The sequence below is a fragment of the Neomonachus schauinslandi genome, chromosome 2 (genome assembly GCF_002201575.2).
Source record: "Neomonachus schauinslandi chromosome 2, ASM220157v2, whole genome shotgun sequence".
Lineage (NCBI taxonomy): Eukaryota > Metazoa > Chordata > Mammalia > Carnivora > Phocidae > Neomonachus > Neomonachus schauinslandi.
In genome coordinates this window covers 126,544,822-126,689,000 of record NC_058404.1, presented here as the reverse complement: position 1 = coordinate 126,689,000, position 144,179 = coordinate 126,544,822, and the positions used below count along the sequence as shown (strand labels likewise).

Below are 144,179 nucleotides of genomic sequence, written 5' to 3'. Positions count from 1 at the left end.
CTATAACTGTCTCACTCTGAAATCACATTTCAGGGGCGCCTGGGTGGCTCAGTCATTAAGCGTCTGCCTACGGCTCAGGTCATGATCCCAGAGTCCTGGGATCAAGCCCCGCATCGGGCTCCCTGCTCAGCGGGAAGCCTGCTTCTCCCTCTCCCACTCCCCCTGCTTGTGTTCCCTCTCTTGCTGTGTCTCTCTCTGTCAAATAAATAAATAAAATCTTTAAAAAAATAAAATCACATTTCAGCTCAACCACAGTTTTGATCTCAACCCTATACAATTAACCCTGTGTGAAAGACAAATGTACCTGAAAATTAAGGAGATGGCTTTATTCAAGCTACTGTAATAGTGAGAGCATTCATTAATAAAGAACATCGCAAGGAAAAGGAAATGGAACTAGGGTTTGGTAGAGGCAGATAAACAAGGGAGAAATAGGAGTGCCTGGGTGGCTCAGTTGATTAAGCATCCAACTCTTGATCCCAGCTCAGGTCTTGATCTCAGGGTCATGAGGTCAAGCCCCATGTTGGGCTCCATGCTGGTGGAGCCTACTTAAAAAACAAGCAAACAAACAAGGTTTGTTTGAGGAAAAGATGGAGATGTGTCTCGCCAAGAAGTATGTGACGGTAGGGTAGTCTTTTATGGTTAGCCATTTCTTGGAACACAAAAGAGTGGAGAGGAAGGGTCCTGACTGGTGCTGGTTTCTAGGAACACAGGGCTCAGATAAAGTTCAACACAGGACAATGACAATTGTCCAAGACAAATGAATATCATTCACCCTGAACAACTCAGAGCTGATCATAAACCTCTACATAAGACAAGGTCTAAGAAATAATCTCTCAGAGATTCTTGTTGGCACTGTTTCCTGTAAACTTGGTAAAACCATCTATTGAGAGGTGATGGCAATGTCAATCATTCTGGAGTCCTGGAGGCTTTAAAGACTTAGGCATCCTAAAAGGGGGATGCTTAAAAGGAAAAAGAGAAATAGTAGTGTAAAAGTCTGTATGAAAATAAAGGAGTTGAAGCCTGAGGGCAACCAGTCCAGTGGATTCCAAGAATCTTTTGGTTATGCAGCACCATTTGCTGAGTTTCATGCTATCAAACTAGGACCTCAGTGCTCTTGGTGATGTTGTCCACAGGCGTGGTTACATCTTACATAAAGTTATGCTTAACTGAAGCATCTCTCTGGACTTCCTTCGTGGTCCAGACAATGACCTGTGCGGGGAGAAATCTGGACTATGCATGGGTTATTGCAGGAATGACTTTTTCAAGATTTATATCAGGCCATTGGGCTTCAGCTTGCAGAGCTTCTTCCTATCCTATGGAAAGGGTCAGCTTCAAGACAGCTTAGAGTCCTGGGGACTGGGCAGTCAGGTTTTTGTTCTCCATGATGCTGAGTCTAACCAGGGTTAGAATCTGATAACCCAGAAGGGTATGCTATAAATGATGCAGTTTGCCATTGAAATACAAAATTTCTCTCAATAGTCACCCACCTTTTAATCAAAAATAATCACAAAGAAAGATTATTCTTTTTTTTTTTTTTTAAGTAGGCTCCATGCCCACTGTGGGGTTTGAACTCACAACCCTGAGATCAAGAGTTGCATGCTCTACCAACTGAGCCAGCCAGGCACCCCAAAGAAAGATTATTCTTGGTCATAAAATAAAACTGGTATAATTAGATTTAGCCTGATTATTTACATAGGTGTAGCAATGATGGTAATTTATTATTTAGGCCTTTTAAAATTTGCTTTGCTGGAAATTTTCATTAAAAATCTCAGATTAGACTTTTTTTTTTTTTTTTTAAAGATTTTTTTTTTTTTTTTTTATTCATGAGAGACAGAGCGAGAGAGAAAGGCAGAGGGAGAAGCAGGCTCCCAAGGAGCAGGGAGCCCGATGCGGGACTCGATCCCAGGACCCTGAGATCATGACCTGAGCCGAAGGCAGACGCTTAACCATCTGAGCCACCCAGGCGCCCTCAGATTAGACTTTTAAAGGCCTCTTGAAGCTAGGAAGCCAAGCCAAGAAACTGCTATTAAATTTCACCTGCAATAGTTACAAATTTGGGACAATTCTCTTCACAAGATCCCCAAAATAGCTTAAGATTCCTGGGCTTGCTGGAAGAGGACACTGTAAGCCAGGTACCAGGCTAGTTTTCCTAAATGGTTTTATAAGCATTGCTCCATAAAATCAATTTTAGTTCCTTAAAAGTGCCTGGGCATATAGAGCAAATGAACATCATTCTCAAATATGATATTCCAGGCAAGGTCTCAGTTGTGTAACCGATTTTTCTAATTATGTCCTGGTAACAAGGAAGAGAGGTTCTTTTTGAACCTATGCAAATAATTATATTGTTATTAAGATAAGAATATTCAATAATAGTTTCCCAATTCTAGAAGGGCCAGACAGGGACAAAAAGATCATTTATAAATGTTGTATTTCTGTTTTAAAAAGCAGAAAATCACTGAGTTATAAATAGCTTATGAGAAATGAGAAAGCAGTTCCGTAGATACGCAAAAAATAGAACACCAATATTCCCAACAAAAGCCACAATTATCTCTCATTAGTTCATTCAGTCCTATGTAATTATTCTTGTACTGCTCAGTCTTGGGTTAGTAGGCTCATGAACCCATCTGCTTTTTGACAGGAATTCTGGAAATCCCAACTCAGTCCACCAATATGCTCTCCAAGTTGTTTAAGTGATGCTATCAGAAGCCTGTACCCAAAAATATCTGGCATCATCTTTTTTCCCAGAGCACTGAGACAGTCCTTTGTTGAAGATGAAGTATTCAGGGCTATCACTGATTGTAAGAGTTTTCAGGGAAGCATTAGAGAAAAAGAAAATCTCTGTAGATGACAGACTTAAAATGACTATGGTAAAATTATTACTGGTAATTTTCTAAAGGGAAAGATCTGATGAGAGTTCTCAACAAGAAGAGCACAACTGACAAGGAAATTTAGTTGTTTCCATTGTATGTAAGACAAGATAATCCAGTCAACAACAAAAAGTTTTAGACAAAATATCTATAAACACAGTAACTAATAATTAACCTATTTTCAAAGAAGGATGGATATTGCATTTAATTTATGACAATGACTAAGCATACTCTTTACAAAGAAAAAACTATGGATATACATGAGACATAATATACCATGAATACACCAAGCATATAGTTAGAACATAACAAGAATATATCAAGAATATCAAGTAAAAGGATTCTGTAAGTCTATATCATCTGTATGTTCATATAACTCCATAGGTAAGTGATACGAGGCCCCAGTTGACAACCACTTGCCTAGGGACGCCTGGGTGGCTCAGTCAGTTAAGCGTCTGCCTTCGGCTCAGGTCATGATCCCAGGGTCCTGGGATTGAGTCCCGCAACGGGCTCCTTGCTCAGCAGGGAGCCTGCTTCTCCCTCTCTCCGCCTCTGCTTGTGCTCTCTCTGTCAAATAAATAAAATTTAAAAAAAAAAAAAAAAAAAAACCACTTGCCTAGAAGAAGCTAGATTCAAATTAAAGATGTAAAGTTCTGGCCAATATTTTTAAAAATTACTGAAATTATGACTGATAATACTGTGGTGGTGTTGTCTGATATCAGGCAAAGCAGCACCGGAACTCTGATAAATAGAAACATGTCTTGGACAGCAAGGGCATTGACAATTCTCTACAAACATCCCATACAGCATAAAATTTCTATATCATTTGGATTAATAACATTTTACCATACAAATTTAAGAAAGGCGAAGCATTTCTTCTGATGTAGCAACTTCCCTTCCCCAGCCTCAAGTTCAATTCAGCAACTATGTTCCAGGAATAAATACAGTCTCTGGGATTCAAAGATGAACAAGACACAGTCCCTGTCTTCAGATATTCTTGTTTTACAGTTCAGTGGGGAAAAATATGCAGGTGAGAGTTAGAGAAGCATAGACTAAGAGGCTCTGTGCCCAGTCTGGGAGGAGTAAGGAGAGTGACAAAAGGGAGGGAGAGATGGGTTACATGTGGCTTTTGGAGAAAGAATGCCTAGACTCAGTGGTCCTCTGAAGAGTAAACAGGAGAAAAAGAAATAGAATCTGTTTAGACTTCTTTTCAAAGAGCTTAATGGAGTGGATAGAAAAGTGATGACAAGAGAAGGAACAAGATCTTTAAAGAGAAAGAAATCAAGAGCAGAGATCAAGAACACCAAAATATAAGACTATTCAAATTTAGATACAGTGGTAGGAAAATTCTTCCTTAATCAGTAAAATTTTCTCAATAGCGAGGTCCTCTGCTGAGTGTGATTCATTGTGACTCATATAGGAATTAGAGCATTTGGAGGTTGTTAAATATGTTTGAAAGAGTTGCCAAAGAAAACAGGGGGATAAAACTGTCCAAAGACTGTAAAGGGACTTTTCCATTGGCACTGCCTCCCCGTTCCTAATATTGAAGATAAAATATTTCTGGAGGTATCAAACAGCACAACATGGGACCTTCTCTAAAAGGTCAAACAGCATTGGATAGAGAAAGCAGATCATGGCCAAGTATAAAAAGACATGAAATCTGGAGTGGACTCAAGGAACACGAAACTAGGTGGGAATCAAGGCAGTGCAGAATTCAGTGCGGTTAATAATAGGAGCTGTGGGACAGCCTGAATAGCTGGAAGGATAGGACTACTCCAGGCCCTAATGTGAACCTAAACTATTATAAATAGGTTGTATTAAATCCCTTAATCCTCACATCAAGCTTGTGAGGTAAAATGACATATTTTAGAAACCACAGAATCCCAGATCTTGTAGAGAAAATCTTCCTCCTAGAAATTTTTATTACCCAAACTCTTTTGAACCAACCCAGACAAGAGGGTATTTTGGTAACCAATTGATTGTATTTTATTCCTACAGTAAACTCCTTTGAACCTAAAGATTAGGGTAATTTACTCCAAGCCCTTAACAAGTTTATTCAGTCCAACAACTGATGGATAAATAAAATACAGTCTAAACAAACAATAAGTATTATTTTGTGATAAAAAGGGATAAAGTGCTGATATACTACAGTTTGGATAAATGTTAAAAAAAACAAAAAAAACAAAAATAGTTTGCTAAGTGAAAGAAGCCAGGCACAAAAAGCAATATATTGTATAGTTCCATTTATATGAAATATTCAGAATAGGTAAATCTATTTACACAAAGTAAATTAGTGGTTGACTTCAGCTGGAGGAAAGAGAGAGGGGAATGAGAAGTGATAGGGTACAGGGTTTTTTTAGGGGAGAACAAAATACTGTAAAATTAGATTGTGATAGTGGTTACACAACCTTGTGAATATACTAAAAAATACTGAATTGCACACTTTAAATGTATAGATTATATGGCATGTGAATTTATATCAACAAAGCTTTTAAAAAATGTTATTCACTTAATGTTTAAGACAACTAAAATGTACTAACAATTCAAAAACATGATAGTTATTAACAATTTAATAACATATGTAATGAAATATTTCATAGCCTATATCATCTATTAAAAATTATTATTTATCATGCCATGAGGAAATAGTAAATTGATTATTTACCTTATTGATTCAGGAAGATTATTTATTTAAAAACTACTATATTTTGGGGCGCCTGGGTGGCTCAGTCGTTAAGTCGTTAAGCTCACTGTGTCTCTCTCTGTCAAATAAATAAATAAAGTCTTAAAAAAAAAAACTATGATATTTTGATAAAATACAGTCTGGGTGTTTTGTTTTGTTTTTTTCTTGGAAGCATGTTATTGTGGAGACTGCCTTAAAATTTTCATGGTACTTGTACTGCCATAATTTAAGTGATTTAAAACAAATTGTATTGAATTTTACTCTATACTAATATTTTAACGCTTTGGCCTCTGCTTGGACCATAATTATAACATTTTGCAGCTATTGGTTATTTTAAATTATAAAATACTGCTGAATGATTTCATCAAAGATTAACAAATTTCTTCAACAAGGATTGCTACACATTAACTTCAAGATGACTCCTAGCCATTTAGACAGATCATCTCATCTCCCCAGGGCTTTTTACTGCCACATCCTAGGGCCAAAATTAAGTTTCCAAATCAGCCTTACTTAGTTCTTAGCAGCTTTTGCTTTTTATGTATTCATTCATTCAACAAATTTTTACTGAGCACCTCTTATGTACCAGATACGGGGAATATGCAACAAATAGGTACTATCTCTAGAAGGTAAGAGTCTAGGAAAAATACATAATTGAATAAGTAATTACAATAGTGTAGGCATTGTGGGAGCACAAAACAATGAGGCATCAACAATTACATGTGTTAAACTAAGGCATTTCAAAGAAGGTGGTATCAAAGTTGAGACTTGAAAAATGAACAGGAATGGGCGCCTGGGTGGCTCAGTCATTAGGCGTCTGCCTTCGGCTCAGGTCATGATCCCGGGGTCCTGGGATCGAGTTCCGCATCGGGCTCCCTGCTCGGCGGGAAGCCTGCTTCTCCCTCTCCCACTCCCCCTGCTTGTGTTCCTGCTCTCGCTATCTCTCTCTCTGTCAAATAAATAAATAAAATCTTTAAAAAAAAATAAAAATAAAAATAAAAAAAAAGAAAAGAAAAATGAACAGGAATTAGGAAAGCAACAATTAGAGTAGTTGAAAGAAAAAAATTTATATGATAAAGTTCAGAAATGAATGACACCATCAAGCTTCCAAGGTAATTTTCCCACAGTTCAGAATGGTTTAAGAATTGAGGGCAGAATCGAAGGCAAAGGAGGAGATACGTACGGCTAGAGAGAACTAAACAGGTTTTGAAATGCCTAATGAGCTATTCTAGGGAATTTGGATCTTCTAAGGGCAATGAAGTCTTTGAAGAGTTTTAAGCTTTAAAACAACAAGATAAGACCTGTGTTTTTAGAAAGATTAAGTAGGTATTTTTTTCCCTTTAAGGTACTTCTCAAAACCAGGCAACCTCCAAAATCCTTAAAATCATGATTCCTATAAACTTCAGCAATTAATTTTAAATATTTGACCTTTTTTTCACTTAAAAAAGAGCTATCCCAGTGCAATAATCAGTCCCATCTGTTATCAAGTAATCAATTTGCATGGGGAGCTCTCTTGGCCAGGAGCTTCAGGAGCACTGCGTCAAGGACCATGAGTAAGAACAACTGTTTTTAGAATGCCCCATTTTGTGGAATGTTCCCCTTTAAAGAAATAATGGTGCATTTGCAGGGATGCCTGGGTGGCTCAGTTGGTTAAGCATCTGCCTTCAGCTCAGGTCATGATCCCAGAGTCCTGGGATCGAGTCCCACATCAGGGAGCCTGCTTCTCCCTCAGCCTGCACTGTTTGTGCCCTCTCTCTCTAACAAGTAAAAATAGAATTTTAAAGAAATAATGGTGCATTTGCACCATGGAGTATTATGCAATCATTAAAAATAATGAATGAGAGCTATTGACATGGAAAGGATTCCAGGAATAATTCCGAGAAGAAATGCAAAATGCCGTAAAGTGCCTCCTAATGTCATTTTTGTAAAACCATGACATCCCACCATATCTGTATGTGTATATTAATATATGTATGTATATGTTTATATGTGTTTTAATATGATGACATGAGTCTTTATCACAGGATCTGAGCTGAGTAAATTCACTCCCACAAACTGAGTGGCCATTTCCTTTTGTTTATTTTTACGTAAGTACACATTTGACTACACAAAACAAAAACAATCAAGTAAAAAGAACCTCACCAACCAACTACCACCAGGAATCTCAGATTAGTCCTGATTTTTTAAAAAAGATTTATTTATTTATTTGAGAGAGAGTGAGCACAGAAGCCAGTGGAGGGGCAGAGGAAGAGAGAAAGAGCAGACTCACCACTGAGCACAGAGCCCCATGTAGGGCTTGATCTCAAGACCCTGAGATCAGACCTGTGCCAAAATCAAGAGTCCAATGCTCAACCAACTGAGCCATCCAGGCACCACAGGTTAGTACTGATTTTTTTTAATAAATATGTATATGTGTATATATATATGTGTGTGTGTGTGTGTATATACCCTTTAAATTATCAAATAACTCTACTACCTTACTTATTGCATTCTTCACAATTCTAGTCACCTAATTACTGAAAGTAGGGATCTAAGGTATTTCAGTTTGCCCATACATTCCAGAATTTTGATTTTTGTGACACACTCCTTTCCTTCTACAAGTGCTATATCATATATATTAATATATTTTAATTATTTTTAAGGTATAAAAATTATTTTTGTTAAACTTACAAATCATGTTTAAGGAAAATGCCATTCATTTTTTATCTACCCATACACACATGTACATAATTTTTAGAAATGCCTTAATTGAATCATAAACTCACTGTTTTTCCCCCTAATGTTTACTGCTTTGTTTTTGTTTTTGTTGTCCTCACTATATCCCTCCTCCATTTTACAGCAGCAACCAAGGTTATAGAATAGTAACTGCAAATAGAAAAATAACTGCAAATAGTAACTTACCATTACCAGAACTATTCAGAGTGCTTTATGCATATTAACTTATTTAACCTTTGTAACAATCCCAGATGGTAGATACTATTGTCCACATGTAATAAATGAGGAAACTCAGGCATTGAAAGATAAAGTAACTTGGCCAAGGTCACATAAGTGGTAGGTGACAGGGACACTTTTAAACTCATAGTCCATGCTCCATAGGCCACGCTCTAACCACTATTCTAACCCCCCACCCTCAAATTAACATAGCCTTCCATTTTTGTCTCCATGCTCATGTCATCATATGCAAACATACATAAACATGTACATACATATAAATGTATGAACAGGAATGTATGGTTTTGCAAAAATGGGATTATGGAGACAGTTTCCTACATTTTGTATTTCTTGCATACAGTCATCTTATTTTTATTACTGCAACATTCTATTACACTGAGACCTTCATCCTGGCACTCCTTGTCCCCCTTAACCACTCTACTTTATTTTTTCCCATGAACTTATCACCTTCTAAGACATAATTTATTGTATATATTATTATTGCCCTTGTCCCACCATAATGTAAGCTCCATGAAGACAGAGAACATTGTTTTATTTATTGAAGTATCCCAACCACCTGGAATGGTGTCTGCCACATGAAAGGCACTAAATAAATATGGGTTGAATAAACATACAAAAGTGAGCATCAATTATCTATCTACATACATATATCTTGTTTAAAAATAATTAAAAAGTAAGCAACTACAAACCCCTCAGGTAAAGAAATAAGGCATTACCAGCACTCCTAAAAATTCTTTATATGGCCACCCCAGTCACATTCTCCTCTGTCATCATTCTTTATTTTTTTTCCTCCAATGCATTCCTTTTTTTTTTAGGTAAAATTAATTTAATAATATGTATATATTTTTTACATTAACTATAGTTGACACACAATGCTACATTAGTTTCAGGTGTACAACATAGTGATTCCACAAGTTTATATGTTATGCTACACTCATCACAAGTATAGCTACCATCTGTCACCATACAACAAACACTATTACAATATTATTGGCTAGGTTCCCAATGCTCTACCTTTTGTTCCTGTGACTTATTCATTCCATAACTGGAAAACTTTATTTCCTACTCCCCTTCACCCATTTTGCCCATCTCTTCACCCACCTGCCCTCTGGTAACCATCAGTTTGTTCCGTATTTATGGATCTATTCCTGCTTTTTGAGTTTATTTATTCTGTTTTTTAAATTCCACATACAAGTGAAATCATATGGTATTTGTCTTTCTCTATCTGACTTATTTCACCTAGCATAATATCCTCTGGGTCCGTCCATTGTTACAAATGGCAAGATCTCATTCTATTTTATAGATGAGTAATATTCCATTGTATATATACACCATGTCTTTATCCATTCATCTATCAATGGACACGAATTTCTTCCATATTTTGATTATTGTAAATAATGCTGCAATAAACATCAGCGTGCCTATATCTTTCAAATTAGTGTTTTCCTTTTCTTGGGTAAATACCCAGTAGTGGAATTTATAGATCATATGGTATTTCTATTTTTAATTTTTGGAGGGACCTTCATACTATTTTCCACAGTGGTTGCACCAATTTACATTTCCACCAAGAGTGCACAAGTGTTCTTTTCCTTCCACATCCCCCAACACTTATTTTTTTCTCTTTGATTCTAGCCATTCTGACTGATGTGAGGTGATATCTCATTGTGGTTTTGACTTGCATTTCCCTGATGATTAGTGATGTTGAGCATCTTTTTATGTGTCTGTTGGCCAACTGTATGTCTTCTTTGGAAAAATGTCTATTCAAATCCTCTGCTCATTTTAATCAGATTATTGTTTTTTTTGGTGTTTGCTTGCATATGTTTGTTATATGTTTTGCATTCTAGCCCTTAATCAGATATGTCATTTGCAGGTATCTTCTCCCATACAGTAGGTTGTCTTTTAGTTTTGTTGACTGTTTCCTTTGCTGTGCAGAAGCTTTTTTTTTTTTTAAGATTTTTTTTTTTATTTATTTGACAGAGAGAGACACAGCGAAAGAGGGAACATAAGCAGGGGAAGTGGGAGAGAAAAGCAGGCTTCCTGCGGAGCAGGGAGCCCGATGCAGGGCTCGATCCCAGGACCCTGAGATCATGACCTGAGCCGAAGGCAGACACTTAATGACTGAGCCACCCAGGTGCCCCTGTGCGGACGCTTTTTATTTTGATATAGTTCTGACAGTTTATTTTTGCTTTTGTTTGCCTTGCTTTAGGAGACATATCTAGAAAAATGTTCCTACAACCAATATCAAAGTAATTACTGCCCAGAGTTTTCTTCTAGGAATTTTATGGCTTCAGGTCTCACATTTAGGTCTTTAATCCATTCTGAGTTTATTTTTGTGTGTGGCATAAGAAAGTGGTCTAGTTTTATTCTTTTGCATGCAGCTCTCCAGTTTTGCCAGTACCATTTATTGAAGAGACTGTCTTTTCCCCCATTGTATATCCTTGCCTCCAATATACTTTAATGCCTGAAAATTTTAAAATTAAAAAAAAAAACAAAACTGGTGTATCCTATAAAGGTTAGATATAACACAGCTGTGAACTCACTTGACCTAGGTGACTTTTTTAATGTTACAGTTTAAATCACCTTTCCAATCATCTTTATGGTAATTGTTCATTTCAGTGGTTCTCATACTTTAGCATGTTTGTTAAGACACATTAATAAGCTCCATTCACAGAATTTCTGATTTAGTGGGTCTGAGAATTTTACTTCTAACAAGTTCCTGATGATGTTAATACTGCTGATTGAGGGACCACACTTTAAGAACCATTCGTCTCCATAAATAAACTTTTTTTCCGAGGTTTTCAAATTTGTAGCCATGAAGTTTCACATAATGGTCTCATAATTCCTTTTCTACCTCTTGATCTGTGGTAATATCTCCTTGATCATGTCAAACCTTGTGTGCCTTTGCTTTCTTCCATTTTTCCCTAGTCGTATTCTATTTGAATGCTTTTATGGAAGAAAAGCTTTTGGATTTTTTTTCTCCTATCAAATATGTTTTGTTACTATTTCTTTAATTTGAGCCTTTTGTTTGTTTAATTTTTTTGTTTATTTCTTCAAAAGATTACCAAGTTCCTTTATTTCTCATCTTTAGGATTATTTTTAAAAGTTTTTTTCAGGACATCTGGGTGACTTAGTCAGTTAAGCATCTGCCTTCAGCTCAGGTCATGATCCCAGGGTCCTGGGATCAAGCCCCACATAGAGCTCCTTGCTCAGCTCTGCTTCTCCCTCTGCCTGCTGTTCCTCCTGCTTGTGCTCTCTCACTCTCCCTCTCTCTCTGACAAATAAATTAAAAAAAAGTTTTTTCAGAAAATGTAACGCTGAGCATGTCAAAGCTGTAATACAATCTTTACATAAGGGAAAAGCCGATTCAAAGATAGTCTCTTGATAAAAACAGAAGTGCTTAGGGGTGCCTGGGTGGCTCAGTCGTTGAGCATCTGCCTTCGGGTCAGGTCATGATCCCGGGGTCCTGGGATCGAGCCCCACATCGGGCTCCCTGCTCCACGGGAAGCCTGCTTCTCCCTCTCCCACTCCCCCTGCTTGTGGTCCCTCTCTCGCTGTGTCTCTCTCTCTGTCAAATAAATAAATAAAATCTTTAAAAAAAAAAACCAAACAAACCAGAAATATTTATTTGCCTAAACACACAAAAAATCATTTGGTATAAGGTCACTAGACTCAAATCTGGTAGGCAATAGGTAGATTGGTGACTAGTAGTTAAATATATATTGTGGTAGGCAATGATCCAAGATGGTCCCCAATGATCCCTGCCTCCTAGTTCACATATTCATGTATTGTTTCCTCCCACATTGTACTAGGATTAGTTTGTTTGACCAATGGAATACAGCAAAGGTGATGTCAGTAATGAGATGAGATTATAAAAGATACTTCCATCACTCTCTTTTTAGATCACTTACTCTGGGAGATGCTAGCTGCCATGGCCAGGCTCACTAGTGAGGAACCAAAGCCTGCATATAAACACATGAGTGAATTTGGAAGTGGATTCTTTGGTCCTACTTGAGTATTGATAATTGTAGCAGCAGCTAAAAACTTGATTGCTATCTCATGAGAAACCCTGAGCCAGAATCACCCAGCTAAGTAACTCTCAGATTCCTAATCCTCATAAATGGTGTGAAATAATATATGTTTTAACCCACTATGTTTTGGAGGATAATTTGTTATGTAGCAATAGATAACTAATACACATATTTTTTAAATGATTACAGTTTTTCTACCAAAGTTTCTGGGACTTAAGACAGTATGATTACACCAATCTAAATAATTAGAAGAGGATGAAGAGTGGAAGGTTATTCGAATATTAGAACATTTGGGAATACTGTATGTTTTACTATGTTGGAATCTAGATACTTGTACAAGCAAAAGAAGAGTAAGATTGCTACAGAAACAACATTCATTATATACATCCTTTCTCATGTCCTCAACAAATATGGTTATGCTGGTTTGAACATTTCAGAGCTTCTTTCCTTCCTTCTTTTATTTTTTTCCAAATTAATATTCATGTAGAAACTCATCTGGGACTGACAGTCTGGATTCTAGTTTACAATTTATAGCAATGCAGAACACCTACTTTTAATGATGCTGAACAATCTTTGGGGACAGGTCCTAACACATGTGCTGCAAATGTTTGTTTCCAAGACAATGATAACTATGTCAATTTCAAACAGGAATGTGTTAGAATGGGGCTGTGTGCCAGTATTTGTTGAAAAACTTAAAACAATCATGAATCAATGACCAAAAAAATAAGATTTAAAGGAAACTGGCCTGACAGAAAACTACTATCTCATATTATTACATATTTTTTCTTATGTATGCTAAAATTTTATTTTGAGGTTATGCTGTTTTAAACAAATCAATGTATTTTAAAAATTAATTTGGCAATCCCCACATTATTAAAGTTAGACAATTTTGTAGATATCACAGGGAATATAAAAACAAAAAAATTCTTTTTTTTTAAAGATTTCATTTATTTATTTGTCAGAGAGAGAGCACAAGCAGGGGGGGAGTGGCAGGCAGAGGGAGAAGCAGGCTCCCCACTGAGCAAGGAGCCTGATGCAGGACTTGATCCCAGGACTCTGGGATCATGACCTGAGCCGAAGGCAGACACTCAACTGACTGAACCACCCAGGTGTCCCAAAACAAAAAATTCTTGAGCTACAAATAGAAGTACAATAACTTTATGAAACCTAAAGAACAAGGAGTTTACAAGAGAGCTCATTAGCCTCAAAATCCTAAAATGGAACACAAATCTTTTCAAGCACTAGGAATCATTCAACCTAATGTTTTTATTTACAGATGTGAGCCCAAGTAAGAATAATGGTAGATTGTATTTTACTAGAGGCTCATATATGTCAAGCATATGCACCTACCTAATCACCCATCCCTAATTCTGATTTTCTCAATCTTATTTTAGCCTTTTCTTTTCAAAAGCAATTATCACTTTCTATTATACCACAGAATTTACAAATTTATTAGACTAGTGTTGGGTTAAGTGATTTACCTACTTTCATACAGCTTGAGCTGGGATTAGAATCCGGATTTCCTCATATTCATTTGCATCAGTCCAGTCAACAAATGTTTGAGAGCCTATCATGCATAACATAATCCATTCAACAGGCCCAATTGCTCCTTATTTTACAGGAAATATTCTTTTTTTTTTTTTTGAAAAGAAAAATACTTTAAAAATGATTCTAAAAGTTTTTATTGGCTAAGAGCATATTTAGAATATGAATGCATATTGTGAACTATTTTGTTACTTGAATACATCTTTTATTCTATGACTCTCTTTCCTAAGTATACAGAAATGTATGTAATGAAATGTCCCTTGCAGTATCAGTTCTTTTATCTTAAAATGTTGTCACGTTTATAGTTAACTTTGTGCTTAGGAACTGGAATTCAGGCACAGTAAAGACCTGTTTGGTTTGTGACTCATGGTGTATAGATTTGGGGTGGCTTAATGCCTCTGGCAGTTCAGACCTGTAATGACAAATCACTGCTAGAATAATGATTTTTTTCTCCTCATTTTGAAATCCTCCATCAAATGAATAAGTACACTTAAATAGTTTAACTTAGGTAGGCTGATATGGCAAAAATAGATTTGGGATTATCCTGTTAACACACCTTTCCCATAGTTTTCACTAAGAGCTCACATTTAACCAACTACATTTTGATACCTATTTTTCCCTATAATTTAATCTTAAAACTCAACCTTAAATATCAAAGGAGTTTCTATGCCATAGTGTTAAAGTACATTTATATATTTCTTAATTACATCTCATTTAATGCAGTTATACTTGATAAATCTTAGTCTGAGCTCAAGTCATTGATTCCTTCATTCCCAAAATATAGAGCTTCTATTTTAAAAAGCACTTCAATCAGCTGTGTCATGCAGCTTAGAGCCCATGAGGGGTGACAGAGAATTATAAAAGCAATTACAATACAGTGTGATAATGACATCTGGGAGGGAAACCCCGTATGATCTAAGAACACTGAGAATATTTGAGGGAGGACATGGAAGACAGTCAGCTAAATGAAGTGGGTTAAGACATCACCAGAATGCAAGGAACAGTTTTTCAGGGCAAGAGAACAGTTTATGTAAAAGCCAGGAAGGGAGAGAGAAAACAGTGCACTGGAGGAACTGGAAGTTCAGTGTGACTGGAGTAGGGGTAGAAGGGTCATGCTTAAAGATGAGACTGGAGAGGAACCCAAAGATCAAGGACCAGAACACCTAGAATCCTATGAGCCAGGCTAAAGATTTTGTACCTAATCCTAGAGCTATAGAGAGTCACATAAGGGAGTAAAGCTGACGTGATATCTTTGCGGAATGGATTAGAGATTGGCAGACCAGGCTGTGGAGGTTAAACCCAAAGAAGGAATAATAAAAGGTATTATTCAATTAGAAGAATAAGTGTGGCATTTGGAATGGTGTTGAAGAGTCTAATGATTTTGCTAGGAGGAGATGGAAGTAGAAGAGATAGTTCAGACAGAGAAAACATTTGGAATTCTTGAATTTAAGGCTAGTAGCCATTTCCTTTACTAAATAGGAATCAAAAGACTGTTGGGATAAGTGGCAAACACTATCAATTGGCAACATAAAAGCATTCATAATCCCTCTTTCTCTTTGGCAGTTTCTACAATAATTCCAGGAAAACCAGGTTCTCATTTTCCTGGCCTCCCTTTGATCTCAGGGGCAGACACATGACCCAGTGGCTTTCTTTAACTTTTTTTTTTTTTAAGATTTTATTTATTTGCGAGAGAGAGAATGAGAGAGAGCATGAGAGGGAGGAGGGTCAGAGGGAGAAGCAGACTCCCTGCTGAGCAGGAAGCCCGATGCGGGATTCGATCCCGGGACTCCAGGATCATGACCTGAGCCGAAAGCAGTCGCTTAACCAACTGAGCCACCCAGGCACCTGACCCAGTGGCTTTCTAAGTGGCTTTCTAATAAGGGGTAAGAGGTATGGAAAAAGTGGGCTCACTGCACTCTCCCTTCTCTTTGCCTTGAATGTGAATGTGATATTTAGAATTGTGCAGCCCTCTGGCAAACAACATAAGACAAAAAATATGTGGATGAAATGCTGAGGATACTGGAGAATAATCTAGAAGAGTCTGCATCCTTGATGATAGTCTGACCAATTCTGAGATCAACAACTGGTAGCCTTCTTGTAAAGAAAACAAGAAATGGCTTTATGGTTTAAACCACTGTTAGTTTTTCTGTTTCTTGTGGGAAAAGAATTTCTGACAAGAAACTGAAACAGGAAACTAGTTGAGGGAAGGAAGACAGGAAGGAATAAACTGATACCAAATTAAGACTTCTGTGTCACACAGAAGTGGCCGTAGGTATGATTTCTGTAGAATGAAGAAATGTTCTCCAATTCCAGAACTGTTTCCTCATCTATTTGTTGACCCTTCAAATTCAATTAACTTCCTTGCTGGTTTGATCATTCAAACCAGAGCCTTTTATTATGTAATTAAAGATCAAATTTAAACTGCAAAGATATATGGCAGAAATAGCCATTGACAGTGTTGATAGATTATTTCATTAGTTCAAACACCTGGGAAAATGAGTCCTAGAAGCCTGAAGTCAGGGAGCAAATGCATGAGGACTGGAATGTTGACCTTTTATTACATATACCTTGAACAGATAGATTTCACCCACACTTATCTTCACCCCCCTTTGCAGAAGACCCAAAAACGTTCATCACTTAGCGCCTATGGGCAGATATAGCTTATCTCATCTCTTTGTCTTCTTCCAAATTCTTTCAGGACCCAACTCAATTACCATAATCTTAATGTAGGATATCTCCCAATATCCACAAAGTTGTATGTTTTCTGTGCCACCAAAGTATGTCACTTTTATCTTTGTAATAGCACTTACCCTGTGGCAATATTCTGTTGACAAGCTTGTCTCTACCATTTGATAATAAGATTTTTCCCTTCAGGGACTAGATTTTATTATCTCTGTATCCCTACCATCAAGCATTGCAACTAACATATAAAACAAAATGATTGGGACAGAAATCAAATCAGTGGCTGGCAGGAACTGGGGAAGAGGGAAGAAAACTGGTAATAGAGAGACAAGATGGAACTTTTGGGGGTGATAAAAATGTTCTACATCTTAGTTGTGGTGTTTAAATGACCACATATATTTGTTAAAAATCATTGACCTGTATACCTAAAAGGGTATATTGTATTGTATATAAATTATACCTCATTGTAAACATGTATTGTAAAAAACTATGTAAGAATAAGGAAATGAACATGAATAAATGCAAAACATTGATATATTTACCTGAGATTTAATTTTCTTTATACGCTGTTTTTTTAAGCACATCTAAAACCAAGGCAATGCCTAGCACAAATAAAACTTGAATGGTGGGCATTTTAGGTAAGCCAGTGAGATTTCTGAACAGGGGAACTTCTAGGAATTCATAAATTATTCTATACAATTTGCCTAAGTAGAAAAGTGACTGGTCAAAATGTATCATTTAGAGACAACTTTAGTATTGATTCTTTTTTTTTTAATTTTATTTTATAATGTTATGTTAGTCACCCTACATCATTAGTTTTGATGTAATATTCCACGATTCATTGTTTTCGTATAACACCCAGTGCTCCATGCAGTCCTTAATACCCAACACTGGGTTAACCCATCCACCCACCCCCTCCCCTCTAAAACCTTCAGTTGTTTCTCAGAGTCCATAGTCTCTCATGGTTCATCTCTCCCTCCGATTTTCCCCCCTTCATTTTTCCCTTCCTTCTCCTAATGTCCTCCATGTTATTCCTTATGTTCCATAAATAAGTGAAACCATATGATAATTGACTTTCTCTGCTTGACTTATTTCACTTAGCATAATCTCCTCCAGTCCCATCCATGTTGATGTAAAAGTTGGGTATTCATCCTTTCTGATGGCTGAGTAATATTCCATTGTATATACGGACATCTTCTTTATCCATTCATCTGTTGAAGGGCATCTCGGCTCTTTCCACAGTTTGGCTATTGCGGACATTGCTGCTATGAACATTGGGGTTCCATATGGCCCTTCTTTTCACTACATCTGTGTGTCTGGGGTAAATACCCAGTAGTGCAATTGCTGGGTCATAGGGTAGCTCTATTTTTAAATTTTTGAGGAACCTCCACACTGTTTTCCAAAGTGGCCGTACCAACTTGCATTCCCACCAACAGTGTAAGTGGGTTCCCCTTTCTCCACAACCTCTCCAACATTTGTTGTTTCTTGCCTTGTCAACTTTTGCCATTCTAACTGGTCGTAAGGTGGTATCTCAATGTGGTTTTGATTTGGATTTCCCTGATGGACAATGATGATGAACATTTTTTCATGTGTCTGTTAGCCATTTGTATGTCTTCTTCAGAGAAGTGTCTTTTCATATCTTCTGCCCACTTTTTGACTTGATTATTTGCTTTTGGGTGTTGAGTTTGAGAAGTTCTTTATAGATCTTGGATACCAGCCCTTTATCTGTAGTGTCATTTGCAAATATCTTCTCCCATTCTGTGAGTTGCCTCTTTGTTTTGTTGACTATTTCCTTTGCTGTGCAGAAACTTTTTATCTTGATGAAGTCCCAAAAGTTCATTTTTGCTTTTCTTTCACTAGCCTTTGGAGATGTTGAAAGAAGTTGCTGTGGCCGATGTCAAAGAGGTTACTGCCTATGTTCTCCTCTAGGATTTTCATGGATTACTGTCTCATATTGAGGTCTTTCATCCATTTTGAGTTTATCTTTGTGTAGGGTGTTAGAGAATGGTCGAGTTTCATTCTTCTGTATATAGCTGTCCAATTTTCCCAGACCATTCATTGAAGAGACTGTCTTTTTTCCATTGCATATTTTTTTCCAGCTTTGTAGATTATGTGACCATAGAGTTGAGGGTCCATATATGGGCTCTCTATTCCATTTCATTGGTCTATATGTCTGTTTTTGTACCAGTACCATGCTGTCTTGGTGATCACGGCTTTGTAATATAGCTTGAAATCAGGCAACGTGACACCCCCCCACTTTGTTTTTCTTTTTCAACATCTCCTTGGCGATTCGGGGTCTTTTCTGATTCCATACAAATTTTAGGATTGTTTGTTCCAGCACTTTGAAAAATGTCATTGGAATTTTGATCGGGGTGGCATTGAAGGTATAGATTGCTCCAGGTAGCTTAGACATTTTAACAATGTTTATTCTTCTGATCCATGAGCATAGAATGTTTTTCCATCCTTTGTGTCTTCTTCAATTTCTTTCATGAGTGTTCTGTAGTTCCTAGAGTATAGATCCTTTACCTCTTTGGTTCGGTTTATTCCGAGGTATCTTATGGTTTTTGGTGCTATTCTAAATGGAATCGTTTCTCTAATTTCTCTTTCTACAGTTGCATTGTTAGTGTATAAGAAAGCAACTGATTTCTGTGCATTGATTTTGTATCCTGCCACATTACTGAATTGCTGGATGAGTTCTAGTAATTTGGGGGTGGAATCTTTTGGATTTTCCACGTAAAGTATCATGTCATCTGCGAAGAGAGAATTGACTTCCTCTTGGCCAATTTGAATACCTTTTATTTCTTTTTGTTGTCTGATTGCTGTTGCTAGGACTTCTAGTACTATGTCGAACAACAGTGGCGAGAGTGGGCATCCTTGTGATGTTCCTGATCTTAAGGGAAAGGCTCTGAGCTTTTCCCCATTGAGGATGATGTTCACTGTGGGTTTTTCATAGATGGATTTTATGAACTTGAGGAATGTTCCCTCTATCCCTATACTCTGAAGAGTTTTAATCAAGAAAGGATGCTGTATTTTGTCAAATGCATTTTCTGCATCAATTGAGAGGGCCATATGGTTCTTCCCTCTCCTCTTATTAATGTGTTTTATCACACTGATGGATTTGCGAATGTTGAACCACCCTTGCATCCTGGGATAAATCCCACTTGGTTTTATTTAGTTTTATTAATTTGGGTCCTTTCTCTTTTCTTTTGCGTAAGTCTGGGCAGTGGTTTATTGATCTTATTAATTCTTTCAAAGAAACAGCTTCTAGTTTCGTTGATCTGATCCACTGTGTTTCTGGTTTCTAATTCATTGATCTCTGCTCTAATCTTAATTATTTCTCTCTTCTAATGTGTGGCTTAGGCATCGTTTGTTGCTTTATCTCTAGTTCTTTAAGGTGTAAAGTTAGTTGGTGAATTCAGGATTTTTCTATTTTTTTGAGTGAGGCTTGGATGGCTATGTATTTCCCCCTTAGGACCGCCTTTGCAATATCTCATAGGTTTTGGACCGATGTGTTTTTGTTCTCATTGATTTCCATGAATTGTTTAAGTTCTTCTTTGATTTCCTGGTTGACCCAAACATTCTTGAGCAGAGTGGTCTTTAGCTTCCAAGTGTTTGAATTTCTGCCACCTTTTTTCTTGTGATTGAGTTCCAGTTTTAAAGCATTATGGTCTGAGAATATGCAGGGAATAATCTCAGTCTTTTGGTATCGGTTGAGACTTGTTTTGTGACCCAGTATGTGGTCTATTCTGGAGAAAGTTCCATGTGTGCTCGAGAAGAATGAGTATTCTGTTGTCTTAGGGTGGAATGTTCTGTATATATCTATGAGGTCCATGTGGTCCAGTGTATCATTCAAAGCTCTTGTTTCTTTGTTGATTTTCTGCTTACATGATCTGTCTATCACTGAGAGTGAAGTATTGAGGTCTCCTACAATTAATGTATTGTTATCAATATGACTCTTTATTTCGGTTAACAGTTGGCTTATGTAGATGGCTGCTCCCATGTTGGGGGCATAGATATTTACAATTGTTAGATCTTCTTGTTGGATAGACCCTTTAAGAATGATATAGTGTCCTTCTGTGTCTCTAACTACAGTCTTTAGTTTAAAATCTAATTTATCTGGTATAAGAATTGTTACCCCAGCTTTCTTTTGAGGTCCATTGGCATGGAAGGTGAACCTCCATCCCTTCACTTTCAGTCTGCATGTATCTTTAGGTTCAAAATGAGTCTCTCATAGACAGCATATGGATGAGTCCTGTCTTTTTATCCAATCTGCAACCCTGTGCCGTTTTATGAGAGCATTTAGGCCACTCACGTTGAGAGTGATTATTGAAATATATGAATTTATTGTCATCATGTTGCCTGTGAAGTCCTTGTTTCTAATGATTGTCCCTGTAAATTTCTGTTGTATATCACTCTTGGGGTCTTTCTCCTTTTATAGAACCCCCCTTAATATTTCTTTTTTTTTTTAAAGATTTTATTTATTTATTTGAGAGAGAGAATGAGATAGAGAGAGAGCATGAGAGGGGGGAGAGTCAGAGGGAGAAGCAGACTCCCTGCCGAGCAGGGAGCCCGATGCGGGACTCGATCCTGGGACTCCAGGATCATGACCTGAGCCGAAGGCAGTCGCTTAACCAACTGAGCCACCCAGGCGCCCATCCCCCCTTAATATTTCTTGCAGGGCTGGCTTAGTGGTCACATATTCTTTCAGTTTCTGCCAGTCTTGGAAGCTCTGCATCTCTCCATCCATTCTAAATGAGAGCTTTGCCGAATAAAGTATTCTTGGCTGTGTGTTCTTCTCGTTTAGGACCCTGAATATGTCTTGCCAGCCCTTTCTGGTTTGCCCGGTCTCTGTGGATAGGTCTGACTTTATTCTGATGTTCCTCCCTCTGTAAATAAGGAATCTGTTCCCCCTAATTGCCTTTAAGATGGTTTCTTTGGTTCTAAGATTTGCAAGTTTTACTATTACATGCTGGGGTGTTGTCCTGTTTTCCTTGATCTTGGGAGGGGTCCTCTCTGCCTCTAGGACATGAAAGCTTGTTTCATTCCCCAGACTAGGGAAGTTCTCAGCTACAATTTGCTCAAATATATCTTCTAGTCCTCTCTCTTTCTCCACCCCCTCAGGGATCCCAATAATTCTGCCATTGGAATGTTTCATGGTGTCACTTATTTCTCTGATTCTATTTTCATGAATTTTTTTTTTTTTTTTTGGTTTTCCCAAAGAGTTTATTTGGGCAGACCTGAGATAGGGAGGCTCTGCATCTAAAAGAAGGTGTTGGGCCTCTTGGTGATGAAGTGTGGCTTGTGCTGGTGATGCAGGACCCGGTGGGGCAGTAGGAACTTGATCTTGGAGTCGTGGAACTGCTTGATGGCTGGTCGGTGGGACTTGCTGGCTGCAATCTCCTCCACCTTCATGATCTGGGTTGAGTGGACCCAGGCACGGTGTTGGGCACCCATATCTCGGTAGCACTGGGTGATGGCATCCACAGTGGTCAGGTCCTGGTACTCCTGGTACATGTTGTGGGTGCCGTTGCACGAGTCATAGCACAGCCAGATGCTGAAGTTCTTCACCTGCAAGGGGGATTTCTTGAAAACCTGTCCACAGTAGACAATTTCCCTGAAAACTTCTTCATCTTTTTCAGCTGAGACACAAAGTACCAGAAGTGGGACTTGGCGATGACATGATTAGGTGCAAAGATTCACTCACATGTGATACAGGGGCAGAGTGTGACATTTGGGGGTGGGCAGGCAGCGCCCCACCAGTTTGTACTCTCGCAGTGTGCCCGAGGCCTTCATGGTGCACTCTCCGCTCTTGCCGCCACAAAAGAAAGGCTATATTTATGGATTTTGAGTTGTTTTTCCCTGGCCTCCTCTTTTCCCTTCTTGTCCATTAATTGGTCTTCTAGATCACTAATTCATTCTTCTGCCTCGCTTACCCTAGCTGTTAGATTATCTAGATTAGATTGGATATCACTGATAACATTTTTAAGTTCTGCCAATTCAGCTTTCATTTCTGTCCTTAGAGACTCTATGTTGCCATTAATCAATTTCTCCATTCTAGCCATTGTCTTCACAATTGCTACCCTGAATTCTATCTCCGACATCTTGGTTATATCCTAATCCATTTGTAAACCTGTGGCATAAGTCATAGTCTCTGAGTCTTTCCTATTTTGGGGGTTCCTCCTCCTAGTCATTCTGTTGAGGGGTGGTTGAGGGAATGTATAGAGTCCAAATTATTGACCACAACCCAAGCAAGATGCACCTGTTTATAGGGACCTTAGGGTTGCTGGCCTCTTGTTCTCCCAGCCTGTCTTTTGGGGAAGGGGCCTCCTGCCCTGTTACTCAGGCAACCCTGTTTGGGCAGAGTTGCCCTGCCCTCTGTGGCGGGGGATGGGCTCAGTGAAAACCGGTTTTTTGGGGCTTTTGTTCTCTGGCAGCTTTCCCTGGAGGCTTTCTGTGCGTCTCTTCTGAGAGTCAGAGCAGAAGAGATTGTTTCCAAACCTCTGCCTCAGAGCAGAGAGATCGCAGTCTGTTCTTCAGTGAGCTCTCCAGGCCACACTATCTCTGTTTCTGTCTCTGTTGCTATAAACTGCAGCGTCCTGGGTTGTGTGCCCCTCAGCAGCGCTCCCAGTCTTTGCCTCCAGGTCAGGGCACGTCTCTGCCCTTTGTGCTTCTAAAACCACCAGCTGCCCCCAGTTCGCATGCGCCGTCCCACCGCTCTGGGTTTCTGTCTGGGGGGCTGCCCTAAAGTCCTTTCCCCTCGCTACCTTCTGCAACTCTGTGCCCCATCCCCAGCACAGGAGGCTATCGCTCATGGGCGGTGTAGGATCCCGACGGCTGGCTCCCTCCCCCTTCCATTTATCCTCTGATATCTGCCTGCGGAATCACAGCCCCCTGTTTGTATCTTGAAACCAACCGCCTCTGATATTCTGTTTGTAGAGATCCAGATATGTCTTCTTACATCTCAGGCTGATTTCATGGGTGTTCAGTGTGGTCTGGTAGATATTCAGCTCAGTTCCAGGGACCGGTTGGAATAGGGTCCCCTACTCCTCTGCCATCTTTTCCCTCTCTCTCTTTAGTATTGATTCTAACATAGTATGAAGTAATCCTTCCTAGTACACTAACTCAAATGTACTTTGCAGTCAGTCTTGGGAGTATCTTATGTTGATATTAAGAAGAGAGAGCTAGTGTACTATAGAAATTTTAAATGAAGCCAAACTCTGCACATGTAAAACTTACAAAATATTTTGTCTACACTGTATTTTATCACATTAGACTTCCCATCTTCTTACATATGTTTTAAGATTATCTGTGTGTCTAGAGAGTTACCCTTACACATTTTTAACATAGTGGTGATCTGACAACAAATTAAACTGATGTTGAGTTAGACTTATGATAGATTACTAACCTACCGGGGCTCCTGGGTGGCTCAGTTGGTTGAGCGTCTGCCTTGGGCTCAGGTCATGATCTAGCTGTCCTGGGATTGAGCCCTGCGTCAGGCTCCCTGCTCGGTGGGGAGTCTGCTTCTCCCTTTCCCTCTACCCTTCTCCCCCCACCCCCTCTTTTGATTGTTCTCTTTCTCTCTCTCTCAAATAAATAAAATCTTAAAAAAAATTTTTTTTTTAAATTACTAACCTACTTTGCTTTATAAAGACTTAAGTTTAGTTTCTCTTAGGACATAAATTTAAATGTTTACTACTTCTAATCACCAGTGGAAGATGGTATATGACTATGTAGGTATGTACACAGAGCACCCACCCCACCCTTCATGAATTTCAGTCTCTGCTCAGAAAAGTCACAATCCTAAAATTAAGTGAAACTTTAAACTTGTATAGAGCGTTGTTGTACATTACCTGGAGCAATGTCTGAGATCACATAAATTTCAGAGTTGTTTCATTTCTTCTTGCTCAATTTTTTAAACTCATCATTTTGTACAGCATCTGTGGGGCACATTTGGCCCATGTCTGTTTTCCAGTTCTACTTCTTACCAGCTATAACATGGGCTGAGTTATTACCATTTAATCTTTCTAAGAGTCAATTTCTTCATTTATAATATGTAAAAATAACATCTTCAAGATTATAATCAAGATTAAATGAAATGCAATATATCTTTTATAAACATAATATGTTCTTTTATTTTTATCCTGGATTCTTATCTTAGGGCATGGACAGATCAATAACTTTGTTTTTTGTAACTAGTCATAGCACAAGCTTTTTTATTGGTAGAATGAAAAGTGAACATGGGGAAATTTCAGAGATGTTGTATTTAATTCAACATGTATTTATTAAGCACTTGTTATACACATAGGTATTATAGTAGGCAACTGGGACACAATACAATTCCTGCTTTCCTGAAGTTTATTATAATATGACTATGTCTTTCTTTTGGGGGGATAATTAAACATTTTAATGTAGAATATTACAGATGGGGCATCTCAAGCCATTTATGAGGGGATGAATTTTTCCAGTGGTTTTCAAAGTACACCTTGTGGGGAGGTGGGAATGGGTCTATGCACTGCTGGCAAGTTGCAATAACTCATTTGTTTCCATTTCAACCATATTTGTCTGTTTTACATATTGAACTTACTGGTAAGTTGATCTGAAGGGTTCTGGACCTATCTTGTATGAAGATAACATCATTTTTTGCATGGACCTGGAAGAATTGGGTGAGAAAATAACATTTGAAGAATTTCTCTTTCAAACATATTTCTTTTGAAGAAAACTTCTTCACTGAGAGCCTTTCACTCCCCTCCCCTTCTAGGAGTTGTGATCTTTAGACCCTCTGCTTCCGACACCCATTCCCTTTATTTCTCTGATATGACTAAGTCTTATACCTGTTTTACAATGAGGAACTAAGGCTCAGAGAAAAAATATACCAAATAATTATTTCATTGGACTGTGTAAGGATTATATGTGTAATGTATCTGTGAGTTCCTAACATAGCTCAGTTTTACAATTAATGGTCAACTACACTGAAATGTCATCTAGGGAAAAATGGGTGGCTGTTCATGCAGGTCTCACCATATTGTGGTTATCATGAAAACTTTGTAGGTCCAGAAATCCTGATTGGTGATTGTCATTACCCAACACTGACTTAACCATCTCCCTCATACTAGTTCCCCGGCCCCCCCACCCCCCAACACACACACACTTCCTCCTCCTTTCCTATCTTAAAGGAACCAACATTTTTATCATTGTCCATTCCAGAGTTCTCCCCTCTCCTGGCCAACACCCTCACCACATGTCCAGCTATCAATAAAACCTGTCAATTCTACTTCATAATTTTGTTTCAAAATCCATTGTTCTTTCTCCATCTCCACTATCAACACCCTGGTCTAAATCACTGTCACTTCATGTTTGGAATATTACAACATTCTACCTGAAGTTCAGTAGGCCTTCAGACTTTTTATCCTCTCTCTCCCCAAATTCTTACTTTAAATGTATAAAAAATAATATACTTAAGTCCTACATATATCTCACTTAGATTCATCAGTTAACATTTTGCTACAATTGCTCTGTGTCACTTTCTTCCTCTCTCTCTACATCTGTAAATTTTTCTCTCTGAACTCTGAAAGTAATTTGCAGACATCATTAACCCTAAATGTTTCTGCATGAATTTCCTGATAAATATTATACTATGGGATGCCTGGGTGGCTCAGTTGGTTAAAAGTCTGCCTTCAGCTCAGGTCATGATCTCAGGGTTCTGGGATCAAGTCCTAATCAGGCTTCTTGGCTCAGCAGGGAGCCTACTTCTCCCTCTGCCTGCCACTCCCCCTGCTTGTGCTTGCTCTCTCTCTGACAAATAAATAAATAAAATCTTTTTTAAAAAAAGGAATATTATGGTACATAAACACAGTATCATCGTTACACAAAAAATTAATAATTCCATAATATTATGTAATATAATATGTAACAATCCATATTCAAATTCTCTTAATTGTTCCAAAAAGTGTGTTTACAGTATGAAAATATCTTCTTTCTCCCATTTAGGATCCAATCAATATTTACATATCAGATTTAGTTATTAGGTTTCTTTAATTTTTTTCATTTAGAATACCCCCCCTCAACATTTGTTTTGTTTTGTTTTATAAGCTTGACTTGAACAGTCCAGGTCAGTTGTCATAAAATGTTCCACTTCTGATTTGTCTGATTGTTTCCTTATAGTGTTGTTTAACTTGATCCAATGGCTCCTGTATTCCCTGTAGATCGAAAGTAAGGTGGAGACCTAACTAGAATATTTTAAACATTTTTTGGCAAGAATATTTACAAAAGTTTGTAGTTAGTTCTGTATTAGTTTTCTAGGATTGTCATAACCAAGTACACAGGCTAGGTGGCTTATTTATTTATTTTTTAAATTCTGGTTTAGTTAACATATAGTGTTATATATTAGTCCCACGTGTACAATATAGTGATTCAACAATTCTATATATTACTCCGTGCTCATCAAGATAAATGTTCTCTTAATCCCCTTCACCTATTTCACTCATCTCCCCACTCCCCCAACTCCCCTCTGGCAACCATCTGTTTGTTCTCTATAGTTAAGAGTTTGTTTTTTCATCTCTTTTTTCCCTTGTTTTGTTTCTTAAATTCTACATACGAGTGAAATCATATGGTATTTGTCTTTCTCTGACTGACCTATTTTGCTTAGCATTATACTCCCTAGATCCATCCATGCTGTTACAAAGGGCAAGATTTCAATCTTTTTTATGGCTGAATAATATTCTATTGTGTACACACACACACACACACACCACATCCCCTTTATGCATTCATCTATTGATGGACACTTGGGCTGCTTCCATAATTTGACTATTATAAACAATGCTGCAGTAAACATAGGGGTGCATATATCCTTTCAAATTAGTTCTTTCATAATCTTTGGGTAAATAGAAACTAGTGAGATTAGTAGATCATATGGTAATTCTATTTTTATTTTTTTTAGGAACCTCCATACTGTTTTACATAGTGGCTGCACCAGTTTGCATTCCCACCAACAGTGCATAAGCGTTCGCTTTTCTCCACATCCTTGCCAACACTTGTTGTTCCTTGTATTTTTTATTTCAGCCATTCTGACAAGTGTGAGGTGGTTTTGATTATGGTTTTGATTTGCATTTCCCTGATGGTTACTGATGTTGAGCATCTTTTCATGTGTATGTTGGACATCTGTATGTCTTCTTTGGAGAAATGTCTGTTCATGTCTTTTGCCCATTTGTTTTTGTTTTTGTTTTTGTGTGTGTGCATGTGTGTTTTGTTGATTGCTTCCTTTGCTGTGTAGACGCTTTTTATTTTGACATAGTCCCAATAGTTTATTTTTGCTTTTGTTTTCCTTGTCTCAGGAGACATATCTAAAAAAATGTTGCTATGACTGATGCAAGAGAAATTACTGTCTGTGCTCTCTTCTAGGACTTTTATGGTTTCAGGTCTCACATTTAGGTTCTTAATCCACTTTGAGTTTATTTTTGTGTATGGTGTAAGGAAGTGGTCCAGTTTCATTTTTTTACATGTAGCTGTCCAGTTTTCCCAACACCATTTATTAAAAAGACTTTTTCCCACTACATAGGCTTGCCACCTTTCATGAGGATTAATCAAACATATAATCATGGGTTCATTTCTGGGTTTTCTTTCTTTTTTTTTTTTTTAATAATTTTTTTAAGGATTTTTATTTATTTATTGAGAGAGAGAGAATGATAGAGAGCATGAGAGGGAGGAGGGTCAGAGGGAGAAGCAGGCTTCCTGCTGAGCAGGGAGCCCGATGCGGGACTCGATCCCAGGACTCCAGGATCATGACCTGAGCCGAAGGCAGTCGCTCAACCAACTGAGCCACCCAGGCGCCCCATTTCTGGGTTTTCTTTCTTTTTTTTTTTTTTTTTAAAGATTTTATTTATTTATTTGACAGAGAGAGAGAGAGAGAGCAAGAGCAGGAACACAAGCAGGGGGAGTGGGAGAGCGAGAAGCAGGCTTCCTGCCGAGCAGGGAGCCCGATGTGGGACTCGATCCCAGGACCCTGGGATCATGACCTGAGCCAAAGGCAGACACTTAACGACTGAGCCACCCAGGCGCCCCTCATTTCTGGGTTTTCTATTCTGTTCCATTTATCCATGTGTTTCAGTACTGTACTGTTTTTATTACTACAGATTTGTAGTATAACTTGAAATTTGGAATGGTGATACCTCCAGCTTTGTTTTTTTTTTTTAAGATTTTATTTATTTATTCAACAGAGAGAGTGAGAGAGTACAAGCAGAGAGGAGTAGTAGAGGGAGAGAGAGAAGCAGGCCTCCTGCTGAGTAGGGAGCCCGACGCGGGGCTCGATCCCAAGACCCTGAGATCATGACTTGAGCCGAAGGCAGACACTTAACCATCTGAGCCACCCAGGCACCCCTCCAGCTTTGTTTTTCTTTTTCAGTATTGTTTTGGCTATTCTGGGTCTTCTGTGGTTCCATATAAATTTTACATTTGTTTGTTCTAGTTCTGTGAAAAAATGCTGTTGGTATTTTGATAGGAATTGCATTAAATCTGAGGTTGCTTTGGGTATCATGGACATATTAATGATATTTGTCCTTCCAATCCATGAGTATGGAGTATCTGTCCATTTGTTTGTGTCATCTTCAATTTCTTTCATCAGTGCTTTATAGTTTCCAGAGCACAGGTCTTTCACTAACTTGGTTAAGTTTATTCCTAGGCATTTTATTCCTTTTGGTGCAATTGTAAATAGGATTATTTTCTTAATTTCTCTTTCTGCTGCTCCATTATTAGGGTATAGAAATGCAATGGATTTCTTTCCATTTATTTTGTATCCTGCAGCCTTACTGAATTCATTTATCAGTTCTAGTAGTTTCTTGGTGAAGTCTTTAGGGTTTTCTATATATAGTATGTCATCTGAAATAGCAAAAGTTTTACTTCTTCCTTACCAATTTGGATGCCTTTTATTCTGTTTACTTATCTTATTGCTGTTGCTATGACTCTGAGTACTATTTTGAATAAAAGTAGTGAGAGTGGGGATGCCTGGGTGGCTCAGTCATTTAAGTGTCTGCTTCAGCTCAGGTCGTGGTCCCAGGGGCCACATCAGGCTCCTTGCTCAGTGGGGAGCCTGCTTCTCCTTCTGCCTGCTCCCCCTGCTTATGCTCTCTCTCTCTGACAAGTGAATGAATAAAATCTTAAAAAAAAAAAAAAAAGGTAGTGAGAGTGGACACCTTTGTCTTGTTCCTGACCTTAGGCAAAACACCCTCACCTTTTCACCACTGAGTATGATGTTAGCTGTAGGTTTTTCATATATGGCCTTTATTATGCTGAGGTATGTTCCCTTTAACCCGACTTAATTGAGCGTTTTTATCATGAATGGATGTTGTTGTCAAATGCTTTTTCTGCATCTATTGAAATGATCATGTGATTTTTATCCTTTCTCTTATTGATGTGATGTATCACATTGATTGATTTGTGAATATTGAACCACCCTTGTATTCCAGGAATAAATCCCACTTGACAGTGGTGAATGCTTTTCTTTAATGTGTTGTTGGATTTGGTTTGCTAATATTTTATTGAGGATTTTGCATCTATTTTCATAAGAGATATTGGCCTGTAGTTCTCTTTTTTTGTAGTGTCTTTATCTCATTCTGATATCAGGGTAATGGTGGCCTCAAAGAATGAATTTGGAGGTTTTCCTTCCTCTTCCATTTTTTTGGAATAGTTTGAGAAGAATAGATATTAAGTCTTCTTTAAATGTCTGATAGAATTCATCTATGAAGTCATCCAGTCTTGGACTTTTGTTTGTTGGGAGTCTTTTAATTCCTGATTCAATTTCATTGCTAGTAGTTGGTCTGTTCACATTTCTTCCTGATTCAGTTTTGGGAAGTTCTAGATTTCTAGGAATTTATCCTTTTCTTCTAGGTTGTCAAATTTTTTGGCATTAAATTTTTCATAATATTATCTGAGAATCTTTTGTATTTCTGTGCTATTGGTTATTTATCTTCTTTCATTTCTGGTTTTGTTTATTTGAGTCCTTTCTCTCTTTTTCTTGGTAGTCTAGCTAAAGATTTATCAATTTTGTTGATTTTTTCAAAAAACCAGCTCCTGGTTTCACTGATCTATTGTTTTTTAAATTTCTATTTTATTTATTTCTGCTATAATCTTTATTATTTCCTTCCTTCTACTGGTTTAGGGTTGTTTATTCTTTTCTAGTTCCTTTAGCTATAAGGTTAGGTTGTTTGAGATTTTTCTTGCTTCTTGAGGTACACCTGTATTGCTATAAACTTCTCTCTTAGAACCACTTTTGCTGCATCCCAAAGATTTTGGACTGTTGTATTTTCATTTTCATTTGTCTCCATGTATTTTTTTATTTACTATTTGATTTCTTGGCTGCTTAGTAGCATTCATTGCTTAGCAGCATGTTGTTTAACCTCCATGTATTTATGCTCTTTGCAGATTTTTGCTTGTGGTTGATTTCTAGTTTCATAGTATTGTGGTCAGAAAAGATGCATGGTAAGACTTAGATCTTTTTGAATTTGTTGAGATTTGTTTTGTGGCCTAATATGTGATCTATTCTGGAGAACGTTCCATGTGTACTTGAAAAGAATGTGTATTCTGCTGTTTTAGGATAGAATGTTCTGAATATATCTGTTAAATCCTTCTGGTCCATTCAAAGCCACTGTTTCCTAATTAATTTTCTGTTTGGATGATCTGTCCATTGATGTGAGTGGGGTGCTAAAGTCCTCTACTATTGTATTACTATCGATTAGTTCCTTTATGTTTCTTATTAACTGTTTTATATATTTGGGGACTCCCATGCTAGGTGCATAAATATTTATAATTATTACATCTTCTTGTTGGATTATCCCCTTTATGATTATATAGTGTCCTTTGTCTCTTGTGACAGTCTTTATTTTGAAGTCTTTTTTCTCTGTGGTGCCTGGGTGGCTGAGTCGGTTAAGTGTCCAACTTGGTTTTGGCTCAGGTCATGATCTCAGGGTTGTGAGACTGAGCCCTGCATCAGGCTCTGTGATGAGCATGGAGCCTACTTAAGGCTCTCCCTCTCCCTTTCTTCACCCCACAAAAAAAATTTTTTTATTTAAAAATATATACATAAAGTCTATTTTGTTCAATATAAATACTGCTGCCCTGCCTTTCTTTTCATATCCATTTTCATGATAAATGCTTCTTCATGCCTTCACTTTCAAGTTGCCTGAGTTTTAGGTCTGAAATGAGTCTCTTGTAGGTAGCATATAGATGGATCTTGTTTTTTTAAATCTATTCTGTCACCCTATGTTTTTTGATTGTTTAGTCCATTTACATTCAAAGTATTGATAGGTATGTACTCATTGCCATTTTGTTACTTGTTTTATGGTTGTTTTTATAGTTCTTCTCTGTTCCTTTCTTCACTTGCTCTTTTCTCTCACAATTAGTTAGCTTTCTTTAGTGATATACTTGGATTCCTTTCTCTGTATTTTTTGTGTATCTGTAGCTGGTTTTTTATTTATGTTACCATTCGGTTTGTATGTAACATCTTCTGCATATAGCAGGATATATTAAGTTGATGGTCATGTAAGTTTCAACCCATTCTTTACTCTTCTCCCCCACAAAGTTTTAGGTATAAAATGTCACACTTTACATCTTTTTATTTTATAACTCCCTTGACTAAGTTTTATAGACATACTTATTTTTACAGCTTTTGAGCTTCTTACTTTTCTTACTCTTACTTATGGTCTCTCCTTTCCACTCAAAGAGTCCCCTTTAATATTTCTTATAGGACTTAGTGGTCATGAACTCCTTTAACTTCTATTTGTCTGGGAAACTCTTTATCTCTCCCTCTATTTTGAATGATAATCTTGCTAGGTAGAGTATTCTTGCAATTTTTTTTTTTTCTTTCAGCACTTTGAATATATTGTGCCACTCTCTTCTGACCTGCAAAGTTTCTGTTGAAAAATCAGCTGACCGGGGAGCCTGGGTGGCTCAGTTTGTTAAGCGACTGCCTTCAGCTCAGGTCATGATCCTGGAGTCCCTGGATCAAGCCCCGCATCAGGCTCCCTGCTTGGCAGGGAGTCTGCTTCTCCCTCTGACCCTCCCCACTCCCATGTGCTCTCTCTCATTCTCTCTCTCTCAAATAAATAAATAAAATCTTTTTTAAAAAAAAAAGAAAAATCAGCTGACATTAAGGGGGGTTCTATAAAAGAGTGATATACAACAGAAATTTACAGGGACAATCTATAAAAACAATGTCTTCACAGGCAACATGATGACAATTAATTAATATCTTTCAATAATCACTCTCACGTGAATGGCCTAAATGCTCCCATAAAACGTCACAGGGTTGCAGATTGGATAAAAAGACAGGACTCATCCATATGCTGTCTACAAGAGACTCATTTTGAACCTAAAGATACATCCAGACTGAAAGTGAAGGGATGGAGATCCATCTTCCATGCCAGTGGACCTCAAAAGAAAGCTGGGGTAGCAATTCTTATATCAGACAAATTAGATTTTAAACTAAAGTCTGTAATAAGAGACACAGAAGGACACTATATCATTCTTAAAGGGTCTATCCAACAAGAAGATCTAACAATTATAAATAGCTATGCCCCCAACATGGGAGCAGCCATCTACATAAGCCAACTGTTAACCAAAATAAAGAGTCATATTGATAACAATACGTTAATTGTAGGAGACCTCAATACTCCACTCTCAGCAATGGACAGATCATGTAAGCATAAAATCAACAAGGAAACAAGAGCTTTGAATGATACATTGGACCAGATGGACCTCATAGATATTTACAGAACATTCCACCCTAAAACAACAGAATACTCATTCTTTTTGAGCACACATGGAACTTTCTCCAGAATAGACCATAGACTGGGTCACAAATCAGGTCTCAACCGATACCAAAAGACTGAGATTATTCCCTGCATATTCTCAGACCACAATGCTCTAAAAGTGGAACTCAATCACAAGAAAAAAGTTGGCAGAAATTCAAACACTTGGAAGCTAAAGACCACTCTGCTCAAGAATGTTTGGGTCGGGCGCCTGGGTGGCTCAGTTGGTTAAGCGACTGCCTTCGGCTCAGGTCATGATCCTGGAGTCCCGGGATCGAGTCCCACATCAGGCTCCCTGCTCAGCGGGGAGTCTGCTTCTCCCTCTGACCCTCCTCCCTCTCATGCTTTCTGTCTCTCATTCTCTCTCTCGCAAATAAAAAATCTTATAAAAAAAAAAATTAAAAAAAAAAAAGAATGTTTGGGTCAACCAGGAAATCAAAGAAGAACTTAAAACAATTCATGGAAATCAATGAGAACAAAAACACATCAGTCCAAAACCTATGGGACACTGCAAAGGCGGTCCTAAGGGGGATATACATAGCCATCCAAGCCTCACTCAAAAAATAGAAAAATCCTGAATTCACCAACTAACTTTACACCCTAAAGAACTAGAGAAAAAGCAACAAACGATGCCTAAGCCATGCATTAGAAGAGAAATAATTAAAATTAGAGCAGAAATCAATGAATTAGAAACCAGAAACACAGTAGATCAGATCAAGAAAACTAGAAGTTGGTTCTTTGAAAGAATTAATAAGATCGATAAACCACTGGCCAGACTTATCCAAAAGAAAAGAGAAAGGACCCAAATTAATAAAATTATCAATGAAAGGGGAGAGATCACGACTAACACCAAGGAAATAGAAACAATTATTAGAAATTATTATCAACAACTATATGCCAATAAATTGAGCAATCTGGATGAAATGGAGGCCTTCCTGGAAACCTATAAGCTGCCAAGACTGAAACAGGAAGAAATTGACAACCTGAATAGGCCAATAACCAGTAACGAGATTGAAGCAGTGATCAAAAACCTCCCAAAAAATAAGGGTCCAGGGCCTGATGGATTCCCTGGGGAATTCTACCAAACATTCAAAGAAGAAATAATACCTATTCTACTGAAGCTGTTTCAAAAAATAGAAACAGATGGAAAACTTCCAAACTCATTCTCTGAGGCCAGCATTACCTAATCCCCAAACCAGGCAAAGACTCCATCAAAAAGGAGAATTTCAGACCGATATCCCTGATGAATATGGATTCAAAAATTCTCAACAAAATCCTAGCTAATGGGATCCAACAATACATTAAAAGGATCATCCACCACGACCAAGTGGGATTTATCCCCAGGATGCAAGGGTGGTTCAACATTTGCAAATCAATCAATGTGATAGAACACATTAGTAAGAGGAGGGAGAAGAACCATATGATCCTCTCAATTGATGCAGAAAAAGCATTTGACAAAATACAACATCCTTTCCTGATTAAAACTCTTCAGAGTATAGGGATGGAGGGAACATTCCTCAAGTTCATAAAATCCATTTATGAAAAACCCATATCATCCTCAATGGGGAAAAGCTGAGAGCCTTTCCCTTAAGATCAGGAACATCACAAGGATGCCCACTCTTGCCACTATTGTTCAACATAGTACTAGAAGTCCTAGCAACAGCAATCAGACAACAAAAAGAAATAAAACATATTCAAATTGACAAAGAAGAAGTCAAACTCTCTTTTCGCAGATGACATGATACTTTATGTGGAAAATCCAAAAGACTCCACCCCCAAATTACTAGAACTCATACAGCAATTCAGTAATATGGCAGGATACAAAATCAATGCACAGAAATCAGTTGCTTTCTTATACACTAACAATGCAACTATAGAAAGACAAATTAGAGAATTGATTCCATTTAGAATAGCACCAAAAACCATAAGATACCTCAAAATAAACCAAACCAAAGAGGTGAAGGATCTATACTCTAAGAACTACAGAACACTCATGAAAGAAATTGAAGAAGACACAGAAAGATGGAAAAATATTCCATGTTCATGGATCGGAAGAATAAACATTGTTAAAATGTCTATGCTACCCAGAGCAATCTATACCTTCAAAGCCATTCTGATCAAAATTCCAATGACATTTTTCAAAGTGCTGGAACAAACAATCCTAAAATTTGTATGGAATCAGAAAAGACCCCGAATTGCCAAGGAAATGTTGAAAAAGAAAAACAAAGCTGGGGGCATCACGTTGCCCAATTTCAAACTATATTACAAAGCTGTGATCACCAAGACAGCATGGTACTAGCACAAAAACAGACATATAGACCAATGGAACAGAATAGAGAACCCAGATATGGACCCTCAATTCTATGGTCAAATAATCTTCGACAAAGCAGGAAAAAACATGCAATGGAAAAAAGACAGTCTCTTCAGTAAATCGTGCTGGGAAAATTGGATAGCCACATGCAGAAGAATGAAACTTGACCATTCTCTAACACTGTTCACAAAGATAAACTCAAAGTGGATGAAACCTCAATGTGAGACAGGAATCCATCAAAATCCTAGAGGAGAACGTAGGCAGTAACCTCTTTGACATCAGCCACAGCAACTTCTTTCAAGATACATCTCCAAAAGCTAGTGAAAGAAAAGCAAAAATGAACTTTTGGGACTTCATCAAGATAAAAAGTTTCTGCACAGCAAAGGAAACAGTCAACAAAACAAAGAGGCAACCCACAGAATGGGAGAAGATATCTGCAAATGACACTACAGATAAAGGGCTGGTATCCAAGATCTATAAAGAACTTCTCAAACTCAACACCCAAAAAACAAATAATCAAGTCAAAAAGTGGGCAGAAGATATGAAAAGACACTTCTCTGAAGAAGACATACAAATGGCTAACAGACACATGAAAAAATGTTCATCATCATTGTCCATCAGGGAAATCCAAATCAAAACCACATTGAGATACCACCTTACGACCAGTTAGAATGGCAAAAATGGACAGGGAAAGAAACAACAAATGTTGGAGAGGTTGTAGAGAAAGGGGAACGCTCTTACACTGTTGGTGGGAATGCAAGTTGGTACGGCCACTTTGGAAAACAGTGTGGAGGTTCCTCAAAAATTTAAAAATAGAGCTACCCTATGACCCAGCAATTGCACTACTGGGTATTTACCCCAGACACACAGATGTAGTGAAAAGAAGGGCCATATGCACCCCAATGTTCATAGCAGCAATGTCCGCAATAGCCAAACTGTGGAAAGAGCCGAGATGCCCTTCAACAGATGAATGGATAAAGAAGATGTGGTCCATATATACAATGGAATATTACTCAGCCATCAGAAAGGATGAATACCCAACTTTTACATCAACATGGATGCGCCTGGAGGAGATTATGCTAAGTGAAATAAGTCAAGCAGAGAAAGTCAATTATCATATGGTTTCACTTATTTGTGGAACATAAGGAATAACATGGAGGACATTAGGAGAAGGAAGGGAAAATTGGGGGGGGGGTGGAATTGGAGGGAGAGATGAACCATGAGAGACTATGGACTCTCAGAACAAACAGCATTTTAGAGGGGAGGGGGGAGGGGAGATTGGTTTACCCAGTGATGGGTATGAAGGAGGGCACGTACTGCATGGAGCACTGGGTGTTATATGAAAACAATGGATCATGGATCACCACACCAAAATGTATTGTATGGTGACTAACATAACATGATAAAATTAAAAAGAAAAAGAAAGAAAGAAAAGAAAAAGAAAAATCAGCTGACAGCCTTATGCAGGGAGTGGGGGAAGTGTGCCTTTGTATGTAACTGTATCCTTTTCTCTTGCTTCTTTTAACATTCTCTTTTTATCACTACTTTTTGCCATTTTAATCACTTAGTGTCTTAGTGTAGACCTCCTTGGATTGATTTTGTTGAGGGATCCTTTTTTTTTTTTTAAGATTTTATTTATTTGACAGAGAGAGATACAGTGAGAGAGGGAACACAAGCAGGGGGCGTGGGTGAGGGAGAGGAAGAAGCAGGCTTCCCGCTGAGCAGGGAGCCCAATGTGGGGCTTGATCCCAAGACCCCGGGATCATGACCGGAGCTGAAGGCAGACGCCTAACGACTGAGCCACCCAGGCGCCCCTTGAGGGATCCTTCTGCCTCCTTGATCTGGATTTCTGCTTCCATCCCCAGATTCAGGAAGTTTTCAGCTATTATTTCTTCAAATAAATTTCAGCACCCACCCTTTCTCTCTCTTCTCCTTCTGAGATCACTATGATGAGAATGTTATAATGCTCTGGTGTCACTGAGTTCTCTGAGTTGTCACTGAGTTGAAATAATTTTCATTTATTTTTTTTCTCTCTCTCACCTGTTCAGATTGATTGCTTTCCATTGCTCTGTCCTCCAGGTCACTGATCCATTCTTCTGCTTCCTCTAGTCTACTATATATTCCATCTAATGTATATTTATTTTCATTTATTGAGTTCTTCATCTCTGACTGGTTCTTTTTTATGTTTTCTATCTCTTTGTTAGAGGTCTCATTGATGTCTTCCACTCTCTACTCAAGTCCAGTGAGTATCTTTATAATCATTACTTCAAACTATCTGACATATTACTTATCTCTGTTTCGCTTAGGTCTCTTGCTGTGATTTTGTCCTGTTCTTTCATTTGGGACATATTCCTCTATTGCTGCATTTGCCTAAATCTCCTTGTCAGTTTCTGTGTGTTAGAAAAGTCAGCTACAACTGCTACATTTGAAAGTAATGGCCTTATGAAAAAGAGGTCCTCTAGTGTCCTGCAGTGTAGTGTTCCCTGCTCACCAGAAACTGGTGCTTCAGGGGTGTCTCCTTTGTGTGTTGCTGCACACTGCTGTTGTGTCTTGGCCACTTTTTCCATCAGTCCAGTCATCTGCAATGGCTTTCTTTGCCTATTGTGGGCAGTGCTTGGTTCCTGTGGTGTTAATGGGCCAGTCTGGGACTTGAGTTAAGTTAAACCAGGCATCTGCCAGAAATGCAGTAGTACCAAAATGCAGGGTAGTTTCCCTGTGTTGTCTCTGGGGAAACTTTCATTGGTGGGTGGGGTCTGCAGTCAGACCAGTTGTCTGCCCCAGCCCACTGCTGGGGGCACAGTCAGACTAGTGTGGTTATCTTTCCTTCTACCTGAGACAGGAGTCATTTTGGAGTAGTGCCAGCTTCTGTCAGGGCTGCTTGCACACTGCCAGTCTTGTGTCACTGCTTTGGATGGGCTCTGGCCAAGAGTGTATTGGACAGGGCAGATCTGCAAAGTGCACAGGGGCAGGACATGCAGTGTTAGCAAGGTTCGAATGCTCTTTTTTGTTTGTTTGTTTGTTTTTGCCTCTCAGAGCCTGCTGATTTTTAAAGTTTTAAGTTGTAAGTCCCATTGGTTGTATGAACTCATAAAATTTAGACCCTTTGGTCTTCAAAGCCAAATGTTATGTGGATTCATCTTCCCCATGTGGGCTCCCTGGTGTGAGGGTCTATTTCTCTCTCCTCTCTACACCCCTGGTGTCCCTCCCTCCAGCATATAGTCCCATTGTCTGTTTAGTTCCCGACTATGTCTCTGCCCTTCCTATTCTCTTCAGTTTGACTTCTTCTCTACATTTAGTTGTGGAGTTTGTTCTGCCAGTCTTTGGGTCATTTTCTGGGTTATTTACACTGATGTGAGTGTTATCTAGTTGTATCCATAGGACAAAGAGGGCCTTAGGTTTTCCTACTCTGCCAAGGTTGGTTTTTTCTGCAGGCATCTTTACTTGACTTGTATATGTCCATCTTTTTCCTGTCTTTACATGGTCTTTCCTCTGAGTGAATCTGTGTGCTCATCTCCACTTCTTATAAGGACAAGAGTTGTATTAGAGTAGGTCCACCCATGTGACCTCCTTTTATCTTTTTTTTCCCATGTGACCTCATTTTATCTTAATTACTTCTTTAAAGACCCTATCTCCAAATACAGTCACATTCAGAGATACTGGGGGTTAGGATGTCAACATATGAATTTTGGGGAGATAAAATTCAGCCCATACAACTTCTTATTGCATTACATCAAAAGGCACATAATGTCAAGTTCACAAGATCTCTCCATTGTAAGGATGCATATTTTGCTTTGTAATTAGTAAATCATCTGTGGGATGAAAACTTGAATATCTTGTGATTATCCAGTTCCATGCCATCCTTTCATCCATTCATTTTACCATCATCCATTAATGATTCTTCCCTAAATTATTATTTGAAAGATTCACAGTAATGTTTTCTAATTTCATCATTCTTCTGCATTTATTATAGCTGCCATTCTTTTGTAAAGATAGACCTTTAGTCTTACTCTACTCCAATTCAGTGTTTATATAACACCAGAGACTATAACTGCTTAAAAACCTTTAATCCTATCCTCTGCCATGAGGATTAAGCACAAATTCTTTTACATGGCCTCTATAGGACTTTAGCCATTTCTATCCTTGTCATAATTTTAACTCTTTGCTGGTTTACTTCTACTCCCTCCTTCAGGATTCAGCTGTCACTTTCTCCCTGGCTTCTGCCACCAAAATCATAAGAGCCCCTCCATTACCCTATACTTTCACTATCAAAGCATAATTTATACTATTTTGTAATTCATGGTTAATTGTCCCCCTGACAGAAATTAAGCCCTTAGAGGAAATAAATCACATCAGACTTGGTCATTCTTATATCTCCCACCACTTCTTGTAGTCCTTGGCACAGCACAGGCACACAATAATAATTAAACAAATTAATAGGAGTTAAATACTATACTAAATCCATTATGTACTCTAATTAATTATTGCTTTACTGAATTTATGAGGGTAATTTTATTTTTTTTTTTTAAAGATTTTTTATTTATTTATTTGAGAGAGAGAATGAGATAGAGAGAGCATGAGAGGGGGGAGGGTCAGAGGGAGAAGCAGACTCCCCGCTGAGCAGGGAGCCCGACGCGGGACCCGATCCCAGGACTCCAGGATCATGACCTGAGCCGAAGGCAGTTGCTTAACCAACTGAGCCACCCAGGCGCCCAATGAGGGTAATTTTAATTAAAAGTGATTTTTCACATAATTTGTTTACTGGGAGTCTAACTCCTAAATGAGGTGAATTTCACTTTAAAAATCATAAATATTTACTTGCTATTAGCTATATGCCAGGCCCTGCCCTAAACATGAATTGTTTCAAATTTAATTCACAGAAACCCACTAGTGTGGGTACTATTTTCTCTCCTTTACAGATGAGGAAATTGAAAGAATATCACACCACTAATCAACAGAAGAGATGGGATCAGGTGTCTTTAATTTCATAATGACTTTGTAATTTTGAAATTGTTTTCTTATGAAGAATTCATTGTACTCTTTATAGATGACTATAAATATATCATCCATGATTATTTATTGAAGCCTATGTCTTTGGTTCAGTAATGCTTCTACTTTCAAGAATACAGACATATATAATGTAAAGCATTTATAATATTATCAAATAACTAAGTAGGAACAGTCCACAGACAACATATATTGTACAAAAATGTAAAATGTGAAAATGGAATTTATCCCCAGAATTGTGTTTTTATTAAGTCTAAGTAGATCTGGCAGTAAGAATTTTAAATTATGTTAAGTATTTGTGGAATTTGAAATGGCTGAAGGAAAAGAGTAACTTACTTTATTTTTAAAAATCTTTGTAAAGACCAATTCAAGAAGAAAAAATTTATATAAAGAACTGATTATAGGGGCGCCTGGGTGGCTCAGTTGTTAAGCGTCTGCCTTTGGCTCAGGTCATGATCCCAAGCTCCTGGGATGGAGTCCTGCATCAGGCTCCCTGTTCAGCGGGAAGCCTGCTTCTCCCTCTCCCTCTCCCACTCCCCCTGTTTGTGTTCCCTCTCTCTCTGGCTCTCTGTCTGTCAAATAAATAAATAAAATCTTAAGAAAAAATAATTGATTATAATGATACAAATTGAGTTAAATATATGGTGAAAAGTGATATTTGCAGAATGGCAGATGTAAAAGGATAACTTCAAGGCAAGCATTACTATAAAAAAAAAAAAAAAAGGAGATGCCACAAGTACAGATGTGGAAAGTTTGGACTGGATGTGTGACTTGAATGATTCAAAGTATCAAGCACCATCCTGATATTGTGGGTGTAGAAAATGACAAAATGATGACCACACAGTGTCTTGTGTGTTTGTGAACTCAAGTTTCTATTTGAGAGTATCCTGACAATTTTAAGACATAATTAACTAGAAAAAGAGAAAAAAATTAGGATGAAAAAAATCAAATAAGGAAAAGATACAACATAGTATTTTCTCTTTAATGGGAAGTTATTGAAAGTCAAGCATTATGTTTTTTTAATGAAAGTAATTTTAAGATTTAATAAAACTCCATACTAGATTTGAGAATAAAAATTTTCTGCCCAAACTATTCCAGAAATAACTTTACTTCATGTTTGACTTTTATAGCAGGATCATAGAGTCTTTCTTTTAATTCCAAAAATACTTTTTAAAATTAATATTTGAAGGTTTAACCAGTTTTCCACAGGCCATTCTTTTTTTTTATATACAAATTTTTATTTAAATTCTAGTTAGTTAACATGTAGTGTAATACTGGTTTCAGGAGTAGAATTTAGTGATTCATCGCTTACATATAACACTCAGTGCTCATCAGAACAAGTGCCCTCTTTAATACCCATCACCCATTTAGCCCATCCCCTACCCCTCCCTCCATCAACCTTCAGTTTATTCTGTATCATTAAAAGTCTCTTATGGTTTGCCTCCCCCTCTCTCTTTCTCTTTTTTTCCCTTCACATATGTCCATCTGTTTTGTTTCCTAAATTCCACATATGTGTGAAATCATATGGTATTTGTTTTTCTCTGACTGACTTATTTCACTTAGCATAATACACTCCAGCTCTATCCACATCGCTACAAATGGCAAGATTTCATTCTTTCTGATGGCTGAGTAATATTCTATTTTATATATATATGTGTGTATATATACATATATATAATGCACACATATATATACATACACACACCACATTTTTTCTTAAGATTTTATTTATTTATTTGTCAGAGAGACAGCACACAAGCAGGGGGAGTGGCAGGCAGAGGGAGAAGCAGGCTCCCCACTGAGCAAGGAGCCTGATGCAGGACTTGATCCCAGGACCCTGGGATCATGACCTGAGCCAAAGGCAGATGCTTAACTGACTGAGCCACCCAGGCATCCCTATATCACATCTTCTTTATTCATTCCTCAGTCGATGGACACTTGGGCTCTTTCCCTAGTTTGCCTATTGTTGATAAAGGCATTATGTGTTTTATCTAGAATTTATCTAGAATTTAAATTCCATCTTTTTCTAGGAAAGCAATTATGGTAGTTATCAACATATAGCAGGTAATTATTAAAGGGTGAAGCATACTCAATATTTTTAATCCCCTAAATTGGTTAATAAGGGTTTCAGCATAATAAAGGCCATATATGAAAAACCCACAGTTAGGGGCGCCTGGGTGGCTCAGTCGTTAGGCGTCTGCCTTCAGCTCAGGTCATGATCCCAGGGTCCTGGGATCGAGCCCCGCATCGGGCTCCCTGCTCCGCAGGAAGCCTGCTTCTCCCTCTCCCACTGCCCCTGCTTGTGTTCCCTCTCTCGCTGTCTCTCTCTCTGTCAAAAAATAAATAAAATCTTTAAAAAACAAACAAAACAAAACAAACAAACAAAAAAACAAAAAAAAGAAAAACCCACAGTTAATATCACTCTCAATGGGGAAAAACTGAGAGCTTTTCCTCTACAGTAAGGAACAAGAAAGGAATGTCCACTCTCACAATTGTTATTTAACACAGCACTGGAAGTCCTAGCCACAGCAATTAGACAACAAAAAGAAATAAAAGGCATCCAAATCAGTAAGAAAGAAGTAAAACTTTTACTGTTTGCAGATGACATGATACTCTATGTAGAAAACCTGAAAGACTCCACCAAAAACAAAACAAAACAAAACAACCTGCTAGAACTGATAAACAAATTCAGTAAAGTCACAGGATACAAAATCGATGTACAGAAATCTGTTGTATTTCTATATATCAATAATGAAGCAGCAGAGAAATTAAGGAATCAATCCCATTTACAACTGCACCCAAAACACTAAGATACCCAGGAATACAAACCAGAGAGATAAAAGACCTGTGCTCTGAAAACTATAAAGCATTGATGAAAGAGACTGAAGATGACACAGAGAAATGGAAAAACATTCCATGCTCATGGATTGGAAGAACAAATATTGTTAAAATGTCTATAATATCCAAAGGAATCTACACATTAAGTGTAATCCCTATCAAAATACCTACAGCATTTTTTACAGACCTAGAACAAACAATCCTAAAATTTGTACAGAACCACAAAAGACCCTGAATAGCCAAAGCAGTCTTGAAAGATAAAACAAAACAAAACAAAACAGTAAAGCTGGAAGCATCACAATTTCAGACTTCAAGTTACATTACAAAGCTGTAGTGATCAAGACAGTATGGTACTGGCACAAAAATAGACACACAGATAAATAGAACAGAATAGAAAACCCAGAAATGGACCCACAACTACATGGTCAATTAATCGTCAACAAAGCAGGAAAGAACATCCAATGGGAAAAAGACAGTGTTTGCAACAAATGGTGTTGTGAAAACTGGACAGCAACATGCAGAAGAATGAAACTGGACCACTTTTTTCTCTTTTTAAGATTTTATTTATTTATTTGACAGAGAGAGACAGAGTGAGAGAGGGAACACAAGCAGGAGGAGTGGGAGAGGGAGAAGCAGGCTTCCCGTGGAGCAGGGAGCTCGATGCCGATGCGGGGCTCGATCGCAGGACCCTGGGACCCTGACCCGAGCTGAAGGCAGACGCCTAACGACTGAGCCACCCAGGTGCCCCTGGACCATTTTCTTATACTATACACAAAAATAAATTCAAAATCAATTGAAGACTGAATTGGAGACATGAGACCATTTAAATCCTAGAGGAGAACAACGGTAGTAACCTCTTTGACATTGGCCCTGGATATTCTTTCTAGATATGTCTTCTGAGGCAAGGGAAACAAAAGCAAAAATAAACTATTGGGACTTCATCAAAATAAAAAAAATGTCTGCACAGGGAAGGAAACAATCAACAAAATTAAAAGGTAACCTTTGGAATGGGAGAAGATATTTGCAAATGATATATCTGATAAAGGGTTAGTATCCAAAGTATATAAAGAACTTACAAAACTCAACACCCAAAATATGAATAATTCAATTAAGAAATGGGCAAAAGACATGAATAGACATGTTCCCAAAGAAGACATACAGATGGCCAACAGATATATGAAAAGATGTTCAACGTCACTGATCATCAGGGAAATACAAATCAAAACTATAAAGAGGTATCACCTCACATCTGTCAGAATGGCTAAAAAAAAACAAGTGTTGGCAAGGATGTGGAAACAGTATGAAAGTTCCTTAAAAAGTTAAAAATAGAACTACCCTACGATCCAGCAATTGCACTACTAGGTATCTACCCAAAGAATACAAAAGTACTAATTCAAAAGGATAGATGCACACGATGTTTATAGCAGCATTATTTACAATAGCCAAATTATGGAAGAGCCCAAGTGTCCATCAACTGATGAATGAATAAAGAAGAGGTACACACACACACACACACACACAGAGGAATATTACTCAGCCATAAACAAGAATAAAATCTTGCCATTTGCAACAACATGGATAGAGCTAGAGAATATTATGCTAAGTGAAATAAGTCAGAGAAAGTCAAATACCATATGATTTCACTCATATGTGGAATTTAGGAAACAAATGAGCAAAGGGAAGAGAGAGAGAGAGGGACAGAGAGAGGCAAACCAAGAAACAGACCTTTAACTACAGAGAACAAGTTGATGTTTACCATAGGGAAGGTGGGTGGATGGGTTAAATGGGTGATGGGGATTAAGGAGTACAGTTGTCATGGATGAGCATCAGGTATTGTATGGCAATGTTGAATCACTATATTGTACACTTGAAACTAGTATTACACTGTATGTTTAACTAACTGGAATTTAAATAACTTAAAAAAAGGCACATACAGGGATGGAATCATCATGAATTCCACCAGTTATAAGGATTGAGGACCTCTTTGTCATAATTTTTCAATGTAAAAAAAATAATTACTCACTGTGAAGTTCACAGAGCACTAGGAATTCTATGAACCTCCTGAAATTATGTACAATCTATCACATGCATATGCAGGTTTTGGAAAGCAGTCCATGGTTATTTATTTATTTGAGAGAGAGAGAGAGCATGTGCATGTATGTGCAAGCATGAAGGGGGGCAGAAGGTGAGGGAGAGAGAGAATCTTAAGCAAGCTCCCCGCATAGTGCAGAGCCCCACGCAGGGCTTGCTCTCAAGACTTTTAGATCATGACCTGAGCCAAAATCAAGAGTCAGATGCTTAACCAACTAAGCCACCCACGTACCCCTCCATGACTTTTTATTTTTATTTATTTTCTTTTTAAAGTTTTTATTTATTTAAGAGAGAGGGAGAGTGAGAGGGAGAAGCAGACTCCTTGCTGAGCAGAGAGCCCGATGTGGAACTCGATCCCAGGACTCTGGGATCATGACCTGAGCCGAAGGTAGACGCTTAACTGACTGAGCCACCCAGGTGCCCCCTCCATGACTTTTTAAAGAACAGATTCTCGAAAGAGTTTCATGACCATCCCCTCTACCTCACCTCATTAAGATTTATTACTCTGGGAAAAGAAGTATTTGCTTACAAACTGGTAATATTTGTCTTAGTCTTGTTACCAAGAAGGAAGATCTACTTAGTTTTATGGCTTGGTATCTTGTCTTTTCCATTTCATATTTGTGTGGGAGGTAAGATTAGTTTACACAAGTTTCCATTACCAACTAGGTGTGATTTACATTTTTAAGGTATCAAGTTAAGAAAGGATCCAGGTTTGCAAATCCCATTTTTTTTTAAAGATTTTTTATTTATTTATTTGAGAGAGAGAGAGTCAGAGAGAGAGAGAGCACAAGAGGGAGGAGCGGGAGAGGGAGAAGCAGACTCCCTGCTGAGCAGGGAGCCCGATGTGGGACTCGATCCAGGGACTCCAGGATCATGACCTGAGCCGAAGGCAGTCGCTTAACCAACTGAGCCACCCAGGCGCCCTGCAAATCCCATTTTTAATCTCTGTTGTTGTTTATTATTTTGTTTGGTTTCTTATTTGATTCAAATTTGGAATGGTTTCTGTTTCCTTGAATTGCTTCATGGTTTTATTTTGGTAAATATAAAGCAAAAAGAAATAAAAATAAAATTTCCACGAAGTCTTTCCTTCTATATAATGAAGAAATTTGAGGCTTCTATAAAACATTTTCACTGGGCCTATTTCAAAGCTAACAAGTAATTAACAAGATTTTGGCAGCTGTATTAGTCGGGCTTATGGAGAAACAGAACTGGTAGAATATATATATAAGTATACAGAAAGAGATTTATTATGAGGAATTGGCTTACTCAACTTTAGAGATTAAGAAGTCCCTCTACAAGCTGGAGATCCAGGAAAGCTGGTGATGTACCTCCAATCGAAGATGCAAGTCCAAAGGCCTGAGAACAAGGTCAAAGGCAAGAGAAGATGGATGTCCCAGGTCAAGCGGAGAGAGTGAATTTGCCCTTCTACCTTTTTCTTCTATTCAGGCCCTTAAAGAATTAGGTGCTGTCCACCCACATTTGTGAGGGCAATCTTCTTTAGTCAGTCTACCAATTAAAATGCTGAACTCTTCCAAAAACTCTCAGAGACATACTTAGAAATGTGTTTTACCAGCTAAATGGGCATCCCTTTGTCCAGTCAAATTGACACATAAAACCAACCATCACAGCAGCCGTACAAAAATACTTATTTTAACTTAAAAGGTGAATTCTATCCCCATAGGGACACTTGAAGCAATCATTTATTTCTGAAATCTTAGTCACCACATTTGAGTAGTCCTGCTGACAAAATTCTACTTTATAGTCTGTTATTCTAGGAACTTTATCTTAATTACCACATTGAATCACCTTATACAAATTAGAAATGATATGCTTTTTTGTGACTAAGTATATATTTCTAAAAAGAGGTGACTTTAATTTCATTTGTACTACTGAGAAAGAGAAATTAGATACTATTGTGGGAAATAATTCTTTTGGCAAGGAAGGCAGAGAAAAAGTATGAGGACACACAAACTAAGTATTAAATGTTGATTTCTGGACTCAGCTACGCCAAACTTGAGGTGAACAGGAAATGAGCCTAAGATTTCCAGACAATTTCTGAGACTAGGTATTTGGAGACAGGAAAATAAGTAACATTTTACTTCTAACTGGAAGAATAGGTATACTTAAGACAAAAATGTCGGAAAATATTTGGATATGTTCTAATTATTATCTATTATTGCATAACAAACTAACCCCCAAATTTACTGGTTTAAAACAATAGCCATTTTATTTTATCTTACGATTCTGTAGGTCAGAAATTTGGGCTAGACTTGCTGAGTGATTCCAATTTTATCATTTCTCACTTACTAGTTGAAATACTTTTATAAAGAAACATTTCCTTCATCTATTATTTGATTACCTAGTAGAACCCTTCAGAGTAGGGCGCCTGGGTGGCTCAGTTGGTTAAGCAACTGCCTTCGGCTCAGGTCATGATCCTGGAGTCCCGGGATCGAGTCCCGCATCGGGCTCCCTGCTCTGCGAGGAGCCTGCTTCTCCCTCTGACCCTCCCCCCTCTCATGTACTCTCTCTCATTCTCGCTCTCTCAAATAAATAAATAAATAAATCTTAAAAAAAAAAAAAAGAACCCTTCAGAGTAAAGGCAACATAAAAGCTTGATTCTTTTCCCATATCTATTAGTTTTCATAACAATGAATTATCTTTTCCTTTCATTCTCCAAAAACAACCAGGTTTTTAAAAATACCATAAAGAACTCATGGATTTAAACATAGTTGATGGCTTTCAAATAACTGGAATTCTTAATCTTATTCAAGTTAAACTGCTCCATCTTTGGCCAGTAGTAAGAGCCTCTTCAAATTGGTTCCTGAATCTTTTTGACATGATGTTTGTGGTCTTTGATAACTTGCTTGTTTTTGGTATAGGAAGATATTCCAGGCCCATCCTGTGCATTTCCTATCCTAGAATGGTATCTGGTCTTTTTCCAAGAAGTGTGTGTGTGTATCAAAACAAATAGGTTCCTAATGACATTTCCAATTCAAATAAAAGATCACTCTGCATTCTAGGACTTGTACTCTAACCTCTTTCTTTTTCTTTTTCTTTCTTTCTTTCTTTCTCTCTTTCTCTCTTTTTTTAAGATTTTATTTATTTGAGAGAGAGAGTGAGAGAGAGATCACAAGCAGGGGGAAAAGGTAGAGGGAGAAGCAAACTCCTCACTGAGCAGGGAGCCCGAAGCAGGACTCAATCCCAGGACCCTGAGATCATCACCTGAGCCAAGGGCAGATGCTTAACCAACTGAGCCATCCAGGTGCCCCACACACTAACCTCTTTCTATCACATCTATATCTCCTTTCTTCTACTTGAAAATCCTGGCTTCCAAAGAGACAGGATAAAATGGAGTTACTTATTTGCTTTATTAAAAAATGTACACACAAAAGTCTCAGAATAACAATACTAATATACTTACTCCAATACAATTACTGAAAAATTAAAAAAATTTTTCATATGTTTCTACCATTCACTTCCAATTTTAAGAGGTACGCACTGACAGATCATATAACCATTATATGCTACTCTTTTCCTTTTAAACCTCTTATTGTCTTTGTTCTACAAATAACTATATAGCTAATGCTCAAAATCTGTCCTTTCATATTGTTAGTATAGACATTTTGGTTTTATGAAGTTCATTCTCTAATAAATTCTGTAGGAGTTCTCATGAGAATAATATCCTCAGAATTCTTGCATGATGTTAAGAGTCCATCTGTGCCTTTACATTTGAAAAGCACTTTTGCTCAATATAAAATCCTTGGATCACATTTTATTTCTTTGAGCCTCTTATGTACAGTATTCCATTTTCTTTCAGCATAAAGACTTGCTGTTAAAACTGTGATAATATAATTTTCTTTCCCTTATAGCTCACTTGCTTATTTTTGTCTAAATGTTCAAGGAATTTAAAAAAAAAAATTAAGTCTAAATTTTACTAGAATAGGCCTTGGTATTAGCCATTTCGGTTGATATTCTCAGGTAAATGATGTGCTCTTCCAATATATGGCTTCAAATCTTTGATATTTTCAGGAAGTGTTTTTTGAATTACAGTTTTTAGTTATTTTTTTCACACTTTTGCTTTGTTTTGGTTTTCTTCTGTAATGATTCCTATTATAATTATGTTGGATCTTCTTCGCTTATCTTCAATATTTATTATTTTCTCTTGAAATCAATTTACCTTCCTATTTTTATGTTTTATTTTTCCCTTTTCACCCTTTCTCTTTAGGCATTATCTGTTATGTTTATTTAACTACATGTTACATCTGGTTTAATCTTCACCTCCAAGATATTTTTTTCTTTTACTTTTCTTCCCTTCTTGAGTTGTATCACCTCTTTCCTGAGTTTTATTTTTTTTTTTCACTTTGATTTAAGGGGTGCCTGGATGACTCAGTTGGTGGAGCATGTGACTCTTGATCTCATGATTTTAAGCCCTACGTTTGCTGTAGAGCTTACATAAAAAAGTAAAACAAACAAACAATTTTTTTAATATTCTGGTTTATGTTCTACCATGATGTAATATTCAGCTTATTTTAAAATATATTTGTGGTTATCTGTCTGCTTAGGCATCTTATGTAGTTATTAATATCATCCATTCACTCAACACATATTTATTGAGCATGTACTATGTGCAGACAGGCATTGTAGCCCAAAGTTGAACCATCCTAGCCAATCAAGATTATTGTTTTATGTAACTAACATTTTGTGGCTGTTATGCAACAAAATGTTGATGAATACACCGTACTTATAATTATTAAGTCCTAACTTTATTTAGTCTCAACAGAATACTTCTATACCATGAATTCTGCATTCTTGACCCTGCCACCTGGATTTATGTTTTTAGGAATGGTTTAACAGAGATATATTTTCAAGGAATTAAAAGTTTGCAATTTTTTTATCCATAAATGGATAACATATACATAATCTAAAAAATTACTGAGTCAGAATCTTTTCCCTCCAGATCTTTGAGTTGTTTCATCATTACCTTCTGGCATTTAGTTTATTGAACAAGTTTTTTCTTTGTTTTTCTTAAATATTTTATTTATTTATTTGACAGAGAGAGAGAAGAAGCACAAGCAGGTTGAGTGGCAGAGGGAGAGGGAGAAGGAGGCTCCCCACCAAGTCGGGAGCCCAATGCAGGGCTTGATCCCATGACCCTGGGATCATGATCTGAGCTGAAGACAGACGCTTAACCAACTGAGCCACCAAGGCATCCCTATTGAACAAGTTTTTGACTGATTTTTTTTGTCCCTTTGTAGGCTGTATATTTTTTCTGAAAAAAAAAAATTATAATAACATGCTTTAAATTCTTGAAATTAAAAAAAATTCTTCAGAACATTTTTAGTGTCTACTTTAATTGCTTTTGTCTTGAATCCCATGAGCATTTTCATTTGCAGACTAATGAGAGTTCATGAACATTTTCTATTACGTATTTTCATTACTTATTTTGCTCATTTTGTGTGTATTCTGTTCTTTGATTATATTAATTCATCAAAGTTTGCTTCTCAGTCCTCTGAATCCTATATTTATCATTTCTTTAAATCTCATTGGTTTTACCTCTTCATTCTAGGGGGAGAGGTGGTTTTCAAATTTTCTTCCTTATCAATTAAATGTTTATAGTCACTTTTTAAAAAATGTTAGGTTTATTGAGTTATAACTTATAAACAGTAAGATTAAGCCTTTTTAAGTCTATAGTTGAGGATAAGATTTGACAAATATATTTAGTTACCACTATAATCAGTGCACTCTGGGCAAGAGTAGGGTGAGATAAGCAGGACACCAAGGATTGAATTTTGGAAAATGATATTTAGGGTCAGAAGGAAGAAAAATCAGAGGACTAGTTTTTAGCCCCAATTCCTGCTATCATTCCAGAAGATTTTAGGTTCATATAGAGAATCCTTCTGCTCTTTTGCCCTGTTATGTGCTGAATTGTGCTCCTCCAAATTCATATGTTGAAGTCCTAACCCCCAGTATCTCAGAATGTCACTACCCTTGGAAATAGGGCCTTTAGAGATGTAATTAAGTTAAAATGTGGTCATTTTAAGTTGTGAAATTTAGTCACAAGTACAGGGGAAGATTACATAAAGACCCAGGGAGAAGATGGCCAAGGAGAGACGCTTGAAGCAGATCCTTCCCTCATGGTCCTCAGAAGCCAACCCTACCAACATCTTGATATCAGACTTCCAGACTTCCAGAGCTATGAGAAAATTAAATTTCTGTTTTGTAAGCCATCCAATCTGCGGTACTTTGTTAGGACAGTCTGTGTACTTTGTTATACACTCCCTTAACCTTTTGATCCACAATTAAGCAAAATCCCAATCATAGAAAATTCCAATTCTCCCAGGTCAGTGAATGCTACAGAACCATCCCACCCTTAGAGCTGGGCAAGAGTGGTTCCTGTACTGCACGTATGGCTTACAGAACAATTTGGCCCTTTTCCTGCTATACCGAACCCCAAGAGCAAGGAATCTGTGGGGCCAAAAAGACAGGTTCACTCAGAACCTACATCTTCAATTTTAGATAATGCTTTTGAGTAGCAGCTGGTCTTTGAAATCTCTGATCACACAGCTCCAAAAAGGCTAGGAGTGACTTTCCCCCAGGTCCTTTGTGCTGAGGGCCAACAGTGCTTCCAGTATCTAAATCCTAGACCCAACAGGTAGTAAAAAAGTTTCTAGGCCCAAGAGGTGGCTTAGCAGTGGAGTGGAAGTAGGCTTGCAAATAAAATACAGTATACCTTGTTAAATTTGTATTTCAAACAGACAACAAATAAGTTTTTAGTACAAGCAAGTTCTGAATATTGCATGGTACATACTTATATTAGAAAGGTATTGTTTATATAAAATCCAAATTAAACAAAACAACCTTTTTTTCTTTAAACAATGTAGGAACCCTAGGTGGGGTCATAGTTGGGCATTTGAGCTGGGTGTCCATATGCATGAGCACAAGGCCACTAATAGTATCAAACTGAGCAGGAGGACATTATACAGGGAAGGCAGGATACATGCACCAATCAATTCTCCTTGAATCATCCATTCTGACCAACAGAGGAATTATAAATTCAACCTGGCTTTCTAGGTCATTTTCAAAATAGGACAATAAAACATAATTTATTTTTACATTTTGTTAACTGTATTTATGTTTAAATATTCAGACATATGATGTTTGGGTCTCTATTTTCACTCTTGCCCCAGCTATACAAATGTCAAGGGGTTAATACTGTGTTGCAGAAAATTGCCTTAAGAGGTCAATGGTATCATCAACCACATTTAAAAGATGAGGAAACTAAGGCTTAGAGAAGTTAAATATAATTTGCCCAAAGTCATTCAGCTAGTGGAATCCACTTTCAATGTTAGATTTGTCTGAATATAAAGCAAATACTCTTTTCTAAAATTACATGTACTGAATGGTGACTATAGTTAATACTGTATTGCATATCTGAAAGTTACTGCAAGTAGATCTTATAGCAAATATTCTTCACCAAAAATAATTTACTATGTATAAATTGATATATCCTTTGATTCCATCAGTTTACATAGATGCATAAAGCTGGTGCATTTCATGGGATATCAAAAATAGGTATAACAAAATCACAATTATTCAGGCTTTGATCCTGAATTTTATGGGTCTAGACACTCAATTCTATAAGTATGCCCGCATTTGATAAAACTGTGGGTTCATGGTATAATTATACACTTCAAAACACTGATATATAAAATAGAATGCCAATTTAAGTTTACAATGACCAGTGTTTTTGGTAGAATAATGATTTGCAGTAATTTCTCTTTAAGGGAAATGCCAACGAGAGGATCAAATTAAAACAGAAAACTGCCTGTTTAGCCTAATGTTAGAACAAAAAGGGTAAATATTCTTAAGGTAGTATTTCCGTCAAGATAGGGGAACTGTCATATTCCACTCTAAGAATAATCCAGCCAACGGTGGGGAGGCGGTTCATATGCTCTGAAGCTCGAAATACCTGAGTTTCTACTTCTTACTATTTAACATCTGCAGGCCTCAGTTTCCTTATTATGTAAAAAAGGCTTCTTGTAAGGGTTGAGATTGTTCATGGAAAACACCTAGCACAATATTACCATCACACTATATATACATTATACAAAATATTATACATTATATCAAATGCTATATTATTTATTATTACTATGTTATTTATTGCTATTGTGTAGTTTATTATTGTTCTATTTAACAACTCTCTTGCTAACCTGGAGAAACAGGCCATAAGCGCGCTTCCCAGGCGTAGAGGCGGGTACGAGTTACCATGGCAACAGCGCGCGCCTAGACATCTTCCGCTCGCGCGTCGCTGGGGAAGAAAAAAAGCCTAAGCTGCGTGTTGCGTCATCACCGCGCGCTCGTTTGGGCTCTCCGTGCTGTTTTGGACGGTCCCGGCGCGGCTACCGTCGCTCCCCTCCAGGAATTATTCTTTCTTTCAACCTTTGTTACATCGCATCGAGCCTGCAAGACTGTAAGTACTAAAGAAAGAAAGAGGGCGAGCGAGTGAGCATTAAAAGAGATGCCGCAGCACACTCCCCTCCTCTGAACCCTCCCTATGTTTTCTTGATCCTATCAGCTTCCTCTCAGCTGGGATCGCGCCGCGTCAACTTCCGGGCGGGTGCCCGCCAGTACGGCCTCCGCCGCTCCCCTTCTTTGGCCCCTTTGTGTCCCCGCAGTATCGCGGCGCGGGCCCTGGCACGTCCTTTCTCGAGGCAGGGAGCACCATAGTGCAGGGAGCCTCTCCCTGTGGGCGGGCGCGCGGCCCGCAGGGGGGTTAGAGTGGGGAACGTGCCTGCGCGTGCTGGGGTAAGAGGAGGTTGCACGAGGGTCAGCGTGTGGTTCGAGGAAGGCGGGGCGGGGAGGGGGGAGACGAATGGGAGTAGAAAGAGCAATGGAAATTTTAAGAAAGATATCCCTGTCCACCTTCTGATTATTGTGGCCTAACAATGAGGCGCAGCCATAATAGTCATTCTGTGCCACTGGCATGTTTGCGTGCTCTTAATTGCCTTGGGAATGAACTGCTAAGGCTTTGTATTTTATATTGTTTTCATGGCCTCTTTTTCTCTTTTTATTTTCTTCCTGCAGATAGTTCATTTAAAGCTCTTAATTCTACAGGGTGGTGGTTTCGACCAATATGAATCTTTTCAACTTGGACCGTTTTCGCTTTGAGAAAAGGAGTAAGATTGAGGAAGTGCCCGAAGCAGCCCCTCAACCCTCCCAGCCTGGCCCTTCTTCACCAATTTCTCTTAGTGCTGAAGAGGAGAATGCTGAAGGGGAAGTTAGCAGGGCAGGCACACCTGATTCAGATATAACTGAAAAAACAGGTGAGTTATATTGTTGCAAATTGATGTAGCATCAGGAGGTATTTTTAAAAGATGAAAGGCGGAAGAGAGTCTAATATTCTTGATGTCGTACATACTAATATATTGTCCTCCACCTTGCCCTTTAAGATACCGCTTTGGGGCTGCCATAGGCACCATATACCTACCGTCAACTGAGCATCCATGGCTTCTTCAGTTTTGTATAAGTTCTTGGAATATGGCCCAGTGATGGAAATTGATGTCTGAATTTAGGTCATCCTTAGGTCAGAATAGTTGCCACTGGAAGAGAAACTAGGTGATTCAGACCAATGATGTAGACTTTGAGTTTGTTATTTGGCCAGGTGTTTACATTCATCTCAGTATTTTTCAAAAAAATACTGCTCACTTAATATGAACCAGACTTTACTCAAGGTGCATGAAGACAACCTCTGGACAAATGAAGAGCAGATCACATTCAGATTTTGCCACCATATGACTTCCTGGAGACCCCAAGGGTGTGAATGAGTAATTGGTATTCTTCAAGGTGAAAGAACCATTTTTAACCTCTTCAGCAGATTGTCCCAGACAATGGGATTTGAGAGGAGGCCAAAAATGAGCATTTCCATTTTAGTCTGTGTTCTTTGAACAGTTAACAGGATATATTTGAACTCTTATGTTTTAGGCACTGTGCGGAGTGCTTCACATTCTCTCATTTAATTTGCACAGCAATCCTACAAGATATGCACATTTTGCAGAAATGAGACCCAAGGAGGTTAAGTTGTTAGGAACTTGATAGACCTGGAACTCAAATCCAGTCAGTCTAGTTCCTGAGCATAAACTTTTAATTGTTTACATTATGCAGTTTCTTATGAAGGGTGGAAGGAATATTAGAAGTTTTATTTTAATGTTTATTTTAGTGATACCTTTTTTTAATGCAAAACTCCGTATTTCCCAAGCAGCTTTTATGCTGATGTGGCCCTGACAAGATTGGTAATACATATGTTGTTATCATTGGTATCTTATTTTGTTTGCTAGTCTTCTATTTAACTGTACCAGTGATGGCAGACTCCCCACACATTATCTCTTGAATGACATTTAAAAATCTTTGGGTGTAATTGGAACATGGTGGAATGATTTGGTAGGTTGAATTATATGGGACTGAGGAGTCATAATTTTGAAAGGCTTTGTTTGTATAAAAGGTTCTGAACTCGTCCAGATTCTGTGGGGAACCACTGAAGCTCAGGAGTGCTGTCTCTTTGTTCGTTCTTTCAATAGGTGTTTACTTTGCAAAACATGCCGTAGTTAATGTGTAGATATCCCAGTACGTTAATATTTTAACAATCAATATATGAATTTGTTTCTTACGTAGTTGGGGCTGGGAAGGCCAGCATGTAGGCATGGGATTTTGAGTCCTTAGAAGTCTCTACTGCTTCATTTTAGTTAAATGGGACATTGGACAAATTACTTAAAATCTGAGATTAACATTTTTTTCATCTGTAGAATAAAAAGTACTTTGTAAACTGGAACACAGTGAAATGTTTTATCTATCAGTATTAGTAATGTGAAATTCTTAATTGTCTCTTCTAATCAGAAGATGCTGCTATACCTTTTTTTTTTTGTCCTGTTTAAGGAGATTTCATTCATCTTTATTGGTTTTTTTTTTCTCATATGTAAATTCCTCTTATAAGCTGAGATTGCCTTTAGGGATCACATGGTTAATCTTAATGACATTGGGAAATATGAAAATTAAGTTTGTTGTGGGAATGGTGAGAATTCATCCTACTGGGAATAGAGAGCTTTAAGAAAAGATGATTGCAGATGGTACTGTGAATTTGGGAGAATATTGAAAACGAAAGCTAGGTTTTGGTTTTACATTGTAGTTATTAGAGATCCATTAAAGCCTTCACAGATAGAAGGGTAGAATGGTGAAAGAAAGTTGTTTTGTTAAACCAGTCTAGCCGTCCTGAGTACTGCACTTTGTTAGAGGGTAAGTTTTGAAGAGAGATAATTCAATTAGGAAGTAGAAAGAACAGTAGAAATGGAGAAGAAAGAGATATGAGAGAGATGAGAGAGAGTGTCCTGGGATCTAGCCCCGCATTGGACTCCCTGCTTAGCAAGGAGCCTGCTTCTCCCTCTCCCCCTGCTTGTGCACATGCACACGCGTGTGTGCGCGTGCTCTCTCTGTCAGATAGATAAATGAAGTCTTCAAGAATTTTAGGTAATTGAAAAAAATGGTAGTTTCGTACATCAGAATAGGTATAAAGTACCCGTTCTAACCCATTGGGCATGCCTTTAAAAATTCAAATAAGACTTAAATGTCCTGTCCCTAATTTAGCATGTTGGACGAGACCTAAGGCAACTTAACATAGAGGTGGGGAATTCTGAATTGAGTGTTGAAGCTTGGGCCTGTATACAGGATGAGATACTGAAGCTGGTTTAGGATCCTGACTAGAGATGGAGATTAGGGAATCATTGGTGGGATATGGATTTTGACCTTACTTCCTTTATCATCATATGGTAACTACTTATTCTGCCATTGTATGATAATGCTGTGTTTGCTTATTTACAATAGAATGTTAGGGTCTAAATCCGGTCTAAATCACCTATTTCTTTTTTTTATTATTTTTTAATTTTTTATTGTTATGTTAATCCCCATACATTACATCATTAGTTTTAGACGTAGTGTTCCATGATTCATTGTTTGTGCATAACACCCAGTGCTCCATGCAGAACGTGCCCTCCTCAATACCCATCACCAGACTAACCCAACCTCCCACCCCCCTCCCCTCTAGAACCCTCAGTTTTTTTTTCAGAGTCCATTGTCTCTCATGGTTCGTCTACCCCTCCTATTTCCCCCCCCTTCATTCTTCCCCTCCTGCTACCTTCTTTTTTTTTTCTCTTAACATATATTGCATTATTTGTTTCAGAGGTACAGATCTGGGATTCAACAGTCTTGCACAATTCACAGCGCTCACCATAGCACATACCCTCCCCAGTGTCTATCACCCAACCACCCCATCCCTCCCACCCCACCCCCCACTCCAGCAACCCTCAGTTTGTTTCCTGAGATTAAGAATTCCTCATATCAGTGAGGTCATATGATACATGTCATTCTCTGAACAGAATGGAAATTGTAAAAATTACCTGTCATGACTCTTTTAGCTAACCCTTTTAATTTTACCAATATGAATTAAGATTTTATTTCCTACCACTCTCTTTCAGTTACTGTGCCACAGCCACACCTTTTCTTAAATATGCCAAGGACAGTGCCATCTTTCCTTCTTACTCTTTTCTTCCTCCAAGACCCTTCCTGCTGATATATGCATATGACTGTGGGCTTAGTGAAATATTTACTGTCTTTAGAAGCCCTTCCCCTGATCATACTCTTTGAAATAGCAACTCTTCCCCCCCGCCCCCAGTTTTACACATCTGTTTTTCTATGTAGTATTTATTTTTACCTAACATGATTCTATATATTTGTGTCTCCCTTATTAGAATATAAGATCCATGTGAGCAGAGACTTTGTCCTGTTCACCATTGTGCAGAGCAGTGACTGGCACATAGTAAGCTCTTAGTAAATATGTGCTGAAGGAAGGAGTATTGAGTGATAAGTGGGCGATACTAGTACTTTTTTGTTTTGTTTTTTTGTTTTTTAAAGATTTTATTTATTTATTTGAGACAGAGAGAATGAGATACAGAGAGCATGAGAGGGAGGAGGGTCAGAGGGAGAAGCAGGCTCCCTGCCGAGCAGGGAGCCCGATGCCGGACTCGATCCCGGGACTCCAGGATCATGACCTGAGCCGAAGGCAGTCGCTTAACCAACTGAGCCACCCAGGCGCCCCGATACTAGTACTTTGTACAAATTTTTAAAAGTATCCTTCCTCTTAATGATCTTGAAACAGTCCCATAGCCATCAGGCATTCTTCAGTCATGGTTACTTGAAACTGTTTTTGATGGAGGATGGTCTTCCTTCATCCAGCCTTTGGATATGGGGGCATACGCTTAACTTGTGGGCACCTCTCCTTCCCGTGTTTATTTTGCCCTCTTGGTGTCCAGTTATTAATGGTTATTGCTTGTTTACACATTCTTTTTTTCTTTTGACCTTTTTGAGAGCACAGCAGGTTTCGAGGAAATAAAATAATGGCAGATGAGTGACAGAGGAGAGAGCTTATTATGTTTTATGCATAAAGAGTAAAAATAAGAGCAAAGCTTGATCTCAAGGAACACCAGGAGGAAGGAACATATAAATACATATAGTTAAAATAGTACAGTGTAATAACTCAGGAAAATATTAAGCAATATAGAAGCACAATCCATTTCAGAAATGATTATTCTTGGAGAGGATCAAGAAAAGTCACAGAGAGATGACTTTGAATCAGTGAATCAGTGCTTATTTGGTGAACAAGAATGAAAATATTCATTGCTTAGAAGAGTGATACATCTGTGGGAAGGGAGGTTATCTGTGGAAGAGGAGGTTTAGGGCAGGTATAGATGAAACTGAGAAGATAGAAATGTAAACTGCTGGGTTGTGAGGGGACTTTATATGCTATGCCAGGAAGGATGGACTTTTTTTGGTACACACTAGAGAGCATTTCGGCATGGGAAGACCATTGATGAAGCTGTTGAATTAATTGAAGCCTAAGTGTAGGAAAATGTTAGTAGAATAGAGGAGGCATTTTAGGGAAGTTTTATATTTCAGTATTTGATGGTATTTGGTGATAGTTAAATGTAGAGGGTTTAAAGATAACTCAGATGTTTCTTGCTTAGACAGCTGGGTGATGGGCACTGTCAACTGAATTAGGCAGTGCATTTGGGAGAAATATACTTAAACATGTTGAGTTCAGTTCTCCTGTTTCAGAAATGAGGTCTAGTAGAGGTTTGTAGCTCAAAGATGGTTGGAACCTGAGAAATCAACTTTCAAGGGGACATAATTATGGCAGTTAACCAAAAATACCCCCAAAGCAAGGCATATAGTAAAAAATATCAACATTTAATGGTGGACAAATGAAGGCAAACCAATGAAGATAATAAAGGATTACTTGAATATTCATAGAAAATGATAGTACTCTGAAAGCTAAAGAAAGACCAATTTCCAGTTTTGTGTATAGTGAACAGTATCAAATACTGTAGAGAAGTCAGATTGGATGGGGGACTGATCAGAGATCACTTTCCTTGGAAATTAAATGTTATTGTTGACCTTTAGTAGACAGTTTCACTAGAAAGGTAAGGAAATGAAGACTAGTCTTTCAAGAAGAAGAGGGAAACAGCTTGACAGTACAGCAATGTCAAAAGAAGATGTTTCAGGATTGTTGAAAATTGAGCATATTTGTTGGCCTAGGGGAAAAAGCTAGTGGAGAGGGAAAGGATGAAGGGAGGGGAGGTATCTGAAGACAGGCATCTAGGGCATAGGAACAGGTGCACAGCTGGACTGTTTAACGTTGCAAAGGAATAGAGACACGTTTTATCTGGGGAGAAAAAGTGATAAAAATAAATGGGTTAATCAATTATTTTGAGGTTGGAATGGAGGAAAGTTTTAGTAAATGCTTGATTAATTTCTTTCCTTAGTGAAGTAGATTCAGTCTCCTAAAATGATTGCCATTTCAGTGTGGTGGTCATGTTGAAAGTAACAGTTGTTAATAAGAGAAATTTCAAAATTATTCCAGTTAATCAAAAAGATCCTCCATCCCCCCCCCCAAAAATAAAAGCTTTCCAGAGAGCACTGCTCTATCATACAGGTTGTATGATCTTGTGTAAGACATCAGCATTTTTGGACTTCACTTCCTTTGCCTGGATGTTCTCTGAAGTCCCTGCAAGCAGTAAAACGGGTATGTCCTTTGAATAATGGAGCTGAATGTATCATTTTAGCATCATGATTTTATAACCATTGGGTGATACTTCGGGGTTTTTTTTGTTTGTTTGTTTTAGGTGTGTGTGGCCAAAATGCAAATCTTTACTATGTCTTTGGATAGTTATTCTGATTTCTTCATGTCTGCAAGTGTTAGTTGACAAGCAGTACTTGGTAGAAGGCTAAGTGCTGAATTATTATTTTTTGGGGGGGGATTTTATTTATTTATTTGACAGAGAGACAGCGAGAGAGGGAACACAAGCAGGAGGGAGTGGGAAGGGAGAAGCAGGCTTCCCGCTGAGCAGAGAGCCCAATACGGGGCTTGATCCCAGGACCCTGGGATCATGACCTGAGCTGAAGGTGGGTGCTTCACCAACTGAGCCACCCAGGCACCCAGTGCTGAATTATTTTAACAGAAGAAAGTACAATGAGTACTCATACTTAAGTAAAAATCTTAAGTACATTTTAAGTGTATACTTTCTTCTGTGTTTTCTCTACCTTCTTACTCTCCATGCTTAGCTATTGTTTTCTTCAAAATAAAATGTTATATATAAAAGATGCAGTATTGTATAATGAAGAATATTCTATAATCCTTTAGTTTTGGTGTTTATTTTCACATTTTTTTTCTGCCTGTATATATTCCAGGTTTTTGTTTTTATTTATGTTATATATAATATTTATGCTATACCTCAGTTTTTTAAAATGATTACAGTGTCTTATATAGATATAATTCATGTAGTTTTCTATTAATGGACATTGGTTAGTTGGGTTTTTCTTTTTTTTTTTTGCTGTCAAAAGAAGGCTATAATGACCATCCTTTTAACAGATTTTTTAGCTTGTATTCAGTCTGAAGAAAAATTCTTGGAAAAGGAATTGTCAGATTAGAGTGAATATTAGTAATATTTTAGTAATTGCCAAGTTACCATACACAGAAGTTTTACCACTTTGCACCAGACTACAGCTTGGTTTTTAGATGTATACTTTTTCGTACTAGGTCAAAATATTGCAAACCTTTTTAATCTTTACCAGGGAATTAAATTACTTTACTTTTATTCTTTACTTTTAAGGTTAAGTATGTTTTCATAAATGTATTAGCCTTCTGGACTTTTTCTGTGTTCCTTTTTCTTTTTTTCTGAAAAATAATTTGTAAGTTTTTTATTCTTTTGATTCCTTATTGTTTGTCATAGAGAAATTTTACATTTTCGTGTGGTCAATTTGTTCATTTCTTTGATGGTTTCTAAGGTTTAGGTCCTTATCAGACAGGCATTCCTTAGTATCACATCATAAATATTTTCATCTGTATTTTATTCTAGCGCATTTGTGTTAATTTTATTTTTATTTGTAAAATATACATAACATAAAATTTACCATCTTAACTGTTAAGTATACAAATCACAGGAGTGTTAGGTACATTCACATTATTGTGCAGTTAATCTTCAGAACTCTTTTTTCATCTTGCAGAAATGAAACTCTGTACCCATTAAACACTTCCCTCCTATCCCCAGCCTGTGGTAACCACCATAGTACTTTTCTTTCTCTGAATTTGACTACTTTAGGCCCATCATAAAAGTGGAATTATACAGGATTTGTCTTTCTGTGACTGGTTTATTTCCCTTTGCATAAAGTTTTTAAGTTCATTCATGTTGTAGCCTGTATCAGAATTTCCTTTTTAAGGCTGAAAAGCATTGTATGTGTATACTACATTTTGTTTATCCATTCATCTGTGGATGGATACTTGGGTTTCTTCTACCTTTTGGTTATTGTGACTTACTGCTATGAAATTTGTGTACAAATATGGGGCGCCTGGGTGGCTCAGTCATTAAGCGTCTGCCTTCGGCTCAGGTCATGATCCCGGGGTTCTGGGATCGAGCCCCGCATCAGGCTCCCTGCTCGGCGGGAAGCCTGCTTCTCCCTCTCCCACTCCCCCTGCTTGTGTTCCCTGTCTCTCTGTGTCTCTCTCTGTCAAATAAATAAAATCTTTAAAAAAAAAAAAAGAAATTTGTGTACAAATATCTCTTGGGACCCTGCTGTCACTTCTTTAGGGTATATACCCGGAAATGGAATTGATAGATCATACAAGAAACCATCACATGTTTTCCATTAATACCTGTACCATTTTATTTTCCCACCAGCAGTAAACAAGGGTTACAGTTTCTCCACATCCTTGCTAATACTTGTTACGTTCTTTTTTTGTTTTTTGTTTCTTTGTTTTGATAGCCAAACTAATGGATCTGAGTCAGGTTTTGCATTGATAACCAAACTAATGGATATGAGTTAGGTTTTGTGTTGATTTTTATTTTAATCTTAAATCTCATCTGGAATGTATAATAAGGACTAAAGAAAGGATGATACAGTTTTCTCCTTTGCTCATTATTTGTCATTTACTAGTCACTTGTTCCAGAATCATTTATTGATAAACCTTTTTTCTTATGAAACATCAGTATACTCTAAATTCTCATGTATATTTGCATCTTATAGGCCACTAATCTAGTTCTCTAGTTTTATATTTGTTTACCCCATTGATAATCATGTTTAGGGTCATAATCTAAAATGTGTCTCTTACAGTGGGTCCCAATCAAAAATGTTTAGAAAGCACTATTGTATGTCTTATTTTTGTGCTGTGTGTTTAAGAGCTTGGAGAAGAGAGTTAAAGCCTCATGTTTGTCTCTTGACTTTTTGCTTTCTGTATCCTGCAGTGTTTATGTCTTTCATTATTAGTATGCAGTTAAGATATATGTTATATTTTTGTTGTAGATCTAATTTCTGTTACTAAAAAGTGTGTCTCTCAAACACTTTTGCTTTGTCCAGTAACAATAGCATGGCTTTGTTTTTCTTTACGTTTTTCCCGTTTATCTTTTCTTTTGGCTTACTTACACCTGAGATGTTTCTTCTTTCTCATTTCATCTTAGAGTGATGTCAGAAACTACTCTTCAGTCTTGTATTTATTAGTGTATTCTTTGTCTTTTTTAGAGCTTTCATCAGAGAAATAGTTTGATTTTAGAAGATGCTAATGGTATTTCTCTTTCTACTGTGACATTCAAATTAAGGCTCCTTAGATTTCACTATCCATTATTTTGGTTACCTTTTAAAACGATAAATCAATGATGTGTTTTAGTTGGTATTCAAAGGAATTGCCTTGAAAATTAGTTGCCATGTTAAAGAATTGAACCATGTAGAGCAACACAACTAGACGATCAGAAATGGCACAGTTTTGTAAGTCTTCAGGACAGATACAGAGGTTTATGTATTTTCATTCTTTGGGAGATAACTTTTATTTATGGGTTATCAAATTAATTTGGACTACTTTAGTGTGAACTCATAATCTCCTGTAGTGATTTTTGCTTGTTTTTAAGTGGCCCTTAATCTTGGACCCTTTGGAAAGGTGAAACCATTGTCAGACTTAAATGCTTCTTTTGTCTTGTGGTAGACTTAGATATGAGAATGGGTACAAGCATACTGGAAAAACTTGGGATATAAGATTGTCTTCTCTTGTGCATACCATTAATGGGGAATTTAGTTTGGAAAAACTCCCTGGAACCTTGGAGTCTTCTTGCATATGCTAATGATGTAGGTTCCCATTACCTTTTGGTAATGAGAAAATATTCGTCTTCTATCTCTAAAATATAATAGGCTTCTTTATGGTCTTTGTACGAAAGGATAGGCTGTTTTCCCTCACGTTCCTGTAGCATTTTGTTTAATCCTTTCTCATGGCACAAATCATATTTCATAACAGTTACTTGTGTACCTGGCTACTTAGCTCTTATTTGTTTCTTTAGGGCAAATTGAACCTTTTTTCTTTAATATATTCCCTACCTCCTGGTACAGTGCCTTAAGCACAGAAGGCAGTCAGCAAATGTCAGAATTTAATAGTAGCTGATGCCTTCATAATTGGTTCAGGGTTTCACCATTGTTTCATTTGTATTTTTCTGTTTCCTCTCTCGTGCTGCTGCTTAAAAGTGCTTGTTTGGCTTGGGTCAGAAACCATTACTTCATTGTTTTGGCCATTCATTGCCTCTTAGCTATTTTTTCTTTTGCTTACTTCTAGAAATAGTCCAAACAGACAAATCTAAGCATTAAGTATTATTCTAATTCTAAATTATTGACTGTGTTGGAAAGTTGATGTTTTTAGATAAACAAGCTCTTATTGTGGCCCATCAGTTTTCAAAGTGTGGTATGTGAACCTTTAGGATCCCTAAGGGCAAACTACTTTCATAATAATACTAAGATACTACTTGCCTTTTTACTATGTTGATGTGTACAAAAGCAGTGGTAAGTAAAACTGCTGGTGCCTTAGCACAAATCAAGGCCAAGACTCCAAACTGTTGTAGTAGTCACTGTATTCTTAAAATTTTTTAAATGTCAGTTTCACTTAAGAATGTTTTTGATAAACAGTAAAAATTGTTGATTTTGGTAAATCTCAACTAAGCAGTAGGTGTCTTTTTAATACTTTTGTGAAACAAAATGTGAACCAGCCTTTGCTGTATACTGAAGTGTGTACAGTGGTTATCTTAAGGGAAAGCATTTGAACAGTTGCTTTCAGTTCTGATTTGAACTTGTCATTTTTTTCACCAAACACCATTTTTACTTAAAAGAATGACTGACAAACTGTAGTTAAGCAGACTTACGTATTTAGCAGACATTTTCTCAAAAAAGGACAGTGAAAGCAAGGAAATAACCAGCAGCATTTATTGCTAGTGATAAAATTCCAGTTTTCAAAGGAGAGTTTGGATTTTGGACTGTGAGTTTGACAATCTTCTGATATTTCAGGATCAATGGTGAGATTAATAAATCTAATTTTTTGATAAAATATCATGAAATGTGTCAACATTTGGAAGATCTGCATTAATCAGCAAGTGAACCAGTATTTTCCAAATGACCAGTGCGCACAATGTTACAAAATAATGCATGGTTTAAAGGTCCATTAAAGTGCAAGATAGACCAGTGGGTTTAAATGTAATAGAACACAAAAGTTTACTCATATGGTTTCAGATTCCACATTGCAACTGACCTTTAAAAAAAAACCTGCCACCTGTCAAATTTGGGTTTAGTATCGAAGAAGAATATCCATAGTATTGTAAAAAGGTTATGAAAAAACTCTTCCTTTCCTAACTGTATATCTGTGTGAAGCGTGATTTTCTTTGTAAACCTAAACAAAAACTATATTACAATAGATGAATTACAGAAGCAGCTAGAACGAAAGATTCTTACAAATATAAAAGAGTATTACTTTTCTCACTAGATTGGGGGGAGAGGGATGGGATGAGGGGATATAGTTTTCATAAAAATATTTGTTTTTATGTAAGCAGTTTAATAAAGTTTTTCAGTTTCTACTTTCTAATATGGTAATATCGTAGATACAACCAACGTAAGCCACATAAGCAAAAACTGTAGGGTCCTCAATTTTTAAGAGTGCAAAGGGTTCTAGTTTGAGAAATGCTATTGTATTGTAACCTTCCCTTATCCTCCATATTATCAAACTACTTCCTCTGTTAGTCACTTACCAGTTGGGCTATGGGGATGTCACTTGGTTCAGAGCTGTGTACAAGTTTAAGGTATATTTTTAGGTAGAGATATGTAGGTATATGTATAGTATATATTATAATATATATAATACAAAATACATAATATAATACAAAATAATGCATTGTATGCATACAGTATGTGTATATATATATATATAATGTATATATTTTGTGGTACATACTACATTACCAGTAAAAGCTCTGAGTAATTGAGTACATGATGGAGAGTAAGCCAAACTTCTTTATTTTTTTTGTCTCGTTAACTAAGCACATTAAGCATGAGTTTTAAAAATCATGTCCTCACTGTATATTTTTGTATTATCTAGAAGAGGAAAAAAATGAGAGAAAATCAAAGATGAATATGTAATCAAGTTCAAGAAACTCTAGTTCTCCTAATACTCATTAACAGATTTTTTAGGACTCCCCTCCTCCAGGCATTTAGGCTTTTAAGTAGCTAGCTTTAAAAAGATTATTATTCATTTTGAATAAAGAGATTTTGAAGAAAACAGACAATTGAAATCATCTTGCCTTAGCCCTTCGAAAATATAAGAAAACAGGACACTGGTTAACATGTTTAGCTGATATGCATTAGCTTTAGGTCAGATTTTTGATACAGTGAACATCTAGTTTTTAATTTTATTTATGATTTGTGATATATCAGGTACACTTGGTAAAAGCAGAATCCATATTACCATTATACTTATTTTATAGGAATTGGGCTGTAATCTTGTTATTCACATAACTATCAGAATTTGTAAGTGTTGCCATGTTTATGGCAGTTAATATAGCTGTGATTTGTTCCAATGCAGAGTTCTTCATCCAGGTTTTTCACTCAACATTTATAAAATTGTTCTTTTGGAAAAAATGTGATTTGCTTTTCAGTTGTGTCGATAGGACTTCATTGTAGGAAGTAAAGATATATCGTTTTAGTGCCCTCCAGGTGAATAGTAGTCATGTAGGCCATGGTTAATATTATTTACAAATATAGCTCATGAGCTTCATTATAATGATTGCTATCATTTTGTGACAGGTATTGGAGACGGCCTGAGTTTTAGAGTATAAGGATTTAGACCTTTACGCATGGATTTCAGATTTGTTACTTCTCCTATATGACTTTGGACAAGTTGCTTTCTCTAAATCTAGTTTATCTATAAAATGTTGATATAATGTGTACCCTCAGGATTATTGTGAGGATTAAAAATGTTTGTGCATCACTTGAGGACTTGATTCTGACTTAGAAAGTAGTTGTCAGTTGATCGTTTTTTACATTGACTCCTTTGAACTAAAGATTCATCTGGTCGTTGCTTTTTAAAATACATTCACTAGACCAAGGCATTGACTACTTTAATATGAATTTCTTAAATGTGATCTTTTCCTTCTCAAATATGTAAGGGAGAATGGTGGTTTTCTGGGGGAAGGGAGAATAATTTTGGAACTCTGCTATTCAAGAGAAGAGACCTTGGTAAAATATTTTACTCACCTGTTTTGAATGAGCCAAAATTTTTAGCTTATGAGGACTGCCATAACAAAATATAATACCAGGTAGCTTAAACAACATACCTTTATTTTGTTACATGGCTGGAGGCCAAAAACCCAGGATCCAGGTTGTTTCTTCTTTTTTTTTTTTTAAAGATTTTATTTATTTATTTGAGAGAGAGAATGAGATAGAGAGAGCATGAGAGGGAGGAGGGTCGGAGGGAGAAGCAGACTCCCTGCCGAGCAGGGAGCCCGACGCGGGACTCGATCCCGGGACTCCAGGATCATGACCTGAGCCGAAGGCAGTCGCTTAACCAACTGAGCCACCCAGGAGCCCCAGGTTGTTTCTTCTGAGGACTTTCTCCAGGGCTTGCAGATGGCCACCTTCTCACTGTGTCCTCACATGACCTTCCCTTCATGCACACATCTTTTGTCTCTCTCTCTCTCTTCTTATGACATCAGTCTTAACTGGATGAGGGCCTCCACCGAAGCAGCCTCATTTTAACTCAGTCTCCTTTTTGAAGACCCTATCTCTAAATATGTTACATTCTGAGGTTACTGGGGGTTGAAACTTAAGAATTTTGGAGGGGCCCTAATTCAGCCCATAACACCAACATTTGCTTAAGAGGTAATGTGTATTGAATACGGGCTATGTGCCAATGACTGAACCAAATGCTTAATATATATCTTTTGATTTTATGTTCACATGAGCCCTGTGATTATTAGCATCTCTATTTTACAGGTGAGGACACTGAGGTTTGGGGTGATTGCATAACTTGGCTAAGAGACAGGATTGGAGTACAAGTCTTTTGGTCTGTAGTGTCCATGTTCATTTAGGCCAGAACTGGGTACTAGGAAATAAAAGCACAGAGAGAAGATGATGACACTATAACACACAAACTCCTCTTTTGCAATTCCCACTAGGGTCTTGCAAGTAAATTAACCTGTGAAATGGAAAATCATTTAACATCAGCCCTGGTTTGACTGTTAATATTTTCTTAAAAACTGGTGGGAATTTTTGGTTTTAGGATGGAAACAGTGAACAAATTAGAGATTTTTAGCACATGATTATAATTATCAAAAAACATTTATTTTCAAGTTGCTCAAAATGCCTTTCTCCTTTTTTTTTCTTTTGCAGAAGATTCTAGTGTTCCAGAAACTGCAGAAAATGAAAGAAAAGCTAGTATCTCATATTTCAAGAATCAAAGAGGAATACAGTATATTGATTTGTCTTCTGATAGTGAAGATATCGTTTCCCCAAATTGCTCCAGTACAGTTCAAGAGAAAAAATTCAACAAAGACACAGTAATTATAGTGTAAGCAGCTTAATAGATTCATTCATTATATTTGCCTACGTAAGAAGTTTTTCAAGAAAAAGTTATTTAATTTGAAAAATAGTTTGGTGACTTCTCTTTTTTCTTTCTTTTTTGCCTTTTCTCTATTGCATCTTGGTTATTTTTCCCTAACTTAGAACTGTAGAGAGGTATTGTGTGTGTGTGTGTGTGTGTGTGTACGTGCACGCATGCGCGTGTGCATGTTTCTGGATAACACTGATTTTCAATAAAAAGTTTATAGTGAGAGCAGATAATTTAGTTTTTTTAATCCTCCATAAATAGGGAAATTATTTTAACATGTACCTTTGATCATCTATAATTTCTTTATGGTCTATTCTTGAATCCCAGAGTCAAATTGTTTTAACATTTTTTGGGTACATTCTGTGGAGTAGCACAGAGCTTGTATTATAGTCAGGTAGAAAGACAATAAACAAACAATGTAGTATGCGAAATAATAAATATTATGACCAAAACGGAAGGAAAATAATGGAGTTCAGGGCCAGGGGTAGGAGGTATGGTTTCTAAAGAGCACAGTTGGAAAAAAGCTTTATTGAGAAGATGATGCTTGGGTAGAGATCTGAAGGGGTTAAAAAAGTGTGAACCATATGGATATGAGGGTGGGGGGGGCAGGAGTGGAGTATTCTGGTCATTGGAAATAACTTGTTTAATGACCCTGAAGTGGTATTATACCTGATGTTTCTAAGGAAAGTAGGGGGCAGATGAATCAGAGAGAAAGACCTAAGGTCACAAGGTAAGCAGCAGGTTAGAAGAGGGATTTAATTATCTTAAACCCATAGGCTGTTTGGCTTTTACTCTGAATGAGATAGAAAGCTAATGAATGGAGTGTATTGAGCAGAGGGGTAAATTATTTCATTCACATGTTTAAAAGGTATTTGAGACTATAGGGGAGCAGTACTAGAAGCATGTATACTATTGTAATAACCCAGGCCAGAAATGATGGACACTTAGACAAGGCTACTACTTGTGGGGATGATTAGAAGGGGTTAGATTCTGTATTTACTTTGAAGGTAGAGCAGAGAGGTTTTATTGTTGGATTTTGGGTGGGAGAGAAGGGAGCGAAGGATGACCCTAAGATTGGCCTGAGCAACTGGAAGGATGGAATTACCATTAACTGAGATAAGGAAGACTGTTTTGGGTGTGGTAGGCTTCCTTTTGAAGGAAAGTTTGGCAGTTCAGTCTTAAACATGCTGTGATTGGGAAGACTCTTAGACATCTAGACGGGAGATGTCAAGTAGGCAATTGGATTTGTGACATTTGAGTTTTTGGGGGGAGGTCTGGTTAACATCTAAATTTAGGAATTGTCAGAATATAGATTTGATATTTAAAGTTATAAGATGAAATCACTAAGAGATACTAGTATAGCTGGAAAAAAGATCTCCTGGTTGAAGGACTCAGGCCAGCGGAACTTGGGATTTTAGGAACAGGGAGATGAGAAATCTGTGGAGGTTCTGAGAAGGAATAGTTGTTGAGGTAAAAGTCAAAGGGTTGTGTGCTCAGAAGCTAAGCTAAGAAAATGCTGCAAGAAGGAGCCAAGAGATCGAGACTGTCTGCTGATGATAATTTCCTCTTAAAATGAACTTTTTGTAAATAAGCCATAATGAACATGCCTTTCTCCTGAAATTCACTCTGAAATAAAAATTAGTGAAGATCCTGCATGGTTAAGTGTGTTAGATTCACATTTACCTGCTAAGAACAAGGTCTTTCTCTTACATTACAAAGGAAGCAGTCAAATTCAGAAATACCAATTAACATTGGCACAGTACAGGTGTCTATAGTACATATTTAAATATTACCAGTTAATCCCACGTTCAAAAGTACTGGTTTGTAAATAAGGATTGTGCTCTAGAATGCAAGTCAGTGTACCAGTTTCTTCGCCAGGAAAGTATTATAAGGAAAAATCGGCTCGACTAAGTTATATGCTTAGTAATGTAGTTGTTTTACCTTCTGGTGTAAATTCCTTATCTTGTTATCGATGGATAACAGTGTGAGCTTAAGAACTAGCAGTTAGTCCTTGGACCGTATTTTAAGTAAGTACTTTATAGTTATTTTTTCCTCAGTATCATGTTGGATTTTTTTTAAAACAGTATCCTGTGTCTTTAGTCTCATTTTCTCTGAAACAGTTTCTCAGCCTTTTTTTTATTTCTCATGTCATTGGCCTTTGAAGGTTAAGAGGCCTTTTTTTTTTTTTTTTTAAAGATTTTATTTATTTATTTGAGACAGAGAGAATGAGAGACAGAGAGCATGAGAGGGAGGAGGGTCAGAGGGAGAAGCAGACTCCCTGCCGAGCAGGGAGCCCGATGCGGGACTCGATCCTGGGACTCCAGGATCATGACCTGAGCCGAAGGCAGTCGCTTAACCAACTGAGCCACCCAGGCACCCAAGAGGCCATTTTTTAAGGAGGCTTCTCAATTTGTACTTAGCTGATTTTCTTCATGATTAAATTTAGGTTAAGTGGTAGGAATGCTACATAAATGATTTTGTGTCCTCAGTGTGTCATGTTACAAGGCACACTGATAGCAATTTGTCTCTTTATTGGTGAAGTGAACTTGGATTACTCAGAAACCTGCCAGCTTTCTCCTAAAGAGTTACTATTTTCCCCTTTGTAGTGATTAATCTATTGGCAGATACTTTGACCTTATTCCTTAGCAGACTTTTACTCAGTAGTTTTAGTACCTGTTGATGATTCTTACCTGAATCATTACTTAAATGTGGGTTGTGAATTGGTGGTATTTTAACTAGCATTTCAGATCTTATATTTTAATTATTTGGTATTCTAATATAAAGAAGGGTTTTCTGTTTTTCCCCATTCATTTATTTATATAGTATTTATATAGTATGAGTAAGTATCAAAATGGAATCATAGATATTTATTTGTTCAGTGGGTTGTAATTTACTTACTGTCATTATTCATTTTGGTGCCCAAATTGCTAAATTTTGGCAGTTGAGGGCCCTTCTAGGCAGGCTCTGGTTTTGAGAGGTTCCTGTTATTTTATGAGCCTTTCCCTTCTGGCAAAAGATGGTACAGACTAACAATATCCCTACCCTAGGCCTGAATTTAGAATTCGCCATTTCTCCAAGAAACACTGGTTCCTTTTATATTTCTTTCTTTTCTTTTCTTTTCTTTTTTTTTTGCACTGGTTCCTTTTATTAGAGAATGGTATTTGGAAATCTGGGGACTAGGAGTGTTCTTTCTTTGCTATCAGGTGAGGCAGGGGTTATGTCATTGCCCTTTTCAGCTATATGAACTAGGAAATATGAGGGGAATGTGTGTGTCTTGTTTTTTTTTGGTGTGTGTTTAAATTATGAGTTTTTAATGATAACCTTTAATTCTAATCTACCACTACAAGGCTTTTCCTTGGCTCTCCTTCTATATTTCCTTTTCTGACATTGAGAACTCTGGCTTCTTGCAATATCAGTTTATTTCTTAACTTGCTCAGTCATCCAGTATACATAAAATAGTTTCAGAATTGCTGTAATCATACCATTTGACCATTAAGCCTACTAAGTAGAGTTAAATTTTGTTTATAGGTTTGTTTTGTCTTTAGATTGAAGGTATGTGGTCAAAGTATTGAGATTACTTAACGTTTTCTCTGTTATTGATTTGAAATATAGTTCAGTTTATTAATTTCTGTTTGTATTCCTTTTAAGGTTTTTTCCTTATCCCTCTTTTAAATTTTACTTTTGAATATTTAAAATATTAAGGCTTTAGAAATCAAAACTCTGCATAGAATGTGCTCAGAAAAGTATTATCTCTCTTCCTTTTTCTTGTAATACCCACTGTCATCCACCTCAGAACTAACCAGTTTAGTTTTTCATCATACTTTTTCTTCCATGTATCTTTTTTCTCCTTCCTTCCTTCCTGCTTTCCTTCCTTCCTTTTTTTTTTTTTTTTTTTTTTTTTTTAAGAGAGAGAGGAAGAGTGCACATCCATGTGGGGCAGAAGAGGGACAGAGGTAGACAGAGAAAGAGAGTCTTAGCAGGCTCCATGCTCAGTGCAGAGCCTGGCTCGGGGCTCAATCTCATGACCCTGAGATCATGACCTGAGCCGAAATCAAGAGTTGGAGAGTTGGACACTTAACCGACTGAGCCACCCAGGCGACCCTCTATTTTCTTGTTTCTTACACAAAAGATAGCACACTACATAAATGCATACATATATACATACTCAATTGAGCTTTGTTTTATTCACTTAGGTATATATCCTAGAAATCGTATTAGTTTATAGAAAGCTGTATTTTTTTTCATATTCCATAGTACTGCATTATGTGAATATTCCATGATTATAATCAATACCCATGAGTGGGCCATTTTGGTTATCACCATTTCTTAACCTTGATGTTGACAGTTTGGCCCAGATAATTCTTTGAGGGGCTTCTTTCTTGTGCGTTGCAGGATGTTTTGCACAATCTCTGATCTCTACTCACTAGATGCTAGTTGCACCTCCCTAGTCAAACAAGCAAAATTGTCTCCAGCTATTGCCAAGTGTTCTCTTGGGGCAAAATCATCCCCGTTTTGATAAGCACTGGTGTCAGTAATAGAAACTGGCAGTTGATGAAATCTCCTAAGAATTATTAATAGACAAGAAGAAGCTGAAGATAGAATCCTAGGAAACACCAACAATTCACAAATGTGAACAAAGGAAGAAAAGCCTTCTTTAGAGATTAAGGACAGGTGGAGAGGTAAAGGAAAATCAAGTACTAATGTTGCAAAACCCATGGGCTGAGGGTGGGTGTGGGGCCAGATTTTCAGAGATATGTCAACAGTGTATGAGACTACAGAGGAGTAGATAACCAGTGAAAGGTTTTTATTACATTTGACATTTTAGAGGATATTATTGCCTTGGTAAGAACAACTTCACTGAAATGGGTGGGGCAAAAGGTAATAAAACATTGAGAGGAAAACTACAGGAAATGAGCAAGTGGATAATTGGTTTTATAAAATTTGTGAAGGAGAGGAGAATTTGCTTATTTCAGTGCTTGTGTCCACAGTTCCTAGAGTTCCTGGCACATTGAATTAGTTGGTTAATGATGTCTTGAGCTCATTGTAGGCTTGGGAGGAAGAGCTCAGGGAGGGAGAGGAGACTGGGGAGAGAAGATAGTAGATAGTTGAAGCAGGGTCCTGTAGGAAGTAGAAAGGGCTGGAATCCCTTAGCACTGAGAAGGGACTTTACATTCAGTAGTAGAAGGGAAGAACTTTATCTGAGACCAGATAAAAGAACACAAAGTAGTCAACTCTTGTTTTTGTAGATTTTTTCTTTTATTTTTAAATCTTAGGCATACAAGAAAATAAAGTAATAGACAATGAACATCCATGTACCTACCACCTAGACTTAACATTTGTTAATATTTTTTCTTGTTTGTTTCATTGTTTCATCTATTATTATTATTGGCCTCGAGTATTTTAAAGTAAATTATGGACATTCCAACATTTCTTGGTGATACTTTGTGATAGGTCTTTCTCCTCCCCAAAGCCCAATACCAGTCAATGAACAGTTCTCTAATATCATCTAATTCATGTTTTTTTTTTTTTTTATAAATATTTATTTGAGAGAGAATGAACACAAGTGAGGGGAGGAGCAGAGGGAGAGGGACAAGCAGACTTGGCCCTGAGTGTGGAGCCTGACGTGGGGCTTGACCCACAACCCTGAGATCATGACCTGAGCTGAAACCAAGAATTTGACGTGTAGCCCACTAAGCCACCGACACGTGCCCCTACATTCATGTGTTTTATAGCTGCTTTTTCAAACCAGGATCCAAACAAGAAGCATCCACTGCATTCACATGTTGAAACTCCTGACTTTCTTTTGATCTTAAAGAGTCCTCTCCCCTCCTCTTTTTTAAGGATTTTAACTACTGAAGAAGTGAAATCTTTTCTTCGAGAAAATAGTTTTTTATGATTGTCTCTTTATGATGGTATTGAATTTATTCCTTTCTCACTTGTATTTCCTGCGAACTGACAGTTAATACAAGGCATGCTAAGATTGGTAGTCAGTATAATTACTACAGCAAGAGGCACATGGTCGTGAATCTGATCATTAGGTTAAGGTGATAGCTAGCAGAGTAAGAACTTTTGAAAATGGTTTTCTAGGGCAGAAATTGTGAGAAGATTCCAACCTGAATGCTTTCATTTTCTCAACGAACTAGGTCGCAAAATCGGAAATGTATCCAGAGTGAGGCAGAATGAGAATTCAGAGTTGAGGATATGAAGAATGAGAGGTCTGGGTGTAATGGAAAGGGAGATGCATGTAATCGCCTTCAAATATTGAAGGATATTCCTTCTACAAAGGAAACGATTTATTTTACCTCATTACTCTAGAGCATTTTCTTTTTTTTTTTTTTTTTTTAAAAATTTTTTTTTTTTTTTTTTTTTAAGATTTTATTTATTTGTGAGAGAGAGAATGAGACAGAGAACATGAGAGGGAGGAGGGTCAGAGGGAGAAGCAGACTCCCTGCTGAGCAGGGAGCCTGATGTGGGACTCGATCCTGGGACTCCAGGATCATGACCTGAGCCGAAGGCAGTCGCTTAACCAACTGAGCCACCCAGGTGCCCTAGAGCATTTTCTTAAAGCAGGGTTCAAGAAGTCAATCTAGAAGTCTGTTAAAATATATATATTCCTGGTCCTTGGGGATCTGTCTGCTTTTAAGTATTTTGCGGGATTCTCAGGTAAAACTAGTACCCTGACCGTACAACTGAACTAACATGAATAGATACAGTGAAGTTACTAAAATACAGATTCTGGATATGTTTCCCAAAATAGAATTAGCTGTATAGCAATAATCTGCATTCTCTGACACTAAGAACGAACTTAAATTCCCACTTTTCTTTCTCTGATCTTTATAACTTCTGTCCATTTGTTATACTTCTATTTTCTGATCTCCAGAATGGCTATCATGGTAGAAAACCAAAATTTCAAAATGAGATTTTTGTTTGGGAGATAGATGATTAAAATTTGTCCTCAACTGTCTTTTATATAGGATTAACATATAAATTGAGATGGAATGAGATTAAAGTTAGTTGTAGAATAAAACATCACATGGAATAAATGCTCCTTGTCTGGTACCAGAGATTCTGGTACTCAATGGGACCATTCTTATTTTAACACTTAGATTCTGATCACCTAGGTAGGCCATGAAAATCCTTTTATCTTTGTATTAGTGTAGGCTTTATAATTTCTCAAGAGCAACCTGACAATGCTCATCTGATATATAGAGTACAGGTGAAAAGGGAATAGGAAAGAGAAAGTGGGCATGCAGTACGTGTGTGTATCTTAAAATAATTGCCAGGTATTTTATTGTTCTTCTCCATCCCAGCCCAGATAATATGAGATATTTTCAAAGTATGCTGACTCTGGGAATGCAGATTTATATATATAACCATACTGAAATGAAAGAAGTTGTTTTAATCTTTGACAGAGATTGCATTCTTTTTGGAAAGAACTGCTGTATTATATATATGATTCTAATAAAATAACAGTAGTACATCAAAATATTGGTTTTTTTCTCTGAAAATATTTTTAGTTCTGAGCCATCTGAAGATGAAGAGTCCCAGGGCCTTCCTACCATGGCGGGTAGAAATACTGATGATATTTCGGAATTGGAAGACCTTTCAGAATTGGAAGACCTTAAAGATGCTAAACTTCAGACCTTGAAGGAACTTTTCCCGCAAAGAAGTGACAGTGATTTACTTAAGGTTATACCCTTTTATAGTAATTGGTTATTGTAGCTATAATGATGTTTAAAATTTCCCTTGTATCTAGTACTGTATTTAGTGGATAGTCATTTTTCTAAAGATACCTTATGTTTTGAGGTAATTAACTTTTACGTAATAATAAAAGTAAATGCCAGAGATTTACTTGTTGGGAGTCTTAACTTTTTAAATAGGTAAGGCTGTTCACCTATAAATAATAAAATATAGTATTTCCCTCAGTAGCTCACATAGCTTGTGAAAATTTTTTTTGTATGCTTAAATAGTTCTAAAATAGAGACTTAACTGGTCTCACACTAGAAACTCAAATGTCAGGAGGCTTTTTTTTTTTTTTTTTTTTTTTGGTCTTCATAATGACAAAGGGTTGCTATTGATATTTAATGCCAAAAGCCCAGGGACACTAAATGCCCTGCAGTACTGAGGATGGTCCTGCATAACAAAAGAATTATCCTGTCAATAGCACTCTTGCTGAGAAACACTGATTGAGTTATATAGAAACAAAATAAGTGGCTGTATTTGGACTGTAATAGGTATCTTTATAAGAGCACATAAAAATTGATGAATTAAATTTCAGGTAGAGAATAAATCTCTGAAGATTACTAGTAAATAGGTTATTTCTAGCTCTATCACTTATTAGTTGAATGACCCTGGGAGGATCATTTAATTGCGCGTTTATGTTTTTCACCTTTTTGTCTGTGGTGACTACCACCATTTCCAGTCGGAACCTTAGGAGGTACTGTATCTGTATGGGGTGGGCAGGTAACTTGGAAGTGCTGGACACTGGCTTATCATAGAGTATATGCTCTTTCTGAAATGGGTAGCTGCTCTCTAGTGCCCACAGGAGATGGCCATGTGGTATCAATGGTAGCCCATTTTTTTTTTTTTAAAGATTTTATTTATTTATTTGACAGAGAGAGACACAGCAAGAGAGGGAACACAAGCAGGGGGGAGTGGGAGAGGGAGAAGCAGGCCTCTCGCAGAGCAGGGAACCCGATGCGGGGCTCAGTCCCAGGACTCTGGGATCATGACCTGAGCTGAAGGCAGACGCTTAACGACTGAGCCACCCAGGTGCCCCAATGGTAGCCCATTTTTATTAGGTTTCAGAGTTTCCAAATAAAGTGAAAAGGCTGTTATTTACTATTGACCTATTTAATAGCTTCCTTTAACTACTTGAAGTGTATAATTTAGTGGTTTTTAATATATTTACAAAGTTGTGCAATTATCACCATAATCTAATTTTAGAACATTTTAATCTTTCCAAAAGAAACTTTTTTTTTTAAAAGATTTTATTTATTGTCAGAGAGAGAGAGTGCGCACACTAGCAGGGGAAGTGGCAGGCAGAGGAAGAAGCAGGCTCCCTGCTGAGCAAGGAGCCGGGTGTGGGACTGGATCCCAGAACTCTGGGATCATGACCTGAGCCAAAGGCAGACACTTAACTGACTGAGCTGCCCAGGCATCCCCAGAAGGAAACTTTGTATTCATTAACAGTCATTCTGCATTTCCTTCCTCTTGCTCTAGGCAACCACTAAGCTCTGTCTTTATAGATTCGTCTATTCTTCACATTTTATATAAATGGGATTAAATAATATGTGATCTTTGATGATCTGGCTTGTGAACTGGCTTCGTTCACTTGGCAAAAGGGTGTCAGGTTCATCCATGTTGTATCAGTACTTTGTTAACTTTTTATGGTAACTAATTTTTTTTAAGATTTTATTTATTTGAGAGGACACAAGCGGGGGGAGGGGCAGAGGGAGAAGCAGACACCCCGCTGAGGAGGGAGCTGGACAGAAGGGCTCAATTTAGGACCCTGGGATCATGACTGAGTGGAAGGCAGACACTTAACTGACTGAGCCACCCAGGTGCCCCTATGGTAACTAATTTAAAGAAAGAAGTACTTTTCAGGCCAAACAACATGTCTGAACTGAAGGTCGTCCTGGGCCTGCTAGTTTAAACTCTGTAGAATAAATTATTTTTATTCTGTTATTTTTAACGTGAATCTTTTTTTCACCCCAAATCATTTTGATACATTCTTACTGTTAGCTAAATGAAACTTCAGTGGTATCTTGAGTCTGCACCCTGCTAGCAGTGTTATTTTCCTCTGGGTGTGATATTTTTCCTAGACTAAGAAGACAATAAATGTAGCGACTAGTAGCTACAGGGGCTGCTTACAGTGTTGGAAATAGCTTCCAACAGAATAAACATGATGGAGTGTTAAATATTCAAAGGAACAAAACTCAGTTTAAAAATACTTTAGCCTGATTGCTAATTGTTCACGTAGTTGAAGGGTATTTTTCTTCTGTAAGAATATTTAGCTCTAATTTTATAATTACAGTGGGAAAATAGGATTGATAAACAGAATTTGTATGCATGTTTCATTAATTAGTATTTGAAATTTAGGGAATTCAGTGTATCACTCACTCCAAAGCAGAGTACTCTTGAAGTACTCTGCATTTCAACTGATCCCTATCATTTCAAGAGATTTAAAGGTGACATTTATAAAGTACTGTGCAAAGGCTCTTAACAAAGGCTCTTATAAAAGAATTCAAGAAGTTGTAAAATATAAATTTAGTCCTAGACTTGATAAGAATATGCTTTGACTATTTTGAAAATGAAGAGGGGCTTACAGGATAATAAAGGATCCAAGATTAGGAAAACTAATAGAAGAGAGCACTCTTACTATAGCAAGGAAAAAATATGGGATGTTTAGTTTCTTTTGAAATGCAGAATGTTATAGATCAGTACAAAAAATTATATATTGAGATTATTAGTTATATAAATAGTATATGAATATGTTCTTGAATAAATTCAGGCCAATTCAGAAATAGAGGAAAAATCAAAAAGAACCTTTTGGCCCCACTCATCTTAAGAAATACTAGATTTAAAAAAATCATTGCAGAATTGTGGTTTATTTTTTCATAAATAAAAAAAGAATAATACAAATGTCTACCAGTGTTCCTCCTCCCTCCCCTCCATCTGTCTGTCTCTCTTACTGCCTGGACACATAAGCACATAAGTAGGGAGTTTTTAAGGCTTTAATGCAGAACTTTGCAATTAAAAAATTAAAATAAGAATACCTTGAATATATATTTCACTACATAGGGATGATGAGTAAGTCCAATAACATTTTAAGGTGTGCTTATGTTGTACAGACATTTGTGAAATAATTGTTAAAGTGTTATTTTTAAAACAATCTTTTCTCATTCTATTAGTTGATTGAATCAACAAGCACTATGGATGGAGCAATTGCTGCCGCCTTGCTGATGTTTGGTGATGCAGGTAGGCCTGACTTAGTTCTAGCCATGTCAATTTATTAGTTTTATAATAATAAATACCTTCACATTTTTGATAGTTGCTCTCCAATTTACCAAGCACCTTCATGAATTCTTACAGGAATGTTATGAGTTGTTAATAGCTTCAGTTTTTTTTTAAATGAAGAAACTGAAGCTTAAGAAGGTTAAGTGACTTACCTGAGGTCATACAGCTATTTGGGAACCAAATTTTCTAGGTCGATTTTTTTTTTTTTTCCCCCTAGGGAGGGGGCAGGTTTTCATTGGTAATTTTGCTTGTTTTCTACAGATCAAATCTCGTAACAGTGAAGTTTTGGAAGGTATATTTTCTTTCTTAAGTGTCCTTTCTAATTGCATTGTGGTTTTATTTACAGGTCTACAAATCTGAGTCAGTAGGAACATAATGTCTTGTGGAAAGTCCTAGCTGGTAATCAGCATTCCTTCATTTAGTAAATATTTATGCTATGTTCCAGGCTTGGGATACAAAAATAAATGCATTTGAAGGAGCTTGCAATATAAAAGCACCTCCATTTTTTTTTTTTCAGCAAATACTGTCTTGGTTTTTTTTTTTTTCCTAACTTGTATATACCAAACAAGTAAAAATAACCTAAATCCCACTACCAAAAAAGCATTTAAGGAATGAAAGCAAACCCACACTCCATTAACCACTCTTAAATTTGCTTTGTATCATTTTCAACTTTTCTTATGCTTGTACCTACTATGACACAACACATGCACACACATTTAACTAAGAAATGCAATAATAGTATTGGTTTGCATTTTTTAAAAAATCACTTGATGAATTATCATGGATAACTCGTCAGAACAATCAGATTTATCCAATTTTGAAATACACCCCCATAACATTCCTCTGTAACTACCCATATGATTGGTTTATTAACTATTTCTCTGTTAAATAGCCTTTGTATCTCCATTATTTTGTTATTATAGTACTAAAGTAAACAGCCTTATAAGGAAATCTTTATGTTGTTATTTCTGTAGGCTAAATTTCAAACTGGGATGCTGAATCAAGTTTAATATGTACTTCCATGTTACTTTTTTAAAGGTTGTGCTGATTTGTTTTTTTCATCAACATTGTGTGAATAAATGCCCATTTCCCTAAGTGAATTTTTTTAGCTTCCTAAAATTTTTTGAAACTCTAAAATATATATGCAAAAATAGAAGATAGCATAGTGTGTTCCTATGGGCCTATCATCCCTCTTCAACAAATATCTACCTCACTTTTACCTCCAACCAAGTAGATTCTATTTAGAGTGCATTCCAAAGATGAAATTGTTTCAACATCCATATGAAATATTTTAAGTCTTTCATTTTCTTCAATTTGAGCAAGGGAGTAGTATTGTGTTGTGTGGGTGCTACCTACACAGTATGTTAAGGTTCTTCCTTTTCTTCCACGTACTAGCTGTGTGACCTTGGGCAGTGTTGCCTAACTCTTCCGTGTCTCTGTTTCCTTAGCAGCAAAACAGCGTAATAATAGTACTGAACTCATAGGTTGTTGTGAAGAAGTGATAAAGTTAATGTAAATTTCTTACTGTACTGTGTGGCACATAATAAATAACTGTGCTGACGTCATAAATGTTAGCAGTCATTTGTTCTTATGGGCCATCTGATGATAGAAAATGGTATAGGAGAAGGTTGACTGTATCTCCCTCAATACCATAGCCCTAGCACTTATTGTAAAAGTTCCTGAAAAATGGTAGACTCATTGAACATTTGTTGAGTTGCAGAATGGTTTGGGAAATTTTACATATACTTTCTTGTTCTTATAATATCGCAATATTCCATAATCTTTCCAGATTTGTAGAAAAAACTTTATTCCATAATAGTGTCTAATCTTTTTTCTCGAGCAACTTATATCATTCAACTTATTCATTAATTTAACAAATATTTATTGTGTATCTACTACTAGGTGCCAGATGCTGTTTTAGGCATTGAGGATACATAAGGAAACAAAATAGACAAAACCTTTGCTTTCATGGAGTTCACAATCCTCGTTAAATTTGAATTTCATCTGAGTTTTTTTCTTGTTCTCATTCTTGCACTGTACATTGATACTATTTCTTACTAAAAAAAGTATTTTTGGAGCACCTGGATAGCTCATTTGGTTAAGTGTCCAACTCTTGATCTCAGCTCAGGTCTTGATCTCAGAGTTGTAAGTTCAAGCCCCGCATTAGGCTCCATACTGGGCATGGAGCCTACTTAAGAATAACAGCAATAATAATAATAATCCATACTGGGCATGGTGCATACTTAATAATAATAGTAATAAATAAATATTTTCGAGTGCAAAGTTATAAGGAAAGAAGAAATCAGGGTTTTCTTGTTTTTAAAGTAGACTTCATGCTTCATCTTGGAATAGACTAGACCGTCCTATTAGTCATCTTCATCTTTAGTACATTATACTTCTGAGGTGATGTATAGAATGACAGCTTTTCCTCACCGACGTAAGATCTACAGTATCATTAAGACAGGAAACTATTTTCGATATATTAGAACAGTTTTCCCAAAAAAGGTCTTTTTAAATATCTGTTAAGATATTTTGGACAGTTCTATACATCATGATGTTGGATATTGGTTTTAGCACAAATTATAATCTCTTACAGATAATATTTCACATATTAAACAATAGGGGTACCTTTTATGCATTGCTTTCTGAAAGTTTTCATTTAAGAATACTAGGTTACGAAAACAAAAAATTACATATATATATATCCGAAGTTTTTACGCTGTTTTAAAAGGTAATAATACGAATTTATTGATGTTGTCAGGAGTCTCTAGCTATTTCTTCCACTTCTCTGTGTTTGTATAAAAATACGTAAAACATTTTTAGGTGATTGTGATCCTTTTATGTTTCTGCTTTGTGACTTTTTCATTGATTAGAGACATCTTTCCCTGTTTATTTATTTATTTATTTTTTAAAGATTTTATTCATTTATTTGACAGAGAGAGATAGCGAGAGCAGGAACACAAGCAGGGGGAGTGAGGGAGAGGGAGAAGCGGGCTCCCCGCTCAGCAGGGAGCCCAATGTGGGGCTCGATCCCAGGACCCTGGGATCATGACCTGAGCCGAAGGCAGACGCCCAATGACTGAGCCACCCAGGGGCCCCCCCCCGTTTATTTTTTAAAGTCTACCTAATTTATAACAGTGGGATTTATGTGTATGTTCTAACTTGTTTAATATCTTAGGCATTTAGGCAGAATTCTTGTATGTATACTTAAGCACACATTTCCATCAGTTCTGTCAAATAAATTCCTAGAGAAGGAATTGTTGGACTAAAACATATCTAAAATTCTGAGATGTATTATTTACATTGCCTTCCAGAAAGGGTATAACAGTGTGTAATGTTTAAAAGTGCCTTTTTGCCTGTGGTCTGCTAGAACTGTCTTTTTTAATGGATGAAAAATAATGGTATTTTATTTTTTTTATTTTAACTGTTTTTAATTATTAATGAAGTTGAACATCTTCTCATTTTTTTTCCTGTTGAACTGCCTATATGTGTTCTTTGTTTATTTTCTTTATACAGTTTCATGTTTTATTTTTTATTGTTAAATACTGGACTTAGATGAAATTTATTTTCATCTGGGTATGAGGTACAATTTTAACTTTTTTTTCTGAAATTGATGATGGGTGCTCCCAATAAAAGATGGGAATTTATGAAACACAAGTTGGAAGTGCTATTTAATGTAAAATATTAATTTGTTTTCTTTGGATATATGCAAAAACTTTTTTTATTGAAGTATAGCTAACACACAGTGTTAACATGAGTTTCAGGTGTACAACAGTTATTCAACAGCTATGCCTTATGTGGCACTTACCACACGGTGAGCACGTCTCACAGCACAGGGAATATAGTCAGGAATACTTAATAGCATCGGTAGCTACACTTAAGATGAGCACAGCATAACATAGTTACATACAAAGTTTTTAATTAATTATAAATAGAGTAGATTTAGATGTAGGCAGCATTGTGTGCTGTTATGTAACCTTTCATACTAAAATTTTAGATTTGTGTTTTGTCCCCCACATTTTGCAAATTTTTTGCCTGTAGCCACTTTAAATACATGTAAATATTTGGTGTCATAATATTAACAAAAAGGAAAGTTGTTTAAACAGATAATTAAGGTTGAAGAATCCTTTATTGACAAAACAAAGTTCTTGTTCTTTGGGGAAAGAAACATGTCTAGGTGACATGGCATAAATCATCTAGTTCGAAGTTTTTTTCAGACTTAGACTGTTACTAACAGTGCTCACCCTACCCCCATAAATATATGGGTTATAATCCCTTATTAAAGTGGATAATGGGAAGTAGTTGGTATCTGCAGAATGCATATTTACTTTATGAAATAAATTGGAAAATAAAAATTTAACCATCCACACTTACATGAAATTATACTTTAAAACTTTAATAATTCCAAAGTGTTGAGTTCAGTTCAGGGTAGCTTCCCTGTTCTGTTAATTAAACTTTGGAACATTGAAACCTGGGCTGTGGGAGATGATTGGATAGAAAGCATTACTCTATTCATTTACTACCTCCCAGCCTACAAAAAAGAAAAAAAAAAACTTTAATAACATTTACTTACTTTGTTACAACTATATTATAAAATTTTCAGGCTTTCAACTTAAAAGCTGTCATGTTTATATTATTTTGAATACTGTACTTCTACAAGTTTTATTTCTAAAAGCATACGGTACTGATTTAATTAATACTGCACTTTTGTAAGCTTTAGCAGATGGTTTCATATTAGCACAGCAGTATGTCTGAGGAATTTGCTCTCTGAAAGTAAAAGTATATAAGAAATAGATAAATGTATTCAAAGTACAAATATGTAATATAGCTTCCTTTTTTTGTTTCTTTTAAGATTTTATTTTTAAGTAATCTCTACACCCAGTGTGGGGCTTGAATTTACAACCCCAAGATTGAGTCACTGCTCTATCTACTGAGCCAGCCATGCACCCCTATAGTATAGCTTATTAAGATCATATAGTTTGAGTTTCTCTTTCAGTTATGAAGTATGTAAATTTTCTATCACTGTTATAGCCTCTGTTACACTCCCTTGGTTTTAGGTTAAGAGCATTAATTACTTGAGCTGTCTATATCTCATTTCCTCCTCATTTGTTAAATGAGAGAGACTGTTACCTACTTTGTAAGTTTATTGTGGAAGTTTATAACAACGGTTAATAAAAGCCCTTTGCAAAGCCTGGTACATAGTAAACAATTATTCAAATAAGCTACACTGATAGGGCTCAGCTTTTTTTCACTGCTGAACACTCAGTCACCGGGGGAACCCTTTCCTTTCAATATTGCTCTGTAGAATTACCCGTCAGTTTAGTGATGTATGTTATTGTTAAGTAACATGGTTTACAAATAACATTATTACAGTGATTTCTACTTTTGAAAGACTGATAAAAGTCTCTATTCTTCCTTTAATTCAGTTGACATTTACTGAGTATACAAGATAAGTAGAAGAAATAACATTGGGCCTGATGTCAAGAGAACTGTCTACACATGTATTCATTATAATAACATTTTTGCCTTTATTTTGCATTAATGCTTCTTATAATAACTGTGCAGATTTTGATTGTTCTTCTCTGTTTTAGAAGGTGGTGGACCCAGGAAAAGAAAATTATCATCTTCTTCAGAGCCATATGAGGAAGATGAATTTAATGATGATCAGTCTATAAAAAAGAAAAGACTGGATCATGTAAGTTACATTTGAACTGCAGTATCAAAATCAGCTGTTAGGCATAGAATATCTTGAATCTATGGATATTAGACCTAAATGAATCACTCCTTTTTCACAACCAAATCAGAATGTGTTTACATTTCATTTATGACTTTTTGCTTTCTTTTTAATTTATCTGGTATTAATTGCTTATCTCTGAGTTATAAAATCAATTATTAAAAACATTCTAGTGGCATGATAAAGTAACTTTGGGAAAATATACTTTGAATATATAATTGAACACTTAAGAAAAATGGCTGTTATCACCACCAGCACCATTTCCTCCTCCTCAGTGGCAGCTATTTATAATTCTTCTAGATGACGTCTTTGATATTTAACTGCTTATCTAAAAATAATTACGGTTATGCTTTTATTGGGTTACTCTATAGTTTTCCATTAACTTTTCACTTTATGAATAGAACTACTGAGAGGCCTCCCAGTGAAACCAGACATAGTCCTCCCTGCCTGCATTCAAGACAACACAATTTCTTCTTGGTAATCAAAATCAAAATCAGTTACCCCAACTAGTATAATAACCTTTTTTTTTTTTTTTTTTTTAAATGTGTGATTTAATGGTATAAGAAGCCCAGAGTAGCCAGGTGGCAATCTCTACCCTAATTTAATGAGACAATGTTATGTCCCTACATGGAAGCATTTTTTTCTTAAGAACTTAATACTGATGGGAAGTAAAAATTCTGTGATTGGGTTTTTAGCTATGAGGAACAGCTGTAGTATAAGAGACTAGGCCCACATTTTATTTTACAGATCTATATATAATGGCTGTGGGGAAAATAGCATCATATTGATTGCTGATTCAAAGCATTTACTTTCTTTGTACATCCTGTTGAATAACACATCAGTCTTGGGTGTTCTCTATAAGTTCATGTGCTGAATTTTCACTAAGTGGTACCACTGTTCTATAAGCCTGCTGCTTCTGAGTATTGAGGCCCATGGTGAAATCACTGAACTTGGGCATGAATTCATTGATGCACTTTTCTTAGCTCCCTGGTCAGGAGCATTATGGTGTCACAGTGTACTGTGTGAATTAGGTTTTCTCTGTATCTGTATATGATATGTTAGTTTCCTAGGGCTGCCATAACAAAGTAGCACAAGCTGGGTGGCTTAAACAACAGAAATGTATTGTCTTACAGTTCTGAAGCTAGTGCGTCAGAAGGGTTAGTTTCTTCTGAAGGCTTTCCATTATTCTCTTTGTTCCTGGTGGTTTGATGGCAACTTCGGTGTTTCTTGGCTTGTAGATCCTTGCCTTCGTCATCACATTGTGTGCTCTTTGTGTGCATGTCTCTCTCCAAATATCTCCTTTTTGTAAGGACACCAATCATCAGATTAGGGCTTGCCCTAATTTTAATTTGATTATCTCAGTAAAGACTGTCTCCAAATAAAGTCACATTCTGAGCTACTGGGTGTTACTCGTCACATGAATTTTGGAGAGACAGAATTCAACGCATAACTGATATTGCCAGAAGCAAGTAGAAAGGGAAGGCAGCTTACGGTAGTTTTCTATTACTGTCCCTTCCATGATGAAAGGGGTCCAATGTAATCAGCTTTCCACCAGACAGTTGACTGAATCTCCCAAGGAATGGGATTCTCTTACAACAGACAAGAATTAAGTAAAAGTATCAATACAGATTTGGGCAATCCATCCATTTTTTCTATACCTGTAGTGAACTCTAAGGCTGACTTTATTTCTTTTAAAAGGCTCAGCTCAGTTTGGTTAAGTAATAAACTACTACACTAGTGCCGAACATCAAGTAATGCCATCATCTAGCTCTCGTATAGGCCAAGGAACCCCATTTCATTGGGATGGGATGGTGACACTGTCTCTCAGTTCCTTCAGGAATATGCTATTGCTGCTGCTGTTGCTTGTACTTCTCTTCTTCCTCTTCCTACGCCTTCCTCTGCCCCTCCGCGGTTTTAAGAACTTGGATTTGTTTTTTTCCTACAATAATGGCCCTTCGTGGGCCAAGGAGCTAATACGAGATTGCTGTCAGTCCTAAATATATCTGCTCCAGCTCTGCATTCTGGAATGGGAAAAATAACCACAAGATTAATTCATAACCCTACAGCCCACTGAGACAGATTTAGGCCCAGACTCTGTGTATCACCTGTCTTGTATAAAGCTCTGGTGTTACCACTGGATTGCATAGGTATTTTAAGTCACCAGGGATTAGCAGAGCTGGCAGAAGTGTTAAATCTGAGAGTAGAGAGCAAATGAGAGGTATACCATCTACTGAATGTTTAATTTGTACTATCATATATTTGATTCCCAAAAGATACTTACTGCTTTCCAAACGTCAGACTTTTTTTATTAAGGTAAAATTCACATAGCATAAAATTAACCATTTTAGAATGAACAGTTCATTGCTAGTCTACCATCCCGTCTGGTCCCAAAATCTTTCTACCACCCCATACTAGCCTGCCATCCCTTTTCATTCCTCCCCCCAGCCCTGGGCAGCCACCAGTCTGCTTTCTGCTTGTGGATTTACCTGTTCTGGATATTTCATGTAAATAGAAGCACACAATATGTTACCTTTTGTGTCTAGCTTTCACTTAGCATAATGTTTTTGGAGGTTCATCCACATTGTAGCAAGTATCAGTACTTTTTTTTAAGGCTGAATATCATTTTGTGTGTATACTACAGTTTGTTTATCCATTCATTCTTTGATGGACAGGAGTGTGCTATGTGAATGACTAAGGTTTAGGAAACATTTACATAGTAGAAAAACAGCAGTTTACAGTTAGATACCTAAGTTTCTATTCCTGCCTCAGATAGTTATCTATGACCTAAAAGGTTTATTCTTGGCGTTTCAGTGTCTTCAGCTGTTAAGTGAGGATGGCAATATGAATTTCTGAGGGTTTTGAAATGCTTTCTCCATGTATTAGTGTTTTTTTACCCAGCTCAAAATCCTTTGCTTTCTTAATAAAGGCTGACCTCAATTTAGCACTGCAGGCCAAATGCAGTATTAGCTCTGATTTAATTTTTCAGCCTAGTAGCCTATCCATGGTCTCTGTGCTTCAACCCAAATGGGCCATTCACTAATATAAAAACACATGGAGTTTTCTTCTTCCTCTTCCAAACTTCCATAGTATTTTACTTGCTTCTGTCTTGTGGAGCTCCATCTTACACCTCTGTGCAGCAGAGGTATCATTCACAATTTAGTATTTCTATTTTGGGTAGGGAAAGAAAAATAACATTTAGTTGTTGGATAAGAAAGGAGGTAAAAGAGAAAACATGAGGCTGTATTTTTCTATATCTTGATTATATGGCATGTGGTATAGTTCTAAGCAGAGTTAGATAAATGTTTTTTGATCGACTGAAATGCAAGATTTTTCTTATGCATGAACCCCAAAAATCTTTTTTTTTTTTTTTTAAGATTTATTCATTTATTTTGAGAGGGAGAGAGAGAATCTCAAGCAGACCTTCCGCTGAGCCTGTTGTGAGGCTTGATCCCACAACCTTGGGATCATGACCTGAGCTGAAACCAAGAGTCAGACACTTAACTGACTGAGCCACCCAGGTGCCCCTTAGATGTGGAATTTTAACCAGTTTCTTTAAGTCCAGTTAAGTGACAAGAAAGAGATTATATGAGTAACTATAATTATTCCCAGATTAATATTTTGGCTTCACATAAGTTTATTATTCATGTTACTTTTATGTTATGGCTGAACAATTAATACTTAAGCCATTCTGTGAATCAGCACCAAATGAAAAGTAAACTTTTTTCTCTCAGTATTTGAAATTTGTAGGGAGGTATAAAAGTGTGAGCATAGATGAGATATTTGAATCTTTTTTTTTTATTTGCCATTAGCAAATATACTTCAAAATATCCAAATTATTTAGAATAATTTGAGGAACATTCTAGTCTTTTTGCAGATTTATCTCATTTTGAGTGTTTATGAATGAAGTGTGAGTTATTGGATAGGCAGTAAAGGTCTTTTTGTGATCGTAAAGCAGCAGTATTTTTTATCCTTAAAGATACTAATTTGTCAGTTTTCACAAGAAATAGAAACATTTCTTGAATTCTTAATGTGGTAAGCTCCAAATCAAGTCAAATATAAATGTAATTGTCTTAAGACTGTTAGCGTTATAGATGTTCTCCTTAATTGGTTTTTTTTTTCTTTCCATTAGGGAGAGGAATCAAATGAGTCTGCAGAATCTAGTAGTAATTGGGAAAAGCAAGAAAGTATTGTATTGAAATTGCAAAAGGAATTTCCCAATTTTGATAAACAGGTAGGTGGTCGTGGACAGAAATATAATCAGTGGGTACTAAATATTTGGAACAAATTAGTGTTTGAGAAAAACTGTGGAAAAGCTTAGGGTGTGTTTTGCATTTTCCTAATTAAATATACTCCTTTATCAATATTATAAAATACTTTTATACTGCTTGTTAATTCTTTACATTGTTTATTTACCTTAATTGCCAACTTTATCAGCACAGTAACCATAATCATAACAAACATAACAGTTGGAACTCATATATGAAATGTGAATATGTAGAAAGCCAAGGCAACTGTTTTAGCTTTTTTCATATTCTTGTCCTTTAAATTTTTCATTAAGAATTTTAAAGGGTTAGGGGTGCCTGGTTGACTGAGTCGGAAAAGCGTGACTCTTGATCTCAGGATCGTGGGTTCGAGCCTCACATTGGGTGTAGAGATTACTAAAAAAAGAAACTTAAAAAAAATAATCTTAAAGTATAATACTGCATTTCAGTACTTTAGTATTCCATAAGCTTTGTTCTACTTGCTAAGTAGTAAGAATGCTTTCAGAGTCTGTATAAAGATTCATGCCAAACTTGCTTCTCTTCCATCACCTGATTGTATGTAGAAGCACATTATTTGTTAAACATTTAGAATACATTCACACTTGCATTGATTTATTCAAGTATATGCACAGGTAGTACATCTGCTCAATTCTGATAAGCTAAATGCAAAATCTTGTTGGTTGGTTCTTTACATGTGTTGAAACTATATGTTTTGAAGTTAGCAGTTTGAAAAAGCCTAGCTGCATGGTATGTTTAATTGAACAAACATTTTTGATCCTCATGTGTTCAGAGCCTTCATAGGGAGAATAGAAATGCAGAAAAAGTCTAGCTTCCTTTCCTTTGAAGACTTACAAATTCGCAGAGGTGAAATTTTATACATACAGAAAGAATTTGTAAAGCAGCATATAAACAAATGTGAAATAATCAGATACGAATTTTCAAGTGATTTACTTATTTTTAAAAGAGCATAAAAGTTTTTTACAAGTTGCTAATTTTAGATTTTTAACAAAAAGATCAATGACTTATTTCTAGGAACTAAGGGAAGTACTCAAGGAACATGAATGGATGTACACAGAAGCTTTAGAATCTTTAAAAGTGTTTGCAGAAGACCAAGGTAATTAGCTCTTCTGTCCTAGAAAACACATAATTCCTGTTATGTTCTGTATTTTGGAATATAAGAAAATGTAAACCTATTAGGTAATTATCAGAGAATGGGATTGCAAAAGATCTTGGAAATAATGATGTAAAAATTTTTTAAATGAGCAGTTTCCAAATGTTTTGGCTTGTTCTATAATGGCAGTGTAAAATGAAATAGTAAATATCTTTTTCCATTTGGCTTTTTTTTTTTTTTGATAGTTAAGGCTACTTTTAAATTACCATGTTTTATTGAATATAAAAGGAACATTTTTTATATTTTAACAGCACACAGGATGGATCTTATGATTGCTGGTGGTTTATAATCCCTGTAATGTAGGTGTCCTAGCCTGCTCTTACATGAATAATCAGAAGCACCAGTATCAGAAACCTAAAAGATGAATATCACTGGCGTGGAAGAAAGTCCCTAAACCTGTATTGGAGCACTTTTAACTTTCAGAACCAAATGTTAGAGGATAAGTAGTGGAGAAGAGTTGAATCACACATGTTTAGTAACATCCCTATGAAGAGCTGATCTAATTGATTCCTGCTTGATTACAGAACCAGCTTAGTACAGTGGTTTTAGGTTTTTTTGGTTTTGTTTTTTAATAAATTAAGAAATACCTTAGTACCAGTGCTCTTGATGGCACAGAGAATGAGATTGTGTGTGGGGGGGGAAAAAGCCACCAATATCACCAATTCTGTGTCTGAAAAATGATTCAAAAGAGATTATGAATGTGAAGAATTTGAGAACTGCCTTATCCCAGTTTTTCTGTCTTTTATATGTGCATATGAATGTATGATAATCAGCGTATAAGTCTGAAAGCCCTTTGTGTAAGTAAAACAGACATTCTAAACAGTAAAGTATTATGTAATAGATTAACTGGTAAGAAATAACAGAGTTATCTTCAATCACAGGCATCTTAGAAATCAATGGAGTATGATAGGTTAACCAGTGTAGCAATGTTTTTAATAATAGTATATTTCAATAGATGGACATGGTGATGGAAAATTAATATAATAGGAATGGTTTTAATTTAGGGTGAACATGTTTTTGCTATACCTGTCAGTGTTGGCATGGAGATGGGGCTGCTAAGTAGCATCTAGGATATCTTACAGAAATGCAGCTGCCATTTATATTCTCAGGACCTTTGTTAGAAAATGGGGTTTTTATTCATTTTTATTTTTTAGTAATCACCTGTTTTTGAAGCTAACTATTTCAACTCATTGTACAACTTCAAATTCCACTTCAGTATTTCTCTTTAAAGCATATCAGAATTTAACAAGTTATAGTTGAATTCTGTATTCAAAAGGAAAACACGTTTAGGTAATTTTTTCTTATTTGAGGGCTTGTATCTTTATATTTATATTTAATTTATATCTTCCTAACTTAGTTATTTTTATCTTTCTACACAGATATGCAGTATGCTTCACAAAGTGAATTTCCAAATGGAAAAGAAGCTTCCTCAAGAAGTCAGAATTACCCTAAAAATGCAGCTAAAACAAAATTGAAACAGAAATGTTCCATGAAACCACAAAATGGTTTTAACAAGAAACGTAAAAAAAATGTATTTAATCCTAAGAGAGTTATTGAAGACTCTGAATACGATTCGGGCTCTGATGTGGGTAGTTCACTAGATGAGGACTACAGTAGTGGTGAAGAAGTGATGGAGGATGGCTATAAGGGTAAAATTCTTCACTTTCTTCAAGATGCTTCAATTGGTGAACTTACTTTGATTCCTCAGTGTTCTCAGAAAAAGGCTCAGAAGATAACAGAACTCCGGCCCTTTAATAGTTGGGAAGCTCTGGTAAGGCTACATTTTTTTCCCTGTGTGTGTGTGTGTGTGTGTGTGTGTGTGTGTGTTTAATTCACAGTATCGTTTATAGTCAAGGTGTCTTCAGCCCAGGGAGGCATAAATGGGTGGCCTTATCCTGTGTAGAGGCAAACATTACTTTCATTGTAAGCCAATAGTATTTCAAATAGTGTCATATGACCTAATTTTGAATGAATTAAGGGGTGATTTTCCTGAAAAAACCCAAGCTGATTGGCTGGGCATACTGTCACTCATTCTTTTGCATAGAAACTTGGTTCATTTCACTGCAGAAGAAGAAATTAGAGCTTACATTTAGGAAGGAGTTGCTTGCTAGCCTGTTCTGATCTGTTACTGCTGAGATACCATGCAGAAAGCAAGAATGGCAGAAATTTTACTACAACTACTTGAAGAGCAATAGCAACATCCAGGGGAGCTCCATGATTCAAGATGCCAGCCTAAGTGTTTTATGCTTCACCACAAAAGAAGCAAGTGTTTATTTTCTTTTTCTTTTAAAAATGACAGCTCAATCTCTAACATGTTTTTCTTGGTTAAACAACACGGCCATTTTATGGAGTGTAGCAGGCTGCAGCGTTTTTAATTGGAAAAGATAGAAAAGTGTGTGAAGCCTAGAATTCAAGCGTTAGGTGAAGGGAAGGCATAAGCAACTGGTAAGTACACTTTGCATGATCCTTTTATGGAATTCAATTTCCTATAAGCAAGTGTTATCCAAATACTTGTATTTTGAGTTTTGCAAGTCTCAGTGAGCAAATTTTATTCATACAGAGAAATATAAGAACTCTGTCTTTTCAATTTTGCCTTGACTTTTGTGAGAATGTAGGCTTTTATAGCATGAATTATATACAGGCCCTGCTGGGGGAGCAATATGGATGATTTTTTACAGCTTTCGAAGATGAAGTGCCTCTTGAAGCTTTAGAAATTTTAAGGAAGTTTTATTCCCTATCTTAAGGAGTAAAGTTGTTTTGTGGTTAATTTTATACTTGTGACAAATCTGTAAGAGCCTAAGTTCCCTTAATAAATATCTTTACAGTGGTAGTATGGGAGGGTCCCTGAACAGTGGTTCTGAAAAGCATTTTAAAAAAAATTAAGATATTTGAAAAATAAAGAAACAACATTACTGGTATTTCATAGCTTAAAAAAATAAAATAAATAAAGCCATTTGTTTTGCCTAAAGCCTTTGCTTTTCCAGAGAACATCTGTCAAAGCAGGTCCTTTTCAAAACTTGTTCGGCTTTGCCTGAGTGATTTATTTGTTAAAGTATTTGCTGAAGGGCTTTCTTGTTCTTCTTTTCTTGCTTTTCTTCTTTATTTTAATCTTTAATGGTCTCCTATGTTATTGCAGAGTCAGTTGCTCAGGCTTGTTGGGATTCTAATTTATTTAATAAGGAATGCAATTATCTACACCACTGTGTTTAGTAACTGTAACTACTTGCCCAAATATCTTATAGTAAAAGTAAGTTATACCAGACTTATATGTGCCAGATGCTTTTAAAAATATTCAACTTAACGTTTAGAAAGCATAGTTCCCCTGCTAATTAATTGGCATAGTTTAAATTAGCCTCAACATGAAATTTTTGTGGATTTTGCGTTACCTAGGTAAATCTCCTATTGTATCTGATCCGTCTTTAAAAATTGAACACAAAGATTTTTTTGCTAGCTATTTATTTAAATGTTGGTTATTTTATGTAACAGTTAAAAAGTAAACTTGCTACATCAGCAAAAAACAGGGTTTTGCTGTTCTGAAAAATGTAGGTAAATGAAGAGTTTTTGGAAATGAACAGTAACATTAGCACATCTGTGTATATAAGCTTTGAATTTTAATTTGTGTAAAACTTTAAGCTTCTACTTTCAGTCACTTTAGAATTTTCAGTGTGACTGATTTAGAGAGCAATTTCATCTTAAAATCATCAAAGGTAAAGTTAATATTATGTACATTTTAGTAAAAAGCTGTATATGATATACTCCTTTCCTGTTATTCAGAAAGGTTTAATAATGTACCTATAAACAACTTCAGAAAGAAATAAAAGAAAAAACGACTTTTGTTTTCATAGCTACTGTTTTTAGAAATTCCTATGAGAATTAGTTGAAATTTTAATTATGACACTCAGTCATACTATAATGACAATTACATGGCATTATATATTAAGATCAGCATGTAAATGATAGTAGTCCTAACATTGTTGAAGCTTATTTTGTCTTAAGGATTGAGGAATTTATCAGAATTTTAAAAGTCATTTATATTTCATTTAAAAATGCATACTGAGCTAACAAATCAAGTACACGTTTTAATTATGATTTTTGTTAAAAATGAAGTCTGTGACATTGGTAGGTTAATGTAATCGTTAGTATTTCATTGTCTTATAAAAATAGTTTAAATGTGAAAATTATGTTTACAGTGCCTTTTAAAACAAAATTTGAAAAGTACCTCAGTTATGACTTTCCTTTTCAGAGAAATACACTTTTTAAACATTAAATGCTGTAAGATATGCTAGTCACCCTTATTTTACATGAGTAAAATGTGTTTATTTAACAAAATAAGTGCATTGTGTACGAGTGTTTATGTTTGCAGCTTTACACCTATTGTTTTCTTTGAATCAGAATTTAAATACTGTTTGTCAAATTTTTTTCATAATTTTTCCATCTCATTTTTCTGTTTAATAGTGGTAAAGTATGTGTTTATTGTAAGAAACTACAACATCAAATCCTGTAGACTTTGGAAATACAGCAAACCAATAATGTCAGTTTAACATGTACAATTAATGTGGTAAAATTGGGATTTTGATTGCCAAATTTCACTCATTTGATTGCATCAGTTCACTAACCTTTCACTAACAACTTACTGAGTTTTTGTCTAGCCTTGTGCCTTGGGACGCTATTACATCTGTGATTATCTTATGATGTTACATCTTTATACTTTAATCAGGATGTAATGTATGCTGACCAAAGCAGGATTCATGAGTAACTCATTCATGGATAACTCAACCTAAAAACTTTTCATATATGCATATATAGTGTGTAGATGCAGTTTTCCTTGATCCTTAACAATGCAACCCAGGTTTTCGTTCATGTTAAAATACTTTTATGTTCCTCATTGTGCAGTTCCAGTTTACTAGTAACTCAGACCCCAGGTTTCCTTTTTTGCTTTCTCAGTTGTTATTGTAAAATGTCTTCTTAAGTTTGTCACATAAAGCATTGTAATGCCTGTTACTTCCTTCCTGATAGGATGATTTTCAGTGAATTCAGCTTTATTTTAATCTGTATAAGTTTGATAAACATTTATAAAAAAATTATAAATGCATTCTGAGCACTTCGTCGGCTGCTGCCAGGTATTTGTATCTGTGAATAAGATTAGGACTCTGTCCTTATAAATGTTACTTGTTAGGTGTGGGGTTAAATCTGGTTTTAAACAATCCTCCCCCCCCCCCCCCGCATCAATTCAAAAATACTTGTAAGAGTGACACACTGTGGTGGGAGAGAGGTACTTCAATTTGTGACTGTTTTTAAAAGAAAAAAGTCTTTAGAGTGATAATTGAGTTTTTAATCAAAGTGATCGTAATCAGGGCCATATTGATATTCTTTTTTTTCTTTCCATGCAATTATCCAGGAAGTAGGAATTGCTTTCTTTTTATTCCTTCCATCCGAAAAAAAAAAAAAAAATAGCTTTATCTCTTTTTTTGAGGAATGCTTTTTCTTTGTCTAAAATAGTACCTTCAATAACAAAGAAGAAAGTTAGTGATAATGCTACCAAAGATACCCACCACCTAAGACTGTATTGAGCATCTATTTGGGCATCCATTTGTATATTTCATACTATATAAATAGGACCATATTTTCTATGTTCATTAGTAACTTTAGATTTACTAGTAGATCCTGCATTTACAGAGTATTTTCATTTCTTAAATCCTTTTTTGGTGAGGCTAAGTAATTTATAGAATTCTTACATGCATTTTGTCTTCAGAAAACAGTAACAACAGTACAGTATTCTTACATATTTCCTTAAGTGCTGGCCTGTCTCTTTCACAAAAACAGAAACATACACACCACTAATGAAGATAAGTTTTGATTTTTATTATTCATGTATTTGGATTAACAAGTTAAATAATTCTACATGCTTGTTTCCTCCAAAAATCCGTATTCACCCCCTTCTCCAGCCTGTTTCCCACACTGCAAATAACTGCTGTCACTTCTTTTGTCTGATTCTTATCACTTCCATATCTCTAGATAATATAAGCATAAGGCTATTTTTTTTTTTTTTTTAAATTTTTTTTTTTTTTTAAGATTTTTTTTTTTAATTTATTTATTTGAGAGAGAGAGAGAGAATGAGAGAGAGCACATGAGAGGGGGGAGGGTCAGAGGAAGAAGCAGACTCCCTGCCGAGCAGGGAGCCCGATGCGGGACTCGATCCCGGAACTCCAGGATTGCGACCTGAGCCGAAGGCAGTCGCTTAACCAACTGAGCCACTCAGGCGCCCCAAGCATAAGGCTATTTTTAATTTTTGTTTTAGGTCTTATCTGTTGACATGACATTATAACACTATGGTGAGATTAACTCTCATTGTCAATCTCCCCTCCCATGCCCATTTCCTATTCCCTGGTCCTACTAATAGAAGTTAATAATAGGATAATTTTGAAGATCATTTTTTAGTTATCTACATTGTTGTCACTATATAAATGCTTTTCTTAGCTTAGCCATGTAGAATATTACATGATATTGCTTAGCATTTTGTTTTCTCTAGGTATTAGTTGTCTTGGTTTTTCTGTTTGCTTAATCTTCTATATATTTATTATTTCAACTCTAAAATTTTCCTCAGTTGTCTAAATTTCCCCTCAGTTTTTAGACACTTCAGGTATTCCCATCAGTTTCATCTTCCTGAGAAAGTCTCTTTGGGATCTTAATGACCTGCTCTGGTTTACACTGGTTGGATTATGGGCCTGCTATTCATCTGTGGCTTTGGGCTCTCATTTCCCTGACATCCTCGGGAAAACTTGTTGTCTCTCTTGTGTAGGATCTCTTCTTCCTGAACTTCACGCATGCCTCTTTATTCCCTTGGTTTTATGAGTACATACTAAGCTAAGAGGTGGAGGTGGGTGAATTATATAGTGGAGCTAGATGACCTGGCTTTGAATCCCAATTCTGACATTTCCAGCAGTTTATCTGACTTTCAGCAAGTTCTTATTCTCCATTTCTTCATCTTTAAGTAGGGTGTATTTATGGTACTGACTGGTGGGACTTCTAAGGGTTAAATAAAGTAAACGTCCATTTAGTTGCCCAGTTCTTAGCAAATGTTAGCTGCAAATATCCACAGTATTTTGCATTGGAAGTGTTGTATATGTTACTAGTGAAATGCTAAGAAACTGTTGTTTTCTGCTTATCCCCCTTGCAGTTATAGCTATATTGAATGGAACTTTTTTGGATCAGTTTTTCTTTATTTTAAAACTCCTTCTGGGCTTTAAACAGATTTATGGCTAGTTACATTACCCACAGTATATTAAGACAACATTTTTCAGCCTTCCTTGTGGTATTTTGACAAAGTTCTGTCCAATGGTATATAAGCAGAAGTATATTAGGACTTTTGGAAAGTGTCTTTAATAGGATCCCTTTTTCCTGTTGATTGAGATGTCATTATGGTGGCAGGAACCCCACATACTGAGGATATGAAGCACCAAAGTAGAAAAATCCTTGACTTGGGAACCATCATGCCAAATCTGAAGTGCTTCTGCAGGTCTTCATTTACATTGGAGAGAAATAAACTTACATTTTATTTAAACCCCTGATTTGGGTTTACTGTTACTCATAACTGAACCTAATCCTAACAACTTCATCTTTTAGTGAAACTTTTTCCTTGAAAATCTGGTGTTTTACATTCATGGATAGTGTATTACTGCTAGATAGATTTAAATTCTAAACTAGCAACAATAATTTGGATCATCTCTAATGTCGGTTTGCTTATATGGGAGGAAGGGTAGGGACAATAGGAAGCCCCAGGGAGATAAATTTTGACTTCAAAAATAACCAAAATGTCAAGTTCATTTAAAAATCTTAGTAACCAACTCAAACTGATGCAGTATCCTGAAATAAGAGTTACCTTTTGTACTCTCCTTTATTTCCCCTACAAGAATTTCAAACATAAAAATTAGAATAGTGTAGTGAACCCCCATGTCTTCATCAGCGGCTTCAGTTCCTAGCTGATGTCTGACTTTGTTTCATCTTTACCCTCATCCACTTCCTTCCTTCTCATATTATTTTGAAGCAAATCTCGGAGTTCATTTTATCCATAAAAATTTAAAGAGATATCAAAAAAGATTTTTTCCCTAAACAAAACTACATTGTCACACCTAATAAAAATCATCATTAATTCCTTAATATTAGAACATATCCATTCAGTGTTCAGATTGTTTCTCATAAATGCCATAAATTTTTTTTTCTAAGTAAGTTTGAGTTAGAATCCATTAAATAAGGTCCACATACTGAAATTGTTATCAGTCTTTTAATTCTATTTTAACCTATAGGTTCCCCAGTCCATCTATCTCTCTCTCTCTTCCTCTGATATCTTTAGTGAAGGAATTGGATCATTTGTTCTACAGCTTCCCTGTCTAGATTTTTCTGCTTATACCTCCCTAGTATAGTTTAACATATTCCTCTGGATCAGTATTTTCTGTAAAATTACAATTAGAAGGTTAAATGCTCCCACCACTACTGTTACATGGTTGTTGATGTGTTCTTTCATCAGGAGAGTTGTGTCTAGTTGTTTCTTTTTTGTACTGTTTATCTCTTTTCTAGATTCTGACATAATTGAATTGATCTTCTTTGGGTCAAAATAGTTCTTTCTTATTTCTGGCCTTATTACTCTGAAAGAACTTTCTAGATCTTAGATTATATTAGTCTCTTTGGGAAGTGCCCGTGAAATTTTGTTCTTTCCCTTGTAATACAAGTCATTACACTTAAAATTATTCATTGCATGTCTTTCCCAACAACTATAAACCACGTGAGGACAGGGACTGTGTCTACACATCAGATGTCTTCACCAGCCAGGGTACTATCTGCTAAAAAATTAAAATGTAGTAAATGGTAGTTGTTTACAGAAAAAAAAGTTTTGTTTTTTTAAACTTTTAAGGTTTTTTTTTTTTTTTTTTTTTTTTTTTTTAACTTAGGGAGGTACTAATTGTAGTGAAAAAACAGTATGGACTTTGGAATCTTACCCTACTTTATGACCTTGGAAATTGAACCTTGGTTTATTCATCCAGAATTGGTGAATTGATCTTCAGTTATTGTGAAGATTTAATGAGTTAGTAAATAAAAGAGACATCTAGTAGTTTCTAGCACATACATGGTACACAGTATTTGTTTCTTCTTTATTTCCTGGTTATTCTTACTTGTTCACTCACACACGTACACATCAGAAACATACACATTTATCCACAACAGGCATGAGATTGGGTTTCTGGTCTGTATTAGGGTTCCATTTAAAAATTTATTTATTTTTTAAAATGATTTACTTATTTATTGAGAGAGAGAGCACGAGTGGCAGGGAGAGGCAGAGGGAAAGGGAAAGAGAATCCTTAGGCAGACTCTCCACTGAGCGCAGAGCTCTGATGCTTCGGCCCGCCTGGGGCCTTGATCCCAGGACTTGGTCCAGGGACCCTGAGACCATGACCTGAACCAAAATCAAGAGCAGGCCACTTAACCAACTGAGCCACCTGGGAGCTCCTGAAAATATTTTAATTAGAAGTTCTAATAGAGGGGCGCCTGGGTGGCTCAGTGGGTTAAGCGTCTGCCTTTGGCTCGGGTATGATTCCAGGGTCATAGGATGGATTCCATCCATTCTAGGATGGAGCCCTGGTATCAGCCCGGCATCAGACTCCCTGTTCAGTGGTGAGTCTGCTTCTCCCTCTCCCTCTGCTTGTCCCCCTCGCTCGTGTTCTCTCTCTTAAAATAAATCTTTAAAAAAAAAGTTCTAACAGAACCTCCTGAAAATCTTCAAGGCACTGATTCTTATATATCCTGGTGTTTATGTATAAATCTTTTCCCTGGAAAGCACAAAGTGGGAGGTCACATTGTGATTGTTAATGTTGCCCTTGTGAAGATGTAAAGTCATGTGCAAATAACTTTGTATTTCACAGTGCCATTTTGTGAAGTGCTAATAAGTTTTTGTTTTGTTTTTTAATCCTGCAGTATAATAACAACATGGCTTTGGAATAGAGTGGAAATTTTATTTCTTTCCAACTTTTTCTAAGTTAGATATGAAAAAGTATATTATTATAAATGCATTTTTGATGAAATTATCTTTGTATATCCTGTAAGTGTTGAATTTGTATTATTTGAGCTTCTCTATGAATTTAGATACACTGTGATCACAAAGATTATTTAGAGTTGTTAATGTGATTCTTGTTGTAACTTGAAAGAATATGCTAAATAAGATGATATGAATCAAAATCATGTAGTTTTATCTTAACAGGTGATTTTACTCTAGTTTCTTTCTTCTTTTAAAGAAAAGATTCTATTCATTTGAGACACAGAGAGAGAGAGAGAGAGAGAGAGCATGAGCAGGGAGAGCAGCAGAGGGAGAAGGAGAAGCAGGCTCCCTGCTGAGCCAGGAGCCTGATGTGGGGCTCGATCCCAAGACTCTGGAATCATGACCTGAGCTGAAGGCAGATGCTTAACCCTGAGCCACCCAGGCACCCATTTACTCTAGTTTCTTTTATTCATTTCTGGATTGTGGGATCTCTCTTCTTGCCCAATAAGGTTTTTAGTTTTTAGACAGCTGTGGGCCTTTCTGTTGCTCTTGACTAAAAGTTTTTTTTTTTTTATAAGGTTCTTCAGGATATTTTTTTTCCAGCTGTCTGTATGGAAAAATTCTAATTCTTTTATAGCTTTTACATGATCAAGTATTCAGTGTCTTTCTTTTTTAAGATTATTTATTTTAGAGAACGCACAAGAATGGGGGGAGGGACAGAGGCAGAGGGAGAGAGAGAATCAAGCAGCCCCGCCACTGAGTGTGGAACTGACCACGGGGCTCGATCCCAGGACCCCATGATCATGCCCCAAGCCGAAACCAAGAGTCGGACGCTCAACCAGCTGAGCCACCCAGGTGCCCCTCAGTGTCTCCTTTAGAAAAATAAGTACACATACATTTTTGAAAAAAAAATTCTTTGAGCTTTCACAAAAGAGCCATTTATACAAGTGTATTGAAATTGACTTTTTAAAAAACTTTGATCAAGTTATTTAATTGGTTGTAGTTAATTTTTGATTCATGCAGTGTCTTTCCAAATAATGGTCTCAGTTTAGGAGCAAAAATTTAAGTGGCAAATAATAATTGAGGGTTTGAAAGCTCAAGGGGTGGTGCTTTGATAATAGGGAAAAGTATGTTTAGGAAGATTAATCATATGATAATATGTCATAGTCATGGGAAGTGACGAAAATGGAGGCAAGATTTCAGGTATACAATTATTATATTTGGTGCCATTCCTTTGGTGATAAAGATGAATCTGAGATTTTGAAAACAAAACTTCATAGAAGACATTAACGATTACTTGAGAGTTTCTCCTATAAGAGAGCAGCTACTAGGGGCAAAGTAACTAGCTTGAGATTGAGATTGTGCATTTTGGGGAGAAATGTACAAAGAGAAACATGGAAATTCAAATGTAAACATGAAAAAACAGGTTTTCTTATCTCTTAGCACTTGATTTAAGGTCATTAGTAAAAATTTAATTAACAAAATTTATTCCCTTAAAAAGAAAGAAATTGATACTGGATTTTTATTTACTAGATCTGAAGTATTATTTTTCTTCTTATGCCATAGTTCACAAAGATGTCCAAAACTAATGGCTTATCAGAAGATTTGATATGGCATTGTAAAACACTGATCCAAGAAAGGGATGTAGTTATAAGGCTTATGAACAAATGTGAAGACATTTCAAATAAATTGACGAAGCAAGTTACCATGCTCACTGGAAATGGAGGTGGATGGAACATAGAACAACCCTCTATTCTAAACCAGAGGTAATATTTGTTGTACTTACCTATTTACTTTATTTCAGCCGTATAAAAATTCTGAACTTCTGTATTGTGCCTAGGGAACTTAAATGTGGATGTTTTATGAAAACTAATGTTAGAAGGGAAGCCCAGGGTTTCCTGTAATGATACATAAGTGATACAGGAATTGTTTTTTATCAATGCCCCTCCACCCTGCCAAGGGTATTTACTCCATTATATCATTATAAATTAGAGGGAGTAAATGTTATGATCTTACGTAACCTGTATTTTCCTTGTCTGATGACAGATAATTTCATATATAATCACAAAAACTGAAAAGTAATTTTAGCTACCCCTTTACACAGTATGGTGCTTCAAAAAGTCAGCTGCTTAATTGCATCAATGAAAAAAATTTCTCTTAGCTCAGTTTCTTTTTAGTCATAAATAAAATGAAATGATTAAAATATCCTGTATCTGTGATTTAATGTTTTAAAAAGCCCATATTTTTAAATCTCTTTTTGGAGTAGAAACACATCAGAAATGAAAAGGACACTTATTAAATAGATTATATAAGGAAAGATTATAAAAAGTGTATTTCCCAAAACTGCTACTGTCCGTAAAATGCCTTGTCAGAATTCTTACAAAAAATAGACACTAAATTATTTTCAATAAAAAACTCATACAACAACCAGTGCATATTAAAATGTCATTTTATAATTGTGAACACCCCCATTTTGCATGGTGTTGGGATATTGGGATGGGGAGATTGTTTTGAACTTCCTTTAAAAGTTTATTTTTAAGTGGTTTGGGGACTCAGAACTATTAGAATACTTCCTTCTTAAGAAATGTATAAAATTGTTTACTGTGGTAATATTTATAGTGACAAAAAACATGAAAACAGTCCAATTTCCTAAAATCAGAATAGTTAGAATGAATTGTGGTATGAATAGTTAGAATGGATTATGGTATATCCAAGCTATGTAGTGTTATGCAACATTAAAAATAAGTTACATCTGTTCAGAATATTTCTGATAGGTATTTAATAAGATTAGCACTAGGGCCTCATTAAAATTAATTACCTTAGTTGGTGATTTTATTTACTTCTTTTAGCATTTTTCTAGTTCATGATCAAAGCATATTTGCTGATCATTGGTTAATTAAAAGTCAAGGTATGGTTACTGGCCTTTAATAGTAAGCTACAATCTTTTCTGTGCCCTTCTAGGGTGCTATGGGATGGTGTAGGGAAACGTGATGCAGTTCCCACAAAGAAGCTCTTTTCTCTGTTGCATAGAAAGAACTATGGCCATGTCAGCAAATTCATCTCCTAAAAGTGTAGTTGGAGCTGCTCCTTCTTGTTCTACAGCATTGGATATGGGGAGTTCTTCACTCTACAAGACTTACCCAGTTGAGTCTACTTTATCATAATTTGGATTTTAAAAAATCAAGTGCTTTATTGCATCACTTAAAAAATTTCTCTCTTAAACCCACATCTACAAAGTCCTGTTACTTGTAAATAGTATGATCAGGTAATAAAGTATCCTTTCCATTAGGCTGAGGAATTTTTTGATGAAATATATAATAGATGAGAAAAATAGCTCTTTTTTAAAAGTGCTCTAGCCCAAAATATATCTTCTAAACACCTGTGTGGTAGTTTCTTCAGAGTTTATTTAAATGCACTTTTAGGGGGTGAAATTTGTTGTCTTGGTTTTTATTTTTAGCCAAGGTAAAAGTTACACAAGCAGTTTTACTTGGTATACTGGCCAGGCATCATTGCTGCTTAGCATAGAGACATGCAAAGTAGTTGCCTTGCCTTGGGAAAGGATTTACTAGCATGGAGGAAAATGTTGAATTATCCTGATGACTCAGCTGTCCTGCTTTTCTTAACAGAACCAATACTTTTTAGCAAAATTATGTTAACTGTTTATTTTCTTACTACAAATTTATATGAATTATAACAGAAAAAAATGCCTTTTAGAGATTAAGGACATACAGACATACCAGCATCCTTAATAAAAATAAAATCTTTGCAGAGGAAAATAAAATGTCTTGCATATATCTCAAAACCATTACATTCATAATTTTTATTTTAAAATGCCAAAACTAAAGGTGCCTAAAGTTAAAATATAATACAGTGTGAGGGAAAAGGAAAAAAAAAAAATCAGGTACTTCTCCCTTTTTATTCCTACCGTTAATGTAGCCGTCTCTCAAAATTTAGCTTTTTATCTAAAATATGTTGGGTTTAAATTGTTTTAACTGAAAAGATTTCTCAGATGTTCTATATAAAATATATTTAATTATATGTGTCCTGTCTTTTCTGGGCTAAATCTACCCGAGGTTTTTCTGATTTTGTTTGTCCCTCAACTTGACGAGATGGTTTTCTGTCCTGTTCTAAACAGTTGCTATGAAGCCATTTGACAGTGATGTGAATGCAGATCAATACTACAGATGTGATTTGACTAACTCAAAGTACCATGATGGAAATATTTTAGTAGTTTGGATACTACTGTTAGTACAAACTAATGTTGTAGTAGTATTTTCAGCAACTATGTTACACTTACGGGACATAAACTTTTGGTCAGCTAGTATCCCTAAACTTGTTTCATATGAACTACTTGAAACAAGTCTCCCTAGACTGTTTCTGCATTTTAAACTCAAAGTTAGCATATTGTATGGGCTCCTATTGTTTCCATTTCAGGCTTTTCTCACCTTTTCAAAATAATTTTGATACTAGTTATCTGGCAGGAGATTTAAACCTAATTTAATTTTCACTCTGAAAAGAAACCGTAACTGTCTGGAATGATTTTTTTTTTCTCCTAACAAAACAAGTAACTTCAGAATAATGTGCTGCTTTGTTTTCTCTCATGATCTCAGAAAAATTAAAATCATAAAATCATTTTTTTTTTCTTAATAGGAGGTAAAAAAAACCTTCAGTTTAAAGATATTTATAGTCTGCTAATGAGAAGAGAGCACTTAACTAATTCAGAAGGCCTGGGCCTTAGTTCTTGCCATTTGGGTAATGCTGGACAGATTACATTCTTATCTGTAAACTGGTGTTGGGGTTCATACGCAGTCATGAAAATTCTTAGAAAACTATAGAATGTCAAAATAAATTGAATAAATGGAAGGTACAATTGTACAACATCTAAATATTAGATTCTGCTAGAGAAAGAATACATCTTCCCTGTTTTAAAAGTTTGTCGTAACAAGTGAATTGGATTTCAAACGTCTTTGTCAAAATTGCATTTTCATTGATCTTTTGCATTCTGAAGAAAGGATCTGTTGATGGACAGCACTGTTGGGATACTAAGCAACAGAAAGTTATTTGTAGCTTAGGTAAATCTAGTAGAGAGTGCATCCACACACAAATATGTGTATGTATATACACATAAACAAGCACACACACAAATACTTGTATTTTTTTTTTTAATATTACAATATGACAAAGCTATTTAATGTCCTGATCAAAAACAGCTACCAGAGCGGCTTTGTGATTATGGATGAAACAGTTTTATTTGATCGAAAAATTCTGTATAGTAGATGCTTCTCAAAATTCCTTCATCACTTTTTAAAGTTTTATGCGTAGTGAAGAATATTTTAACAATTAATACTAGTTTCTCAATATTTCTTGGCCACTTGTGATAGATTGACATTGGAATAGCATACTGGCCCTTTGATGCATTAATAAATGGTGTGCTATGCCTACCTTATTAAGTTTCATCATTTTCATGAAATGGGAACTTACATGTCTGGGATGACTAAGGCCTCGGGAAGGACTCAAAAATACTCACTCAGTTCTGACCATAGAGTGGGTGGGGTCAGAGAGAAAGAACTTTTTCGTGTTTTCTGTTTAAGGGATGAGCTCTGGATCAGACCTGGATTGGATACTGTCTCTGCCACTGCAGACATGGATTTGGATAGCAATATGACCTTGGACAAGTTACTTACCTCTCTGAGTCCCAGAGATGGTCTCATCTGTAAAATGGGGATAATAATTTTACTTGCTTGATAATGTAGATTAAATGAAGAAATAATGCATATCAAGCCCATAGCATTGTGTCTGGAATAGAGTAAATATTCCAATATTAGCATTTACTTTCACCATTATTGTAGTAGAAAGAATTCATTTGGATTTGGAAATTAAAATATCTATGATAATATGTTTTTATTTATTATTACTTTCGTAGTGGCAGTAGAAATTATATTGGCCAAGAAGTAAAGGACATTTTTAAAAATCACTACAAAGACTTCAGCAATACTGCTGATTTTTTTCCTACCAGTACTTTTAATTTTTTTTTAATGAGAAATGTATAGATTGCATACCTCACAGTTGAAGCATAGATGCTGATTTAAGATGGAAATCTTTCTACCCCAGCTCTTTTACCCATGTTCTAATTAAAGTATATTGATTTTAGAATTTGGCCCTTTATTTATTATACCATAGTTAAGTCCAGACCTCTTCCTTATGTGCAGATAGAATGTGTGTAATAGGAAATTAAGGGGACAGGATAAAAGCTGGAGAACGAGAGGCGCATGGCCTTATCCTAGCTTTCCATCTTAATATGGGCTATATGCTTACCTAGTGAGTATGAGAATAAACTTACGAATGAGATAGACTTCCTTAGTTAAAATCTTAGCCTTCCATAAAACACTTTGTAGCTATGCAGCCTCAGGCAAATTACTTAGCCTCAGGCTTTTCATCTGTTTAAAATGATGTTAAAAGGCTATCTTTATAGGATGTTAAAAGATTAAATGAGGTGGTACTTGAAAATGATATTTGTGTGTCTGTATATAATTATGTTTATTAATAACTACTGTTAGTTTTTAACCACTTGAACTTTTAGGGAAAAAAAATAACTGTATTCATCCATTGTAATCTTCCATATTACCTTCCAAACAAGTTATTTCCAAATTATGTGTTTACAAATTAAATGAGATTTTGACACTGGCTTGCTCCTTTCTACTCACTGATGCTAACTGATGACTAGCAAATTTCCATTCATACATAGTTCAAACACAAATATACACCTTCCAGAATTACACATTCCACTGATATTAGAGGTGATTGACATTTATTGAGTCATCCCAGCAAAGGCAAATTAAGCCTGTGTTGTTGTCCTAATACTTGAAGTTCGTTAATGTGGTAAAATTAAAATCCATACAATACCATTTTCTAGTATAAATATTAGGTTAGTAATATGTTATCATAATTAATATTCTGATCATTTATGGAATTAATTTGGTGGCATTACATTATGACTGAATATGGAAATGGTTTTTTATAATTCTTACAGCCAGAAAAAATAAATAAATACAAAATAAAATTTGAGAAAATTGAAAAAAATGTATTGTGCTTTGGGCTAATTTTCTTAACTAAGTGTAAATAGCTTGTATAACATAAGGTAAAAGGTAAGACTAGACATAGTTATTTCAGTTCTTGTGTGCACTGTAAACTTAACCGTCATGTCAGAAAACTAGTAGAGAAAACTAATAGAAGTACAAATCCATAATATTTGGTAACTCTCTTTACCAGTTTGTCACTCAAGCCATATCAGAAAGTTGGTTTGAATTGGCTGGCATTGGTACATAAACATGGACTTAATGGCATTTTGGCAGATGAAATGGTAAGTACTACTCTATTTTTAGGATTTGTCATTAAAAGGCATTCTTGCTGTCATTTAAAAAATAAAAATTTCCGTTGACCCCTGTAGTTTACTGCTCTCACTTTAGTATTTTAATACACCAATCACCCCTTCTAATTTTCTATTGCTTCTCTTAGCTCTAGCCTCCTCATTGCCCCCCAAAATGAAAATGGGCTTACTTCCTTTCTAATTATCAAATTAATAAATATATGTGTTTTAAAAATTAGACTATATAAAAATACAAAAAAGATCAAGATCACTCATATTCCTACCACTTTGAAATAAGTATTGTTTTGATGTGTATCTTTTCAGATTATTTTCTTCTGCAGGTGTGCGTGTATGTGCACATACACATACACATATGTATAAAATACTAAAAGATTTTGTTATATGTGCTTTTCTATAGCTACCTTTAAAATTTATAGATAACCTATAAATAAATCTGCACATTTATCATCAAATTTTATAGATATCCATAAATAAATCCACACATTTATCAGCAACATCATTTCAGCCATTTTACTTTTGTTAGATGTCTCTGAGTTTCTGTTTTTTCCCAAATCATATTTGCTTGAAACTAAGCTTAGGAAGTTCATTACAGCCTAGTTTAGGTATTGTCACATAGAAACTTGACCTTTACTCTAACCTAATGTCCTTCCTCTTTTAAAAAGTTTATTAAAAATTAGTCATGTTTAGTGGAGAAAATGTTTATTAAATACACATATTACATTGTGTATTACATTATTAAAATAAAAATTAACAGTGATCTTTTTTCTGTAGTTAGCTTCTAGTAATCTTTTGTACTTTACGACTACTCCCACACAAGGGCGCTAGGTGGCGCAGTCAATTAAGCATATGCCTTCAGCTCAGGTCATGATCCCAGGGTCCTGGGATAGAGCCCTACATCGGCCTCCTTGCTCAGCGGGAAGCCTTCTTCTCCCTCTCCCACTCCCCCTGCTTGTGTTCCCTCTCTCGTTGTGTCTCTTTCTGTCAAATAAAAATCTTTAAGTAAAAAAAAAAAAAAGGACTACTCCCACACATATATCATACTGTCATCATAACAAGTGCTGTTTATCTGATAGAAAACTAAATATATGCAGGATTTCAAAATAGTTATGGAATTAGATACAGAATATTACAGTTGTGGAAAGCTGGACTTGAGGATCAGATCTGGGTTTGGGGCCCCAGCTTTGCCTCTCATAGGCTAATCCTTACCAAATGAGGTATAAGATGTAAAACTTTTTGTGACGTGTAAAGCACTGTATTTATAAGTTAGTGTCTTGCTTGGTCTGCTAGGACTCCCATAATAAAAGACCAAAGACTGGGTGGCTTAAACAACAGAAATTTATTTGTCACAGTTGTGGAGGCTGAGTCTAAGACCAAGGTGTTGGCCGGTTTGGTTTCTCCCGAGGCCTGTCTCCTTCATTTGCAGGTGGTGGCCACCTTCTCACCATGTCCTCACATGTCTTTTTCTCTGTGCGCACACATCCCTGGCATTTCTTTCTCTTAAGATGGGGATTGAGTCCATCCTTGTGATCTCATTTAACCTTAATTACCTTCTTAAAGGCCCTGTCTCCAAATACAGTCACATTGCAGTATAGAGCTTCAAAACATGAATGGGGCAGTGAGGGCAGTTCAGTTAACAGTTGGTAATGTTTAGCTCCTCCCCAGTAGCCTTTAAAAACAAACAAACAAAAAACAGAAAAAAAACCTTCATTGATGTATAATTTACTTGTAGTAAAATGCACAAATGCCCAGCTTGGTGATTTTTTACATATATGTGCCCCTGTGTGACCACCCCTCCCCAGATCAACATTTCCATCATCCCAGAAAGTTCCCTCATGCTCCTTTTCAATCATTACCACCACCACTATTTGGACACCTAGAACCGTAGATTATTTTTTTCACATTTTGAACTTTATATAAATAGAGCTATATAGTATATACCGTTTGTTTCTGGTTTGTTTGGTGCATGATACTGAGTTTCATCCATGTTCTTACATGTATCAGTAGTTTGGTGTTTTATTGGCATGCAGTAGTCCCTAGTATAAATATGCTACAACTTGTTTATCCATTCTCCTGTTGAAGGACATTTAAGTTATTTCCAGTGTTTGGCTATCATGATAAAACTACTGTCAGCATTCTTACTCAAGTCTCTTTGTGGACATAAGTTCTCATATCTCTTGAATATACTCTTAGAAGTGAAATTGGTGGGTAACAAGGTAGGCATATGTTAAAATCCAGTTAGTCATTGGAACATTGTTCTTAATCTATCCAGTATGTATTAAATGAGAAACTTGTTTTATATAAAACAGTTACCAACATTATTTCCTTTATATGCATTGCAGAGCTCTTCCATATTCATGTGTGTCCCATTTTAACTAGCAGTTAGGATACATCCTGCTCATTAAGCTAAGTTATAGTATCATTTGGAGATTATGATCTGTTTTATCTGTCACTGAGAACTAAGAACATGGTAGAATTCTCCTAGGGTTGCATTTTGGGGAATCAAAAATAAAACTAGAAATACTACTTTTCCTTTTGTGTTTTCCAGTATTTTTTGTTTGTTTTTAAATTTCATATATTGTCTTTTGAACATTTAATTTTAGGGCCTAGGAAAAACTATTCAAGCCATTGCATTCCTGGCATACCTCTATCAGGAGGGTAATAAAGGTCCTCATTTGATCGTTGTTCCAGCGTCAACTATAGGTTTGTAATACTGTGAACAACCATACTTGACTGTATAGTGTTTTATACAGGGAAAAGAAAAACTGCTTATGTGTGATTTCTTAGTTTGTGGAGGTGAATATAATTCTGTGGTCTCCTTACACTTTTCCCCCCCCTTTGTGTGTGTGTATGTACGTGTGTTTGATTGTACTAGACGTCTTTTAAAAGAAAACAACTCAAATAAAAGTCAGTTATTCAGCTTTTAAATTATTATGCCTCAAGGACCATCGATAAGATCATTTGTTTTTGTAATTCTTTTTGTTTTAATGAAAAAAATAGTTTTAATGAGTAATTTAAGAGAAACAAGTGCTTTTAAATTTTAATTAACATTTATTGAATCAGAAAGTAAACAGTTCATCCCACTGAAATTATATAATTGATTGGATGTAGACTAGAGTAAGTGAATGTATGTATGAACATAATCCAAAACTCTTTAAATTGGAATATAATCATCCTATAAATATAATGGTTGCTCCTTTGCCTTTAGTTTTATGCCTCCTCAAAATTACTTTAAACATCAGGAGTAAAATTGTGAAGGGTCTGTGATTTTTTAAAAAATCTTATATTATTTTGTAAAAGAAAAAATTCTGTATAGAACTCATTTCACTGCATACACCTAACCTATTTAGCAGATGCAAGTAATAACCTCTCCTGTTTCCTAGATAACTGGTTAAGAGAAGTTAATTTATGGTGCCCCACTTTAAAGGTGCTCTGTTACTATGGTAAGAATATCATTTTGCCTTAATTGAAATTTCTTTAAAATCCTAACATAAAGTACATTAAATATAATCATATGTGTGTGTTGTTTTTAAATTGTAGGCTCTCAAGAAGAACGTAAACAGATTCGATATAACATCCATAGTAAATATGAAGAATATAATGTAATTGTGACCACGTAAGTATAGAGAAAAAAAATATTGGGGGGAGATACTGTGTAACCCCTATATTTAAAAAAATATTTAAAATATGTTAGTAGTAATATGAAGGAAAGTTCAGGCTTCCTGAACAAAAGTAATGGAATGACTTATGTTGAATATTCAGGCATTTTTCAGTTTTTTACTAGTACAACAGGTGACTGATAGTGGCTATAAAAAGGTTTTGTCCACTTGATCGAAAGCATAGTTTTATAGGACTCTTTCTGTTAAACTTCAAGTAAAATTGAAGATATCCCACCAAAATGATTTGTAATATTTGTAACTTATAAATGTTAATTATTAATATTAATAATTAAGTATTAAATACAGTGGAATCTCTAAATGAAAAAATTGAATTAAAAGGATGGAAAATAAAACTTTGAATAAGTCACTATTACTTGGTAGTAACCGTTTAGGATAAATATCTAGCAGAGAACTTAATGCTGTCATGTTGCATTTTTAAATATAGGTTATTTCAAGTTCATATTAACTGTCAGTATTTAGTTATTATTTCCATTTACTGACTTCTGTAGGAGGCCATGATTAAAAGATGAATCCAAAATTCATCTTTTCTACTTAAAATGGACTTCATTTTATATATAGTCTAGTACTGCTAGCTATTAACTGTTTTTCCTTGGATGTGCTCTACTAGTTTAATACAGTCGTATTATGTTCTTAACAAATGTCTTCATTTCATGTCCTTTTTTTTCCCACTTTTGTTCTGAAAATATAACAGTTCGTGAAGCAAAGTGTGTAACAGTTGCAGATAACATATAAATTATACCCAAATTGGCTTCTTCTTAGTTGTGTAGAAGTTGTCTAATTATAACATTAAAATTTTCCTTTACCTATGCATTGCAGCTTTTATAACTTGATTACATGTACATAAATAATTATTGTATACAAGTGCGTCAGTATTTATTTGAACACCAACTATGTCTAGTGGTATCTTTCAGGTACTGGGTACTAGAAATGTATAAATAAAAATAATTTTAGAAAACATTAAGTCTCACTGTGGTCCAGGCTCTTGAAGGTATAACCTTTAACCTTTTTTTTTTTTTTTTTTGGTGACAGGTATAATTGTGCAATCAGCAGTTCTGATGATCGTAGTCTGTTTCGACGGCTGAAACTTAATTATGCGATTTTTGATGAGGGCCATATGCTGAAGAATATGGGCTCCATCCGCTACCAGCACCTTATGACAATTAATGTAAGAGTATTTTGTGAATTTTTCCAATTATAATGAAGTTATGTGTTTTAATGTATTTAGTAATTTATATCAGGGTCAGTGGACTTTTTCTTTAAAGGTCCAGTAATAAGTATTTCATGTCTTATGGGTCTTCCTCTGCGACTTGTTCTTTGCTTTTGTTTTTGTTTTGTTTTATAACCCTTTAGAAGTTTAAAAACCACTTTTATTAGCTCATGAGCCTCAATTTACCAACCCCTGTTCTGTATGATAAACTTTATGAATATCAAATACAATCAAGTTACCTACTTATAGAATGAAACCATGAGTTATCACATTCTTCCTTAGATGATAATTTACAAGATGATAATTTTTCTAAATTACTAGTCTTTCATCACAGAATGTTACATTATTAATAATGGTTTTAATTTTTTCCCCCTACTGAATAGTATAGACAGGAAGGACTTAGCTCTTTAAAAAAAGAGAAAGCTAATCTAAATTTTACTTTCACAGGCAAATAACCGTTTGCTGCTCACAGGCACACCTGTACAGAATAATCTGCTAGAACTCATGTCCCTGTTGAACTTTGTTATGCCACACATGTTTAGTAGTAGCACCAGTGAAATACGAAGAATGTTTTCTTCTAAAACAGTAAGCATACGTTTGTATTTTCTCCCAAATATGTTACTTTTTGTTTTATATAGGCCACTCTTCTTTTTTTTTTGTTTTCATAGTGTATACGTGATACCAATTAAGTTTAAGTAGTTGATATCCCTGTACTTGGATGACTTGGGAAGTCTGCCAAAATACCATGGGAAATAAATTGGTGACTTCTGTAATTGATATCCAAAAGATTTGGTTTTAATATCCTAATTTTCTGAAATGACAATTTTAAATTAGTGGAGTGTTCAGATATATAATATGTGGGGAAGGTTTCGTCATTGCATTTACCTTATTAAAATTTGGTAGATTAGTAGCATTTCTTTATAGGTAAACTGTAGAACTGGACAAAGGTAGAATATCCAGAAAACTCCTGTACTGGGAAATATGTTTTGAAATAAAAGTCCATAAATTCAAAAGTAACAATATATTTTTTTAATTCATTTATTTTAGAGAGAGAGCATGAGGGGACAGGTGGAGGGGTGAGGCATGCAGAGGGAGAGGGAGAATCTCAAGCAGATTCCTGGCTGAGCCCATGACCCGGAAGGCCACGACCTGGAGGCCACAACCTGAGTCAGAACCTAGAGTCAGACGCTCAACCTACTGTGCCATCCAGGCACCCCAAAGTAACAATTTCTTACAGTTACGCTTAAAGAAATTATGTATAGAAGAAAATCTGGTTAATTTTCTCCGTGTTGCTTAGAAAAAGTTACAGTATAGGGGATCCTGGGTGGCTCAGTTGGTTAAGTGTCTTACTCTTGATTTCAGCCCAGGTCGTGATCTCGGGGTTGTAAGATTGAGCCCCACTTCAGGCTCCACACTCAGCGTGGGGTCTCGAGATTCTTTCTCTCCCTCTTCTGCCCCTCCCCGCTGCATTCTCTCTCTTTCTCTGTCTGTCTCAATAAATGAAGAGAGGAAGAAGGAAGGAAGGAGGGAGGGAAGGAAAAATCTTTTAAGAAAGATAAAGTGCAGGGGCACCTGGGTGGCTCAGTCGTTAAGCGTCTGCCTTTGGCTCAGGTCATGATCCCAGGGTCCTGGGATCGAGCCCCGCATTGGGCTCCCTGCTCGGCGGGAAGCCTGCTTCTCTCTCTCCCACTCCCCTGCTTGTGTTCCCTCTCTCACTGTGTCTCTCTCTGTCAAATAAATAAATAAAATTTAAAAAAAAAAAAAAAGAAAGAAAAAGTACAATATAAAGAAAAAGTACAGTATGGTCTTCAGGAACTCCTACTAAATTCTCCAGTATAGCAATGTTTATATAGATTCTTGACTGTCTCCCAAGTCACATATATTTTGCAGGAATTCTCTATGATATTCTTCCACTGCACATTAACTGCCTTTTAAACTTTCACTAATATATTCACTCCCACTTGATGGCCTAGTAGATTATAGAATATGGAGGACTTCTTCACATCTTAGAATAAAATTCCACTTCTTTAATTCTCCAAAATTAACAGGCCTTGACTAGGAACCATCCCTGTCTTTTAGAACACATGGTGTACATCACCTGCACTAGCTTTCTTTTGGGGTCATTTTTCTAGAAATAAATAAAGTTTTCTGTCTTTCGCTTCCCCTTCTCCTCTTCTCCCCACCCTGTTAAACACACACACACACTTTCATGAGAGCTATCTGGTAATTAGTTAATAACTCATTAGTTATGACTTAAACTTCTGGACACCATCCTAGGGCAGTTCCATTTTATTAGCTCAGCAGAGTACCTGAAACCTCAAAATACATATGGAGCTTGAAGAGGTAGGTTAATAGCCCAGAGTTGAAATATGAAATTCCATCTAGAATGAAGTGAGTTTCTGTGGAAAATAACTCAGAGATTGTAGTGAGGTTGATTTTCGTGTTCTGTAATATTGTTAACTGTGATCATTTAAATGAGTAATTTCTAAAAGGATGTGTTCTTTTTTTTACTTAGAAATCAGCAGATGAGCAAAGTATATATGAAAAGGAGAGAATAGCACATGCAAAACAAATTATAAAACCATTTATTCTCAGAAGGGTAAAAGAAGAGGTAACTTACCTGCATATTTATTATGATGATTGTTTTTTAAAAATCTGTTTTCTTTATTTGAATGATCTGTTTAAACTGTTTGCCTTTCTCAGGTTCTCAAGCAGCTACCCCCCAAGAAAGATCGAATTGAATTGTGTGCAATGTCAGAGAAACAGGAGCAACTCTATTTGGGTCTTTTCAACAGATTGAAAAAATCTATCAATAACATAGGTATAATCTGATTTTCACAATTGCATGTGAAAAATAATCCTGTACTGGGGCTACATTTTCTTTAGTCATGTTATAGTGGGATTTGCTCATTTTTAAAAATTACTTAGAATTTGAAGAAATAATTTTAAACTTTTTGTTTGCATTGAGATGTATTTCAGCACACAGCTGTCAACTTGGGTTTTGTTTTTTTGTTTTTAATGTGTGCTCTTTGGATCACAGAAAAAAACACAGAAATGTGCAATGTCATGATGCAATTGAGAAAAATGGCCAATCATCCTTTATTACATCGCCAATATTACACAGCTGAAAAGCTCAAGGAAATGTCTCAGCTTATGCTAAAGGTAAGGATTTCATATTATGTTAACACTAACCTTTATTAACACTGGTAAACATAAGGTTAAATTGTTAGGCTAGCTCAAGATCAGTCGAGCCTAATGAGCATATTGATCCATTAACCCCATATTTAAGAAAAGCATTTTTAAGACAAAGTTCCAGATAATTTAGGGGAACATAAGAGCCAAGAGGACTGACAGTATGTATTAGGAGTTAGCAAACTATGACCTTAGGGCCAAATATGACAGTGGCTGTTTTTATAAAGTTTTATTTTAACATAGCCCTGTCTTTCTGTTGCTTTTTTTTGTGACTGCTTTCTCAATACAAACATACCTCAGAAATATTGCAGGTTTGGCTCCAGACCACTGCAGGGGAGTCAAATGAATTTTTTTGTTTCCCTGTGCATATAAAAGTTAAGTTTACAGGTACTATAGTCAGATGAAGTGTGCAGTAGCATTATGTCTAAAAAAAGTATATACTTAAATTACAAAATACTTCGTTGCTAAAAAAAAAATGCTATTGTCATCTGAGCTTCCAGCAAGTTATAATCACTGATCAACATAACAAATACAATAGTAGTGAAGAAGTTTGAAATATTTTAAGATTTACCAGAGACACAAAATGAGCAATATTGTTGGAAAATGGCACCAGTTGGCTTGGTCGACACAGGGTTGCCACGAACCTTCACATTATCTGTGAAACCCATACACAAAAATGAAGCAAGTATGCCTGTACAAGGGCAGAGTTGACGAGTTGCAGAACAGGTCATTGTGCCCCCAGAGCCTCCTGAGACGTTCATTGTCTGGCCCTTTACAGAAAGTGTGCCAACTCCTGATTGAGACTGCCATAATGCACTTCTTTATTTTACCAAAAGGATGCCTCAGATTTTATGTCCAGGGCAGTGAGTTGTTTTTCTCCATTTGTTTTCTTCATTTTTTTCTTTATTATATTTTGTCTGTAGGTTTATTAATCTTTATTTTTGCCTCATTCTCCCTTAGCACCCACCTATAGTTCTCCTTTATAGATCTTTGTGTTAAAAGCAACTATTTGCTTTTTAAAATGTTTTTATATTATTTTAAATTTATTATGGAAATTTTCGAACGTGTAAGTAGAGAGAATTGTATAATGAAATCCTCTGCCCATGTCATCACCCATTTTTTTTACAGTTACTATCTAGAATGATGCTACTCTTGTTTCATCTAGATCCCTCCCCAGGATTATTGTGAACCAAATTCTAGACATTACTTCATCTCTGAATATTTCAGGACATTGTCTCTAAAACAATAAGGACGTTTCCCCCTTTATTGTACCTAAAATAATGAATATTATTTTCCTTTGTTAAATTGTACCATGTAACATGTGCTGTTTAGCTACTTAATATTTTATCAGATGTAAACAATTTTATTCGAGTGTTCTGGTCGTATTATAAATTATCTTCATTTTGAAGTGTGAATTGTTCTGTTTGTTTTAAGGAACCTACACATTGTGAAGCTAACCCTGACTTGATCTTTGAAGATATGGAAGTTATGACAGACTTTGAATTACATGTACTTTGTAAACAGTATCGACATATTAATAACTTTCAGTTAGACATGGACTTAATTTTAGATTCTGGAAAATTCCGAGTTTTAGGATGCATCTTGTCTGAATTGAAACAGAAGGTAATAAAGAATGCTACTTCTCTTGTATTTTTCCAATTAAACTTCTTTAAGATAATTCTGGCATGATTTGACTTCCTTGAAGTTTTAGCCTATGTCTATTATATATGTTTCTAGAAATTAATTCTTTGAACATTAGAGGATATTATTTGGGGATATGTTTTCCTGATTACTTTTCCTCTATTGAGTCTGAGAAAGGAAAAGAGAAGTTAGTAGAATACATCTGTATTGATTTTTTTTTTTTTTTTTAAAGATTTTATTTACTCATTTGACAGAGACACAGCGAAAGAGGGAACACAAGCATGGGGAGTGGGAGAGGGAGAAGCAGGCTTCCCGCTGATCATGGAGCCCGATGCGGGGCTCGATCCCAGGACCCCAGGATCATTATATAATAGACATTTGCTGTGATCACCTGATTTTTGTTAAAGAGGCAGTTGATCATTAGATTCTTATTTTTCCATGTTTCTAATCCATATATGTATTTTCACAGGGTGATAGAGTTGTATTATTTAGCCAATTTACCATGATGCTGGATATTTTAGAGGTTCTCTTAAAACATCATCAGCATAGGTACCTCAGATTAGATGGGAAGACTCAGATTTCTGAAAGGTTGGTATGTTTCACTTCAGTTTCAGAAAATCTCCACCTCACCTTTAAATAAGAATAAACGTTGGAATTTTAAATGTATATAAAGCATTTGAATGAATTGTATTGCTTTGAGTCTTTTGTGTGGTTATTTCAAACCATTGTCTTAAGGAAAATTTTCTAAGTTTTTTATCTGAATTGCATAGAAATCTATTTCGATACCTAATTAGAATGTTTTCCCCTTTAAGACTCATTCAGACCCTTGAAGCACCTTACCTTTAAACCAAGATTGTTTAAAAAACAAAAACCAAGATGGTTTTAAAATCTTGGGCTTTTCGTATTTTAAGAGTAATTGAATAAATTTGGTTTGTTTATTTTTTTAATTCCCAAAGATTAAAAGATTGTCTTAAAAAAAGAAAAGGAATACTTTTTCTAGTGTGTTTAAACTGCATTTCATCTTTAGGTTTATTTTTTATCAGCCAGAATGATTTTTTTTCCCTGCAAGAAAGATAGAAGTCATGCTAAAAGGGAATACACTGCTCTAGTTTGATCTTGAGATCTTTAGTTCATCTGGTATCAAGAGCAGCCACTAACAGACTTCTGAGAAGGCTAAAGATTGAAAAGCCGTATGCAAAATTTAGATAAGCCAGAAGTCATTAAACAAAGGAGAAAATAACCCTTTAGCATTACTCAAACCCAAATAGTTGAATTAAAGTGAGAATTAATAGAAAGAGAAATGGAATAGAAAAGAAGTTGGTGAATTGGGAAGGTCTTTCAGTAAAATAACTGCAGGAAAGGTAACTATATTGCCAAGAGCATGTATTTACATGGTTTTTTCCCCATGTAGTGTGATTGTTTTCAGTTTTAGTTGTATACATTTTAGTGAAATTTAGCCTAATATATTTATCTTATAGGATTCACCTAATTGACGAGTTTAATACCGATATGGATATCTTTGTGTTTCTGCTGTCAACAAAAGCTGGTGGCCTAGGAATAAACCTCACTTCAGCGAATGTTGTTATACTTCATGATATTGACTGTAACCCGTACAATGACAAACAAGCAGAAGATAGATGCCATAGAGTAGGCCAGACTAAGTAAGTGTTTTGAGTTGAAATTTATTTTTAACTAAAGGCCAATTTAATTTGTATATAATAGTAGAATATAGTCTGTCAGTGTCCTGCTTCAGTGTTTTTATTTTCAGCAAAGCATGGCTGGTGGTATGTGTCATACCAGCAGTGTTGAATATGAACTTCATTATATAACCTGTTCATTTTTGAGTAGTTAAAGCAAAATAACCTCCCACCTCATCCCAATTAGTTCTGCAGCTGATGAAAACAAAATATTACCAATGGTTCAGCCCCTTTGAAAAATATTAGTAGTTAAAAAGTCTTGTTAGATCCCTTAAGAGCCAGATAGACAGTAAAATTTATACTATTGCTACCCTGTTATCCTTTAGGAAATACATTATTTGAGTTGTAGATATTTTAGGTGAAGGTTCATTTTGACATTGGACCATAAAGAGGTGCCAGTACCCCTAACTCAACTCTGTTTTCACATGTAAGTAGTGAATAATCAATGTTTTCTGTGTGGAGTGTGTTACTGTATTTCCAAAAGATATTGATAAATTCATTTATGAATCAGATATTTATCTGTACCTGTTATGGGACTAAAACTTCTTGTGTAATCTTTGTACTTCACTATGCTTTCTTACTTTTTATACTGAATTATTTAGTGGAACCTGACAAGCAAAGCATGTTCCTTTTTATTTTTTTAAATTTTTGTTTTTGTTTTTGTTTAACATGTTCCTTTTTAAAATGAATACCTATCTGATCCCAGACTGTTTGTTGTAGTAAGTTTTACCAGTAATTTTTGGAGTACAGATATCTTGGATTAATAAGAAACGTCGTTTAAAGTTACATGCTCAGAAAACATCAATCCCAAGTTTGAATAAAAGGGAATTTAAAGTTATGGATATATTTGTTATACAATCTAAAGATCATTCTTATTGAACTCTAAGATGTTTTATATAGCTTATATGTAGCCAAATAATTTTATATTAAGTAACCAACGGACATATCTTCTGTTTTCTTTAGAGAAGTACTAGTTATAAAATTAATAAGCCAAGGGACAATTGAAGAATCCATGCTAAAAATTAACCAACAGAAATTGAAACTAGAACAAGATATGACCACAGTCGATGAAGGTAAGTTGTTTGTAAACAGAAACATCAATATTTATTTATATGAAAAGGCATCAAATTAGTAGCAAGGAATTAACAAAAATGGCCCAAATCCTTCACTGGCATACAGTATAGAAAAAGCATGCTCATTTCAAACGTACTGCAATAACTAAGATTATTTTGCCAGAATTGATGCAAACACTTGATTTTGGATAATTCTGTCTCTTCCATCCCTTATCTCTTGATGCCAAAACATCCCCGAAATAAAATTAGTTCTATAATTTTATCCACAATTTTATAATTTATTTACTACATAAGTAACACATATGAATCCCCAAGAATTAAAATACATGGTGTAATATTAATTTCTTAAGAATGGTAACATTTACATTAATTTCATTTTGACCAGTAAATACTTTACTAAAGTGCAATAAAATGCATTTTTTTCCTCAAAAATTTAATAATTTCAGATTGAAGTTGGTTGGGTACTAGAAAGAACCCTCTAAGAGAACCCTCTTCATTCCACCTTTTTGAAAAGAATAGTTTTTAAATTAAGTTTTCTATTTTTGAAAAGATAATACATTCACATAGTTCAAGATTCAAAAGATATAAAAAGCAAACAAAGGCCTCCTTCTCACCCTATCCTCCATTTTCCCCCTAACAATGACACGTTGACTTTTATTAGCATGTGACGCTCATTTTATGCAGATAGAAATAAATAAGTATATGTATTCCTTTTCCCTTTTACACAACTTAGCATGCAATCTTTTACATCTTTCTTTTCTTATTTAATGTTAAATTTAACTGGATAGAAGCTGTTTAATCATTATTCTAATAAGTAAGGATCTTCCTAATGTTGATCATTGTTTGTTTCAATTCAGCAGACTTCCATTGAATATTTACTAGGTCCCGGTATTTTGCTGGGCACTTTGTGCTATAGAGTTCAGGGTATTTTAATCTGTCTTTGAGAAGAGAGAGAGAGGGAGGGAGGTGTGTATGGTGAAATTAGTAGGTGTCCTTCCTGTATAGCATTTATTTCAGGGTGTTTCAGGTTGGGGAGGCAGGCATTAAAGTTTGAGTAGAAGCAACTGTGATGATTATAACTTAAACAGTTACTAAGCTTTGTGTGGAGGGGTCAACTTGCCAATATCAGATTATCTAGCAGAAGCAATAGAAGGCAGATTCCATAGCACAACATTTTTTCCTGACTGTTTTGTTAGGGCATCTTTTCAAATTTAGTAAAACAATTAAATACCTGTTCTCCTTTAGCACTGCTGCCACCTTCCCAGATACATAGTTTTTATTCTAACAAGTCTTTAAATAGAATCATCATAGTTAGTTAGTTGGGGTTTCAGCAGTTTGATGGTTGGAGTCCCCACTGTCTTTAACTATATAGATTGCTTCTCATGGGCTAGTTCATTTCCCCAGGAACATATTCACCAATCTTTTGTGAAATGAGGATGGTGGGACATAGAGTATAAACCTACTGACTGCATTATTAGAGCTAAGGAGAAGCCGGGGGGGGAGGAAGGGCTGTTGTCCTATTTATATAGTTAATTTTCCTGTTCCAGTATAGCTTCACTGTCTTCTATGCCCATATTCGGCATTCCTCTGATTCAGACTTTCCAAAGAATAAACTTCATTTGTGTATCTGGGGTAAATGGCTGGCTCTGTTGGGCAGGCTTTAGATGTTTTACTCTTCAATCTGTTTTAACTCTGTATATTCCCCATCTTTGGGAGCCATGCATTACCTCTGTCTTGAGTTGGACGGTGGGGGCGGAGTCAGGAGGGAGAAGTATGGTTAGAGTCTGAGTATGAAGTAACGTTCTTGCATTTTTTATGTGCTCACTTAAGTTTTTGCTTTGTCTATTCTGCTAAAGTCAACTTCCATTCTTCCATTTGCTTTTCATCTTCCAAAATTTGTTGACAGCTCTCTCCTCACTGTTGTTTTTTTCTTCTGTTCTTTTCTCTTTTGTATAATGCCCCTGATTTCTTTTCTTTCATGGCATTTTAATGGCATTTCAGATGAGACCAGTGTATATCCAGTCATGTCTAGTCATAATTCACATAAATTATTTGTATTTATATAAATTTGTTTAGTCTAAAGTTTTACCTATTATTTTCACATCAAGTATCTGTTAGAATAGCAACTTATTTCAGCTATGCTTTTAGGCTGTTACCTGTAAAGCATTTATTACAAAGAATCATTCCCCCATTTATCACTCTTTCTTTCTGTAGGAAATTTTACTCTGTCTTGTTAAAGCTATTTGTATCAGTTTTTTCTGGTATGTGTTTTATTTGGTAGGGTAAGGATACAATAATGTCTTTATTCTCTTAACTGTAATGATCTTATCATCTTTGCTTCTGCTTCTGCTTATTCATTTAAATAATTGGACACTGACCTAACGAGAGTACATGTACCCTTTTCATCTCTCGCAGTGAGGTTCTTTTCCACTGTAAACAAAAAGCATATTTGTAATTGAGTGTGTCTGTGCTTCATGTTAACAATCTGTATGCCCCCCTTTCCATGAAACTGTGAAAGATAAGTACCAGGATTCCTCTCAGAAATGCTTGTCAGATTTTTGTATTTCTAGAGCTTGCCTTAGTGGTTCTCAAAGTGTAGTCCCTGGACCAACAGCAACATCACCTGGGAAATTGTCTTGAAATGCAAATTCCCAAGCCCAACTCCATCCCTACTCAGTCAGAAATTGGGAATGGAACTCAGTAATCTGGTTGGTGTTCTGATACATGCTAAATCTCTTAATGTGATTAATAGATTTTCTACCTTTTAAAATGGAAATTTTCATGCAGAGATGTTAAAAGCATAGTATAAATGAATTTAGCAGTTGTAAACATTTTGTTTCATACTACCTTTTTTTCCTCATGAACCATTTCAATCAGTTGTAGACATGACACATCATTCTGAATATTTTAGCATTCCCTCTGAGTTGCCAATTACATCCAAGAAAATTAACAGTAATTTCCAAATATTATCATGTTTTCCCAATTATCCCCTTGTCTTTTATAGCTTAAAAAAAAATAATCCAGAGTTCACAAACCATTGCATTTTATTGCATTGTATCTTCAGACTCACAGGAGTCTCCTCACCCCTTTTCCTTCTTTTCACCCCTCCCTCCATTCCCAGAATACTGAATTTTGTACAGTCTTGTTGTCTTGTACTTTTGAATTCTTGTTGTCTTACTGTCTTCTGGAGCTGTCTGATTATTTAGTTTGGTCAGTTAATTTAACATGTTTCAAGTTAGATTTCATAGGCTGTTAAATCTATGGAAGAGCCTCAAGGCGCAAGGAGTCCGCGAACTCCTTGAGAGTTTATGGAAATAGTCTGTGTTTCTTTGCATATGTGTTTTACTGAAAGAAGAGTAGGTAAAAGTACTCACAATTTTGGATTATAACTGGGGTGTGTTTGTGTGACAGAGAAGTGATTAGTTTGGCTGCATTTTAGCCACATCTAATTTATAAAATTATTCATTGCTATGAACGTACAAATATTTATGAATTGTCAACTATACCATTGTCACTATAAACTAATAAATCAGTTCATCTCTAAACAGTCTGAGTGATTAATTGACACAAGGTATTTTCCTGCTTTAGAAAATCCTGGGGGCACCTGGGTGGCCCAGTCAGTTGAGCGTCTGTCTGGCTCTTGGTTTCAGCTCAGGTCAGGATCTCATGGGTTGTGGGATCGAGCCCCGTGTCGGGCTCCACGCTCAGTGGGGGGTCTGCTTGAGATTCTCTCTCTCTCCCCCTCCCCCCACTCGGGAGTTTGCTCTCTCTCTCAGATAAATCTTTTTTTTTTTTTTTTTTAAGATTTTATTTATTTATTTGACAGAGAGAGAGACAGTGAGAGAGGGAACACAAGCAGGGGGAGTGGGAGAAGGAGAAGCAGGCTTCCCGCTGAGCAGGGAGCCCAATGTGGGGCTCGATCCCAGGACCCTGGGATCATGACCTGAGCCGAAGGCAGACGCTTAATGACTGAGCCACCCAGGCGCCCCATCTCTCAGATAAATCTTAAAAAAAAAAAAATCCTGAATGCTTCCTGCGTAAGTGTCTAGATACTGGAGTCTCATTTAATTGAAATATGGGCAGACATTGGGAAAAGGTTATTTACAGTGAGCACTTTAATCTTCAACTGGTATGCCATATTCACAATTTTGTTTAGATATGCCAGTTAAGTCTATGTTAGTGATTGTATCTTTGGATTGAAAATATGGGTTTAGATGAATGATTTGATTGGTTGTCTTTATTTGCATTACTCAGTTTTGTTGCACAAATGTTTTTATCGAGTATACCTGAGTAGTAAATACTGTGCACTATATGAATAGAATATGATCCAAATTAATACTTGCCTATCTTTTTTATTTATGTCAACTGAGCAACCTAGCGTCTAGATTACTGTGCTGGTAATATGAACATAAGCACAGAGGAAATAGCCTTAAATGTATGTAGGGATTTGCAAAGGTCGTTTTGTTTTAGATTTATTTACTTACTTTAGAGAGCATGCACGGTTGGTGGGGGCAGAGGGAGAGGGAAAGAGAAACTGAAGCAGATTCCACGCTGAGTGCGGAGCCCCTCGCAGGGCTCAGTCTCACGACCCTGAAATCTGGACCTGAAGCCAGAACCCAGAGTCAGGCACTTAACCGACTGTGCCACTCGGGCACCCCTCACGAGGGTTTTTAACAAGGAGTGACACTGAAGCAAACTGGACCTTGAAAGATGATTAGGAATTCACGAAAGTTAGAGAAAATATATTTCGTAAAATATTTTTATTAAACTTTTAATGCCCCTTTCTGACCTGCAGGTGACGAAGGGAGTATGCCAGCAGATATAGCCACGTTACTAAAAACGTCAATGGGCCTGTGAAATTAAGAATTGTGAATTCCTAATTGATGAGGAAATATCAACTTGGTGCACTCAAGGACATTTACATTATGATGACCATGGGGTTTATGAACATTTATAACTTTTTATAATTTCCATATTACATTTCTCATAGTATGGACAACTTTTTTGCCACTAACTGAATTCTCCAGATGCTCACATGTGAAATTTAAAAAAAAAAAAAAAAAAAAAAGCCACAAATAATGTAGTCCTGAAGATGTTGAATAATCATTTTACAAAACAGTTTTCTGAATGGGGATTAGTTGGTGATTGTTTGTAACAAATATGCTAATGCTTTAGAAATGTCAGTATTTTTGTAATTATTTCTACCTCCAAATATATATATATTGTCTTTCACTGGATAATGTGTGTAGATTTTTACATGTGCCTTATTTGACAATGCTTACGTCTTGTTTTTCCTTGTCTCATTTGAAGTTCTTTTTTTGTTAGTTTAAAGGACGCAGCTGTATAGATTATATAGCTTTCATTTTATTGCTATTTGAAGCAGATGTTCACCACTGTCAACAAGAACTCAACCTGAATTTAAAGGTGGCATTCCATTTACTAACACCCCCAGGTCCTTCCAAGTACTTCTGTTAAAACAAATTTGTTTGGCTAGGCACTAAGTTGTTTTCCAGTGAATAGTAACGAAGAAGCCCTTCTCTTGCTCCATGGATTAATTCCTTCTGTTCATTTCCCCACTGCACTAATTGTGCTTATTACTCTGCCTATTCTTGTGCATGTTTTCATTGATTTCCCTCTCCTGGCTTTTGCTTCTCTTGAAACTGTTGCCCAGTCACTTCTGCTCCAGTTCTCTTTACTCTCTAAATAGTAGTTTATTCCTGCCACGTCTCCACGTATCAGCAAAATGTGGGTAACATTTGTCTAACCTGGCAGAACAGATTAACAGGCTATTTCACTTCAAAGCAGACTGAATGTGACTTCATATTAAGGCAGCGTTAGGTACTGCATGGAAATAGGTCATTAACTTTGAACACTTCTCAAAATATAATTTATCAGTTTCCAGAATTTCCAGTACAGGACCTCCTGAAGAGAGAGCCATTGTTCAATTCCAATTCAGTGTGGGTGACAAAGTGAAATTTAGAAGAAGTAAAGTTGTCTATTTGATATTTAACTCTTTATTAAATCTTTCTTTAAATTTTTGCCTGTCAGTCTATCTTGCTGTTTTTATTATACATCAGTTTCTTTGTATAACTTGTGAGTTTCATGTGTTTTGTTTTTATTATGTAAATATCATTATAAATAAACTTATTTATAAATCACAGACTTGTTAATTTTGGAGATTGTACTTTCAAGGCATCCTGACTTGCTAAGATGCTTAGGTCATATAATCCTCTGGAGTTAGAAGAGTAATGAAGCTCTCAGAGCAATCTTCAGATATTACAGACTCTGAAAACTCATGATTCAGTAGATTTACCCAATCTTTTTTTTTTTTAAAGATTTTATTTATTTATTTGAGAGAGAGAGAATGAGAGAGAGCACATGAGAGGGGGGAGGGTCAGAGGGAGAAGCAGACTCCCTGCCGAGCAGGGAGCCCGATGCGGGACTCGATCCTGGGACTCCAGGATCATGACCTGAGCCGAAGGCAGTCGCTTAAGCAACTGAGCCACCCAGGCGCCCAGATTTACCCAATCTTGAAGGTATATTGAATATAATCGATATATTTTAGTATAATGGGGCTAGAAGGAATCTACAAATACTATTACTACCTCTTCCTACATCGCAGGACCCAAATCACTTAGATTGTTGGAAATACTACCTTTCAAAATCTCATAATGGATTTCTTAATAACTTTTCTGTGGTAATGTGTCTTCAGTGATAGGCTGTTTCTTTTGTTGTTATTAAGTCCATATTTAATGAGATGTAGTTGAGTTCTCCCTGTCATGCTTTATTATGTCTTAGGCTTAATAAAAATATTTGTGATCATAAGTTGTATTTTCACACCCTTTTTAATAGTTTCTAACTCTCCCTTTACCTTTAAAATGAGATCATTTGTGCTTAAATATTATCTATTTCTCAGTAAACTGGAATTTATTACTTAGGATATATTCCCCCCGTTAGTCCTTTCATTGGACTGATGTTCATAGAACATCGTAATCTATTACCAGTAGTAAAGAGCATGTGAAGCCATAGTTGGAATATCATCTTGACCAATTGAAGCAACTTTTATTTTTTAATGCAACTTACAAGGTAGAAGACATATGCCGTATGTGTTTCATAACTGTATTCCTGACCCCATAGACTTGTAACTTTATACCAACAGATACTTATATTGCAACATTAACTACTGTTGTTTCTAACTTTGGTGTTACTGTGTAGAGGTTGGACAGGAGTATTAGGAGATTTGGGTGACCCTAAGCAAGACACTTAAAATGTCCATAAAATTAAGGAACTGATTCTTTTAACTCTTTTCTTCCCAGAATGTGTGTTTTCTGGTTACAATCTGCAATCCTGATTCATTCATACTCTCTCATACTTGCTCACTCAGCAAGGAGCCATTTATTTTGGGTACAGGGTGGGATAACGGAATGTGTTGTCCCTTCAGTGAGAAAAGACCTAAAGATTGATGATGATGCTATGATTGAAATGAAGTAATTTCTTTATGAAACCTGCTGTGGTTGCATTTTATATTTGAATTACGATTTGTGTAAACAAGTGGGACTGATGTTACTGTGAATTTTCATAATGTTAGATAAGCATTGTTCTCACTTTTACTAAATTCTATTTTCATTAAAGCTTGTCAGAATTTAATTTTATGGCAGAAAATGAACATGCATAAGAGGGAAAAAAAGTTACTACTTTCATTGTCTAGAGTATTATTTGAATTTCTGTTGTGAAAGGTAATTTTTTCTTAAATTGCCTTAATAACATGATACAATACTTTGCAATGAGATTCACTTATATAACCTGTTATCATTTATTAACAGCGACTAGTGATAAGAAAATGTGATCCAAAGAAGCAAGTCATTTGGGGAATTTACTTTGTTTTTATGTATAATCCTTAATGATGTATCAAGTATTTAACATCTTTTCTCCTATTTTGTAGAACACTGTTGGGATGAAAGAAGCACCTTAAACAAACTCATACTTAGCCCAGCTTTCCTTTTCTTTTTCTTTCTTCCCTTACATCCTCCCCATTTCTGGCTTCTCAACCATGTTCTCTTTCCTCTGTCCAGCATTTCAAATATATGCCATCTATTTCATTAGTCTCTTTCTATATATAACATGACATGCTAAGATTAGACAATCCAATATTAATATTAACATGCAAATTGAAGTAAAATATATTCCAGTGCTATAGTTATGGTTTAAAATGTGTTGAGGGATAACCTATAGTTACTTGGAAGATTTCTATTTAAATCGTTTGTTTATATGGGCAGTTCTTGCTTTCCACAGTAGTGTGGGACCATAAAAATGACTGCAGGTTGAAATTGTGCAAAATAATCTTAGTCAATGAAGAAAATGTTCTATGACTTCTAAATTTTTTTCTCAACACATTAAAAACATTGTTGGTTATAAATGTATAGGTAAATAAAGTAGTAAAACTAATTTTAGTAGTAAAAGAAACTGAAAAAGTGTATCACTTTGGTAAAAAATGTATTAAGAATAGTTTTAGTAATACCTTCATATATAATTGCAAGTGAGCCATTCTTTTTATACCTTGGCAAATTATCATAATTTTAAGTTAGGATCACCTTCCCACATTTTATTGCATTTCCAGTGTCATGAAATATCCCTGCTTTTTTCTTTTTTAATAGACTTTAAGAGACTTTATTTTTAAGAGTTTTAGGTTCATAGCAAAATTGAGCAGAAAGTAAAGAATTCCCATATACCCCTGCCACCACGCAAGTACACCCTCCCCCACTACCAACACCCCCATTCCAGAGTGGCACATTTGTTACAATCAGTGAATCTACATTGACACATCATAATCACCCAGTCTGTAGTTTGCATTAGGGTTTGCTCTTTGTCTTGTACATTCTGTGGGTTTAACAAATCCATTATAGTATACAGAATAGTTTTACTGCCTAAAAATTTTCTATACTCAATCTGTTCAACCCTCCCTCCCCCTTCGCCTCTCACAACCACTGGTCTTCTTACTGTCTCCATAGTTTTGCCTTTTCCAGAATGTTCTATAGCTGAAATCGTACAGGTGATAGCTTTTTCAGATTGGCTTCTTTCACTTAGTAATCTGCACTAGAGTTTCCTCCATGTCTTTTCATGGCTTGATAGCTCATTTCTTTTTAGTGCTAATATTCCCTTGTTTGGATGTACTACGGTTTGCTTAACCACTCACTGTAGAAGGGCATCTTGGTTGCTTCCAAGTTTTGGCAATTACCAGTAAAGTTGCCACAAACATCCATGTGCAGGTTTTTGTGTGGATCTAAGTTCTCAACTCCTTTGGGTAAGTACCAAAGAGCATAATGGCTGGATCATATGGTAAGAGTAGGTTTAGTTTCGTAGAAACTGCGACACTCTCTCCCAAGTCTTTATCATCTCCCATTCCTATCAGCAGTAAATAAAAGTTAATTTTGTTTCACATCCATACCAGCATTTGGTGGTGTCAGTGTTTTGAAATTTTGCTATTCTAACAGGTACATAATGGTAACTCGTTTTTATTTGCACTTCACTGGTGACATATGATGTTGATCATCTTTTCATATGCTCATTTGCCCTGTGTATATCTTCGATGAGGTGTCTGTCCAGATCTTTGGTCCATTTTGTAATTGGGTTCATTTTGTTGGATTTTAAGGGTTCTTTGTCTATTTTGGGTATAGTCCTATATACCCAAATTATCATAATTTTAAGTTTGGATCACCTTTCAACATTTTATTGCATTTCCAGTGTCATGAAATATCCCTGCTTTTTTCTTTTTTAATGGACTTATTTTTAAGAGGAGTTTTAGGTTCATAGCAAAATTGAGCAGAAAGTAAAGAATTCCATATCATGTATCCATGATTTACATACCATGTAAAGATATGTCTTTTGCAAATATTTTCTCCCAGTCTGTGGCTTGTCTTCTCATTCTTTTGATCTCTGTTCTTTTAACGTGAAGCTCTTTGGCAGTCTCCCTTCCTCTGGAACATCATCTTTGTCACGGCCATTTTCCTCATTTCTGTCAGTAGGTCTGCCAAGTTCTTCCAGCTACATCTCTGGAGCCCCCTTGAACTGCAGCCGTGTAAATGTTCTCATAGTCCGCTCTTTCCATTTACGTGTAATTTGAATTTGGCTCCAGCATGGTCACTTTTCATTTCTTTATTGTACTTTCATCTTTGTTGCTGAGTTCCCTTTTTCAATGATCCACTTTTTAAAAATTTCTGAGTGGGTTTATCACTGAGAAACAAGCCGGCAAGGCAGCTACCCACCCTGCTACCTGTGCATGAGTAACAGCTGTGCAGTGGCCACTCATTAACAGCCTTGGAAAGAAGTGATGGGATTGGGCACTGGTCATGCTGTGCATCTGTTATTTACATAGTGATTTGTGGACCACAGAGCTAGCAGCAAAGTTAACACTTTATGCAATTACAGCTTAAGTCCAAACCATTTTGGGGGGAAACATGTATGTTCCTTAACCATTGTGATTGAAATCCATGCATGTCGAAACCCATGAAATGTGAGCCCTGCCTGTATCATAAACTTTTTTCTCAATTGTAAATGATGTGAAATTATTCTAAGGGAAAGGGAAAAAAAACAAAAGGGATGCTCGAAACTAAGTGATCTCGTTCCCCCCTCTTTTTTTTTTTAAAACAGAATATGGCAAAAGTGAAAGAGTTGGTGGAGCTGCGGAGGGGAGTGTGTAGATTCCATGGCAGGCTGACATAGCTTCTTATCTGATGGAAGTGATGCTGCGAATAACAAAGCTTAGAGGCAGCACACATTACCTAGAGTTTGGTTTGGGGCCTTCGTTGTATCCAGTCAGCGATAGCAGGAATGGCTTGAACTTTCTTCCGTAATGTTACCAGCCTGGGATGGATGTCCAACAAGTCAGGTTTAAAGACCAAAAGTGTGGTACTGCAAATTTCCCAGTAGAAATCTGCCCAAGTTACCTAGTTTAAAGCAAACAAAAATTGCCATTTGAACATAGAAGGCATAACTTATTAAATCAAGAATAGTTTTTTAATTCAAAATTATCTGTTACTACGGAAGTGGAATGAGTATATGATAGAAAATTACAGATAACACCATATTCCCAACACCCAGAGGTTGCTACCATTAACACCTCTTTGATAATGGTATCACATGTGTGTGTGTGTTCTAAATGAGATTTTAGAATACATACTCTTAATAACTTGATTAAATCTCCACCTCTCTGCAACAATACATTGTCTAATACCCAATCAATACTTTTTCATCTGTCCCAAAAATTTCCTTTATAGGACAAATCAGAATCCATTCCAAGACATGCATTTCGTCTGGTTATGCCCTTTAACTCCCTTTTACTGGAGATTTCACACTAGTCCTGAAGAACATCATGTCTTCAGGATTTGTGTGGTTATTTCATCTTACCTTGTTCCTTTCTTTTGCAGAGTATAAAGGGATAGGGTGCAGGTTATCCCTAGAGAGTTCGTAGTTGCAAGTGAAATATTTTTGGCTAACACATTAGATTGCATCACCTCCGAAGACATAAGGTGTCTGAGCATTAGTGGATCCCCAGGTGTGATGACAGCCTGGTCCTACCCTTGTATACTTTTTCTTCGTACACTTTTTTTTTTTTCCCTTTGTGACTAGAAACTAATCTGGCTGAACATTACTTTGACTCCAGATGATGAATACCCATCAAAGAGTGAAGTTTAAATGTGGGCTATCCGTAGTTTTATTTTTGTATGGAATCTAATAATGCTAATTGCTAGTGTTTCATGAACCTGCATACTAAACACCTGTCAACCAGGAGAGTTTTGGGTTAGAGGATTCAGAGTTCAGTCAACACTTATTTATGGCGTACTTACTGTGTGCGACGTGGAGGTCTGTGTGCTAGGCTGGGCTGGACTGGAGAGCAAGATGTGATACAGGCCCTTTCCCAGGTGCACCTTTTGTTTTAGAAGCAGGAAGACAAACATTTGTCAACCAGTAGGGATGATGAAGAAAAAGTGAAGTGATGGGAAGGACCCTCAGGTGGTCATGGAGGGAAGACCCTTACATGTGTGACATTTAAGCCCAGGCTTAAATGAGAACAGGATCCAGACAGGCAGCGGTCTGCAGATGAAGCCTTGTAGGCAGAGGGAACAGCAAGTATAAAGTCTCTTAGGTGGGAGTGAGTTGTGTGTTGGAGGAGTGCACAAAACGCCAGTGTGTGTGGAACACTGAGGAAGGGGGAGTGCTGAGAGATGGGGTCAGGAGGTAGTTTACAGAAGAATCTTAATAGAAAACGAGGGTGGGGGGTGGATTTTAAGTCCTTCAGTAGGGCAGGGAGAGGACCATTTTAGGAAAGTCTCTTGGGGAACGTGGGAGGAAATGAAGAGGCATGTGATAGGTTGGAAGTTGAGAATAAAGATGTGGAAAGTATGCATCCATGTCACCCAGAAGGACTCAACAGACCATAAACAGAGTAAGTCCCAAGAGTGCTGCCCAAAGCAGTCTGTGTCTTCTAGAATGCAGCCTCCTTGAAGGCACAGACTCCGACCTACCACAGCATGAGTCATGTTTAGACTTGAGTTTTTGTCAGTAACGTGCTCCTCTCTCTCAGTAGTAGGGCTGTAATAGCTGATGGTCTCGCTTTTTGTGATCTTACTAATTATTAGTCAATGCCTTGGTCTGTTCCAACCATCAGGGGTTGGAAAATGGTGATAGTTGATTTTAATCTCCCCTTTTACTTACTAACTGGAATACTTATATGAAGACAAACTTTGCCCTTCGGTTTGTGTTATCTCGAGGTACAATTGGCACAATCAGAAAGGCAAGATAAATTCTTCATTCAAACCTCCCAACTTTTTAAAAAAGAGTTTTCAGAGTAATAATTTGTCTCCATATCATCTTCCAAAAGTAACCAATGAAGTTCTCTTTGGTTTGGGGGTTTGCATGTATGTGTTTGTGTTTGGTTGTGGTGGTAGGAGTGGTCATCATAAATTCATGGATTCATTCATTTTGATTTGTTTCAATCCACTGCTGTTAATATTCTTAGTGAAGCTTGAATTGTCCCATATTTAGCCAGTGGAAGCGTTTGCTTCAAGTTGACTTTTGAGTCCCCAGTTCAGTTGTCTTTGATAATTTATTTGCTTCTGATATGACAAGGTATTTCCAGCTCATCTTACATTTCCTGTCCCAAACTGAGAACAAGCCATTTCTCTAAGAAGCCCTGGTTCCTTTTAATATTTAGAGACCAGAATCTGGGTCCTGAAGGTGCCCAGGACAACAGGGTTGGTCATTGTTTCAAGAAAAAGAAATACAACATGGTTTTTCCTTTATTTAGCCTAAGATACAGTCAGTGCATCATGACCTTATGTTATATATATATAAATTTATATATTCACATATAATATTTTTATATATATTCATATATATATTTCACATTCAGGAATAGGGTGTTTACTTAGCTTTGCTGACCTTACATCTGTGTCTTCTTTCTCCCACACTGAAAATCCTGGTTCTCAGTGATGTCCACATATTTTCTTACTGCTTTACCCCAAAATATAGTTATATCAGAAATCCTAATAAAACAATATGACTGTACCCAGTACCACTAAGAATATAATTACAGGAACGCCCGTTTTATTGCGCTTTGCTTTATTGCATGTCGCAGATAGCGCGTTTTTGACAAATGCTTGTGGCAACCCTGTGTTGAGCAAATCGATTGGCACTATTTTTCCAACAGCATTTGCTCACTTTGTGTCTCTGTGTCACATTTTTGTAATTCTTGCAATATTTCAAACTTTTTCATTATTAGGGTAATCTGTGATCAGTGATTACAACTCTGAAAGCTCAGATGATGGTTAACATTTTTTAGCAATAAAGTATTTTTTAATTAAGATATGTACATTGTTTATTTAGGCATAATGCCATTGCACACTTAACAGATTACAGTATAGTGTAAACATAACTTTTATATATACTGAGAAACCAAAAAATCCATTTGATATGTGATACTATATTGCTGTGGTCTGAAACCAAACCCATAATGTCTCTCTGATGTATGCCTCTACTAAAAATGGTATAAGATTTCTATTTTTTGGTTCTGAGAGAATATTTATAATAAAATGTGTATTCAGGTTACTGTGTTTTACAAATGATATTTCTTAAAATGGTTCTCCTCAAATAGGTACTTCTCTACACACTTCATGCATCAATTTAACATAGGTTCATTTGCTTCACTTTGCTTTTGCTTTGCAGTGTTAGCTTTTTAAAATATTTTCATTGTTTTTATATAATTATATAGAATATTTTAGTTCATAGTTCCAAAGTTAAGTCCACCAAAACAGGTTTATTCAAAGTAGTTTAGCTTTTTTTTTTTTAAAGATTTTATTTATTTATTTGAGACAGAGAGAATGAAAGAGACAGAGAGCACATGAGAGGGGGAAGGGTCAGAGGGAGAAGCAGGTTCCCCGCCGAGCAGGGAGCCCGATGCGGGACTCGATCCCGGGACTCCAGGATCATGACCTGAGCTGAAGGCAGTCGCTCAACCAACTGAGCCACCCAGGCGCCCCAAAGTAGTTTAGCTTTTATCCCTGCTATCTATTCCTTCCTTATGGGTAACTTTTTTTTCTCACTGAGTCTTTGTAAGTTTTTGGTTATATGTATGTGTATATGTGTATACTTGTATTTTTTAAAGATGTAAAAACATACTCACAGAGTTACCAGTAAGCCACTCCTTTTCCCCTAAGTATGTGTCCAAATCTTGCAGCAGATGAGGTCCATCATATGTAAGTAGCTCATTAAACACTTGATTCTAGGAGAGGATGAAGAAGACCACTTTAAGGATAATAGGAAGAAAAATAACGTGATTTGAAGAGGAAGTAGATTTTTCCATCTTTATTCTCCCACATGAGTTCAGAAAGAAAGAGAAGTAGCTATGTGTTCTTTTTTTTTTTTTTAAGGTTTTATTTATTTATTTATTTATTTGACAGAGAGAGAGAGACAGCGAGAGAGGGAACACAAGCAAGGGGAGAGTGAGAGGGAGAAGCAGGCTTCCCGCGGAGCGAGGAGCCCGATCCCAGGACCCTGAGATCATGACCTGAGCCGAAGGCAGACGCTTAACGACTGAGCCACCCAGGCGCCCCGTAGCTATGTGTTCTTGTTTGTTTGTTTCAAATATATGACATTATCGAGATTGAGGTCTGATTCCTTATACTTAGTCATCCCTTTGTTACTCACGGATTACTTTTGTGTCCACTTCTTACAGTTTCTTTGTATGTAATGACCAAATATTTCACCTACAAAATCTTTTCATGATTTTTATCTTAATTTTTATTAAGATAATTTATAAAATTGTCCTCATTCTCTTTGAAGTGAAATAACATAACTGAGGGTAAAGAAATTAGTTTTATTTTGTATGGCTAGGCTCCTTCAGCTTGGCAGTCTTTTATTTCACCATCACACTTAATGGAAGTGATCTATAATGAATCCTTATGCTCTTAGGCTTTCTGGATCTTGTTGGCTTGACATTGTACCTTAGTATGAGGTTTGTCTGCCTTGACTATTATCTACAAAACCATCAACTAGTGCCCCCGTTTGATATATTATGTAAGGTAACATTATAAATCAAATATCCTTAGAAGAGAAAAATTAAGATATATCCATTTTTAAAAATTGTCTTTTTCCTTGAAACTCTGAAAGACCAAATAATTTATTCATGGCCTCTTTCTTTGTAAGAAATGTTTGCTTATATATGAAAATTCTGGCCGGTGTGTATCTTGGATATAAAATGTAAGCCAAACTCAAAAATACCATAAAATATGTGTATATATATTATTTATTAATAATGATAAATTACCTATAATAAAATCCAGCCTTACTAAGGCAAGTCGGGTAGTGGATAGCTCCCTCACCAACTTGCTGATTTACTTTCTGTTATTACTATAACTTAGCAAGGTAATAGAGATTACTGCCACATAATGCCTTGTTTGTAGGGTACAGTTTACAAAAGCATCATTACATATTTACATACATTTGCCCGATTTTACAAACTGAAACTTGGGAAGTTTGTCATTATTTTGACTTTATATCCTTTCCACTGTTCTATACCACCTACATTCATAAGGTTCTTTCTCTATGGTTAATATGTCATAGTTTAAAATAAAATAGGATGTAGCTGCTGGACAGCTTTCCAAAACTTTTGTGTGCTCACCTGTATCATTTTGTTACTTCTTCGAATGTGCATTTCCACCACTTAAGGTACATGTACACAGATGCCTGTGTGCACACAGTGCCAAATAAAAATCTTTTCTCTGTATTGACTTCTCCTGTAGCCCAGGTTCTCTATAAGTTTGGTGAATCATCCCAGTGACTCATCTCATCCAACAATATGTAAATTACTAACCCCAACATAATTATTGGTATTTAAGAGTCATTGTAAGGAATACTTACCAAAATAACATAAAGAAGATGAAATTTGATTATACATCCTTTTTTCCAGATGTGTACTTTTTAAAATGCATTTCTTGATAAATCTTAGCCGCTCTTACACTTGGTAGACTCAGAAATTTCCTTCCTCTTCCTCTGGAGACTTATAAGTCAGGAGGTTTCTCAACCTGAGAAGTCATTGCTACTGTATTCTATCAAAGGACTTTTAGAGGAATGATGTTTCTCCAAAGCACCATTTTTAAATCCATACTACCAAAATCGTTTAGTATTGGAAATGCGCCACTGGCATTTCTTTGATCCTGTTCATCCTTCGTCCTCCCCTCCACATCCTTTAGATGAGGAAACTGAAACAGACAGGTTGAATAACCAGAGAAACACTAGTGGTAAATTCAAGGATTATCAGGGTGACCAATGTCCACAAACGTATTTTGCCTTCTAAATTAATTTTAATTTTTTAAAAACTGGAAGTGGAATTTTTAGCAACAGATATTGAAATATTTATAATTATGTGTATTTGATAGATTTTTAGGGCACATATAATAAGAGGACTATGTTTACTATCCATCCATCTTCACTGTTACCAATATTCTGCTTTTGAAAAATTACCTGACCACAAGGTGGCAGCAACGCGACCCACTTCAGGGAGACTAGGTGAAGAAATGAACTAAAACCAGGCAGGTTTTTTGTCGTATACTAGCCAGGTCCTCCTTATTAATCAGATAGTATGTAGGCAACTGCAATATTTCTGCAATGCGTCCTCCCTTCATATGATTTATTTATAAATTTGGATTTTGTCCTGTGAATTTTTTTTTTTTTGAGATAGGAGGTATGTAAGAGCATTGTTATTCTAATACAAGGGTAGAGCGTTACTCATATCATAAGCATTCAAAGAATAGTTTCCTCTGGGAGGTAGCTTCTATTATGGAGCCTCAGCCACAGAAGGGTAAAAAATTGCTAAGGGCAAGCCCATAAGTTGATAGACTGCCAGTCAGTGGGGTTTTGGCATGTGAAACGAAAAGCTTTAGATCCGTTTTTCTAAATTGGACATTATGTATCTACTTGTTTCTGCATTTATAAGGATGTGTAAAATAGAGATGCCATGTCCGACAAAAAGAAAAGCAATGAGCAGTGAACTATATAACACTATTAATTATATATATTAATAGTTATTAATATACTAGATAATACAATTATAATATCTAAAATTTGTTGAACACTTTCGACCTAGTCATAGGTACTCATGCTAACATTTAATCCTCCCAACATACTTCAAAGTAGATTCTATAGTATCCCTACTTTACAGACAAAGAATTTGAACTATTGATAGGTAGGTATGTGACAACTAGAAGGGCATCAGAATTCAAGCCTGGGAGTGTGACTCCAGAGCCTGAATATATTGCTATATCAAAGCTGAGCTTTTATTTTAGACTTTGCTCTGGTTAGTCATTGTGTGTGTGTGTGTGTGTGTGTGTGTGACACACCTTACATTTATATCAAGGAATCAGTAAATGTGAATACTTTTATGTTCCAAATATCTCTATTGAAATCAGAAGTTCCTAATTAAGTGGTATTTAGCATAAATATGTTTAAGTAAATTGTTAAACTGTCATTCGCTCTGTGCGGTACCTTTTGGATATAGACCTTAAGCCCCACCGCATATGTACACACCGACCAGCAGCCGGCACTGCGGCCTTAACAACCAGTGGTTAAGAGGTCTGAGTCCGAGCGGCTGGGATTTGAATTCCTTGTGTACCACTTTCTAGCTAAATAACCTTATACAAGTTACTTTTACTACATGAACCTCAATTTCTCCATCCGGGAAAATGAAGATAACAGTTTCTCCCTAAGGGATGCTCTGGGTATTAGTCACTCATTTAAAAGGAAGTATGCATAGGTGATGAGGCCATGGCTCTGGGCAACTCCATTAACCACTCTGATTCTCAGTTTCTTCATCTGCAAAGTGAGCATGATGATAGAAAGCACGTATCCCATGAAAGGATTGGGAGGACTGGCTGAGGCCACACGCATGCAGGGGGCCGGAGCAGCATCTGCATATGCTGTTGGAGAAATCAGCTCTTGCTCTCTGTCGTTCGACAAGTATGTAGTCCCTGCTGCGTGAAAGGCACACGGTCGGCGTGGGGACATGAGTGGTAGTACAGACATAATTACTACCCTCACCACACGTTCTACCGGAGGAGACGAGTCAGTAAGAGTTTAAAATAGAGTCTGTGATGCGTGCCCCCCAGGAAACCACTAGGGGGCGGTAATGGAGCATAACCTACAAGGTCTATTTAGAATTCTGGAGAAAGATGATGGATTTGACACACATGTATGATTTTTTCATCCCCAAAGCACAGTAAATACATATTTTTGAAAAGACAGCACCCACAAAGAGGTGGAAAACAGGAGAGGAGACCAGAGAAAACAAAATTCAAAGCTATAAAGCTCATGGATGACTGGTATCTGCAAAGAGAAAGCTGAAAACCAATACTATCTACCCCATAAAACCCTCAAATGGTTCGGAAAAAGGCAGGCTACATCCAGGATTGTGAGTAAGGAGGTGAGGGAGAGGGTAATGTGAGGAGTGGCTGAAAGCTGTGAAAGAGGTAGTTTTAGCATAAGATTTCCTTTTTCATTTTACACTGCTTGACACATGCCACTTCCCCGTGTTTATCAGAAGGCTGGAGAGGGGAAATCGATGGTCTGTGTGTTGGGAGCTGACATTCATAATGTCTTCAAAATAGGGGATTGAATGAATATATGCATACTGAACACTAAGTTCTGAGACTCGTAGCCCTCTCTTCGCTGATTGTTTCCCAGAACACTGGCAGTCATACCTTTCTTTCTGGGCAAAAATTGGAAGTCTTCTCTAGGACTCTTTCTAGACCCTAAAGATAGTAATATTGGGAAATACTCCACAAATGGCCTAGTGATGCTCAAAATCAACACACCCTGTCCACATGCCGAGAGCTTTGGGTAAACTTTTTAATTTTCCTATTCTTTATCATGGATTCTAAAGGATGGTCTGACTCCTGGGGAAAGACAGACCAAACAAAGAGGAAAAATATGATAATAAAGATTACAGAATGACAACGGTGCACCAGGTTTTTTAGGGTGACCAAACCAGACTGAAGCAGTGTGACACACAAGACAGACATATCCGTCATCAGTACACCTCTTGTCGTCGAGCCTTCATTTAATTTTGGGAATCCTGGAGGACAAAGAAGTAAGCAAAGACAGAGGATGGCATCTGGGAAATAGGACTCCAACTCAAGAGAAGGACATCCCTGGGATGGCAGTGGAGGCAAGTCCAGTGGGGACAGATGTGCAGATGCGCAGAAAACCCAGACAGCTCTGCAAAAAAAGAGGGGGATCTTGGCCAAATCTCCCCAAGAATATAGTGGATAATCTGATATCATTGACCTTGTGGAAAATTGTATTGGCGGCCTACTGGATGGTGTGGGAAGGTTCAGCAATAAACGTAAAAATAATTAGGCAAACGAAGGACAGGCAATTACTAATTCTGAGGAGGTAAAGCGAGCAATGAAATAAAATCAAAGTATACTACAACTGACAGTTCTGTACGATATTTGCGTAGGCATACTAACGTAACAAGTGACTGTTGATTTGGCCAAAACATTTTAATATCATTATATTGGGAGTTCAGGAGAAGGGGAGCAGAGACAATGATTACATAAGAGATAAATTCTTATTACTATAATAAGAAATCCAGAGAAACTAAAATTAGTGAATCAAAGAAAGCCGGATTTACGTGTCCTAAAGAAATAGTTAAAAGTGTTAAAAAGTGGGTTATGTCTGAGGAGGTGTTAATGTGAAGAGACGGTAGAGCAGGGAATCACTGTATTTTGTTTTAAATTTTTTAATATAATTTGATATTTTAAAACTATAGGTATGTCTTACTTTGATAAAAAGAAACTTTTTTTTTTTTAAGATTTTTTTATTTGGGAGAAAGAGAGAGCAAGCACGAGTGGGAGGAGGGGCAGAGGGAGAGGGAGAAGTAGACTCCCCCGTGAGCAGGAAGCCCAATGCGGGGCTCGATCCCTGAGCTGAAGGCTGACGCTTAACCAACTGAGCCACCCAGGCGCCCGATAAAAAGAAACTTTTTAAAGCACCCCACAAGTAGATATGATTAATAGTAGTAATAACAAACTGATCACATTACTTTTATATCTTGTTTTTTCTCTGCCCAAGGAAAACGTGACATGAAATCGTCCAGTGTGTCCACAATCGCATCAACTTGACATTGTTCCAATTCTGTTTTTCCAGCCAAATCTATAAAATAGAGACCATTTAAGGCCCAGACATACGCTGGATTTAATTTACTATATTCAAATGTTAGCTTTTTAATAGACAATATATTCTTATGGTTCAAAAATTCAAAACAATATAAAACTGTATCCAATGAAGACTAACTTCTATCCATGCCCCATCCATCTCATTGTGCTCCTTTACCTACCTACCATATTGGTAACCATTCTATTAGGGGTTTTTTTTGTATTCTTCCATTATTTCTTTATGAAAATAAAACTATATATCCCACTCAATATACACATCCCCATATATCCTACAGATCTTTCCTTTACAAGTTTGTTAAGGGCATCCCTGCTCTTTTTTCAGCTACATGGGATTCCTGTAAGTAGAAGTGCCACAATCCATTTAATTACCCTCAGCTGATTAGGTTTGTTTCTTTCGTATCTTTTGTTTTATTCTTTACACTATACTGTTCAATAATAAAGTTATTTAATAAATAAATAGTGAATATATGTCATGTATTTTTTTCAGTTATCAAAACTCTTCAACACAATAAACATATTACCTGTGTTTTTGGCCAAGTATCTTGCTATTGCCAGGCTCTGGTGAAGGTTAAGTCCATCGACTTCCAAAATGGGGATTTTACCAAATGGAAGAGCTTAAAAAAAATAAGCAAAAAATCAACTTCCATAACAAAATCAAGTAATACTACTTCCATTTTTACTGATAATTATGGAAACAAATCATGATTTTAAAGTTCTGGAATTCCTGGATATTTGTTCTAAAAGGGACAATAGGCCCCCTCTAGTGGAATCTTTATAAGTCTTTTAGAAGAAGAGTTGTTAGAAGACCTGCTGCAGAGTTCATGGCAGCACCAGGTCTAAAACCCAGGTTTATAGTGATACCACATATTAAACTGTGTATTACCTCATAGGCTTACATATACCTACTACTTACCTTTTAAATAAACCTTTCTTTTAAAGCTTCATTAATTTTTGTGGCCTCGATCAGCGATACCATTAATTATTCTTTAAAACCATAGTCTGGGGCACCTGGGTGGCTCAGTCGTTAAGCGTCTGCCTTCGGCTCGGGTCGTGGTCCCAGGGTCCTGGGATCGAGCCCCGCGTCGGGCTCCCTGCTCGGCGGGGAGTCTGCTTCTCCCTCTCCCTCTGCCTGCCACTCCCCCTGCTCGTGCTCTTTCTCTCTCAAATAAATAAATAATCTTAATAATAAAAAAATTTTAAAAAGAAATAAAAGAAATTTTTAAAAGATGAGGAAATGGAGAGTTTGATTTATATATTGAGTTATGGTAAGGAATTTAGCCACATTCTTATTTTGATGAGGGACTATGTGAAGTATATAGTAAGGCAGCAAGCAATTTGTACAAATACAGGGCAGCCTCAGAGCAGATGCATTAACATTTTATCTGTAGATCCTACTTTGTTTTCTTATCTAAACTTATTATATTTTTGTCAGAGGGTAATATATGTTTTTATAGAAAAATTCTAACTTGAAGATAAATAACTTCTACCACATAATTATAACCATTTGAATATTTTAATTGCTTTCTCATTTATATTTAAAAACAGCATCCTAAAGTATGTATTTGTAAACCACTTTTTTTATTCGACAACATCTTTTTGAAATCTTTCCAAATCAGTGAAACATCACCTTTTTAATGGCTACATTATATTTTATCATATGTATTGATCACAATTTTTCCAACCAGTGCCTTACTTTGGGAAATATAATTATTTTGGGAAGAGAGAAAAGAACAAAGTGCCGCTCACAATCCCATGACCCTAGAGCAACTACTAGAATCAACCGTCAAGTGTCTTTCGTACACATAAGTAAAAGATGAACTGTGCTTCACGTCAGGAATCAAACCGTCTTTGAGTACATACCTAATGAGTGTGTCGAGTACTAGTCTTCGTGATGCCTCATCTGCAGCGAAGTATGTGATTAGGAATTGACATGCCTAACATTTTGAGGGAGGCCCCCTTTATGCTAGGCAGTGTACTACATATTTAACGTACCCATTAGGTTTTCTAGTCCTCACAACAACCCTATGATGTAGGCATTAACTATTATCTCGTTTTACAAATGAGGAAGT

General features: G+C 36.2%; 2 protein-coding genes, 1 non-coding gene and 1 pseudogene across 5 annotated transcripts in view; 2 read left to right on the top strand and 2 right to left on the bottom strand.

Moving 5' to 3' along the window:
* Window positions 1-22,013: 22,013 nt before the first annotated feature.
* LOC110572126 lies at window positions 22,014-22,547 on the bottom strand (annotated as a pseudogene).
* A 31,848-nt stretch (window positions 22,548-54,395) lies between these two features.
* Window positions 54,396-127,540, top strand: SMARCAD1 (SWI/SNF-related, matrix-associated actin-dependent regulator of chromatin, subfamily a, containing DEAD/H box 1). Of its 3 annotated transcripts, XM_021680429.2 has the most exons (24): window positions 54,396-54,605; window positions 54,885-55,123; window positions 69,081-69,258; window positions 76,815-76,986; window positions 80,211-80,277; window positions 85,908-86,011; window positions 90,180-90,281; window positions 91,345-91,426; window positions 92,863-93,254; window positions 103,077-103,276; window positions 108,780-108,870; window positions 111,498-111,597; window positions 112,278-112,337; window positions 112,435-112,510; window positions 113,604-113,739; window positions 114,229-114,366; window positions 116,297-116,392; window positions 116,485-116,602; window positions 116,822-116,943; window positions 118,408-118,596; window positions 119,084-119,202; window positions 120,093-120,275; window positions 121,275-121,384; window positions 126,180-127,540. In XM_021680429.2, the coding sequence occupies exons 2-24, from the start codon at window positions 54,934-54,936 to the stop codon at window positions 126,239-126,241; spliced, it is 3,087 nt and encodes a 1,028-aa protein (XP_021536104.1). In that variant the 5' UTR covers window positions 54,396-54,605; window positions 54,885-54,933; the 3' UTR covers window positions 126,242-127,540. The 3 variants fall into 3 exon arrangements, with proteins under 3 accessions (XP_021536104.1, XP_021536102.1, XP_021536103.1); XM_021680427.2 differs by lacking the exons at window positions 54,396-54,605; window positions 54,885-55,123; window positions 69,081-69,258; ... (4 more) ...; window positions 91,345-91,426; window positions 92,863-93,254 and adding an exon at window positions 93,588-93,745; XM_021680428.2 differs by lacking the exons at window positions 54,396-54,605; window positions 54,885-55,123; window positions 69,081-69,258; ... (4 more) ...; window positions 91,345-91,426; window positions 92,863-93,254 and adding an exon at window positions 93,834-93,928.
* LOC123324241 lies at window positions 84,719-84,855 on the top strand. Its single transcript, XR_006539721.1, has one exon. It is a non-coding gene; the product is annotated as a small nucleolar RNA SNORA36 family (small nucleolar RNA).
* A 4,466-nt stretch (window positions 127,541-132,006) lies between the features above and the next one.
* The window catches only part of HPGDS (hematopoietic prostaglandin D synthase), a 26,339-nt gene continuing 14,166 nt past the window's right edge, over window positions 132,007-144,179 (bottom strand). The window contains exons 3-6 of the mRNA XM_021680396.2: window positions 142,632-142,724; window positions 141,978-142,087; window positions 136,062-136,160; window positions 132,007-132,327 (exon numbers count right to left, since the gene is read on the bottom strand). Coding sequence (XP_021536071.1) covers window positions 132,163-132,327; window positions 136,062-136,160; window positions 141,978-142,087; window positions 142,632-142,724 — 467 coding nt within the window. The 3' untranslated portion in view covers window positions 132,007-132,162. The remainder of the gene's footprint in view (window positions 132,328-136,061; window positions 136,161-141,977; window positions 142,088-142,631; window positions 142,725-144,179) is intronic.

Bases quoted from the DNA above. Each gene is read 5' to 3' on its own strand.
- SMARCAD1 (XM_021680429.2), top strand. From the start codon at position 54,934: ATGAATCTTTTCAACTTGGACCGTTTTCGCTTTGAGAAAAGGAGTAAG. The intron at 112,338-112,434 runs GTAAGAATATCA...TTTAAATTGTAG, and splicing joins AAAGGTGCTCTGTTACTATG to GCTCTCAAGAAGAACGTAAA. The intron at 116,603-116,821 runs GTATAATCTGAT...TTTGGATCACAG, and splicing joins AAAATCTATCAATAACATAG to AAAAAAACACAGAAATGTGC.